This window comes from Ornithodoros turicata, chromosome 3, assembly GCF_037126465.1.
Source record: "Ornithodoros turicata isolate Travis chromosome 3, ASM3712646v1, whole genome shotgun sequence".
NCBI classification, from domain to species: domain Eukaryota; kingdom Metazoa; phylum Arthropoda; class Arachnida; order Ixodida; family Argasidae; genus Ornithodoros; species Ornithodoros turicata.
The window spans coordinates 56537491-56674460 of NC_088203.1; the positions used below are offsets into that span (position 1 = coordinate 56537491).

Genomic DNA, 136970 nt, shown 5'->3' on the forward strand with positions numbered 1-136970 from the left:
GCACTACTGGTTCATTACCCACCTTTTATCCTTAAGTACATTCCCTTAGTCAACGTTTGGCCTATGCGATTCGGGTGCAAATATCATTACTTCAAAGATCTATCACGTAAATTGCACAACTTCAAGAACATAACCGATACCTTGGAGCTAGGGCAACACTATCTTCAAGCATACGTTCTATCAGAGGCCTTAAATGAAACATCCATTTTTGCAACAGGGAGCCAACCTGTTTCGAGTGAATATCTGCCGGGTGCTGTGAAATCCTACATTTTGGCAAAGGACATAGAAACACCAAACACTTCAATCTTAAAATCAGCATATGTTGAAAGTGTGCTTTAAGGACCAGGGGTGGCTCTGCCACATGCAGTCAATGATGATGACCTTCCAACATTCATAGAAATATGCGACATTTTTTCAGTCAACAGAGAAATTATTTTTGAAGTCCGCGAGCTTGTAACTGTGGAATTGAACGAGCATTGCCATTTGTATGTTATCAGACGCTCTGATAAATGCTTCATTGTTAATGATGTTTCAAATTTTCAAGGGAAACCAATATTTCCCTCTCGGAGGGTAAATGATCTTGTAATCAAACTGCGTTGTGCATTGTGTTATACTGTGTGTTAAACAGATTGTACATATATTGTTGCGTTATTTTGTGTATGCCACGTCCTGTGAAGTAAATCTTGCTTGTGATACCAAATGGTTATTTGGTATCACAAAAACAAATGAGCAAGTTGTCAGTCACCACTTTCAATTGGGAGCAGTTATTCTTCGATTGTATAACTTGTATGAGATGCAGCACCTTATAACTAGATTAATTGCTTGTGTATTGGTTGCATAACATTTTTTTGGCTTGCCGTTTTCTAGAAATAGTGGATAGACCATTCCAATGGGTCACGATGTACAAAGCCAGTGAATCGTTGTGTGCCAGGATTCCGCAAATAGAGAAGGGTCATCCTGGTTACCATGATCAACATTGCCTACATAAATTGTTCTGTACTTATTGGCATCAACATGTTCAGCTGTAAGTTTGAAATGTATTTGTTATGTATAAAAGAGTTGAACGTTTTTGTGGCAAGATAAGTGTGTTTTTACGAAGTTTTGTGAAGCTTCATGTGTACACATATGTAATTGTGTCCTCTGCAGTAAAGTACAACTACTTGTTTCATGTTGAAATTGCTCATTTTGCCACATTTATCGGTGAAACAATAACATCCAGCACAAGTTCCCGAGGCGACGGTTACTATCAGCAGGGCTACACTTTTATTTTGGTAACCTTAATATAAAGGTAAAAAAATTGGACAAAAATATGCCTTTACACAGTCTACACAGTTGCCTTTGGTTCCTTTAAGCTAGAAGTCTACAGGGTTCCCTGGAAAATTTCGCGGTTATCTATAAATTAAGAGTACATGTGCCTTTTATATGGTTTGTTGTAACCCCTAACCAGGGTAGTGACTTGTGGTCAAATTTACCTCATAATTTATTATTTAAATTTAACAAAAGAAACAAGGGAAAGGGTGCAGGCTAGCTGGTATAGATCCATGAAGAACACCGAGACACACGGACACAGAAGACGACACACGTAGGTTCTCAGACACAGCAATAAATTTATTAGTTCATCTCAACTTAAAAGCTAAAAATCTTCGAAGGGGTGCGAGAGGGATAAAAGACGCATTGCTAACTACGTTTCCCCTGGTGACAATCTCCAAGGATTCCCGAAACAACCTTCGGTGTGCGTAGGGTTCCCACGCAAGCACTGTAGTGTCCTTGAAGCAAGGCTGGCAACCTTTACAATACCGTAAATGATCAACCAGTTCCGAAGACCCGGCCATTCTTTCAACATTTGCTGCATGTTCCCTAATCCGGTCATTGAGGCACCGGCGCGTCTGGCCAACGTACACAAAGCCGCACTCAAGGGGAATAGAATACACAACGTTCTGCTTGCAAGGAACAAAAGGCTTCCTGTGCCTCACGCCACAAGATTCAGATTTAGAGCTGAAGGGAGTCAAACGACTTAATTTAAAGGCATTGGAAAAAACAACTTTGATATTATAGTATTTAGCGACAGCAAGAATGTTGTGAGCAACTGCATGAAAATAGGGAATTACAACTACATTACGAGAGTTTCCATCATTCCATGGTCTACACTGTGAACTTTCAAGCAATTTCATGGCCCTCTTCGCAATCAATTGGTTGTCATACCCGGCCTGCGTGAGTCTTTCACATTGCTTCCGCAAACTACTCCAAACAAAATGAAAACAGCTTTTCTTCGTTGCAGCATCCAAGAGGGATGTACAAACACCGAACTTAACAAGTTTAGAATGTGCGCTTGAGTAGGGCATGACCGGCTTGCAGTTTTCTTTTCCATATGACCAACAAAAACCCGGGTTACAATGAAATGTGAGGTCCAGGAACCTCAGCATCCCATGAGGGGATCCGGAAAAAATGTTCCCGGAAAAAATGTCCCCGGAGGAAATATCCCCGGAAAATATGTTCCCGGAAGAAATGTTCCCCGGTGGAAATGTCCCCGGAAATAATGTTCCTGGAAGAAATGTCCCCGGAGGAAATATCCCCAGAAAAATGTCCCGTGAGGAGTGTGGTGCAAGAACACGTGATTTAATAGTGAGGTGCGATGGGGGTGTTGTGTTGGGCCGGTACGTGGGGGAGGGAGTGTTGTGTGTACTGTTTAGAAAGACCGCAAAAGAGATGCACATACAGAAAATGAATAAGAATCGAAAGATAAATGTTTAATGAAAATCGTTATGCATATGGTAATGGTACTGTGCCTAAAAACGTATGGTATGCGCGACAGCGGTTAGGAAATCCTCCATTGTTCTTATACCACCAGTGTAATCGGAGCAGAGACTCCGCAGGCGTTGGTCAAGCCGCACTGTTCCAGGTCGCACTCGCTTTTCGGGTGGCAGCCCTGCTTCCCATCTTGCAATCTTCGCTTGCACAGTGGCTTCTTCGCTGCGCAGCACTTCGATGAGCCTCCATATATTGGGATGCTTGTGGCCGATGACTGCCTCTATCCGTCGGTTCCACGCCTCGCTTATATTGTTCGTCCGATGCCCTCCCCTTGTGGTAGCGTCGTGCACGTTCCATAATGGGGACGGAAAGTTGGGGGAATTACGACGCAGTCTCACGGTACCGTCTGCTCTGGATAACCTTGTGTAGGTTCCAGTGACGTAAGTCCTGTCGAAATACTCAACCAACTCAACCGCATCTCCTGGACAAGTGTCTTTCAAGAGTTGCATGCCGTCACGAACGTCTTCAATTGGGAGGAAGGCGAGTCCATCGAGCTTACCAACCAGCAACCGAAAGTCCGCGTTGTCCTTGTAGTTGGTAACTAACCCTAGGCTCTGTATTTTGCGCCAAGTGCTTTGGCATAGGTGAAAGAAGCAACACCTCATTCTGACATCTTCGTGAAGGACGTTCTGTGCCGCATTGATCACGGCTGATTCAAAGTCTGTCATGACTTCTTCAGGATCTATAGTAAGGCCCAACGTCTCAAACTCGTTGATAACTGCCCTCAGCATCTCTTCGTAGCTCTGCCTAGTCTTGGTTTCCATAATAGCAAACACAACCGGAACAAAACTGTTGCCCAACGAAGCAAGTATAAAATACACTTGCTGAAACCCAGTAGGCGCAAGTTCGAAGTTACCGTCCATAAACCAGCGAGAGCTCCTGGCCGAAAGCCTCAGACCTTCAGGTGAGCAAAAATGAGCAATCTTCCGGTGCTTGCAGTCCCACTGCCGTAGAAGAGGAACCGTTCCTGTGGGAGTTCTGCTGTCATAGTCCACGGCCCCTCTACGACAAGATCAGAAATATTTGCTGGCACAAGGGGATACCGCGACGAGCGTTGCAGACGTATACATCGTTTCAAGCTTTCTTCGCTTTTCAGCATAACTTTTTCCTCTCTAGTGAGTCCTTCTGTGCACTGTGCAATAACAGCTGATGGAGCCTGAACCGAAGTTAAAGACAGTTCCTTCATTTTACCACGTGCCTTCCTGACGTTGATCTTGCTACAGTCTGGCGGATGGTTATGGTGCACGGAGATCCTTATCCCATCAGCTGAGGATATGGCTGCTCCCTTACAGCAGCGGATTCTTTCGACGCAGTGCCATCGAAGACCTACTTTCAAGGGCTTCTGCTTAGTGTACTGATAGCCTTCGTAAATCAAGCAGTCACCTCGCTTTGCAGTTTCCAAGATCTCCCTTGCAGTGATCTGCAAATACAAACACACATATAAGATATAACAATTTCCGTCTGTACACCACCACAGTTGAACTTCCCGCACTTACGCACTGCATGGAGCACTATAGTGGCACAATTAAAAATTACAGTAAAACCCGTTCGATTCACTACCCCAAACTTTGGCGTATCCGACAGAAGGAGTGTATTCCAAAGCACGAAATTTCACGAATTCCTCACTCCGCGGTAACCCTTCCGTTTGCGTCATTTCTTTAGCGAAATTTTTCCGTGTCCTTCAACCTCTAAAATTTTCTAAGTCAGGAAAAATTGGGCTCGCAGGAGAACATGGCTTTACAGTACAGACATTACTTAAAAGAGAAGCAGGAGAAAGGGGATGACGCCGAAATAAATCACGTAAAAATAAAACGTTCAAAAATAAACCTCTTAAATATAAAATTTGCAAAATAAACTCTTCAATAGAAATCATGAGAAAATCCACGCTGTCGAAATAAACTCCGAAAAATAAACTTTGAAGAATAAACGCTTCGAAATAAATCTTTTAACATCAATCGTCCCTGATTTGTGGACAGCCGACGGCTCTATGTCCGCCGCGGAAAATAGTACCCTCCTCGCGCTTGGGGCTAGTGAACGAGGATTTCGATACACCGGAAGTAGGTTGTCTGTCTGTATGTGTTCCCTGACCAGTTTTGCCAACTTAGAAGGGGGGAGGAGCGGTGATATAATTCGGAATGACGGATGCCCGGGAGCGTATTATTCGGTGAAGTTCTGTTTTAGCAGTGCAAGTAACGCGCGACGTCGGTGTAATATAGTCTAATATAGAGCCGACTATCAGGAGAGTTTGGCCATTCTTTGGTATGTTTTCTGATTTTGCGTTTCTCTTTTTCGTGTGCGTGCGCGCTTTCTTGGCCTTTCTTTTACCAGTGGGAATGACCGTCGTCGCGCAATCCGTCCACAGCGCTCAGCTGACTCAAGGATCAAGAGCATACCTGGGTAAATTACTTCTAAAATGTAATTAAATTACATTTCTCATTACTGCAACTGAAACGTAATAAAATTACATTACAATTACTATGAAAAAGTAATGACATTACAATGTCATTACTTTACCATTATTGGCATACATGTTCCCGAGCTTGTGGAAGGCACAAGGGACACACAAGTTGACGAAACTTGCCTTCCCCGAAATTCGAGGAAAAAAATGTATGCTTACAATGTATCAACAGTTAGCTTGTACTCTTCTATTTGTCTCTTCTACATGTCATGCTAGTGTGCCACGTATGATGTATCGTTCTACTATGTAGAGACGAAGGAGACACAATGTATCACGACAAAGGAAGATTGCCAGGAGGATGGGGCCCGCAAACAATGGTTCTCCAGGGCTACAAACCGTTGACCTAACAACGTTTGTTTGTGGGTGCCCTGCCTAGGGCAACTGGCTCGTCAAAGGCAATTGACGTTCCACGTGCCGATTGAGTGCGTCACCGTTCATAGTGCCGTTGGAATTCTTTTCACTCGCCAGTCCCCCAACTCTCTTTCTGCCAAGTGCCAACACAGAACACACACTCGATTCTTTTGTAAAAAGTAATGAGTAATGTCATTAAAATTACAGGCCAAATGTAATTAAATTACATTACCTAATATTAAAAGTAATGCATTACATTACAAATTACCAGAAAAAGTAATTCATTACTGTAATTTCATTACATTAATGCTATTACTACCCAGGTATGATCAAGTGCGCGTGTCCTGTATTCATACGCGCATCGTCGTCATCACTTTCAAGCTGGATATTTGGCAATCCTAAGTTGTTATGTAATTGATAACAATACAAACATGAGCAAGAAACATCATAATAGCATGTTTCGCCGAAAAGAACATCGTGTCGCCCATACGGCTATCACTACTTTGATACGGAGCGTTACCTTCCTAAGCCTAACCATGATTTATTTTAACAGCGTTTATTTTGAGGTCGTGTATTTTTAAACGGTTTATTTCAGAAAATGGATTTCGAAGGGTGGAATTTTAAGCGTGGATTTTTTAACGTTTTATCTTAAAAGATTTATTTCGGCGTACAGCCGGGGAAAGAGCTTGCATGACGATGGCTCGTGGAGCTCGGTCCTCCGTGGAGTCGAATAGAGCTGACTACCTCTGTCCGGTGTCTATCTTCACCTAGTTAATATTGTTAAGTGAAATAGAGGACACTCAGCCTCAGTCTAGGCTGCCCTGTAACGGGCCCCTGTAACTGCCCCTGCCATTGTTACACAGTTTTCAGTCCTTCTCATGTGGGGACTTTTCCTGGGACAGTTCTTCCAAGGGAATTATCTCCAACCCTTTTTGCTGTGTGCCGTATACTTCTGTTTGCAACCCGGGATATTTCCCCGCCATCGTATGTGTATTACCTTCGTGTTGTAAGAGCGCTACAAACTACAAATACTTAAGCGTGTGTTTGTCTGTGTCCGTTGTTTTTATTGCTTTTGAAGCGCGGAGTTCACCTTCCAACAAGCCGAAGGGATGTGTCAACGAACTTTAGTAGATGCAGTTTTTTTTAATAGATGCGAATAAAACAGGTGCGAAAAAAATTAAGTGTTAGCGAAAAATGTAAGTGCCTTTGGGGACATTTCACCCGGAGACATTTCTTCCAGGGGACATTTTTTCCCGGGACATTTTTTTCCGGGGACATTTCTTCCGGGGACACACAAAACTCTACACAAAACTTTAACTCGGGTGCTACTGTACTAACAAACTGTAAGGTAGAATCCACACATATAGAACCAGCATCAGAGATAACAATGATACCGTCAACAAACCGACGAATCAAAACACGCTTTTGACTCCCATAACTCGTAAGCTTGCCCAGCTCAATGTCCAAGGTATTTAGATAAATTTCTGATAAGACAGGAGCGACCGCGGATCCAATGCATACACCATTTTTCTGAACGAACAAACAATTGTCAACAGAGATAACCGTAGATTTCAAATAACACTCTAGAATACTGAGAAAATCATCACAGGAAAGACCAACTTCAGACTGAAAAACAACCAACTGATCTTCAATAAAATGTTTGACTGTCCTGAGTAGAACCTTTACGTTCAGCGAGTAATACAAATCTTTTATATCAAGGGAAAACAAGTAGTAATGTAACAACCCAAGATTTACACAGAAAATCCACGGCAAGTATTGCACATTTTACTTTAAATTATTTTAAAATTACTTAAAAATTTAAAAAAAATTAAATTTTTAAAATTTGGCAAAATCTGACTCAGTGCAATACTTGTCGTGGATTTTCTATGTAAAACTCGGGTTGTAGGAAATAAAAAACTAGATAGAAAGGAAGCAGACAGTGGGAAATGATTTATTTGAAAATCAACGACGCCATCTTGAAGAAATCACGCCGGTGCGGGCGACTGGAGCACGACGGTTGCAGAGGCAGGTGGCACGCTAGTTCCAAGGCATCACACCAGATGGTGCCAGCATCGTAGCTCTATACGAGAAACACAGAGAACAAGAAAGTACTAGCGACACGTAAAAATGGTGAAGGAAGAGAGAGAACCTTCTAGTTGAAGGGTGGAACGAGAACTGTTTAATTGCAAGAGCGCAGCGAGCGGGGAGCGTGCGCAGGGGCCGACGAAGATCGGCGTGCGCAGATGACGCTTTGCCTGGCTGGGTCGCTACAGCTGCTCCCCCACTTAGCGCGTTGGTGAAACGCAAGAGCGGTGCGTCACCAGGACAGGGGCCCAGTGGACGGATTTTGCTGAACGGGGAACGGCGGGCTGGTAAACGGAGTGAAGGGTGGAGACCAGAGCAGCCGTGAGGTCAGCAGCAGGAGCCTCAATGTATGCAGGCTTTAATCGGTCGATGGAGACTTGCTCTTGCTTGCCGTTGATGATGAGGGAGAAGAACTTGGAAGTGCGGCTGACGACTTCATAGGGACCAGTATAAGGGGGCTGTAGCGGCTTTCGGACAGCGTCGACGCGTACGAAAACATGTGTTCACGTCTCCAGGTCGTCGTGCACGTAAAGCCTGGAGGAACATGGTTGACGAGGGGGTGCTGGGCGAAGCTGGTTGAATATGGCTTTGAGCCGGGAAACGTAGTCTGCTGGATCTGGCGGGGGAGTAGCCTTGGGGGACACGAGGAATTCTCCAGGTAGTCGCAGAGTTGTGCCGTAAACGAGCTCTGCTACGGTGCACCCCAAGTCCGGCTTGAAGACTGAACGGAGACCGAGCAGGACGACAGGAAGAACTTCCGTCCAAGAGGTGGGGTTGGGGTGTGCCTTGAGGGCGGCTTTGAGTTGTCGATGGAATCGTTCCACCATGCCATTTGATGCCGGATGGTAGGAAGTGGTCCGAATGCGTTGAGATCCCAGTAAGGTGGTGAGGGCGCTGAATAGACACGACTCAAACTGCCGCCCACGGTCAGTAGTGATAGTGGAGGGCACTCCGAAGCGGGCAACCCACGTGCTCGTGAAGGTAGCGGCGACAGTTGCGGCGGAGATATCAGGCATGGGGGCCTCCTCAGGCCACCGCGTGAAACGGTCTACCACCGTGAGTAGATATCGGTGACCTTGACAAGGCGGGAGGGGTCCCACGATGTCCAAGTGGACCTTTTCAAAGCGGGTGTCAGGTGGAAGGAAGGGGTGCACGGGAGCAAAAGTGTGTCGCTGTATCTTAGCTCTCTGGCACTGCTGGCAGCTACGTGTCCAGCGCTTGATCTCGGCTTGCATGCCGGGCCACACGTAGCGCGCACCGATTAACTTCTGCGTTGCGCGTATGCCCGGGTGCGATAGTGCGTGGAGGGTATCAAATACCCGCCGGCGCAGGGCTGCTGGGACAAAGGGTCGTGGATGCCCCTGGGATACGTCGCAGACAAGCGTGGTGGCGGTACCGGGAAGAAGGACGTCTTCGAGACGAGGCGACGATGTAGAGTTTTCGCGGAGCATGCGGAGGTCTTCGTCTGAGCGTTGCAGGTCAGCCAATGTCTCTAGGCTGAGCGGAATACTGATGTCTTGAGGAAGACGTGGTGACAGTGCGCTGCCACGGGGTTGTCGTGACCGCTGACGTGCCGAATGTCCGTGGAAAACTCGGACACGAAGGTAAGTTGGCGAATCTCCCGTGGTGAGTAGCTGTTGCCGGATGAAGTGAACGCGTGGGTCAGCGGCTTGTGGTCGGTGTATATAGTGAAGACGCGACCTTCAAGAAACGGGCGGAAATGCTTGACCGAAAGGAGGACAGCAAGCAGTTCACGGGAAAAGGTGCTGTATCGAGTTTCCCTGTCTTTGAATTTCCGAGAGAAAAATGATAGCGGCTGCCACGCGTGGTCGATCTGTTGCTGAAGCACAGCGCCAACGGCCGACTACGTGGCGTCCACCATGAGCGCCGTGGGCGCATCGTGCACTGGATGCCTCAGCAGGGTGGCTTCAGCGAGAGCTTGCTTGATACTGCAAAAGGCATCTGTGGCGCGCGATGTCCAGGCAAGAGGGGCATTGCGGCCTTTGGAACCCGTGAGCAACGCTTCCACAGGCTGGAGGGTGGATGCGCAGTGCGGCACGAATCTTCTGTAAAAATTTACTAGCCCGAGGAACTCGCGGAGCTTTCGTGAGGTAGTCGGCTGCGGAAAATCTTGGATGGCTTTCACCTTGGACGCGAGAGGAGTGATGCCCGAGCGGGTGATGTGGTGGCCCAGAAAATCAAGTTCTTCCACTCCAAACTCGCTCTTGGCAGCGTTCACGATGATACCAAACTCGTTGAGGCGGGCAAAGAGTGTGCGAAGATGGTCGGCGTGTTCTTCCGGGGTGGCACTAGCGATGAGCAGGTCGTCAATATAAGCAAATGCGAACGGCAATCCTCTGATGACTGAGTCGACGAACCGTTGAAAAGTTTGTGCCGTATTCCGGAGTCCAAAGGGCATGCGCAAAAATTCAAAGAGCCCGAACGGCGAAGTTATTGCGGTCTTACCGATGTCCTCGGGCGCCACCGGGATCTGGTGGTAGGCGCGTACTAGGTCGAGTTTCGAGAATATTCTTGCGCCATGCAGATTTGCCGCGAAGTCTTGGACGTGTGGTGTCGGATAGCGATCGGGTACAGTAACCCGGTTTAGCTGTCTATAGTCCCCACATGGCCGCCAGTCACCTGTTTTTTTTGGGGACCATGTGGAGAGCCGAAGACCAGTCGCTAGATGATGGCCTGATAATTCCGAGCTCGAGCATGTGCTCGAATTCTTCTTTGGCCACTTTGAATTTCTCTGGCGCCAGCCTGCGAGGGTGAACGTGCACTGGCGGGCCCGACGTCACAATGTGGTGCACGACGTGATGTTTGACCGGGAGCTTCCAGTTTAGTGGTTGAGTGAGGTCTGGAAAGTCGTGCAAAATAGCTTCGAAGTCAGTTTTCGGTTCGAGCCGACGGATGGTAGGAGTAAGTGGCGAGGTGACGGCAACCCCTTGTACTGAAAGGCTGGTGGTTCTGTCAATTAGCCTTCTTCGACTCATGTCGACAAGGAGCCCGAAGTGGGCCAAGAAGTCGGCACCGATGATGGCTTGGGGTACCTTGGCAATCACAAAAATCCACCGAAAAACGCGGCGTAGGCCAAAGTTGAGTGTAACGAGTTTTTCGCCGTAAGTCGTAATAGGGGATCCGTTGACCGCTTGAAGACTGGCGTTAGGTGGGGTCCGCTTCTGATCGTCTCGAGGGGCGGGGATGACGCAGACCTCCGCGCCCGTATCAACCAAAAAGCGGGCGCCAGAGCCGCGGTCAGTGATGTAAAAGAGGCGTGGACGACTTGGGGCTGCGTCAACTAAACTGGCCGTCTTCAGTTGTTGACGCTCCCGTTTCCCTGTCTGGAGCAGGGAGGCTCGCAGCGTCGGGCACGGTCTCCGAAAGTTTGGTGGTACCAGCACTCATCGGGATTTGCAGACTGCTGGAGAGGCGATGGTGTGCGACGACGGAAGTTGCCGCGACGAGGGCCGCGGTGTCTTGGGCTTCGCGATCGGCCGAAGCGTAGGCTTGATGCAACTAAGCCGGAAAGGCGGCTGACTTCGTCACGCAGCTCCTGGAAGTCCGACGGTGATGGTACAGAGGGTTGTGGAGATATGGCACAAACAGTTGACGGCGCAATGTCCATCATCTTATCCGCCATCTCCGCTAAAGCCTCGAGCGAAACGCTGCTCGACGTTGTTAGTATCATGCGAACCGTGTTCGGAAGCCGCTGCAGGAATAATTCGCGCAGGATGGATTCGTCCAAGGATGAGGCCCTATCGCCCAACAACTGCTGCATCCGACGCAGCAGCTGCGAAGGCTTCCTGTCGCCGAGGACCTCAGCTGTGAGCAGTTGTCGCAGACGTTCCTGTTCAGAGGCTGTCGTTCTCTTCGTGAGCGCGTCTTTTAACGCGTCGAAAGGGTTGGCTGCTGGGGGGTTGGTGATGACGTCCCTGACCTCTGACGCTTCGTTAGGGCCAAGCGCTCCAACGACGTGAAAGAATTTTGTTTGCTGTGCAGATATGCCTCGGAGGGCAAACTGCGCTTCGATGTTGGCGAACCACAGAGCCGGGTCGGCTGGCCAGAAAGGCGGAATCTTCACGGCTACAGCATGAAGAGTGGAAGGTTGCGACGCCAGCGGTGCGGGGTCCGGCATCGTCGGCGCCGGAGAGGTCATGGTAGCTGTGTTCTGCTGTTCGGGTCACCAGTGAAGGAAGAGAGAGAACCTTCTAGTTGAAGGGTGGAACGAGAACTGTTTAATTGCAAGAGCGCAGCGAGCGGGGAGCGTGCGCAGGGGCCGACGAAGATCGGCGTGCGCAGATGACGCTGTGCCTGGCTGGGTCGCTACAATGGCAACACTGCTCGACAAGTCTAACCATGCCAGAGCGCGGGGAAAAGGCCTAACCGCTACTGCTAAACAGCACGGAGAAAACACTACACATCGGGGGAAAAGGCTTAAGGCAATCGACAAGGCCTAACCACAGCGTCACAACACTACGCGGCTAACACATGGCGGGAACCACTAGCCACACGATGGTAAACGTGCGTCAACAGGCTTGGACACCGCTAAACAAGTCTAAACATTCGCGTACGGCGAGAAAAGGCTTAACACGAGCACGGTAAAACAACGCGCAAACATCGGTAAATCACTCACCTTTTTCCCCGCTGCGACGGAGCGTCCGCTCTCGTCGACAGCCAGGGATCAAGTGACGACGGAGCGACCGGCCGCACGTCTTCTCCCTACGAGAGCCAGAGCTGGACTGTCTGAGGCGGCGCCAGCCGCCGGCTCTAAAGCGAAACGCACCGCCTCGAAAATATTGTCGCCACCGGCGTGCCAGCTCGGAAGATCTCTCATTGGCTGCGCATTATATGTATAAATATTTGGATGTTCATTGGTCTAAAAAACTGGCGTCAGTTTCCTTCGCGCTGATTGGGCGAGAGTCATTTGACTGAGGAGCGAGCATCCGAACGCGCGAACCGCTCAACGGAAGCAGTCGAACGGAGGAGAAAGAACGACATCGCGTCTGTCCGGCCACGCGTGTTCTCTTGGACTGCAACCGTTGTGCACGCAAACGCTACGGGGTAGTTTGAGTGTTTTGAATGCTTTAGATTTAGATTGTTGTGGCGAACTGCTAATGTGAGAACGGAATGGCACATCCACCTCATCATCGCAACAGCGGGAAGACGAACATGACATGTAATCCCTGCACTTCCAAAGGACGCAGAAATCGTCAGAGAGGAAGTCTGCACTCTTTCCGACGTACTGCAGGTGAACGGTAAGACAAGTTTGATTAGTTTTTTGTGACTGAAGGAAGTAATGCAGGTTTATCACGTTAAGTGTATTACGTACAACATTTACGAGTCACTCGGTATGTTAGCGGCGTTTCATTGTGCAGTGCATTGCCGTAACTTGTACGTTTCTGATATGCCGTTAATCAAATTATGTGTGGTTATGCTAGTTGCCCCTCATGCGCGTCGCAGCCGTTCATTTACTGTGATCTAAGAACATTCGTGACAAATGCCTCGGTGTTCAAATACGAAATCAAGATAGATTGCCTATCATAGCAGTGATTTTCGTGCAGAGTTACGGATCATCAATATATTTTTTTGTTTTGCTTTAGTTCTCCCGCAGCCACCGGCAACAACGACGCACATAGCTCAGCATTGGCTTTTGAACGAAGCCTGTTACAAGACGTAAAAAGATATGTACGGTAGCTTTTTCGAGGCAGTTCTCGAGGACAAATAAAGTTGATTTGTCATACATTATCGCTTTTTGATTGTCTGCTTCGGGACAGCATGATCGTTGCTCTACAGCAAGACAGCAAGCGCCGAGCGCCAACGGACGAGTCGGGTGGGGGCAGGGGGGACGAGAGGAGAGACGAAAAACCCGAGCTGAGAAGGGGAAGGAGGTTGGGAAAGGAGGTCGGTCTGCGCATGCGCACTGGGCCTCAGCTTTTTTCCCGCGCAGCAGCTCGGGGACGCTGTGAGTGCTCTTCAAGATCACGTGGTTTGGGCGCCCGCCATTTTCCCTGGACCATTGCGTAAACGGCAGCTTCCGGCGGATGGCGGCGCGCCGCGGCAGTTACGCATGCGCGCGCGCGCTCCTAGCGCCCTCTGCTCCACCCGACCGCGCATGCGCGCGCTCCTAGCTCCCTCTGCGCCGCCCGCGGGTGTTTTCGGTTTCGGCTCTCGGCTGCGCGCGCGCGCGCTCCTAGCGGCGACGGGTGGCTTCTGAGTTTCGGTTTTACTCTCGTTTCTTTGCGCGCGCGTTTATCTGTATAAAGGCAGCGCGCACCGCGCTAGCGTCATCACTACGTGAAGATGTTCAGCTACCACTCGTTACAAAATTGTTCCCGCACCCACGCTTCTTGGGAAGAAGTGGAGAAGGAATGTTTCAGCAGCGAAAGTCCCCGCAACGAGCTCGTCATCACTGCGTTTCGCTACGTGATAGACATGGTAGGCTTTGGCAATATAGGAGAGATCTCGCCAGGGCCACTGCAGGAGATGGTGCGTCGGGTCTACGCCCGTTACAAGAACGTCTGCATAACGGTTCCTGACGGACCCCTGGGACTGATGAGCGAATTTGTGAGTCTGGCCAACTCAGAATTCAACTACATCGCAGCAGACATCGTGGACCTTCTCGCTCGTGCCATCGCTCATATTAAGCACGCCCTGCGGAAGCAGCGACATTTGCAAGCAGTCTACATCGCCAACTTTGTCATTGATTTATTGAAATACCGCTTAGTTATTGACATGCAACGCACTAAACAGTCCGAATAACGTTGACGAGACTCTGTCTTTTCTTTCACTGAAACATGTTTATTGAATACAACCAAAGGAGTTGGACGATAGATGCCTGCCCCCTCCCTGATTTGTCTGATCTAACGAACAGAACGAGATGATCAGACGTGCCAGAAAAGGGGAATCTTCATCGCAGCGTCGTCATTGCGCGGGTCACGGTACCAGCACGATGACGGTATGGTCATTCTTTTCGTACACCCATTCCGCTACCGCACTGCCACGATGACCCCTGCTTCTCCTGTCTGCGAGAGAGAGAGAGAGAGAGAGAGAAGCATATCTCGACTACAACTTTTATTCTCGATTACATGCGCGTGCAGCTCTTTGTTCCGCGGTTACTCGATCCCTGACGACGACGCTCTCGGGCTCTCTTCCGGGTTTTCCGATGCTGCACAAAGAGAGAGCACTATCGTAATCCTATACGCGTCAAAACACTAGGAAAGCTTACCGTATTCGCAGCTTCCATAAGGGAAGGAGTGTACGGCATCCACGAGATAGCGCTTGTCGTCGTAGGGGACCAAGCTCTTCTTGAGTCTCGAAATGGTGTACATTGTTTGCTTTATACTCTGGATGGTGCACTGCTTCTGAGAGACTGTCTTTTCATTGAACAGAGAATCTCGGTACACTTCGTGCAATAAATGTTTCCTCACCACGTCTTTCTTAACTCCTTTCGCTCTCGCGATCTCTTTGTGTGACCCAGCCAAGAGAATGCTGTACATTTTCGCTCGGATGGCTACGACTTCCTGAATAACACCACCTCCCGTCTCGTCTTTGAAGTACCCCATCTGGTTCGCGTGCTCGTCGTTGAAAAGCGGGTGGTCCGGTGGATAGGAAGACAGATCTAACTCATTCTCAATCTTCATGAGCTGTTCTTGCAGGCTTTCACACGTGAGAGAAAAAATTATGCTGTCCGTATCGCTATAGATCAATTGCACTGGACACGACAAGCGAGAAAAGAGAGACTCGTAGATGAAGCTGTACATTCGGACTTTGGATATCTCTAGAATGGTAAAGTCCACGTAAAGGGGGTGCGTGCATTTGACCCTCCTATTCTGCATCTCGTATAAGATGCACTTGTCACTCAGAATGTGAAAATGCTGACTGCTGACGGAGCTAGCTTTTCGGAGCGCGCTTTCTTTGTCGTAGGCTATAGCGTACCTTTTCATGCGTCTCACATTTTGTATCGACTTACCGAACGTACTGTTGGACATGGTTTTGTACAAAAGTCGTTCGAATTTCGTGGTGGCGGCATTCCTCAACGTGACGTTTCTGTGCACGAAGGCTCGCAAAAAATTGTCTTGGCGGAACGAAAGAATGCTGTGAACACGCTTTATTTTCATGTCCAACCTCACATACAGTGCGAGCAATGCATAATGAACGACGTAGCGTTCTTTGTCGTAGCACGTCAGCAAGAGTTTCTTTGTGGGAGGGGCGTTCAGCGCCAACGCGTCTTTCAAGTGTCGCTGGTAGGGGGAGAGTTCGTTCTCGTTCACACACCTGTGTTCGGGTGCCAGGGGAAAATCCCTGGTGAGTGCGTGCAGTTCTTCGGGGTTATGTCAAGTCTACCACGTAGACGTAACCCACTTCCGAATCGTGAGGAATGTTGAGAAAATCGATCTCGCTCCACCTCGAAGGATCGACCCACTCAAAACCACCTGTCGGGAGATGGAAAGTCATCGCGTACGGGTACGAACTATTCACGTCGAGGTACTGGATAAAAGTCTTTTCTTGCTGTGGATTGTAATCGTCGCACTCCTCGTGATTAGCCCGACAGTATCTATGGAAGCTGTTACAAATGCCTCCCCTGATTCCTTTCTCGATCGTTTCGTACATCTCCTGATCACTTATGAGCTCGAGCTTGACTTTAGTGAACTTCAGAGCGCTGCTCCACGCGTAACTGGCAAGGGACACGGTGCGTAAGATATCTATCCTATCCGTTTCTTGCGCAATTCTCCTGAAATGCAGCACGACGTCGCAGAGCTGACAAGTGTCGAGCGTAACGTAGAGACGTGTGTAATCGCCCAGGTCCTTACATTCGAACAATTCGAAAATCTCGAGGGCGTACTGATAGTCCTCGTCCGTGATCTCTTGGTCGTTCAGGTCACTTTTGAAAGCTTCCTTTGGCGGTAGTGCGGGCAAATTGTACGCTTCGAAACTGTCGACGAAGGTGTACGGGTAAATTCCCTTCTTGAGGAGGCGTCGGAAACGGTCACCAAACATTTGACGGGTACAATGAAACGCGCTCTCGCCACCGCTGGCGAGCAGAGTTTCCACCAGGTTCGACAAGGACAGGTTGAAAAACTGCGTGGTATCGCGGAAATGGAGATCTCCAATATTGAACCCTCTTATCTTTTCCGAACTCGAAGCTAAGATCCACGGTTCACCCATATTTAGAACGTGCATGTATCGGAGAAGGGAGCTCAAATCGTATTGCAGGTTGTGCACGCACACGACGAGTTCTTTGGTATTACGACACGTAAGGTTACACGTATCACACAGCGTCGCGACAAAATTCGAAGAACCGGGCTCTACGAAGTGGGTGTGGTCGTGATGCGACACTTTCCGTGTATGTCGGTTAAATTCGATTCCACAAAATTCGCAGTGCGTAGCGCTCGCGTGCCGAAAGTGGTCTTCCACACTCATGACCAACGGTGAGGGAAGACGGTTCAGCCTATGGATTTGTTCGCTAAATCCCTTGAGCGCGAACAAGCATTTTTCTGCCGCGTTGGGACCCAAATAGCCATCTACGCCCATTATTTTCCCGTCACAACTCCGCACTACAACGATGCTGTACGAACTCATCCTGTGCACACTCACGGCGTCCTTAACAAGTGCATCCTTTTCCAAGACGCTCTCCGTGTCTAACACCGCGAAATAGGGGTAGGGATGCGTGTACTGTATCTTGTTGAAGGAGACGCTCTCCCCCGCTTTTGGCATTTCGAGGATCACTTCGTCTACGTCTCGACACAGACGTTCGTGCTGCTCCAACGCCTGTCTTGTCCCATAGCCGCTCGTACACTTCTCACAATAAAAATAGTCACCACGTCCCATGAAAGTGCTAAATTTTTTAATGCCATAGAAATGCTCCCTAACCTCGAGCAGATAGACTTTATCCTTATAGAGCGTACAGGGAACCCGTCCGGTAGATATCGAACTCGTCTGCTCGTCGAACACGTAGATGTACACGGAGATTTTGTTTTTTCTCTCCCACAGGGTAATGTCTTCGTAAGTGACTGGGAAGTAGGGGGGCCAGTACGTCACGCGCGTCTCCGGGTTCCGCGGATTCATATATTTGTGATATCTGACATAATGGTTTGCATTCCTCTTTAACGGATGCAAGAGTGCCAGCACGCTATACTTGAAACACTCGTTTTCGTGATTCGGTGGAAGTTTGACGTTTGTGAGAGTCTTTCGTTTTCTTTTTAGCAGCTCGGGAAGCTCGATCGTGCACCCAATCCGCTTCGGTTTTAAGCGCGTTAGTTTTAAGTCGGCACATTGGACGTCGTTCCAGGTGAAACCAGACCCTTCTCTCGCATAGTTTTCAACGCGTTGCGAGGATTCTGCGATAGCAGCATTTATCGCGCCTTCGATTTCTTGACGGTTATGAACCACTCTCATGTGAAGGTTCACGTGAAGGAGATGAGAAGTCAACCCGTCGGCTCCGTCCTTAACCATGAGCGCCTTCGAGCACAGACAAAATTTGAAAGGCATGGGATAAGCTTCGAGGACGCGCGCGATTACTGCAGCTATGCTCGGTAGATAGAGTCGCAAATCGTCGACGTTGTCGTCGTGCGGGGAGCAGAGAAGCGTGTACCTAGTAGCCGTTCCGTCGAATGCCTCGTCTGTGACAAAAAAAGGAAGGAATCGTCTCTCCGTGACGGAGGGATGATTCTCTACGACGTGTTCTCGCAATTCAACGATTCTACGACCCTGGACAGGCTCAGCTTCGTTTTGAAATTCTGGACTTGCATCTGGTGATTCATCTCTAGCCCTACCAGACAGAGGAATGAAATCTGCATAGGACTGATCCCCTTCCCACATGAGCAATTCGTCTGCATTGTCGTGCCCATTTAGGGGTTCGTCGTCGTCGTCGTCGTCGTCCGTTTCAGGTATTACGAAAGGAGGACTACTGACTCTGTCGTCGTCATCTGAAAGGACGACTGGGCTGTTACCGAGATTCTCTATTCTAGCTTCGTGCTCTCTTTCTACGGCCACGAGCATGGCATCGATGGGGTCGTACTGACATACGAGACAGCGCGGCACTGCGGTCAAACAAAATCAGTACGAGATTCCCCCTCACGAAACAATGCTCACTTTTCCCTTCAGTTGAGGAACGCTTGAGATTGATGATGAGAAAGGATGGGGTGAGTCCCTGTGTGTGTTCAGTGTCATGCGGAGACAGCGGCTATTGGTTCCTGAAAAACAATGTCATACATAGAATACACTCTCACAGCAGAGACGGTCAACTTACATTTTGCTCCATGAAACACCTCGCGTCGTGGATGGATGCCCCTCGTGGGCTTTCGATCAATCGTCGTAGAACCAGCGCACCTTTTATAGTCTCTACACCGCTCTCCTCCTCGTCCTCGCATTGCGACGGTGTCGTCTGTACTTTGACCACCCCGCCTTCCGTCTTTCGCGCCTTTTTGCGATATCGCATATGACAATGATACCATCGACGTTGAATAAAACATTACACTAATTTCTAGCTAACACTCTGGGCCGACTTGTATATGACGACGAGAAGACCCAGCGTGGGATTCGAACCCAGGATCCTTCTACACTGGGCGCGATAATGGGCGTAGATGGCTATTTGGGTCCCAACGCGGCAGAAAAATGCTTGTTCGCGCTCAAGGGATTTAGCGAACAAATCCATAGGCTGAACCGTCTTCCCTCACCGTTGGTCATGAGTGTGGAAGACCACTTTCGGCACGCGAGCGCTACGCACTGCGAATTTTGTGGAATCGAATTTAACCGACATACACGGAAAGTGTCGCATCACGACCACACCCACTTCGTAGAGCCCGGTTCTTCGAATTTTGTCGCGACGCTGTGTGATACGTGTAACCTTACGTGTCGTAATACCAAAGAACTCGTCGTGTGCGTGCACAACCTGCAATACGATTTGAGCTCCCTTCTCCGATACATGCACGTTCTAAATATGGGTGAACCGTGGATCTTAGCTTCGAGTTCGGAAAAGATAAGAGGGTTCAATATTGGAGATCTCCATTTCCGCGATACCACGCAGTTTTTCAACCTGTCCTTGTCGAACCTGGTGGAAACTCTGCTCGCCAGCGGTGGCGAGAGCGCGTTTCATTGTACCCGTCAAATGTTTGGTGACCGTTTCCGACGCCTCCTCAAGAAGGGAATTTACCCGTACACCTTCGTCGACAGTTTCGAAGCGTACAATTTGCCCGCACTACCGCCAAAGGAAGCTTTCAAAAGTGACCTGAACGACCAAGAGATCACGGACGAGGACTATCAGTACGCCCTCGAGATTTTCGAATTGTTCGAATGTAAGGACCTGGGCGATTACACACGTCTCTACGTTACGCTCGACACTTGTCAGCTCTGCGACGTCGTGCTGCATTTCAGGAGAATTGCGCAAGAAACGGATAGGATAGATATCTTACGCACCGTGTCCCTTGCCAGTTACGCGTGGAGCAGCGCTCTGAAGTTCACTAAAGTCAAGCTCGAGCTCATAAGTGATCAGGAGATGTACGAAACGATCGAGAAAGGAATCAGGGGAGGCATTTGTAACAGCTTCCATAGATACTGTCGGGCTAGTCACGAGGAGTGCGACGATTACAATCCACAGCAAGAAAAGACTTTTATCCAGTACCTCGACCTGAATAGTTCGTACCCGTACGCGATGACTTTCCATCTCCCGACAGGTGGTTTTGAGTGGGTCGATCCTTCGAGGTGGAGCGAGATCGATTTTCTCAACATTCCTCACGATTCGGAAGTGGGTTACGTCTACGTGGTAGACTTGACATACCCCGAAGAACTGCACGCACTCACCAGGGATTTTCCCCTGGCACCCGAACACAGGTGTGTGAACGAGAACGAACTCTCCCCCTACCAGCGACACTTGAAAGACGCGTTGGCGCTGAACGCCCCTCCCACAAAGAAACTCTTGCTGACGTGCTACGATAAAGAACGCTACGTCGTTCATTATGCATTGCTCGCACTGTATGTGAGGTTGGGCATGAAAATAAAGCGTGTTCACAGCATTCTTTCGTTCCGCCAAGACAATTTTTTGCGAGCCTTCGTGCACAGAAACCGTCACGTTGAGGAATGCCGCCACCACGAAATTCGAACGACTTTTGTACAAAACCATGTCCAACAGTACGTTCGGTAAGTCGATACAAAATGTGAGACGCATGAAAAGGTACGCTATAGCCTACGACAAAGAAAGCGCGCTCCGAAAAGCTAGCTCCGTCAGCAGTCAGCATTTTCACATTCTGAGTGACAAGTGCATCTTATACGAGATACAGAATAGGAGGGTCAAATGCACGCACCCCCTTTACGTGAGCTTTACCATTCTAGAGATATCCAAAGTCCGAATGTACAGCTTCATCTACGAGTCTCTCTTTTCTCGCTTGACGTGTCCAGTGCAATTGATCTATAGCGATACGGACAGCATATTTTTTTCTCTCACGTGTGAAAGCCTGGAAGAACAGCTCATGAAGATTGAGAATGAGTTAGATCTGTCTTCCTATCCACCGGACCACCCGCTTTTCAACGACGAGCACGCGAACCAGATGGGGTACTTCAAAGAGGAGACGGGAGGTGGTGTTATTCAGGAAGTCGTAGCCATCCGAGCGAAAATGTACAGCATTCTCTTGGCTGGGTCACACAAACAGATCGCGAGAGCGAAAGGAGTTAAGAAAGACGTGGTGAGGAAACATTTATTGCACGAAGTGTACCGAGATTCTCTGTTCAATGAAAAGACAGTCTCTCAGAAGCAGTGCACCATCCAGAGTATAAAGCAAACAATGTACACCATTTCGAGACTCAAGAAGAGCTTGGTCCCCTACGACGACAAGCGCTATCTCGTGGATGCCGTACACTCCTTCCCTTATGGAAGCTGCGAATACGGTAAGCTTTCCTAGTGTTTTGACGCGTATAGGATTACGATAGTGCTCTCTCTTTGTGCAGCATCGGAAAACCCGGAAGAGAGCCCGAGAGCGTCGTCGTCAGGGATCGAGTAACCGCGGAACAAAGAGCTGCACGCGCATGTAATCGAGAATAAAAGTTGTAGTCGAGATATGCTTCTCTCTCTCTCTCTCTCTCGCAGACAGGAGAAGCAGGGGTCATCGTGGCAGTGCGGTAGCGGAATGGGTGTACGAAAAGAATGACCATACCGTCATCGTGCTTGTACCGTGACCCGCGCAATGACGACGCTGCGATGAAGATTCCCCTTTTCTGGCACGTCTGATCATCTCGTTCTGTTCGTTAGATCAGACAAGTCAGGGAGGGGGCAGGCATCTATCGTCCAACTCCTTTGTTTGTATTCAATAAACATGTTTCAGTGAAAGAAAAGACAGAGTCTCGTCAACGTTATTCGGACTGTTTAATGTGTTGCATGTCAATAACTAAGCGGTATTTCAATAAATCAATGACAAAGTTGTCGATGTAGACTGCTTGCAAATGTCGCTGCTTCCGCAGGGCGTGCTTAATATGAGCGATGGCACGAGCGAGAAGGTCCACGATGTCTGCTGCGATGTAGTTGAATTCTGAGTTGGCCAAACTCACAAATTCGCTCATCAGTCCCAGGGGTCCGTCAGGAACCGTTATGCAGACGTTCTTGTAACGGGCGTAGACCCGACGCACCATCTCCTGCAGTGGCCCTGGCGAGATCTCTCCTATATTGCCAAAGCCTACCATGTCTATGACGTAGCGAAAAGCAGTGATGACGAGCTCGTTGCGGGGACTTTCGCTGCTGAAACATTCCTTCTCCACTTCTTCCCAAGAAGCGTGGGTGCGGGAACAATTTTGTAACGAGTGGTAGCTGAACATCTTCACGTAGTGATGACGCGAGCGCGGTGCGCGCTGCCTTTATACAGATAAACGCGCGCGCAAAGAAACGAGAGTAAAACCGAAACTCAGAAGCCACCCGTCGCCACTAGGAGCGCGCGCGCGCGCAGCCGAGAGCCGAAACCGAAAACACCCGCGGGCGGCGCAGAGGGAGCTAGGAGCGCGCGCTTGCGCATGCGCGGTCGGGTGGAGCAGAGGGCGCTAGGAGCGCGCGCGCGCATGCGTAGCTGCCGCGGCGCGCCGCCTCAGACAGTGCAGCTCTGGCTCTCGTAGGGAGAAGACGTGCGGCCGGTCGCTCCGTCGTCACTTGATCCCTGGCTGTCGACGAGAGCGGACGCTCCGTCGCAGCTGCGAAAAATGTGAGTGATTTACCGATGTTTGCGCGTTGTTTTACCGTGCTCGTGTTAAGCCTTTTCTCGCCGTACGCGAATGTTTAGCGGTGTCCAAGCCTGTTGACGCACGTTTACCATCATGTGGCTAGTGGTTCCCGCCATGTGTTAGCCGCGTAGTGTTGTGACGCTGTGGTTAGGCCTTGTCGATTGCCTTAAGCCTTTTCCCCCGATGTGTAGTGTTTTCTCCGTGCTGTTTAGCAGCAGCGGTTAGGCCTTTTCCCCGCGCTCTGGCATGGTTAGACTTGTCGAGCAGTGTTGCCATTTTTACGTGTCGCTAGTACTTTCTTGTTCTCTGTGTTTCTCGTTGAGCTACGATGCTGGCACCATCTGGTGTGATGCCTTGGAACTAGCGTGCCACCTGCCTCTGCAACCGTCGTGCTCCAGTCGCCCGCACCGGCGTGATTTCTTCAAGATGGCGTCGTTGATTTTCAAATAAATCATTTCCCACTGTCTGCTTCCTTTCTATCTAGTTTTTTATTTCCCACAACCCGAGTTTTACATAGAAAATCCACGACAAGTATTGCACTGAGTCAGATTTTGCCAAATTTAAAAAGTTTAAAAATTTATTTATTTTTTTAAATTTTAAAGCAATTTTAAGATAATTTGAAGTACAATGTGCAATACTTGCCGTGGATTTTCTGTATAAATCTTGGGCTGTTACATTACTACTAAAACATAGTTACCAGAGCACCGTGGAAGGGCTCTAAGCTCTCGATCAGTTCCTCAGAATTCCGTAGCGAGAGAGAACCAGGAAGCTGTAGAACTTTTAGTCCGCGTTGGAGAAATTTTGCAACGAGTATCTGCCAGGTACCAATTTCACTCACAACGACACGAAGAGGCATCTGCGGTTTGTGGTCTTTTAAAAGGAACTTGACCGATAACTCAGAGCACTTGCAGTTTACAACAAGTTTGGACATGCTTACAATAGAAGACTTGTACTTTTGTAACGAACTACGAAACGGAGTGAAAAGATCACCAATAGCAGAATTGACCTTGTTCAAGTATATTGCACTGGGCAAAACAGCAAATTTACCAGACTTATCACATTGAAGCAACATGGCGTCAAAGGAAAAACGTTCATCCTTAACATTCCTGATCTGCTTCAAATGAGGTGATGGGCCGTTAGTATAAGCGGAAATTTAACCCTTTATTGTGGGTGCTGGTTAGAACAGGGAAATGGCGGGCAACATATGAGAGAGAACACTGTATGTGTGCGGAGAGAAAGAAGCAGTACAATCAAGTCAAGGTTAGTGCCAGAAATATGTATTTTTGAATGCTTACAAGATACATAAATCAGGATAGATACATTCAGATACACAAAATGTTCAAAGTACCTAGACAGTCCATGTTACTGCCGTTTTCTTTTCTTTCTGCTGGGAAATCAACAAAATGAGTGTTACAGAACACGCTTTTTCTCGAACTTAGTTATTAGGTCCATCAACTTTCCGTTCATAGAGCCCTTAGGTAAGCTGTGTCTGACAAGTATCCTCTGTATCAACAGCAGTATTTGTCCGTAAGCCAAAGGGTAGGTCCAATTTTTTATATAGTACACCACAAGGCAAAGGATCAAGGCTTTCTCTAGTGTGCCCAGTGAGTCCAGTTGTACGCATTCGCCCTGGCGCCCACGGTGCAACTATTTCCTGTTTTCTTGAAAGAATAGCGTAGGTCCCGGTGGGAGTGCAGAGGAGGGTGCTGATGCCTATGAGAAGAGGTAGAACACCATTATAAGCAAACAACTATTTAAGGCTCGTCCAATATAATGACATTCTCGTCATCTGTATTCCGTAGGGTTTGATGTGTGTGTGTGTGTGCATCTTGCAGAAATAAAATATACAAATGCACTGAGAAGGGTAGGTCAGTTCTGTGGGGATAATTATTTTTGCCACTCCATCTTACCTGTACAATGAGCCTGTGCTGGGAATGCCTTGATCGCAAGTACTGCTCCAAGCAAATGTAAGATGGCACCTCCCCGGTAACTTCGCTGAATGCGTTCTTCACCGAACGAAGCGAAAGCTCAAGACTCTCGATTTTGTCCCCGAACCGTAGTTCAGCTTCAAGAGTCAACTGAAATGGCATTTCACCGTTCTATACAACTCTGATGTTATCACGACAGGCGGAATATGATAACTTGCCAGATCTTCCCTGAGGAAATAGGCCGGTATATCATCACTGGGGTGGTTCTGTCTCTGGTTCAAAAGTCGCTCTGAGGACCTCTGTTATTCTGATAACGTCCATGCAGGCAGTGTGTGGAGTTATGGCCTGCAAGAAATCCCCAAAATCAAGATGTGCAAGCAAATAATTTGGCAATAAAATATTTGATTCTGCACAAACCAGGTACTGCAACTTCCCTATATATACGAGGGTGGTTCCATAAGTTTCCGCCCCGACCAACTTTTAATCCCCGCAGGGGGCACCGGCTTCGGCTGGTGTTCGGTGAGTGGCGCCGCCACGAACCCCAGCCCCCAGTCCCAAGGTGTTAACCGTACCGTGCCGAGGGGATTTAAGGGTAGAAACCTTGAATGGTGGCGGTCGGGGTCTTGGTCAAGCCCTGGCCGATGGGTTTTCCTTAAAACTCCGGGACCTTCCCACATGTATGAATGTGAAGTGTGGGTGACCATCTGGAACATTCGTTTACTTAAACCTTATATGGGTAAAAATTCTATTCCTTCCTCGATCGCGGGCGGAAAGCGCCCGCGGACCGAAGTTTTCAAACACGCGTTTGACGCCTTTCAAACTAAATACATTGTTGTAAGCAGTGTGAACACAGAGACTGAAAAAAACACTCCACTCGGGAAAATGTCACCGTTCTTCATCGAAAAGGCGGTGGCATCTCTGTCAAAGAACGTGAAAGAAATCAAGCGCCTTAGATCAGGTGACTTACTGCTGCAATGCACTTCTGAAGCCGACTGCGAGCGTATACTGAACACACAGGAGATGCACGGGATCAAAATATCAGCAACCTTGCATAGGACCCTTAATACCTGCCGTGGTGTTGTGTCACTAGCAGAACTCATTGACGTTCCATCAGAAGAGATACTGGTCTAAAAAGCCAAAAAGTTATTGATGTCAGGAAAAGAAAAATCCGGAAAAACAACGAGTATATAACCACGCGCAACACAATCCTCACGTTCGACTGTCCGACTTTACCAGAAAGGCTGAAGGTAGGGTATCTGACCGCAGAGGTGCGGCCATATATCCCTAATCCACTCAGATGCTTCAAGTGTAACCGCTTTGGCCGTCCTTCCGATACTTGCAGAGGATCTGCATGCTGTGCTCGCTGCAGCAAGCAGGACCACAACTCCAAGGAGTGCAGAGGACCGTATCACTGCGTCAATTGTGCAGGTGACCACCCTTCGTACTCTTGGTCTTGCCCAAAGTGGAAGTTTGAGAAAGAGGTGATGCACATCAAAGTCACACGGAAACTAAGTTATCCAGAAGCCAGGAAGAAGGCATCTCCTTTCCAGTTCCAGAAATCCTTTTAATCTGTTGTTAAAGAAAAACCATGGATGATGTCATGCGCAACACAGACAGAGAATACCATACAAAGTGAAGAAACGTGTGCACCTCTTTCTCAAACACCACCTCCTCTAACAGTAACCACAGTTTCGCAATCCTCTTCCGTGGCGTCATTTTCACAGACGCCACCTTCGTCATCGCAACCTGTGGAGGCCAGCTCCATGGAATGCGATGACGACACGAGCTCGCAAGGCTCTTTTGCGAGCGCCAGCTCACAATCTCAAAGGAAACCTAAGAGCAGTATTTCGGGGAGTGGCTCACTCCCCGATATATCGCATACGGAACTCGCGGCTGCTCGGAAGAAAACTCCGAGACAGCCCATAATGCCCCCAAAGAAAAAATAATGAAACTTTGCTTGAACAGTACACTCCTCTCCATAATACAGACACGTCTTGTATACATCTCTCTGATGTTCTTCATTATGGCTATCGTACAGTGGAATTGTCGAGGGCTTTTCACGAATCTCGATGACATCAATGATCTTTCAGACAGGTATGATGCATTTTGTGTTGCGTTACAAGAAACTTACCTGAATCACCAACAGACACACACTCTCAGGCGGTGGAACCTGTTCCGAAAAGATCGTCTAGATGCAACACGTACATCTGGAGGTGTACTTATCGCATAAAATCTGTCTCCAATACTGGTAAGATTTGGAATTACTTTTGTGCTTCCAGACATTAGATGAGAATTGAATTAGTTTTTTCTGACACAGTACACAAAAATTTCATAGTATCAAACACAACTACCTGCACACTAACAGCATTATGAGTATTTACTCTGACATAGGGCAGGATGTCTGTAAAATGTCAGACAACGTTCAATGCACACACTGCAAGGACAACAAACAAAAAGTTGGCAACAAAGGAGAGGATGTGTAGACGGCAAAAACAGAAAACGAAGAGCCTTCAGAACAAGCTGGCTGACGTCATTGAGAGGTTGCAAGATGCAAGGGCCAAACTTGAAGCGTACAACATCCCTCTCCTGGAAGAGCAAATAGAAGGTGAAGCAGCATCCGCAGTCTTCCTAAAAGTGCAACTGATGTGCTTGGAAAGAGTATGGCATCATTGGACAGAGGAAACAGTGCGGCAGTGCATTTTGTGGCAGGTGAGGTGCATTTCTTCATATCAGTCGGACACAATAATCTTCACTTTCTCCTGTAGGCCCGCTCTGCTGCAGCCTATCGCTTTGTGCACGAGTCGAAACTCTTGACGCTTCCGTCTACATCTACGCTGAAGCGATATGTAGATGCCTTGTACTGGTGCAGCTGTGTCATCACTCATCAAGCAGAGACTGGTCCAAGAAGCAGGGAGACACGAATCTGAAGCATTACGTGGATCTTTGATCTTAGATGAAATGGCGATAGAAGAACGTGCAATCTATCAGCGGCAAGATGTCCTTCATGGCCTTTTAGATCTTGGTGGACGAGAGAAGGACTATGGCCTGGAGAATGCCCCGGCAACGCACCTGCTCTGTTTTGTCTTCATTGGCCTTTCAACACAATACCGTGAGTATAACATGGCAACTTGTCATTTAGCTCACAGTATTTTGTATGGTCTCATGGCCAATGATAGCTAAATGCGTCATACTGCATTTGCAGCGAGGCAAGCAATATAAATACATGTAATGACAATACAACACAACATTACAATTTAACATGCAATAACAATACAATACAATTTAACATATAATAACAATACAACACAACAATGCAATTTAACATGTAATAACAATACAACACAACAATGCAATTTAACATGTAAAAACTATAACTATAAAGTTTTAACATGTCTATTCCAGTAATGTATGTTCACACTATATTTTTGTTTTTCTATCCAATCGAGCCCATTTCACTTGATGAACACCACACAATACAAGGCAGCTAGTGTGAAGAGGAAGGAAACACAAAACTGGTCAGGAGGAGGCCCATAATCAGCATTTATGAGCCTCATCCTATCCTCTGTTCACATCCTCGTCCCTCTACACTCCCCAAGGTGAAGGAGATGTTGCCTTCTCCACCATTTCAATTGCTTTAAAGTGTGTGAGCTCACAATGAGCATGGCTCCTGTGCAATGAAGTACACGCACTTCTCTGTGTACAAAAATAATATTTTTCTATAGCATTCCAGTCAGCTATTACTTCACCAAGACGCTGACTGGAGACCAAGCATATCACCTATTTCTCGAAGTCATGAAGGCAGTGCATGAGGCTGGATTTTTTGTGTGCAGAGTTGTAGCTGACAATCACTCTGCCAACTGCAGTGCTTTCGCTCGTCTTAGTGGTGGGCAAATTTGTCCTGTAATTGAGCACCCACTGGACACCGAGGCCCCCAGAAGACCCCTATTCCTCTCCTTCGATTACTGTCATATACTGAAAAACATTCGTTCCCAGGTAATCGGAACACACCAACTTATTTCGGTAATGATATGTTGCTACACTTAGATTATACTTACCTCAGTAGCATTACGTAGGTGTTTTAGAGTGCTGCACAGGCTCTGGCTTACCCGAGCCCAATATAGCCCATTGGCTGGGCTGGGTAAAGCAAAATTTTTGCAGGCCTGTGTTTCACAATATGGGCCCAGCCCCATACATTGCTCATCCTAGATCGGGTATGGGCCTGTGCTATCCCATTTTTCAGCCTGCTACACTGTCACAGTCAGCTTTTACGGTCTTCTACACTGGGCCGGCTAACATAGGCATTTCTCCCAAGCCCAGGCTGGGAAATCTAGAGATTGTTCAGGCCGTGCCCAGGCTAGTGAATAAAAGTGAGGCAAAGCTCAGGCCAGGCCTAAGGAAGTGGCTTCTGCAGCACTCTAGTCGTAGTCCTCAGCTGCTGGTTAAAATTTCACCATATTTTTTCGTTCTAGTTCCTTGACAGTAAACGAAATCTGTGCAATAATGGCCAGCATATCAAACCCAAGTACGTAAGGGAGCTGCTGGACATACAGGACAATCTTGGTGGTGCATTTAAGCCTGTACGCTCCCTCACAAGGAAGCACTTGTACCCAACAAACTTGGAGAAAATGAACGTAAAGGTGATTAATAAGTGAACTATAACACCACTTTCTGTAAAAAATTTTTTGTTCAGTGACACAAATATGGCTTGAAACATGGTAACAGGAGTAAAACCTAAAGAAGCTAACATCAGATCTACTCTTCAGTTTCACTAACATTAGCACCAAGACTCAATTCAAAATGTGCAAGTTTTACCCTTTGATGTGCTCAACGCACAGTCACAGCAAAACTTACACATTTTATAAATTGCATGACAAATGATATCTTTAAAAAATTTGCACATTTTGCATATTACAGAGAGCAGTTGAGGTGTTCGCACCTGCTGTGACATCAGCTCTTCGGTACCTCCAGGGTTATGGGAAAAGCCTTGGGTACAATTGTTTCGAGGACTCGCTTCCCACTATAGAATTCATGGAGCAGACATATAGCTGGTTTGTGCTACACAATATCAAAAGCACTATGAGTCATGTGATCACACGAGATGGACTCAGGATGCCATTCTACGATGTCAACGATGAAAGGCAAGCTCCTCAATAACATGTTATTTTAATATATATATATATATATTTTTATTTGTAATCAGCGGGAAAAGGCCGTTAAAGAGACACTAGACGTGTTTGAAATTCAAAATTACAGATTAAGATGGCTTCTATGGCTGCACGCAGAGAAACAGATACTCATGGAACGATGCGACAGCACCAGAGGACACGTGTTTCGCCGTGTTTACGGCTCGTCAGCTCTGGGTAGCTGCGCATCGTTCGGAATTCGCAAACCAGGGGTCGCTCAGCCTGGGAGGGTGACTGGGCACACATCAATGCCGCAGTTCACTAGCTTGTAATTCACTGGCTTGCACTGTGGCATTGAGGAGTGCTCAGTCACCCTCCCAGGTGTATATCGCTTGCTGAGCGACCCCTGGTTTGCGAATTCCGAACGATGCGCAGCTACTCAGAGCTGAGGAGCCGCAAACACGGCGAAACACGTGTCCTCTTGTGCTGTCGCATCGTTCCTTGAGCATGTATTTTATATATTTTTTTTTCGTTATTTTTAATATTTTTATCTTATTTTATTTTAAATGGCTTCCTATTTTTGAAAGCTCAGTTGGCTGGAAGAAGACTTTCTTCACTACTACGACATCTGGAGGAGGAGTTCACCCACAAAGTCCACCTTCCTCACAACTGCTACCTACGAGGCATTGGTCGTCACCACCCGTTCTACTGTGCTGTGCACGCGATATTTACTGGACAGTGGCTTTCACTACGTGATCACTGGCAGATTTTCAAGCGATGCTGTGGAATCTCTGTTCTCAAGGCCAAAGTTGCCTTTACGCCATTAAAATCCTAATCCTAATCATCATCATCTGTTCTCAAGCATTCGCCAGCTAAATGGGCATAACGACCGCACAGATGTGAAAGCAGCCCTATCAGCTCTCCATAAGGTTCTTATGACTGGTGTGGTACAGGGGTCCAGTAGCTCTAATGTGACAGAGGGAAGAAACCTTATTGGACAGCAGTGTGGGCCACTACTCAACAAAAGGTCAGCTCTGTCAGATGATGCAGGCATTGAACAACGGAAGCTTCAACGCCAGCCGCACATCCATACACTGACTTCAGAGGGTAATGCTGTTTCAATGCCTTTTAGCAGAACCGAGCATATGTATATTTTCCCCCCGCATCCGTTAGATTGCAAGTTTATAAGCACACAGATATCTAGTGTTACCTCTTTAAACAGAACCTCAAGGGACCTGGAAAATCTGTTTCGTTTATTATTCCGCCTAACTAGTGGTGTATTATTTTTAGTTCCGTTTCAGGGGAACAGTTTTGCATTGCACAAGTACGAACCCAAACAACCTTGCAGCTGTTGTTCCGTTAAAGCAGTAACTCCGTTATTTCCGTTTAGTGAGATTCCAGTGTATCTGACTTTCTTCCATCAGTCACTCCACCTCGTGGCATGAAGACTGCTACACTTGCTCTGGTGGCTGGTTTCTTGGCCCAACCGGTGAAAGAGAGGACAGATTGCAGTGGGTGCCCCAGGGGAATACAAGGGCCATCAACTGCTTACCCTAACTTGGGACTTGTACATAACCTGGACAGGGGAGGATTAAGTTACCCTACTGCTCACTTCCTTGGATTTGTGTGTACATTGGAAGAAACAGCCCAGGCACTGCTACCAACACTGCTAACCTTGAATGGGCCTTTGCAGGGTTTCATCAGGTAGCTTTGCACGTGCTATGACTATGTTTTTATATGGGAAGTTTGAACAACACATTAACACACTAAATTCGTATTTTTTATAGGGCAGCCCTGCCGGAAGTAATGTTGAATCCACTCTTCCATTGCAATGAGAACCCTCTCCACTGCAACACAGTTGCACAGTTGGTCTTCATGAAATTTTTAAGACCTTTTATCGACAATACATGCAGATGCCTCTATGTGTGGTCTCGAGGCCACACATAGAGGCGAGCGCAACAGAAACTTATACAGAACAAGCCAACATCAAGAAAAATCCTCAAAGTTTAAGGTATTGTAACTTTATCTATTTATAGCATGCTGCAGCACACTCTCCGTGATTATATCATTTTGCTGCTAATTAGTTGATATTCATATCGCTTTAGGTGCTGCTCTCTTTGCTGGTCAGCATGTCTGCCTTCGTTTTCTGTCGCCTGTAACCTGACAATACTGAGAGCTTACTACTATCAAGCTTTATTCCATTCATCTTCTCCTTGACAATGCTGTTAGTCTGCTGGCCATACTCAAGACGTTACTACTAGCAACCCTTATTCCCTTCATCTTTTTCTGACCATTAATGCCATCTACATCGTGCCCCCTGTTTTTCACACTTCTTTGTACAAAACGGTCCTTCTCAGGACCACCGATTTTTGCACAAAGAATCTAAAACCCAGTGTCAGAGTTCATACAAGCATCCCAGTAGCAGAGGGATAACCTGTAGAGGTACTGTTACAAACCCATTTGAAATCCTCATTACTAAAGATCGCACATGCATTAATCATGTGTGCAACTTACAATGCAGATCCATTGGTAGGCATGTGGTTATAAATCTTCATTGCTTTCTGTAATATTGCTTTGTTATATAGTGCCTAGGAAAACAGACTGAATGGTGTGAACAGCTGACATTTAAACGTGGTGTTTCTTAGCTCTTTCAGCGCCTGGGCAACAACACTTACAACAACCTGGATGAGAACTTTGGTAACACAACATTCCAACCTCATCTAGACGACTTCACATGCCCCAATTGTGATTGTCAACTGCCCCAGGGAGTATAATTTAATCATGTCTCAAACCTGGAAAGTCACAACTTCACTATTTTTTCACTTTCAGCTCCATCCAAGGCGATACTGTACTACATTCAGGCGTGCCCGAATGTGTGTCTCAGTTTTTGTCGTCATTGAGTTCAGAAATTCCTGGATTCCCTCCCGATTGCCCGTGTATACCAAAATCGAAATAAACATTTTTGCATCGATATCTGTGCTTGCTATCGCTATACTTGTATTCTTTTGTTGGCATACGAACTTATTGTCACTTATTGCGTATTGTTCGTAATACAATATCAGGACCAAAGGAACAAAACATAAAAAGCATACTGTAGTCAGTATATTGAGCAGTGAAGAGACGTACTGACCACGCGAAAGAGTGCACGCAAGGAGGACATCTAACAATATGCCCATTAGTTACGAAATAAAATGTCCCAGCCACATGTCCCACTACCCACGCATACACGCAAATTCCTGTACGTGCTATCCGTGCAACATGACTGCTTCCAGCTCCTGTTTGTCAGCTGACTGAACCTTATCAATGCCACTGCAACTCAAAGAATGCGAAAGCTTCACACACTTATCCATGTACAACTCTGGACATACCTTTCGACAGATAGAGAAACGTGGGAAAAAAATTCTGGAGTGTTTGGCATGGATGCGAACGCAAAAGGGCAAGAACGAACAGTGTTCGACCTGTGCTTTTGCATTCGCATCATGTCAACATCCTCTTCAACATCCAGCTTCGTAATCTTCTTCACCATGCACTTCGTCTTGCACTTCTGGATCATCCACCACGCTTTCTCCACACAATAACACGCACTTTTCGACCATGACAACCATTCTGCAATTAAAATTTCAGCTGTCCAATCACAGTACAGGATCCCTGGGACGATGAGTAGTGCCCCTAGCGGATCATGCGGACAGCGGCCGCATAGGAGTTTCCGATTGTGACGTGGTCGTTATAATCTAGTAGGTCGTGGACAAAACTGCCTGTGTAATAGAGCACAGCAACAAGAAGCAGTGTACATGCGGTTCATCAAGAGCTAACATGTAACGGTCAAATATCAACGGTAAATGCAACAGCAGGACATAAGTTGCTTGCAGGACATAAGAAGAAATTGGACAGCAATCAGTGTCAAGTGCACGCGGCCTCAACGTTTTGCCAACCGGATGATGAAAAGTAAAGCTCGTAATAGCATCATCTAGAACCGGTTTAGTTATTACCTTAGCTCCATAAATGAGAAATTTGGCAAAAAGTGAGATTTCCCGAGGCACAATACCTTCCAGTAGCGCAGGCTACATTGGGCGCATTGGGTCGTACAACAAGTCGTGCACCAAAGAAAAATTCTCTATGTGGAACAAAACTGATCCACAGTTTATCCCAAATTTAATAGAGGGTCTCTTTCTTTCAGCATTTGTTCTTGCTGCACAGAGCTCTTCAACTTGTTCCCTAATTTCCTTGTCAGACCTAGGTATGCAGTCACTGTCATAGGTATGCTGGCAAAACTTCAAACGGTTTCAGTCTTACAGCTTCTGCAAGAAAAGCGGATGTTGCGGCCGAACCCTTCTTTGAAGCCACCAATATTGTGGGCGACCAATGAATCTCCAACATATGCTAGTAAGCAACCGTTCAGTACTACTTGGTGTCACAACAGAGATGCGTTTCTGTAAGGCATTGACTGTGCTGACAAAATCACTTAGCAGCACAGACTTCGCTTCACTGGTCTTGAGGTGCTTTGCATGACCTACAGCAAGCAAAAAAATGTTCTCTACTTTAGATCTTTCTGCAGGAGGGATATTTGTAAAGCTTATGTAAAACATACTAAATTTCCCTCTCAATCCTCTCTTTGCACCGATAGGGTTACTTAATTCTATGTCATCGCTGTACAGCAAGATAGTCACAACATTTTCAGTATGCGCTTGCAAAACAGGGTGGCTCTTCGCCCTCAAACCATCTTTGAAATCGTGGAGAACGCCATAGTCCGACGAGACCTGTGATGTTTTGAAGTAGTTCATATACTTTGGATGTTTCATCAGATGTTCAAGGAGCGACATGAGAGGTACATAATATGCGGTTGCGCTATTCAAGAGTCGAACCGGTTCAGGCTTAAAGGGAGACTCCGCACCAAAAGCGTTATGAACTAACAATGCTACGTCAATCTATATCGTATGATGTTTCAGTGGTCGGAATATCTCATCTCCAGGTGACATAGATAATTAGAAAACGATTTTTTTCCATCCAGTGATTCGGCGATTTTTCCATGGAACGGCAGTCTAGCAACACTGTGCTTCACGTCACCGGTAGTCTTCTCGAGCGCGCGCTTTTCTGTTTCTTCTGCTTCGTTCTGTTCTATCGTTGGCGAGTACTTTGCGTGATATTTTTCATTATAAATTCCTGTGCCGTCAGTGGCAGGGGAAAGACGTTCACCGAGCGGAATGGTTGGGACAATGTGTTGCGCTAAAGGCTGCAAAAGCAAGCACCCGACGACGCCCGATGTTTCGTTCTTTCACTTTCCGAAAGACAGTGATTGTTTTCGTCAGTGGGTGGCCGCTATTCCGCCGAAAACGAGGAGTTGGCATCCGACAACTCACAGCAGACTTTGCTCCAAACACTTCAGTCCCAATATGTTCGATCCCTCGACCGAACTCATGTTCAATATGGGCTGCAGCAACAAACGGCGATCTCTCGTGCCCGGCACCGTGCCCACGATTTTCGGAAGGCATATGGAACTACCTGCGCGTGCATCGTACGACGAGCAAAGGCGGAAAGAGGTGAGGTTAATTTGTAATGTGTGTTCACAAACTAAAATTTGCTAATTTTGTGTGCAGCTTGTCGACGAAGCACTCAGTGCGTACGAGCTGAGCACACCCACAGTGCCTGCAAACACGGATGCGGAAGATCACTTCAGTGCCGAATGTGGTGAGTGCAGCATAAGTTTGCAGTTGGAAGAACACTGTGAATGAGTGTTCTTGATGCTGTTACGTTGCGTGTTCACTTAATTGCATTGTATTCGCTATTGGCTTCGCTATCACGAAATACACTGAACGTATTTCGCAGATATCGGTGGAGTCATTTGTGACACTGGTGGCGATGTGGAGACAGCACCGTTGTCCTCACCTGCTACTCAGGTAGTGTCACCTGTGTTACCCAGCCCAGTCAGGCCAACATACACGGAGCATGGAACACAAACTTTGGAGAACAGTGGTAAGATTTCTTTGCTTTTCATAGGAATATGGATAGGGATACTATCTGCAAATTTACTTTTCTTGATTAGTTCCACAAGTCATCGTGCAAGCACGACCGCCTCCTCAGCTCAGTGACGCATCTTGTCAGACAGAGCCAGTTCTATTCTATGACGACGTGCGACGCACTTCAACTCCAGTTTTTGATAGTCCCATCCTCCCTCCTGATGGTCCCGTCATCCATGATGGTGTCCCCATGAATGATGTCCCCATGAATGATGTCCCCATGGATGATGTCCCCATGGATGATGTCCCCATGGATGATGGTCCCCATTCTGATGATGAAGACAGCATGGCAGAGTAGGTCTATGTACACTTATACCGGATTGTATTTTCTGTGTTCATGCAGCCCATTTCTGAATGCATAAGTGTACGTATATTGACTGTACACTGATTTTGTGCAGGATGTTGGATCCTAATGATGCTAGCTACGTTCCAAACCAGACAGATGGGTATGGTACTTTTCAATGTCACATTTGTACATGGGTAGGTATGGTACTAATGGTATTTCCTCATTATGGAATTTTCATAGGACATTGGAGTCGTCATATTTTGAAGCCCCGCTTGAGGCCCCACTTGAGGAACCTGATCTGCTGGAACTGTAAGTGCACTACTCGTTTGCTTTGTGCACTGCAGTTACACAGATGCACATGTCATTCAGGTTGGGTACAAGGAAGTAGTCATTTATATGCTGAAGTACACACGAAGGAACAGACACATGTGACATGGTTCCAGTGTTTCAATTCCGTTAGCCTTCCCACCCACTTCTGCATCATTTCTAAAAAGCTATTCAGAATTAGCATGCTAAGTCAACTAAATTTATGTTGCTGAACCCTTTCCAGTTTAACCTCATTTCCACACTTCGCAACAAGTTCACTAGCCGCAACAGAGTCAATGCCTCACCCAGTCTATATAATCAAAAGGGAACATTGTGGTCAAAACAGAGCACTTTAAAGTAGAGTATTTAGAGTACAGTTTAGGAATTTAAGCATTGTAGACAATAACATATTTCATTTGCAAGATTCATTGACAAATGGTTCAAACAATAAAGTATATCTTCTGTTATTCTTATCATTTGAATACAGTTTAGGTGTTGCAACACTATGCATTGTTTACCCATGTGTTTGTGTTTACTCTCTTTGCTTCACATATTTGTGATATGGAGATCCATCAGCCCATATACAAGCTGCTTATTAAGAATTTCCTTGTAACCCTTGTAATGCATATTTCTCCAGGCCTCCCAATGCCGACACTGATGAGCAGCCAAGCTGCAGTGCAGAAGATGAGGATGATGAGAACAGGTACACTGACTTGTCTGTACTAGGGAGTGAGAGCATTTGTTGCTTGATTCAAATGAAATCTTGCATGTTAACATAAGCTGGAAACAAGCTGAGAAGGATATGTTCCCAGTGCAGAACATATCCTCAAACACAACCACCTTTGTAGTGGAGATAAGGGAGCAACTTCTAGTGAGGTGACCAGTTAAAAAAAGGAAAAAAAAAAGTTGGATGTTGATCTAAGCTTGAGGTAGATGTGCTTTGGCCATTGAGTGTTGTTCGATAAACATTTTTGCATCGAGCGAGTTACATTACTAATTACGAGAATGATCCCATTCACATTATAATAGAGACATTATTGTAATGTACTGGTGACAGTGAAAATCATGCCAGCTATATTGAAGCCTTATACTTATGATGTCCTAATTTCAGGTTTGAAAGCGTACCTGACTCCAAAGGCCTGAGGGAGAACTTTTACATGGTTGCAGAATCTAACCTCCTTGACCTGCTCCGCATCTGCCCAACGTGCCTGACAGACCAAACAAAAGTCAGCCTCAGCTGCAAGGGATCCTTGCTGCGTGCAAGTGTCACATGCAAAAAGGAACACACAAGAGTGTGGCATAGCCAGCCGCTTTTGGGTGCAAAGCCAGTAGGGAATGTCCTAATGTGTGCTGCCATTTTATTTGCCGGGTGCTGTCCAACAAAAGTGCTCCGCATGTTTGACTTCCTACACCTGGCGAGCATCAAGAAGACACAGTACTACAGAATGCAGCACTGCTACCTTTTCCCTGCAATTAATGAGGTGAATAATGAGGTGACATTAGGGTTTCTGCTGATGAATGTATTATCCATAAACTGGTCCTTACAACTCTCCAATCTGGCTTCAAGAAAATCAACCCATGGTGAGACAAATGGTTAGCAGTAAATACTGACAAATGTAGCAGAATATCCTTTACACGATCCCAAATCCGCTTACACTCTTATCACATGGGTCCCCATGCTCTCCAACATGTTGGCTCCCATAAATATCTTGGTCTATGCATTACTTCCAAAATGTCTTGTTCTCTCCAAATCTCCCATATCTTACTGAGTGCCAACTGCAGCCTCGGATATCTACACTATAATTTCTGTTAGCTCATAATCACTCTAAAGCAGATAGTCATTGAGTGCTACTTATATTTCCGGTGTGTCCAGATCTCGTTATTTCGGATAACACTTGCAGTATATTTTGTCCATTGTGGTATCCTTCGTAACATTGTGAAATTTATTATCTGCTCGTCCTGTATGACATTTCCTGTCTAAGTACTTATTGATGTATACTTGTGTCCCATTGCGATAGGTAATGCCCTTGCAGCGCCCTAAACGTATCATCCAAAATAAATAAATATACTTCCTTTTCAGCGTATTTGCGTTATTTCTGCATGCTAATGAAAATACATTTCTTTTAGGCGTGGCTCTCTGAGCAACAGGCACTCATCCAGAGGGTGAGGGGCAGAAAACTAATGTTAGCTGGAGATGCTCGGTGTGACTCTCCAGGCCACAACGCGCTCATGGGGACATACACTCTACTGGAGACATCCGTCAACAAGATATTACACTTTGAATTGATCATGGTATGTGGAAATAACCACATAACTGACAAAAATGTGATTTGGTCTCTTGTGTAATCACTAGAGGGAGAGAAACTCTACTAATATAAAAACATACGTTCCAGTCTCCACAGGTTGTCTACAGCAACAACATGGAAAAGAAAGGACTTGAGCAGGCCTTGGCATTTCTTGATGAACATGAACTGTCCACGGACCTGCTTGTCACTGACAGACACACTGGTGTCAAGGCTTTCTTGAAATCAAAGCACACCAATATTCGTCATCGTTTCGACGTCTGGCACGTGGCAAAGGGTAGGGATTTATCTCTACATTAGTGTTTCTTGACAGATATGGTTTGGTACAGTACAACATAATTCGAAAATTTTAGGTATAAAGAAGAAAATGCTGGCAGTAGCAAAATCAAGGCACCATCGAGATGTGGCCCTCTGGTGTGAGAGCATTGTTAGACACCTGTACTGGTGTGCACGAACAAGTGGGGACAGTGGAGAAGAGCTGCTCGCAAAATGGGTGTCCGTCATCCGTCATGTTGTGAATGTTCACACCCACCCTAATCCTCTTCATCCGGTGTGCTACCATGGTGATATCGGGGACAGACTGTGGCTGCGTGAAGGTAACTCCCTGGTTCACTGTTATACTATCTACTTCATATGCTTCGTATATATGCTTTCCTCTTGCACTTGAGATGAGCCATTCTTGCGAAGGGTCTCCAATAGTCTTTTCATAAACATAACATACCGGGTGTTTCAGTTAAATCCCCGGGCTAAATATTACGTATTTTTGTCGCGGCGCAGCCCAAAAGGACGCTCTTTCACTCCCTTATCCATCAATAAATTACGTCCTTACATTAATGAATTACACCAATGAAATACGCCCTTTTGCGCTTCGCCGCGACCAGCCGCGACAAAAATACGTAAACCGAAACCAATTAATTACTGCAACAAATGACCCGCTTCGGTGGCAGATTTTTCTCTAAAAGGTGTCCACTGAAGGTCCCAAAAGGGGTAGTACACATTTTAATGCCGACAGCGCCCTGCTTTAGAAGATACGCTTTTTGACGAAACTCATTTGCATTTTTATGTTAATAATGAGCGCCTCCCACTCATTCACACGGTGTGCAGCTTGTAGGTGGTATCGGACAGATACTTGTAAAAAAGAAAGTTCGTGGATTGGTGCACCCGTTCGCGAATTATTTAGCCCGGGGATTTAACTGAAACACCCAGTATACCGCAATCAGTGTACATTTTGTGGTACGCACAATCATAAAATGTTTGTGGTATGGGCTGTCTGGTACATTGCCACGCCGAAATTCTTCATACTATTTGTTTTATAACCAATGAAGTGTGTTTTGCAAGCATATGTGTTCTCGTCAGCCATTCATCATGTGCGTTGTGTAGAACTTTGTGTGTGTTAACTTTTTCTCTCAGGTTCAGACACATTCAGGAAACTCCACGACATCATTATGGCGAAGAGTCTTCTCGCTGACATCCCTAGGCTTTCACCACGAGAGCAAACGTTCGGCTTGGAAGCATTCCACGGACTGCTGATCAATTTTGCGCCAAAATCACGGAGTTACTCATTTGAAGGCATGAAAGCAAGGTAATAATTCAAAGTGTTATTGTTTATTTCTTATAACATATTATGAGTAATACAACAGTCTCTTATACCACATAATCTTCAAAGGACACAAATCACTGCCTTGCACTACAACTACAACTCCGACCGGGTAGTGCTGCAGAATGATGATGGGAGCAACAAGTGCCGTCTCAAGCCATGTAAGCCAAGGAAGCAGTGGGTCGTTGTTCCCTTGAAAGAAGCAACATCATATGGTTAGTCAATTTGTGAGATGCAAACGTATCCACATAATTTATTGGACTTTCTAATTCAAAGTAATCATCATTTTAATATTTCTCCCTAGGTTATGTTGATAACCTGTTTGACCATGTCGTGAGGTGCCTGGAAAAGTGGCCATCCTATGACGCTGCTGAAAGGTCCAACCCTCGAGTTTCTATGCCAACACTCTGCAGCTCATATGTTGAAAAACCAAGTCTAGAAGATGCTGCCAAGGCACATCGTTCAAGGTTCAGCACAGACGCAGACTGCTCCTCGTTTGAGTCAGCCTAAAGGATTAGGTATTATAGGTCATACATTTCTTTTCAGTATATTTATTTTTGCCAGTAGTGTAACGGATATTACAAGATGCAAAATTACTCTTCAGCAGCCTTGGAAATGCAGAAGCTCAAGCAAACCAGCGAGGAAATGCTAAGGGAAGAGTCTGGGAGATTTCGAGCAGAGGCTGTTCTACTTGGGCTTCCCTCCCAGCCTTTCCACTGGCATGGTATTTAAAGGGTTAGGGATGACATGTTAATGGGTGTTACAGATGGGTCATTTGACCCATGTCAGAATATTTTTGTTGTTCAACAGGGTGTCTACTGAATTGGAGCCTTGAAGTTTACTGACTTTTCCCTATTTTCACTGACTATTGCAAGCAAATATCCTGACCAAAAACAAGTGGGAGCGTCATGGCTGCTGCTATATTTTAGTGCAGATCCCTCATAAAAGAGATCACTACTCGGTTGCCCTACTTTTCTGCCTTGAGCTTGTCGTACTGACGGTTTGCTACTTGCGGCAACGTTGCAGCAGCGTGGTTGCTCAACCATTGGTTGGCAATCGCAATTTGTTGTGCATCGTCACAGCTCTTGTTTTAGACTTTCTCTGATTTCAGATGCCTTCTGGAAATCCCCTGACTTTTCCAGTCATATCCGAATTCCCTCATAACTTCTGGTTTTCCAGGTTGCTTGGTAGACACCCTGTTCAAAAACTTTGTTTCAGTCCAGTGTGAGGGCCTTGCAGTGGAATTCGGTTAGAAAGGAACCTGGGTAATCTCATTGTCAAAGTGTACTGCAGAGTTCTAGTGTGTGTGCGAAGGACCTTGTTTTCTAGGGACCATATAAAAAAATTGGCATACATGGGTGAAACTTCGTGGACTTTTCATGGTGCTTCATGTACAAAGGCCCCTGTGGGAAAACTGCTATTACATTGCATGGCATGCTGGTATGGTCACATTCACCTGCTGGCCTGCTTGTTTGTCTGGGTGGTGATTGCCTTCCAAGGGAGCAGTACATCTGTAGTGTAGAGTTCGTGTAGGTGTACTTCGTCAATTGAACCTCTGTATGCAATAAGGGGATAAGTTGACTTATCTCCTTTTTACAATTTTTGCTGCGTTCACATCTATATTCCAGTATGCACCTATGAATGAAAATTTAGGACCGTATTGTGATTTGCTGGCCTGCTACAGCATGGTGAAAAACGGGAAATGCATGTATGTCAATGGGACGGACAATCAGACCAGGCCCCTGTTCTCGGTTTGTTGTACTACGAGGGGAGACCCAAAAGAAACCGGAATTATTTTCTAAAAAATTGTGTTTTTATTGTTGCATGCTCTAATTTCAAACACCTTCAAAGTAATCTCCCTTTGTTGCAATGCACCTGTCCAGACGTTTTTTCCACTGCTCAAAACACTTTTGGAACTCGTCGACGTTGATGCTTTTTAGTGCTTCTGCCGTTTTCTTTTTCACTTCCTCGGCATCGGCAAAACATTTCCCTTTGAGGACTTTCTTCATTTGAGGGAAGAGAAAAAAGTCGCAGGGGGCGAGATCAGGTGAGCAGGCAGGGTGGGCACAGCGGTCATGCCATTTTTGGTCAGAAACTGCTGAACACTCAGCGCGGTGTGGGCAGGTGCGTGTCATGATGAAAGAACCAGTCACCTGACTGCCACAACTCGACACGTTTCTTCCGTAGATCGTGGCGCAGCCTTCTTAAAACTTCCAAATAGAAGCTTTGGTTCACTGTTTGACCCTGAGGAACAAACAAGCAAGACGGCTTGACGAATTCTGTCGACATTTTCTTCAGTACGGCTGATCGAAGGCCGTCCAGAACGATGTTGATCGTCAATCGACATTTCGCCTCGTTTAAATTGAGAAACCCATTCGTACACTTGTGTTTTGCTCAAAGCAGCCTCCTTGTAAGCCGTCTGTAGCATAACTGCCGTTTCCTGATACGTTTTTGCCCAACAGAAAACAAAATTGCACTTCCGCACGTCGTTCGTGCAAATCAGCCATCACGAAATAGGCAAACGCGTTGAAGTGGTCTAGAAATAGAATTCACTCAAGCCGAATGCAGCGTTGCACAACAACGCCATCTGGTGCACCGATGCAAAACAGTTCGTAAAACTCTCAGCTAGTGGTGGAATCCTGTATTACAAGGAATGCGCCCTCCCGAGGACAGTTCCGGTTTCTTTTGGGTCCCCCCTCGTATTTCTTTTCCAAGGAGCATTGCTGTAATGCTATCTAAATGCTAAAAAAATAGAACGCAAATGTTGCTTCCACATTGCACGTTGCAGGAGCATCGTAAAGTGGATAGTAACATTGGCCCACTTTTGTGGGCCAATATTTTGGTACCAAATATATTGGTACCAATATATACCAAATATATTGGTACCAAATATATTTGGTACCAAATACCAATATTTTGGTAATATTACAATAATGTTAACGAGTGTTGCAAAACTTTCCTCTCTAGTGCAATATTGCTTCAATGTCACGGCAACAATGTGTGCTACTAGGGATATTTAATTGTTTGTACTAGAGTTTCTGGGTTGGCTATATTATGATCAGACTCTGGTGTGCGAAGGTCAAGAGTGTTTGTTTATTGTGCTTATGTTGTGTTCGATTGTAGCAAGATGTGGTGCTAATGTTTGAACTCTACTGCAACAACATTCATGCAGCATGTGTACACATTTTCACTTTTCAATGCGTGTGAAGCCAGATTTTGGAGATCTGTATTGTCATCGAGCAGGAGAGCGACCTATGGGGGTAGACTTCATTGGGGGGGACCGCTTGAGCATATCACCAGATCAAGCATATACTTAAACACACACTGTTTGGATAATTTTAAGTATAGCGAGGTGTAAAATATTTGTAACAGTGACAATGATGCATCCTTGCAATTAACCCATGTATCTACAATGAGTCAAGCATACCAATCAACATTCCTAACATCCCTTCCTGTCAGGTACCATGTTTTGAAGTCAGGCTTGTGCTACGTAGGATATATTAACTGCGAGGAGTGCACAAGAACCCCTCTCAAAAGACAGTATGAATTTGTTTCCCGAAATGTTGTATTTTGGTTCCAAGAGACATTGCTGTAACACTGTCTAAATGTTGCAGAAATACAACGCAGATGTTGCCTCCACATCATATTTGGTGTAACGCTGTCTCTGTGTTGCAGAAACAGAAGACAAATATTGCCTTCATATTGCATTTGCACTGAACTTATGCGGCTGTAATACAGTCTCAATGTTGCAGAAATACAACACACATGTTGCGTGCACATTGTATCTGTGTTGGAGAAATATGGCTTTAACACCGTCTCTATGTTGGAGAGGCATAACGCAAGCGTTGCTTCCATATTTTATTTGCATTGACGGAATATGGTTGTGACGCTGTCTCAATGCTACGGAAATCTTATCCAGCATCGTTACTGGAAAAAATTTTCAATGGGACGTTATCCGGGTTCGCACAATATTTGCGCTAACGGTTCCACAACGGTCTTGCAAAATATTGTGCTACGATAGGGTACGCATGAGTAATGTTGCTCGAAGGTGACTGAGGAACATTGAAACACTGTTCCCTAGCAACACTAGAGAAATATTAAGCTGTCACATTGCGAGAATAACGTGAAATGGATAGTAACATTGGCCCACTTTTGGCAATATTATAACAATGTTAACAAATGTTGCAAAACTTTGCTCCACGTGGGACGACATTTGGATAGACAAATGCAGATGCACAGCCTAAACCTCAATGTGATACACTGATGTGATGCATACCTCTATACCCAAGCAAAGTGGGTGTATGCAGTTGAGGGGAAGGCTTCTCGTATCCGCCTTAGGGCACAGCCTGGAATTCGGCGTCTGTTGCCCTTACCGAGGCCACCCCAAATGCAGTACACAAATTCCCTGTACGCTGTAAACCGGAGGACACTGCATGGACAAAAATAAAATACCTATACATATTGGTACTTCTCTACATTACTCTCTCATAGTTCCCATGCATCATGCTAAATAACTGCAAACCCTACATACCGATGCATGTAGTCAATGCTGCTATCGTCGTCTCCACATCTCTCCATATAGATAGGGCAGTCTGCCCTCAGCACTCGTGAGCGCATTTCGAGCTGCTTTCTATGCAGACAAAGCATGGAGAACAACTCATGTTCTGTGATGCATTCAATCACTTCTTCATCACACACGGCTGAAACCTCATCTATTTCTTGGCAGCACAGGTTCTCATCGTCTTCCATTGGACGGCAGCGGCCACATGAGCACCTAAAAATGCAGTGCATGCAAAAACAGTGCATATGCTTACTGAGTGACTTATTGGTTGTGTTGTAAAGCTTTCTACAAAATATAATATATATGCAATCCTAGGCAATAACATGTGTAACATATGTACAATTGTTTGTGTGAATATTTCATAAAAGTTTTGCCCACTGAATTGATAGTCTGTTACCGTGTGTCCCATTTCTGCAAGCAAGTTTGTGAGCACTGCCAAATAAATGTTAATTACATGTGTAACGCCCGAGGCTCCCTTCCAGTTGTGCTGGACTGGGTGGCCCCTCCTGCACCCCATCTAACCCCAAAGGGGGACAGGGTCACAAACTGCTTGGGGACCCCAAGAACGGATATGGGAAGTGTAGTTGCTTGCTGAGTGCAACAGAATAAACCCGTATTCTTCGCGTGACTCTCTCGTCTGTTGTCTCCTTCGTCACATATATGTCCTTGTAGCTTGCAAAATATTCTTGAAGTAAACTTTTGCAAAATGCATATCATAAAGAATAACAGTAAAAACGCACATCATACTGCTAAGCATTACTTGCTAAGCAAGCATGTATGCTGCAGAGCATCAACTCACACAATCGCCCGAACGGTGCCGCTGTCTGGTTATGCAATGAACTTCCAAAATACACCGAATTCAAAATCTTGGCGGAAGCACTCCCCACGTGCAGTCAGCATGCCACTGTGCGCTTGTTAATGTGTGTGTGTGTCTCGGCTGAAAGACTGCACTGGTGGATGGGCTAGGATCGCAGCGTGCAGTCGTACCAAGTATCGTGCATTGTTCGTACGAATTCACGAACCCTCACACTATACACTATAGTTTCAGTTTTATTAACGTCGCCCGCAACAAAAGAAATGTCAAACCGTACTGATATAGCAGAAACATATACGCTGTTACTCACTATAGACTAGCATCCACACGATCACAATTGCTTTCGCTTTCCTCGCTGCGGCCTCGTTGGCTTGGCATGGGATCAGTCATGAACGGCGATTCCTCATCGTCTATGCATACGTTTTGTTCGTTGAAATGAATTTCTTCGTCTGAACTGTAGTCACACTCAGATGAAGAAATGGAGGAAGCAGATGATTCGTTATCCATGTTCCACCGAGAAGCTATAACGCGCGCGTACCCGAAACTGACGCAGACGGCAGCCTGCGGCCCGCGGGAGACTACCGGTGACGTCACACAGGGTACGGGAGGCCGGAGAGGAAGCCGTCTGGAGTTTCGGTTTCGGTATACAATTTTCGGCTTTTATTGCAACTAATACGTCTCCGACCGCCAAACCAACTTTGCTTCTAATTTCTAAACCATATTTGGGACTCATATGCACATTTACTACGATAGTTTCGATTTCTCCCGGAGTCTCCCTTTAAGGTAAAGTCCATGTGCTGCGTAATGACGTTTCCGCTGACTATCTGTCGACAAGGACGTGAAACTCAAATCTAAGTCGTATGCAGCAAGCATATCCTGGACTTCGGAAACAACAGTGTCAATAACAACCTTGGAACACCTGTGCTGACCCTCGAGCATGGGGCACAAGTGCCCTAACTTTGCAAGAGCAGGACATACTTGTGTGCTGCTGTCATTCGACAACCCAGGAGTTCCATGTGGTTTAGACTCATGCTCCATAGGCTCCATGTTAGGAGGACTTGTTATGTCTTCACAGCTTTCCTGTAATATTCCACCAGGTTCACAGAACTTCAAATGGCTTAGATAACGGTGAAAATTAGGAAATGTAGCACCACATAGCATGCAATTAGGTAAGCATTGCGGAGACACCGTAAGATGATGCTGGAATCGAGAGAGTGATGTGGTGGACAATTTACAATATCCACAACAGTAATTTCGTACTGTCCCATCCGCGTCATGGGCGTTTGTTCCTGGAGGCTCCACATGACATTCCCCAAGGCTTGCATGGGGTGCAACTTAAGAAGAGAGTAATGTCAAAATGCAGCCCTTCACTATAATAGTATACACCACATTCATAAATACGTACAGTCCAAACCAGGCGGAGCTGTTTTGGTTAGCTGACTGGAGCTACAAGGCTGTTCTTGCTGTGAAACATTTCTTGGCAGTGAACCTATCTGGCAAACAAAAATACTTTACACAATATGATAGTATTAGATTTCGTGTTTTTCTCAGTCATGGCAAGGCACATTAATAAAAGTAGCTGTAGTTGCATTTGAGAATACACCACACTGGTACCAAAAGAAGCATTAGTTTCCCATTGTTTCAAAGAAGCTGTTTTTCTTTCCGTGCGACTTTTCAAACAGAGCATTATACCTGTGGACGATGTACTTTGGGTAGGATAACATTGTGGCTCAGACGTATATGGAGTACAAGCAAAGCAAGAAACTGTGCCCACACTAATACCATGAAATTTACTGCATAAAAATTGCAACTCTTACTGTCTATGTTGTGACTTACGCGTTCCTCGACTTCAGCGCTCCCCTATCGATTCCATTTTCTTTTGGATTACTCATTAGCGACGTACTTATAATAACACTTTCATCCGAAATTTGTTTCAAAACAGTTAGCTCCGCGCACTGTCCATGCTGTCATTTTTATTACCTGAAATCTAACCGAGAAAACGCCATTACGGCCTTCGCAGTCGAGATACCTATGGACTAGTGATTGGTGGACTAGGTTTGCGGCAAGCTTGGTTTTTTTCTTACCCACCTATTTCACAAAGTCCAGAGTGCTTCCCCGGAGCATGCTCGCAGTAGCAGCACAATATTCTTTTCGGCATACCCGCTTCGTTGGTCTCACATATATACTCTGGGCAGTCGCAGTGTCCAGCGGTGCACCTCACGCGGCGTACCCCATGGATGTCTGTATTCTGAAACGGCATGGCCGCCTGAAACAGTAATCAAGTTTTAACGACGTGGGCGTCCACTATAGCCGCAAGCTGTCAGCTTACCTGCTTCGGCGCGAAGGCACCGCAGGAATACCGGGTTACCACAAGCAGCAAGTCGGAGTTCGAACCCCAAGTGATCGCTAAGAATTTAAATGCAACGCAACCGACCGAGGAATTGTCCCGCGTCCGTTGTTCTCGACTTGTTCGCACGGCTCACTTCACGTGACAACGCACCACAGTTGAAGAATGATTTTAGAAGTTGTCACCGTTGCCTTTATTCGCAGGGAACACCGAATTTACAAGTGACGCTGTTTCGGAATGTAGCCGTCACCTCTAAAAATGGGCTGTAACCTTTCCCGCCACTCGTTGTAACCGCAGCATAGGACTGTAACCTTTCGAAGAGGAAAGAGTACCTTTTATGCTAGAAGTTACGGCTTTTTATACGTAACGTTTACGGTTACCAGATTAAGAGTGTACCGCTGTATAAAGTGATATTTCTGTATATACAAGGAAACACCCTTTTGAGCACCATCTTAGTTCAGATTGGGTGTAAAAAAAGTGTACATAATGGGAACACCTATTTCAAACCTCACTTTACACCCTTTATGATCGACGCAGGGAAAAAAGGTGGTGTACCTCGGTATTACACCTTCAGTTATGCTCTTTTCACACCCATTGTTACAATTTGTGGGAGAGAAAAAGGTGTTTTGATAAGGATACACCCATTTTGAGCGAATAAAGGTGTAAAAAATTTACTGTGTAGTGTTGTGTTTCAACACAACATATTGAACTCATGAACCATGCATCATCCTGAGAGCTATAAACCATCCTAAATAGAGATGCTGAATTATTTTAAATGCGATAGACGAGCTGTGCGAAGAGGTACCTCCAGTTAGGATCTTGGGTACTTGAAGCCTGTGGCAGTTTCTGTGGGGAAGGCTTACCAGACCCTCTTGACTGCACAGGCTGGGATGACCATGCTCTTGCCTTTCCCAAGTTTGTGCCATACTCACCTTGCAAACTGGCTATACGCAGTGTATCTGTATCGTCTACACAGGTGTACATAAAATATAGTTTAGGCAAATAGGTAACCGGTTACAGTACAGTGTGTGTGGAATGTCATTTCTACATGTACCTGAGAGCAACTGCAGTTTACCTACCCACACTCTATATGTTACTACACATGCTGTGCTCTTTTAGAAACCAACATTGTTATTTTTCACTGAATCGACAATCAAGAAGACTCAATATCGCTAAAAACCTACGCTAAAACCCTATGGAGAGGGCAATACATAAAAAGGTGACTCAGGACACAGCACACTGACAATTACGAAATTGCCTATATTGCTTTTCTCCAGTTCAGGGTTGTGTATTGTATAGCTTTTTATGTGCTGCGCCCTGTACTGTAGTTCTTAGCGAGTTTAACGCAGGGCCAAACCAGTTTCGACCGCCGAAATTTTAACATCGTTCGACTAGGACACACGTGACTTACTTGTGAATATAGTCGTTCATAGGTTCGCGCAGCCCACGGAGTTCAAGATATGCCACCTTCAGGACAGTCATGTTGAAGCATAGGAGTTGGAAATCTTCGTGGGTTGTAATGCACTCATACTGCAGTCATTCGGCAGTGTTTTCGAGTTTTCGAGCTCCTTGCAGGGCAACCATTCGATCTCCTTCGGCATTATGACACACCAGCCGCACCGGCACCATAAACAGCAAGTGCGCATTAAATATCATAACACGAAATTTCAGAGAACGCTTACATGTTCGATCACAGTGTGCGTTAAAAAGCTCACCGCTGACCTGTCTGTCGAAGACAGGCGACTGATGCTCTTCACTTCATCTGTGACCGACGTTCGAAGAGCTCGAACTTCGGTTCGCATTACCGGCATCGGGGACGTTTCGAAAGCAAGGCTACCGAGCTGTTTAGCACGCAGAATTTACTTCTCGATCGCAGAAAGGTAAGAAAAAAGTTCCGGGGTCGAACTCTCCGCATTTCTTGCTTCGACGTCCAAGATCGCCTTCCGGACGGATGCCGCCGCTCTCACAAACTCACTAACAACAGAACTACCGGTCCGGGCGCCCAATGAAACATGGACATCGTGCTTTCGTCACGCACACAGAAATTAGAGGATGTCCACTACAAAGAGGCTAGATTTCGGCGCCGATTGCGCGAGCCGATTGAGGAGGAAAAGCGAAGCCGGTTTTCAGCTCCCCGTTTCGCAAACTTTGCCACCGCGTACAGCCAAAATATTTCGCGTGTGGCTTGGAGGCATATTATACCTTCATAATAGATGCAAGCGAAAGATTTGTCGAACTTCTGGTCAGAGCTCTTTTAAGCACTGTAGGGCCAACGTACAGCAGGAAAGAACGGTACTCGGAGGCTTTCCAATGTTCAAGTTCATCTGTTGTGCGTCGCTGCCTTTGGAACTCGGCAGGTAATGAGCACTCTTCCAAGTACTGATTTAAGCTGCTTTTGCTGTGCACTAATACGAAGCGGAAGCTTGCCAGTGATCCATATGTGTAGCAATCGCCGCATGACACCTAAACACACCAAGTGCATGTAATCTATTGGGAACGACAGTACCATGTCGATATGCAAGGCAGAAAATGGGGAAACTGTGTGATGGTGGTTTTGGTCCTCCATTGCACGAAACGTTTCGTCAGTACGGAGGTTAAATTTGAGCAATCCGGGAAAATGACACGATTGTCCACAAAAGCACTTTTTTGAGTGCAACGGTCACAGAACTGTAACCAGCATGCCCCTTAGTGCATTTAACAAAAGATCGGGCTGGGACATCACAAATTGCAGCTTTCAAAACAACTTTGCAATATATTCCTTTGACAGATAGTTTACTTGACTCCAACCATTTCATTTCCACAACAAAATCTTTCAAGAAACTATCGAGGTCAGGTGGTTTTCCTGGGCCGTAGTAGATGTTCACAGGGAAGGGAGTGGTATTTATGGCATTAACCACTGAGCTGGTGATCGGCAAAAAACTATAGGGAGAGCTCCTATAAACAGGAATATCATCGAGAATGTGTAAAAGGACTGTGTCTCCAGGCGGTACCTCATTTCTGTTTAACACTTTCCCTAAACCTTTGATCAGCCCAAAATGTACAAAGCCATCTTTCACACAGAAAGATCGAGCAGTGCCGAGAATTGTTCGTGCGTCCTTCGGGGTATCATGGCAAAGATCCCGAAGCAGCTTCGCAATGATTGATTCACAGCCACGTGAGTCAAGTTGTGACGGAGAGCAAGATTGGCAACTCGCTGTGTAATATCTACAGTAGAACCATCGCCTACACAGTCTTCCGTTGACGCAACACTTGTGTCTTGATCATGATCCCCATCACTAGAACACTGCAGCAGAACGCACTGCTGTACCTCAGTCACCGTTACAAACCATTCATTCACTATCAGTACTTATAGTTACACGAAAAAGCGAAGTATTATACCCATAACACCCCTACCACATCATTCGACAACCAGAACGAAAAAGAGTGAAACATAACAGATGGAATAATACTCCTAAGCTGGCACTTGTGCGAAATCGAAAGCACAAGGTGGGATCCGAAGTCACCACCACGCTCGAAATCAAGTCGTTATTATTGATGCAATGGTGCCCACTTGTGTCTCTTAACCTTACCATCACTTTGGCAGAGTGAAACAGTGCGTACCTTAGCGTATTTGCTCAAAAACTTTCAAATATAGCGGGGTTCGCGCAGCAGAAACCATTCATTCTCGCCAAGTCGAAAGGATTGCAACGAGGCTCGCAGACTGAAGCCACGACTCAGCCGAAACCGAAACTTGTCTTGCTCAGCTCATAAACACGAAAAGTATGAGAGAACTGATGTTCTGAGGCTGGAACAACATAGAAGGGACAATCACATACAAGGCCTCAAGAAGAAGGTGTGGGTTCGAGTCCTACAGCTGGCTAACCTTTTCTGTGACTTTCATCTTTCATCGTTAATTTCTTAGGCAACTTGAGGCCTTGTATGTGATTGTCCCTTCTACGTTGTTCCAGCCTCAGAACATCAGTTCTCTCATGTTCAACATTTGCCGCATGCGTCGATCCCTGTCGTATGAATGTGTGTATGAGTGTGCAAAAATATAAGAGTGAAAGGAGGATGAGTGAGAGAGAGTGACTGGTTTGTTCCTTCAGATGACGCACCCTGGAAGTCGCTGGGAAGGCGTGTTAGCTTAGCTCAATTGGTAGGGCCCTGGACCGGTAATCCAGAAGATGTGGGTTCGAGTCCTACAGCTGGCTAACCTTTTCAGTGACTTTCATCTTTCAACGAAAGGTATTTCAAGTTTCACGAAAGAATGGGGTTATTCAAACGTAATTAGGTACATTTGTAGACACTTTGTAATTGAATACTATGTACAAATCCACGATGACGAGACTGACAAATCGGCACGACCGAAGACGATACTGGAAATGCAGATACTGTGGTGCTGCAGTTGCGCTTCAAGATGGCGTTGCCTTCGTCGGGTCTGGGTCCCTTGCTTCAACCATTCGACCACACTGTCAGTATTATACGTAAGTTAGGTGCCCGCAGTGCTTCACATTCTTCCAAAAATTATTGCTGTTACCATGTTTAGAAGCATATAACATATTCAGGACAGGAATTCCGTTGTCTTTTAAAACTTTGGAAACCGTGCAAACACATTTTCCGAACGGGACCTCGTAACATATTACGACCTGACGTTCAGTTCGATGTGCCAGTACAGGCTGTATGGGGAACTGTGTTTGCCCCGTCAAAATAGCAATTATGACGCCAGATAACGGCTGTATGATTGCGTTTAAGGGATTGCGAAGCCTGCTGAAAAGGAAAGTCTGGATGTTGAGCAGGTTTCGTCAGATATCTGCATGGGTGCTTCAAGAAGACGTACTTGAACGGCTAGGAAGTCTGAGCCTCCGTTGAAGCCATGGGAAGATATGGAGGTGAGAACTCCAGTGCTTGTCAAATTATTTTTGACAGCAGACACTCTGACTAATCTCATTGTTTTTGTCACCACTGGCCACCTAATTTCCACAGCTTCGTGAGTCAACGTTGTGTCTCTTCTAGTGTATTGTACTAGTCGTTGTAGACTAGCGTAAGATATTGTGTGTTATAAGATATATGTTTACAAATAAAATCGCTGCTGAAGAATATTATTAACAACTCATCAACGTGCTATGGTTCACCTTGGGCACAAAAATGAGGTAGACAGGAACATCAGCAAACACATCAACAAGCAACAACATCAACAAACCCTCACAGTGGTCGATTTCTGGGGACATTGCTGCCTCACAGTGAGGACAAAATTCCTATAGTGTAGTAGTGCTTCCAGGGCAGAGCATTGGTGGCCTAGATTGAGCCATGGACAAGGAATTTTGAAAAACTGAGACAGCACTAGTCCGGCTGATTTAGAGATGCCGTATGGGCTTTTCTGAAAGGTGTGTGGTGCGGGCAGTCGAGAAGGATGTGCTCTAGATCCTTAACCACAGTGAACCACAGAGTCAACTTGACGCAAACAGTGACGGCACTGTGCTGTAAATTCCACATTCAGTCGTAACTGATGAATTAATGCAAGGTCTTGGCATGAGGTCTTTCGTGGCATCCAGAAAGCTAACACTGCATCAACCCATGCAAGCCGAGATGTCGATGGTGCTGGACAAGGTTTGTTCATACGATGAAAATGGAAGGAAATACATCAAAGCTAATCAAGCGAGACACCTACCAATACCAACACTTCAAGGTTGGAGGTAACTTGTATGGCTATTTCAGCATCCTCAATCCGACGAGTATAAACACCAAAACGAACTCTAAAGTCATGCTTCTATGTTGCACTGCCTGCTCTGGTGAACAAGTCACTGTAGTACCAGTGACAATTGAGGGTGTAGAGCCACAGTTCTCAAGGTGGTTCTCAAGGTGTTTATGTATGATAGACAGATGACATCCACTGTTTTTCTTGTTTTACCCAGACTTGTACTTATTTGGAGTATTGTATTTAAAATACTGGATTTCAAATACAATTTGCGGTATTTTGGTACTCTACTCAATACTTTTTGTTTTGCGTATTTGTACTCTATTCATAATACATTTTATGGTATTTTCTACTCAATACTCTAATTACATAGTTTGGATCTCCCTCTCAAACTTTCTGTGTCTCGTCTTTTCATTATCTTGCTTGTTCAGTGGAAATTTCCTGAGTCCCTCGGACTTGACCCGGACATTGGCCCTTCTTGGAAGTCTCCATTTAGAGATCTTGCCCCGTGTGTACCAATCCTTGTCGAGTGAGGGTTGTATTATGTGTGCCCTGACGCGGTGACACCGAATTCTGACCTCGCCGAGCAGGGACCTGCTAGAAGTTTGCTTTGTTCTGGGTCACATATCCTTAGTGGAGTTATGTGGTATCTCTTTGTCATCTTTTTGGGACTTGCGTTTAGATGACTCCGGGTAGTTTCATTTTAAATCGAACAACGTGTGAAAGTCGTATTTTTTAATTCGACCAGAAAAAATATATGTTAGAGGACAGCTCAAACGAAGCAAATCGCACCACGTGCGACGCTCGTGCGTAGAGTAGTTTCCGCGTGGCAGAGGAGGAAAGTCTGAGGCTGCTTGAGCGCGCTTTCTTCTGGACCGACTTCGACGGGATCTAGCACCGCTGATTTTATGCCTAGGAACTGGAGGTTTTTTGTGATTATAGGCTGCACCATAGATACTGTCGACAGCCACCCGCAGAACTCTGAGGGCCACAGATTTTCGGTTAAAAAATGAGAAACTTGGCGTAAACGTTCGAAAAGGCCAAATTTTGTTACCAATTTGCTTAATGACGGAACGTCTAAGGGCATCGAGCTTAGCACCATTCCATAGGACGTTGAAAGAGCTTTCGTGCTGTATATAGTTTATTTTTATCAGCCCAGTGGTTTCTGTGTTATTAGCTTGAGAATCGCACATTGTAAGCGAAAATTGCCAATGTTGCATCTCAATTTTCTCAAAAATGCCATCTTTGATTTCCTTGAGTATTTTTGAAAAGGTGGCGTCATGACTGTACTTTAGGCGCCAAGTGAGACAATCTTTTATTTTTACCTGAGAAACGCGCAGCGATTGTTTTTGTCAGGCAGGGACCACGAGGCTGCGGCCGGGCGCGCCCCACCCACGAGCACGCGACCTTCAACTTCTTCTTTGCTACAGGTCTCCCGCTGACGGAGAAATCAATGACCACACTGCGTGAGCTTGTTGTAGTGTCCCCAAAGCATCACTTCGCGTTTACCCAATGGTCCCCCAGTTCCATCAGGCTAATTCAAACCGTGGGAGAGTACATGAGTTGCCTGTGCGCCCTTGACGAGAAGCCTCAGTCCGACGAACATACCGACAAAGCAGTGAGAAGAAACGAAGCGCTTGATAAAGATCTTTATCCACTGGTAACATCGTAGCATTTACAGAAAAAGTAGGGCCGGTTGGTACAACTGCGTTTTTTAGCGACGAAAAATAGGGACACTCGGTTAGACACAGAATAGGAAAGAGCAGGTGCGACCTGCTCTTTCCTATTCTGTGTCTAACCGAGTGTCCTTATTTTTCGTCGCTAGAAAATGACGTAGCATTTGTTTCAGGTTGCCGCCAGTCCCCCAGGCAGTGTGAAAGTCACATCCTTTTCATTGGTAAAATAACGTTGTGGAAGTTTCGAAAAATGTAAAATGTGCCCATTGAGAGACCCCTGCAGGTGATGGATGCCACCATTGGATTAGCATCATCCGATAGCTTTGGACATGACCTTTCACATGATATAAAGTGACTGGGTTCAAGCGCATGGATCCCAAAAGCATTACTGAAGACTCTCAGCAGATAAGCTCTTTACGAGCAGCTAAGTAAGCTTTTGTTCTGGTCTCTAAGGCCATGCCATAAGTCAGCGGCCCACGAAACTAAAGAGGAGAGGAACCACCAGGGGGTACGGTGCGTACGCGCAAGCTTAATCGGCGGAAGGATACGGCCCGCGCGGTTTTGCTTTCGCGTCACCAGATGGCAACACAGAATGACGTGTTTCGCTGGGCTTCGGCCGCTGTTTACGCGTACTCACATTTCACGCCTTTTTATAAAAACTAAAAGGGTAGACATATAAATTTGGTATCTATCGATTCCTGAAATATTTCGAAAGAAAGTAAATGCAAAGTTTTTTTTTTCGAAATGGATATAGAAGTTTATAAAAACCTGTTCAAAGAGGGAGGAGAAAAATTGTGTATTTTTTTCACATTCGCCATAAAATACATACGACATGTATGAGAAATCTAGTAGCATAATTCTCCATCTCGTCTTCCTCTTTATGATGAAACCCCCCGCGTCAAAATCTGCACGGTGGTTACCGAGAAAAAGCATAAAAACTGTTCCATAAAAAATACATTGTGACGGAGAGCTGGTATGCCCTCTTAAGGTACCTACAGCTACCGGAAATGAGGGATTTTAATTATGCGTTGCTCTGTCGGAAATTTTGATTCCCACGGTGGCATTGACACACCTCGTGGAGGGCGAACGTATTACACTTAGAGCAGCAACATACTGTCATCACAGCGGTCTTACGGGCTTTGTACTCGTCGTGGCTCCGAAATAACGCTACGGGGCATAAAACTAATTAAAGGTAGCATGCACAGCTTCGGAACTGTCACTTATTGCGCCCAAGCTAAGGGACGGCTGCAACCACGCGGCCACAAATTTGTATTCTCAGGTGTTGTAACTTTCTGTCCCCTGTGGTAGTAGTTCTGCCTTCCTAATATTCACTCGCACGACTGCCTCATAGCGTGCGTATGTGCATCGCCTCAAGCACATGTGCGGGAGAATAGTGAATATGCGCACGTGCGTACGCACACGTCGTGGGTGCGACTCCCATGAAAGTGCGTAATAACAAGTTCAAGGCGCCCACGAAAGTATTGCCCTCCGTCTCCAAAGGAAAAAATAAACTTACGTACCATAAGTGCAAAATAAGTACACAATGCAACATCTCGGCAATAAATTACAATGCAAAGACTACGAAGCAACGCGTCGTAAACATACGAGGAACGCCTTTGTGTGGAAAAATCGCTCCACGGAAAGGTAACCCTGCGTCTCAATCAAAAAGAGAAAATGTATCTTACCAGCAGCGCAAAGTACAGGCATAATTCTGCCCCTATGGAATAAATTGTAAAAAAAACATCCTGGCGTTTTAGAAATAATTAAAATCGAACATGCAAAATTTTCGCGTACCACTCGTGGTTTTGCGATACTAGGAGGATAAAAAATGCGCTTGAACCCAGTCACTTTATATCATGTGAAAGGTCATGTAAAGCTATTGGATGATGCTAATCCAATGGTGGCAACCATCACCTGCAGGGGTCTGGCAATGGGCACATTTTACGTTTTTCGACACATCCACAACGTTCTTTTACCAATGAAAAGGATGTGACTTTCACACTGCCTTGTGGACTGGCGGCAACCTGAAACAAAAGCTACAACGTTAGCTGTGGATAAATATCTTTACGAAGCGCTTCGTTTCTTCTCACTGCTTTGTCAGTATGTTCGTCGGACTGGGGCTTCGTCAAGGGCGCACAGACAACTAATTTACTCTCCCACGGTTTGAATGAGCCTGACAGAACTGGGAGACCATTGGGTAAACGTAAAGTGGTGCTCTGGGGACACTACAACAAGCTCACGCAGTGTACGAAAAAAGTAAGAAGTCACTGAGTAGATTAGCCAGCTGCAGGACGCGAACCCTCATCTTCTGGATTACCGGTCCAGGTTTCTTCGTTCATCGTACTTTGGCTTATTGAGGCTTTGTGTCTTCGGTGTTCCAGCCTCAGAACACCAATTTCCATCGTGATCACGCAGTGTGGTCATTGATTTCTCTGTCAGCGGGAGACCTGTAGCAAAGAGGTTGAAGGTCGCGTGCTCGTGGGTGGGGCGCGTAAGGCCGCACCCTCGTGGACGCTGCCTGACAAAAAAAAATCGCTGCTCGTCTCTCAGGTAAAAATAAAAGACTGTCTCACTTGGCGTCTAAAGTAGAGACATGACGCCACCTTTCCAAAAATAATCAAATAAATCGAAGATGGCATTTTTGAGAAAATTGAGATGCAACATTGGCAATTTCCGCATACCATGTACGATTCTCAAGCTAATAACACAGAAACCACTGGGCTGAGAAAAATAAACTACATACAGCACGAAAGCTCTTTCAACGTCGTGTCGGATGGCACTAAGCTCGATGTCTTTACACGTTCCGTCATGAAGCAAATTGGTAACAAAGTTTGGCCTTTTTGAACGTTTACGCCACGTTTCTCATTTTCTAACAGAAAATCTGTGGCCCTCAGAGTTCTTTGGGTGGCTGTCGACAGTGTCTATGGTGCAGCCTATAATAACAAAAAACCTCCAGTTCCTAGGCATAAAATCAGCGGTGCTAGATCACGTCAAAGTCGGTCCAGAAGAAAGCGCGCTCAAGCAGCCTCAGACTTTCCTCCTCTCCCACGCGGAAACTACTCTACGCACGAGCGTCGCACGTGGCGCGATTTGCGTCGTTTGAGCTGTCCTCTAACCTGATTTTGTTCTGGGCGAATTACAAAAAATACGACTGTCACGCGTTGTTCGATTTAAAATGAAACTACCCTCCTATCACACAGCGGCGGCAGGTGTAGTGCGCGGGGTTTAGGTGATTCATGTGGCATAGCGGCGACTGGCCGCATGGACAAGTGACCGGTGACTTTTTGCGTTCAAGGATAAAAAGTATCTTAATTGTATTTCAAGTAGTTTTTGAAGTATTTTGTACTCTATCTTAATTACTTTAATTTTCATGTATTTATACTCTATCTTAATTACATTCTAACGTTAGTATTTATTATCTTATCTTAAATATATTTTTGAATATCGTGTACATGTCTGGTTTTACCTAGATGTTGAGGTGGATGTTCTTGACGAAGGTCTATATTCTAGGAGAGCTGTACGGATACCAAAAACGACGACACCTATCAACCGAGCTTCCACTAAAGAGGAAATATGTGCCGGCCGCACTGCCAGTGACTGTCATTTGCTACAGGGCTTCCTGCAGCAACCTGATGATGCAGATATGACAAAAAATAAAATCTGTCAGGTGCAGGAAGGCACGCCATACGAAGAATCTGCAAGTGTGTAGCACGAAGGCTTTTGTGTGTCGTCTACAACTGCTTTTTGAAATCCTTGTATATTGTACAATGAATAAACTATGGTGCGTTGTGAATCACGATGTAGGTGACAAGTATTTATTGATGTTCTAAGAATTCAGTCAATGCCTAGCGTGATTGACTCCTCTCGGAACTGGGCTGGATGGACTGGACAACACTCAGCACTGTTCACAATACTTTTTGTGCGATGTGATTCTTGTATGAGTTTTTCGCTTGTGTGTTCTTTTTTCTTTTCTTTTTTCTTTTCTTTTTTTGATGCACCACTCGAGCAAATTCATTGCAAAGGCGAAAGTTTCTACACGCCAAACATTTTATGCCACAGCGAAAGCCAAAGCCAAAAATAAAGTTGTTTTTGTTGTACACGCCAAACAGAATATGGTAAGCGGCTGGGCTCGTTGCTCTAAAAAAGGTACCACGGAACAGGCAATTTGGACGATGAGGAATAGGTCATGTATGTCATTTCGTGTATCCTGCGACCTTGATCTACACTTTGAGTATGAACTGAAACGTGAACACATGGATGGAAGAGGAGGGCTATTATTTTGAACTAGTGGAATGTCTGCCTATTTTGGAGGCATGTTGGGGGCACAGAGGACGCAAGGGGTTCCGAATAGACCATCAACATGCACGGCCTCTTCGAGGGCTGAAAATGCTATGATGTGTGGAGTCACGCTTTTCATGGTTTCAGAGGTCGTAAAATTTCACAAATATCACAGGGAAACAACTGTCATGGGGATCCCGGTCGGCGTTATGTCGTAACTAAGTCGGGCAATGAATCTATCTTTCAAGCGTAACTACCGTCGCATGGTCACATGACCATCTGTCGGCACTCGGTCGGTGGTAAGTCGGGGCGCGATCCTATCTTTTCCCCCTCTCATTTCCTCCTCGCACGCGAGATCGGGAATCGGTTGGGCGATATCGGCAACAGAAAGCCGACTGTGCCGTGCCGTTCCCGTACCTCGCCCGACGCGCTGTGCTACCCGGGATGGTTGGCCATTGTTTCAGAAGTTAGAGGAATACATAATCGTCACCAATAGCGTTTGTGTTGGGTCTGCATTATGTTCATTTATACCACTGAATGTCACGTTTTTGTGTATGCAGTGGTGCTTTAAATACGCAGTCTATGCCATTGCTGAGAAAGGATCTGGAATGCCTACAGTCAGAAATAGAGGACACATATCAGGAAAAATATCTTTATTTAATACAAGCCTTTCAGCTCATATTGTTTGCAAGGTCGCAAATATACGTTCAAATGCCTGTATAGTGCAACTCTTCAACTGCGTTCAGGTCCGATTCTCAATGAGGCTACACATAAGAGGCCCATGGAGCTTACGGTTTCCGTACTCTGTATGCTGTCTGCTCACACAACTCGTATGGCTCGCTTTACTCATAAGCTCACATACAATAAGCTTGAAAATCGGTCCTATATGAACTTCTACAAGGGGCTTTTCGAAAGGAGTATCATTGTGCATGGTAACTACCACATGTCAGCTGCTAAAGTATAAACTGCATGCGCTTCCATCCAACCATCTTCCATCAGGAAAGACACTGAAAAGTCAGTAAAACCGATAGGACAATCAATATTCCCAGCCCCCCCCCCCAAAAAAAAAAAAAAAAGAAAACAACGGGCCGAGTATCTATAGAACGGGAGTGAGAAGTCAACCTGTTGTCTATTGACTGTAGATGGACCTGTCTGTTGTCTTTCAATTGACAATTGACAGCACTTACATATTTTTGAAAGTGATGCATTGTAAATTTTCCACCTTTTACTTAAAGGGAGACTTCGGAGGAAAATCGGTTGCACGCTTCTGTTACTTTTCCGGTTATTGACATGTTCCCAACCCAGTTACGGAATATCTCGGCTGAAAACAGCGCAGACGTCACAAATAATGTTTGGAATGTGAGGCGGTTCTGAACCGCCGCTTGAAGGACGTGTTGCAAGCAACACTAGGCTCCATTCCTGCATCACTGGGTATGTGTCCGCTTGATCTGTTCTTGTGTGCATTCAACGCCTTGTAGGTTTCTCGTTTTTTGTTCAACAGTGAGTAATCAGAGAGGTAATGCGAGGTGTTGCATGAAAACTTTCGGCAACATTTCTACATCGGGTGTTGCTTACTTTCGCATCCCGACAGATGAAAAGGGCGTCGCCGTGAGTGAGAGGCAGCGCTCCGAAAGACTGGAATGAGGGGAATGTTTAGACAGAGCCTAGAATATATTGCTACCATTTCGAATCTGAGGTGTTCGACATCAGAGCACGTCTGATGCACAAGATATTTGTGAAGAACAAATCAGAAGGGTGCAAGTGAGCTGATAGAACGCTGAGAGCGGCAACATTTCCTTGAGTCTGAGGAAGGACAAGACACAGATGGAACACGGAGGGAAGTGGACGACACGGACTCAACCCAGCAACGAGAGTTTTCTTATGAAACTATTTGTCTTCCAAGAACGAAAAGTATTGCGGAGCCACACTGTTCCTACGCTCTTCCTCGGTGTTCCTATATGCTGACTCAACCGGGTGCGTCCGCAAAAGGAAGACCCAAAGAGGTACGAATATACAGGGTGGTGCTCATATTACCTTATTTGGTAGTCGGCACAAGTCTGATAGAAATAATCTGAAGGAAGACTCGTCATACGCAGCGAACACCCGTGTAACACGCATGTTGATGTCCGCGTCCAACGGTAGCTCTGAAGAAACTTCATCGCACTCGTCCGAGTCAGACGAATAGTATACAGGATCGTAATATGGCCTGAACCCATGACGGAACACTGCTCCTCAACCATTATAACCGGCCGCGACACACGCGTACTTCTGCTGCTTCTACATACCCGGTGACGTCATGCGTCGGGTTCGTGCGGGCGCTCTGGGAAAGGGTTTCCTCCCCCGACAGTAGTTTCGATTTAGATTAGCTGATACGTCCGCAGAATACATCGCGTAAGGGGGAAACCATGCCCATAGCCGGTATTTGGAGGCCAGTATGTACCAAAAGCGTCGTGCAACAATTTTTTTTTCAAAGATCGTTCCAAAGTCATCCTTTAACGTTATAGGCATTGCGTGTACGTGTTCCACGTGAAGACACTCAGTCATCTAATACCACTGCTGAAGAGGTTGTACGGCATAGGTGCACCTTAACAATTACATGCTCACGCTACCTGCCGTACAGCGGACATATCGGGAATTACTGACAATTTATAACGCAATCTAGTAAAAGTGTTGCTATCACGCTCCTCTTTTGTCTAGCTGGTGTCCCAACCCACTGTTTGTTTCTCGTTCTAGGGCTACCACTTTAGTGTTCCCCTTACCTCTGTTCTTGGTAAGTACGTGCATTATGACTAAAATTACCATCATCACGACCGCAGTTGCCGTGCATGTGTACATCAGCATCATGGGAAACTGAACAATGAACTGCCCAACAACAACGGGCGATATTGTGCCCAAACCATCCATGAAAATAAGCACAGACATCATCGAGTTAGTGAAAACAACGTGTTTGGCGCAGAAGGAAATTACGCCACCAAACACTGCAGAGAGCCCCATGCCAAATATCATTGTGCCTATCCAAAGTACAGCTCTCGATCTCGAACCCAGCAATGAAAGAACCGTGAATGTGATGAGAAGGATAAGCTTCGAAGTGAGCAGCATTCCGAACGGTGACACTTTTAACGCTACCAAGGCCGCCAGTACTCTCGTAAATGTAAAGGTAATGTAGAAAGCTTCGGTAAGATACACAGCGGATGATTTTGCGAAGTGGAGGTCGCACATGACCGCAAACGTCGTCAGCATGTGTCCGTAGGCGGATTCCATGGCGACGCATGCGCATATGTAAGACGCCCCCAGTCCAGTTACTATCCAAGAGAATCGTACGTTATCAGGGGATAACTGCACAGAGCGACTATCCTTCTGTTCGAGTTCCTCTGTTTCTTCTTTTTTGTGGTTACGGATTAAGAACAGGACGAACATAATCAGAAAAACGAATGCGAGAAAAGCGCTGACGACGAGAAATCCGTATCGGATATTGGACTCCGATTCGGACACATGAGAAAAACTTGTGTTACGATGTACTTCCTTCAGCACTGGCAAAGGCTGAACCCACGTCTGGTTTCCGGAGCCGAACGATGCGCTTGCAGGGCTTGAGAGAAATGGCTCAGCGAGTAGTGGGGCTAATAAGCATCCCGCGCCAAAGCAGAAGTTGTAGGTCTGCTGCGCAGGACCAGGATTGGTAGGCCATAGTCTGATCAGGCGAACCTGGGCACCTGTAATACGAAGTAAAGATCAAAAACGAAGGAATAAGGGAAAGAAGAAGCTTTCACAAATTTGTAAGGACAAATCGTGGGCATCGACGTTCGCGAAGTATGAAAGAATGGGTAGGATAAAGGCGTCACGTCTAGAGTGAGGGACTATTGAGGCTGTGCTCTTTACTGCTATTTTACAACCTGCACAAAAAGAAAAAGAAAACGGCAGGGCTGCACAACAAGTTATATAAATACTACGAGGATGTTTCGTCGTGACAAGCCATACCCTACAGTCTACCCCGTTGCTCGTGGTAACAGGACACCTTTGATTTTACACCTTACACATAAAATAACACAAGATGATTATGGCCGAGCTCTTTTGCATGGTTCACACACGAATATTTTTCAATCCGCGACGACTTTCGTAATGAGTTGTTCATGAATAAAATGGTCTTACCTGTACCGAATGCTCCTACTCCGAGACCATTCACAAGACTGGCGAGGTATGCGAGGTATAAATTCACACTCAGAGGCAGTAATGCGAATGTGAACGACGTTATGGCCACGGAGAGGATGAGAAGAAGATGAGGGTTGTATTTGTCGAACAGACGGCCTCCTAGAAAGACAGTTGGGAAGGATTATTACTTGGTTACAAATAGGTTAATGCCAATTCGGAAAGAATGACGTGGGATCCACACTACATGTCTCGTGTACCACTAGCTTTTTTTGCGTCATCCTTCCTGTCAGTCTTGGGTAGCCAGTGGTTAGGATGATCGCTTTCCGCGCCGATACTGGGAGGTGACACGGGTTCGAATCCTGTCACTGGCTGTGCTGTCTGAGGTTTTCCCTGGGTTTTCCGAAGACTTTCCAGACGAATGTCGGCACAGTTCCCCCTGAAGTCGGCCGAGGACGCATACTAACCACTCTGTCCCCCACTCCTTCCTGCTGTCCTCTCTCCCTCTTTCCACGTCTGTACGCCGCTCATAGCCACAGTTGCTTGTCTGAGCTAACACGGAATTTTAAAAAGTATTGGGGAGTAACTAATTAGTCTTCCCAAGAAAGTAACTTTCAGCTGTAACTACTCGTAGTTACCTTTTTTGCAGTAACTAGTTACTTTCAGAATCGTAAATTTTTCGCAATCATGTCGGGAAACGCTCACACTTCCTTTCACTATTCGTTGACGCATGTGGATATTGGACTGCTACAATGTAAAACGTTGCCGGTACTCTGATTACAAGAAAACAGTTCTGTGGTCAGCACTCGTAAGTGCAATATGGAAGAACGGTCCGTCCCGTATAGTGTCCATATCGAGCGACTGTTCAGCATTACAAGGGATACTTTGGAATAAAGTGAAGCAGACTTGCAGAGCTTAACGTTGAGTAGCAGCTGTTGCTCCAATACACACATATACAGAGTAACACAGTCCTTGTTTTGCCATTTTTTTAAAGTAACTGTAGAGTAACAAAGTTACTTGTAGCTATAACTTAAGTAGTTATATTCGTACAGAGTAACTATACCTGCAACTGAGTTACTTTGTTCCTGTAATAACTAACTCACTCACTTTTCCAAGTTACTTTTCCCAAGACTGCTTCCCGAGAAGCAAAGTTCTTTTCCTTACATTTTACTTCAAACAAAGCTACTTGGAGGCATGTAAGTCGCCTCCTCTATCTCTTACATCATGCATAGGATGCAAAGCATGGCTGTGGTTTTCCCTCAGTAACTAGTTGAACTTAACTCCATAACGAAAAATTAGGCTCAACACAATGAACAACTGTCTGCCCGTCCGGAACACAGCGCTTTCGGTACTATCGTTCTGTATTTGGGATAGCGTCCCCTTATCGTGATGACGACGAACGCACCGCGAGCGCTGGGCAGTAGTCGTTTAGAGGCGGACAAGGCATTCCGAAGCGACTTTTCCATCTGTTCCTTACCTTGCGTCATCCCCGTATGTGAATCAGGCGGGTGAAGACGTAATTGACAGCCGGACACTCAAGCGAAAGGAAGCACTATACGCTGCTCCGCGTAAGAAATATGTAAACGTAAATCAATTAATTACTAAAGAAAAGTATCACCAATTGTCGACGCGTTTTTTTCTCGAATATTTTTCGTTAAATGTCCTGCTCGGTAAAACAGAGGTTCCAAAAGCGTCCGAGGTGCAGTTAAACGCTAGGGGTTTTATTTAATTAACGCGCGTATGCTAATGACACGCTCAGTCCTCAGTTCTTGACTTATGTCAGGGATGTTTACTGAAAAGAAAGCTTTTCGATAGCGCCACCTGTTTACGAATTATTCAGCCGGGGGGGCCTTCATGAAACATCCGGTATCAGAGTGATGATTAACGCTTGGAGCCGTATGGCTACTGTGTCATGATCAGAGACCTGAGCATAGTGGAGTTCATGCCGTGAAACAACAACTTTATTTTTAGGGCGTGAAATGAGTATGCAGTTCATGAAAACAGTGCAGCCTGAAATAGTATACTATGCATAGGAGATAGTGCCTTACAATGTTCCAAGCACTAATCAAGTCGAAACGGGTATTTTAGACGCGTATCGTTAGTGCCTTTTTCATTACTAAAAGCCGATAAATGCCTTCCTGTTCTTTTTTTCTTTTTTTCACTCCTTTCTTCGAAACCGACTACCAAGGTCAAGGGATATGGCATGTGTTGTCAATGCGTCCCTGATGTCCGTGAAGCCAACAGTGTAGAACTAACCGCGTGGTTCTGATATTCACGACATATTCTTACATGTGCGCTGTGTCCCACCTTAGGCCCTCTTATCCCAACATGAGTTACATCACATGTTTTGCGCACGGGCTTTACCGAGTGCACGATGAGATCAGAAATGATTGCACTACCGTAAACCAGTTTATACCGGCGTAACTCTCTCTTAAAGACCAACATACAGACGTTCTCCTGCCACTCCAGACCATTTTACCAGATAGAATATGTACATGGCTGTAAGCGGCACGGTACATTGCTTCGCTGTCCAACGTATCGTTAGTAGTTTCTTACTGGACGAAGCTACCCTCGTTACAACCGCACAGACGGCTTTCTCCGGAAACACAGATGAAACTGATATCCACTTTCTTATAGCACACTGCACTGAGTATGCTGTTGGATAGCATAAAGCAGTTGGAGCGACTAGACAACGCTATCTATGGTGTATTCAAAGTGGTGAGAGCCTGCACGGCGAGCACTGCAGGCCTTTCCGCAAAGTAGATGTATATACTGCAGAAAGTGTGTAACAAGTAAACAAGGAGCTGGAGAGAGAACCTCGTTTCCAGACATCGACCGTCCATGCGTTTGTCCACTGGTGACGCTTCCACTTGACTATTCCAGACGATACGCCCCGCAAAAACGTTTGGTCGTACAAGCACGCACCGGTTGCCTCGATCGCCTAGACCATTCTCTGCGTACAAAAGATTCTGAGCGACAGGAAGCAGAACTTTACGACGGAAGGCTTAGAAATGACGCCGTTACTTCTGTTTTTATGCCTTCAACGAGGAGACAGCTGACAGTTGCTAAGACCGTAGGTCCCCTACGAGTTGCTTTGGTTCCTAACTTCTATATCTGCTGTCGTACTTGAAGTTTGGTGATGGATTACCATAATCGGAGTCTGTAGTTCTCTCGCAAAGTACAACCTTTCTTAAAATTTCTATAGCACAAAATAACGTCAAGGCTTAGTTAACGCACCAAGGTTGGTCATCTTATTTTGTCAGCTAACCACAGAGGATGCAGATACGACTCCAGAGAAACGATCTGGCGCATCCTACTTGCAGAACAATATGTCTTGTGGCTCCTTCACGACTATTGTATCGCGATATTGCTTGTGCCGTTTTCTAGAAAATACGTGCCGTTTTAGCCTTTTCAGGCGCCAAAGGCGCAGTTCTTATTGCCTGGAAATCCGCTATCTGGTCTTGATTCACTGAACGCCTCATACTGTGAAATTCAGAGAGAAGGAACGTCTAGCAGTTTTGTTTCGTCACTGATTACCCTCACACAGACTATGGGTGCTAGACTCGTCAAAGCAGAACTCAGTTCAGAAGATGACGTCGCGCGGGGAGGAGTTTTGAGCAACCGAAGTTCAAGAAAAATGTTTCCCATTCCTGGCAACCTGAAGTTTGGTCTACGTCACTGCCGATCAAAATCAGTGTGTGCGCGACCCGCCCACTTGCACGAGCGTGATAGAATGAAGAACGAGAAAGCGCACCGGTTCTGTCCGCTCCGGTGAAGAGTGAAATGCAGAGCAATACATCCTTGAAGGACTTAAGGTCAAAACATACATTCCCAGGCAGCACAATGTACTGAAAGTCGAGTGCAATAGGGGTGGACGGGTAGGTGGAAGGCCTTGAACGCAATCGTGAAGCTAAAGAACATTGAGAAGACACATACCGTCCACCCCTATTCCACTCGACTTTCAGTACATTGTGCTGCTTGGGTTGTCAAATATATTTGAGCTGCGCAAACATTAGAATATTTCGGATCTCGAAGCGCATACCTGTGTTCCGAATCGAATATGGAATTATATGTTAAATTCTGAATCGACTCAATATTTCTTACAGCATGACTCGAGCCATGATCCCATGGCATCACAATACATCCCAGGTAATGGTAAAAAGGAAAAGGAAGACTGTCATACGCATCACGGAAATTGCCGGCAGTGCAGTCTTCCGTCAAGTTATGCAAACGCAAAAAGGAAAAAAAAAAAAGTCGAAAAGACGAAGCACCCGGTGACACGACTTTTCTTGTAACCTCCTCACTGTTGCTTTAGATAGCTGCGTCGTTTCAACCCTGCGGCCGCTATGAGCAGAAGCATGGAAGAGGGAACTGGGGCATGAGGGGGGGGGGGGGGAAGGGGAGACTCGTCGTTTCTTTCCACAGTAACCTACAATACGTGACGGAGTAATCAACGCGATTGAGATTTTGCGAAAAGAAAAATTTCCCCATCTATTTTTATTGTAGTAGGGTAATGTGTTTTCTGTTGAGAAAACGAAATGCCCTTTACACAAACAATACACAAAGAGAGTTACAAGAAAATACACAAAGAAAGACAACAACAGACAAACGAAATAAAAAACGTTGCGCTGACTTGGCACATTTCAGAGTTCTATTCAGAATATTTCTTGCGACTGAAAATCGATCAAGTGCGCGCAAGTCACACCAAAAGTTAACAGAAGGTCGTGGATGACAAGCGCCAGTGACACCCCGAAGTAGAATTTTAAGCCTCTGTTTTGTGACACATTACATGACACACACGCTGTATTGGCATGTGTGCTATATGTGCATTCGGGATCAGTGAGCACAACGACGCTTCGGTTAAAAAATATATTTGTTTCGTATTTCCTTTTTCTATGTATATGCTTGCTTCGTTTTCAAAATGACCCTGTGTAAATTTGAGCACATGTAAACAGACTAGTGCTCGTACTGCGACGACACAACCACCACATGGTAAAAGGGACGAAAAAGTCGCATATCCGAAAAACCCTGGGTCCGTGCACTTGTAAGCAGGGTGTCGGAGCGAACCGAAAACCGGAACCGAAAACCGAAAAAAAAACGCTATTTTGGTGCGAACCGGAACGGAATCGAAACCGTATGCATTTCTTTCGCTCAGGAGGGAAACCGAAAAATATATTTAACGGTTTTCGGTCCAAGGAAAAACTTCCCCAGTTTGGACTACGGATAGGCGAATGAAACAGACGTCGTGTGCTCTGAAGTCATGTCATGGATACTATACGAGGGTTACGGTTACGGTGGAATGTATGTCGGTATACTATGACCCTTAGGCTCCCTTTGTAATGGTTTATCGTTCGCGCACGCACACAGACATATAGGTACATGTGACTCTCTAGCAATGTGCCGTAGTGTTCGTTTTAATTTGATCCCCGCAAACTCTCCTCAACTAAACAGCGACCCAAGGGGGCTGCATAACGGCTTCTTTATAGGTAATGTCGCGCAACGCGTCCCTTGTTTGAGAGCAGCTAAGTTGAATACATTTACGTATACGCGAGGGCAAGCGCGTGCGAAGTGGCAGCTCTTTTGTGGACAGGACACGAAGAAAATAAAACGGAGCTGTCGAGCGCGTTTGTGAGTGAAGGTGTTCCTCGATTTGCGTCATACTCGTGCGGTGGTGCTTGCTGGCTAGACAGTAGCAACAGACATTCGGATGGGACGCGGTCGCTCCAATCCAGCAAGAAAGTACTTTACGTATGACGTCACGACAAACAAGTCCGTTTGTAGCATGTGCTTCAAGAAAGGAGAAAGCCCATTTGAACAGACAGTAACCTACAGGAACCAGGAGCTGCCAATTTCACAGCTGTTTATTAATATTAAATACCATGTATGCGGAATAAACATGTTTACATTTTGTAACATTGATTTTTTTTTGTGGAGATGAATATTCCCAGCAGAAGCAGAACCGGTTAAAAACCGGTATGAACCGTTATTTTTTTGCTCCGGAGCAGAACCGGTACCGGATCGTTTATGATGTAACCGGAACGAAAACCGGAACGAAAAACGAGTAGTAATAGGTGGGGTCCATTTGACGACATTGCCGCCAGGGCAGCGCCACCGTCGCGTCTGGGCCGACTTTTTTCGCGTATTTTTCCTCGCGCGCGGCAGGCGGCGCTCGGGTGGAGGCTCTGAAGCTCCTCTTACCGGTGGGCGGAGCGTGGCCGGAGGGCTGCGTGCGCGCTTACTCGATCATATTTTTCAGCCTGGGCCGACTTCTTCCATCATTTTTCCACCTGGGCCGACTTCACTCACAATTTTTTTCCGATACAGCAGGTGCGCAGTGGGTGGTTTACATGCAAAGGATAGTCATACACAAAAGTACATGTGAAAATATATTTATTAAAGTCATCAATGTCAGGAATTATGTTATGACTCTGTGTGAAGGAGAAAAACTTAGCCAAAAGCATGAAGCAGAAGAAACACAATACACGTAATAAAGAATATACTTATTACAGGTATGACGCAATAGCATAAAAGGGGTATCACAATTTTTATAAGTGATAATCACGCAAGCTTTCAATTAAGCAGAAGGGGTAGCACATTTTAATCAAAGAAGATATTTTTAATCAATACGATTAGAATCAAAATTAAGAGTTTTATTACAAAAACTCTAACCTGAGCACCATAGTGGAGTTTTAATTACAAAGTTCTGATATGTAACTTCAAGAACAATAGCTGGGCCGACTTCTCTAGCACTTTCTTTATTATTTTTTTTAGCGCGTGGTGGGTGGAGCGGAGGTGAGGGGGTTGTCCGTGTGTTTACTAGCGGACCGAAGAGCTGAGCGTACACTTATGGTTGTACATCCTGGGCTGACTTCTTTGGCTATTTTTCAACCTGGGCCGACTTCATTCGCATTTTTTTCATGCGGAACGCAAGTAGGGGCATGCACACTGGCAACACCAGCCCACCTCTTTGGCGATTTTTCACCTTGGGCCGACCTCGTTTGCAATTTTTTTCAGGTTGCGCGTGTATCAAAATTAAAAGTTTTATTACAAAAAGTTTAACATGACAACCATAGCGGAGTTTTAATTACATAGTTCTAATATGTAGCTTCATGCGCAACAGCTAGTATTCCATTATGACACATTTAATCAAAGAATATATTTTTAATCAATATGATTACAACCAAAATTAAAAGTTTTATTATAAAAAGTCTAATATTCCTATACGTGAGAACCATCAGTGCAATAGCGGGAAGTTCTGACAGATGTATGTGAACAGCAGAGAACCTGGAAGACCATGGGACACGAACACAAGAGGAAATAAAATCTATACCAGTACAAAGAAGATATTCCACTTCACCACATAGCACACTACTAGCCAACAAACAGAATAAAGAATGACAAGAACACAAGAGGAAATAAAATCTATACCACTACAAAGAAGATATTCCACTTCACCACATAGCACGCTCCTAGCCAACAACCAGATCTAATGATATCTACCCTGATTTGTTGAAGACGGGTGCCGATAGATGTATGGAAGACCGCGGAATACGAACGACAAGAACACAGGAGGAAATAAAATCTACAACACTACAAAGAAGTTATTCTTAATCAAAACAACATAGTAATCTATCATTCAAAAATCAGAAGAAAAAAACAAACTCATCAGAAAATTAATATTCCTATATGTGAGAACCATCAGTGCTATAGCGGGAAGTTCTGACAGATGTATGTGAACAGCAGAGAACCTGGAAGACCATGGGACACGAACACAAGAGGAAATAAAATCTATAACAATACATTGGTTAATCAAACAGAGGAGGAGACTATCATTTTAAATATCATAAAATCATCCTCGTGACTTCCCCATACAATTTTCATTCTAAGAGACACTTTGTTTTATGAATTCAACACAGAAAATATATTAAAAATGAACTTCACTGCGTAGCACGCTCCTAGCCAACAATCAGCTCTAATAATATCTGCACTGATTTGTTGAAGACAGGAGGCGTACACCTGACAATTATGAACATTTTCGAGCGCAATAGGGAAGATTATTCCAACATTACACAATTAATCAATTTCTTATTAAGTAAACAGCATAGACATACGGAAATAATGAGAAAAACGATCAACAGCTAATAGAGAACCCAAACACATCACATAAACAACAGACACATGCAGGAAAATAAATGAAAAAGAATCTATCAAAACAATCAACATGCACGGATGAATGGCAGAGAAACACTTTGAACGGCACATGATGAATAATTTAATACAGCACAGAGCTAACGCTGAATAGCAGAGAAACAATCTAAACGGCGCATCTGCCAACGTGTAAACAACAGACAGGAAAATATTACTGAAACAGATAATAGAGAGCCAAAATCCAACACGTAAACAAGAGGTACACAAAGGATAAATAAATGAAAAAGAATCTAACAAAACAAGAAACATGCACGGATGAATAGCAGAGAAACACTCTAAACGGTGCATCTACCAATGGTAAACAACAGACACATGCAGGAAAATAATTGAAAAAGAATCAATCAAAACGATAAACATGCACGAATGAATAGCAGAGAAAGGCTTTGAACGATGCATCTGCCAACATGTAAACAACACACAGGAAAATAATAGCAAACATTACAATTTGAAATAATATATCTTTTGAACTATCATAAAATCAACCTTGCGAGCTAACAATATCCTACTCAGGCACTTACCTTGACAGAGGTATCCAAACACGCACTACAGCTATACTTTCCACAGTACAACCAGACTCGAGACATGGTGGGGTCACTCTCTCCCTCTATGCAGACCGGTGGGGTCACTCTCTCCATCTATACAGCCCGAAAAGCGGGGAACCTGTTGTCAATCTGCGGGGTTGGGAAATCCTCTCTCTTTTTCAAATTCTTTCCTCCAAAAAGGAAATATTCTTAGGACCGGTGTACAGAGGCGAAATTTTTTATTGATCGCAAATAGACATTGGAATTATTCGATTCTAAAGAACACAATAAGAATTCTATAAAAAAAAAAAAATCTAAGAATAGACTTTCTAAGCAAACGAGAAAATATTATCGGTGCAAACAATACTCAACGAGAAACGTTGCATTTAATGTATTTCAGATCAGACACAACTATTAGGCAATCATTATTCTCAACTCACAGAATATCAATCGAGTGAAAGTCAAGTTTATTCAGTGATAGAAACAATACTAATTTGAAAACGAGAAACAAATTTAATTACATCGTTTTATGTTAACTTTGCAATACACGCAGAAGTCGCAAACAACTCATCTGAAATGCAAATTATATTGTTTGCTACAGCGGAAATCAACGCACACAACATTCCCAACTAGTAGAATATTTTTATTAATATCAATCGAGTGATCACCTGAAACAAAGTCAAAAGCAGTAATTAATTTAGGCAAACATTTTTTTCATAATCACACAGCGCAAATATACATCACAGAAACACGTCTTTTTCATTCAGGACCCACTAGTGGAAACGAAGTGAGAGAGTTCCCGTACACATTCGGTTAAGGTTACGCCCGCAGGGAGTAGGGGAATCCAAACAATGGTCTCGATATACAAAGCCATAAAATCGCTCCTACAAGTCAAGTGAGGGAAGGAGGGGCTCTAGCATTGTCTTGTACATAGAATCACTGAGAGCAAACATTTTTCCTTTACACATCACATCTTTTTTGTAAATTGACTTTCATAATTCTAACGGCAGGTGGAACATTATGAACCAGATAATAAAATTTTCATAAATAAAATTAGCACCAATATGATTTAATTAAATGTCGAGGCGCACTACAAAACAGAACAGACAACTGATATACATTGAAGAGATGGACAGATTTTGTACTCGTTACCATTCGTCATGGGAGGACCTGATAAAAAGTTGCTTCGAAAAGGAGGAGCCGCGAAACGATTCATTTATCGCTGCATTTCAATACGTCCTAGACATGGTCGTATTCGGAGATATGGTGCAAATTATGGAATTCAAGATGCGAGAACTTGTATGCCGAATCTACAATAGTTATAAAAATATTTGCACGTCATCGTCGGAAGGACCACTTGGGCTGATGGTGGAGTTTTTGAGGTTCGCTAACGAAGAGTTGAAATACACTAGACCAAACGTAATTGTAATCATTGCAATGGGCATTGCATTAATCAAGAAAGCAATCCGATCAAATTATCATATACAAGCAGTCTATATCGCACGATTCATTACGGATTTGTTGAAATTACACCTAACGGTTGAAATGGAAAGTACATAAAAACATCTTATCACGTGGTATATTCCACCCTAGAACCTCTACACATTTATTTTATTCTACCAGTCAAGGATGTCAAATGAACAGAAGTTCAATATTGTCGTGCAAGGTCTGATGTATTATCACCTGTTGAAACTCAACAAACATATCAATTGCGGTGGACCACCAGACGATTTTCATCTAATACTCTCTTGTACGCCATTCAAGAACATTCATACAAAGAAAGGAAGCATCAATAAGAGATTGTGTAAGTTCATCGCGACAAAGTGCAAGTTGTTGAAGCAATACAAACACGGCGACAACATATCACCTGCCTTAATCAACGCTGGATTCAAGCGCCCAATAATCAGAATAAACTACCTGATGTCTTCGGAATTCATCAAGCAAGACAACAAACGCAAACTTCAGAGTTTGGAATAGAATTGTAATTTATCAAAATAAACAAGTGTATAATTGATATAATAATTGTATTCTTTGTCATCATTGTAATGTATTCTACACAGCGCAACGAAAGCAGCTTTTGATTAGATTGCTAAGGAGACACTACGTACAAGGATCTTCGCATGGAATCAGCGCTGGCAATCAAAGAGATTTTTACACGACCACACTCTATACAACACCGACGCCCGAAGGAAAGAATTGTAGAAGAATCGATAATAGAAATTTAGAGGCATGTTACATCAATATTTGCTTACAAAGAGGATCACTAATATTTTGCGAAAGCTTATTTTACGAATTAAATTGCACAGTGTATATATTTTCTCAAACTATTGGACAGTTGACAATACTATATTGCAAGGAATCTATTATCAAATGACGCGAAGGTGGAGTCTACAATTCTAATCATCATAACATGCGGCACACAGTTCCAATAAGATTTTGGGAGAATCGAATCACACAACTGTCATCAGAAATGTTTAATTGCTATACAATGAAGATGAGCACTATGCATAAGATATGTAATTATGATAAGTAAATATTCCTTTTGCAAACTTAACCAAAGCAGCACACATAAACGTAGCTTCAATTCACAGAATGTACCCGAGGTTTTTAATTAGCCATACTGAAAAACTACGAGTCTATTCGATATGTCACGGCATATGAGGCACTACAATTGGAAGGACATACATTAATTTTAGAAGATTTTAGCTCATAATGAATCAAAACGTAATCTCCAACACCAAAGGTTCGTGTTTAAATTTTCAAAGTCAAAACTGTACACTCTTTCTTACAATTTTTTTTTTAAGATGTAGATTAAAAAGCTGTCTATATAGTCACACATTGTATACAAGATATTTGTTTGTACATTAATTGATAAAATTTATCAGATCACATTCCGGAGCAGTGGAGACTATCAGTAAGTGTTTAATTAAAATTTGAATTGCTACAGTAATTTACGAACTGAGTTGTAGAAAGCGTAATTTCACACCTTTAGCTGGCTCACTTTGATACGCGAAGGTTTTAAGAACTCCTTTGCGATGACAAAGAATTTAATCGAGTGTATTGATGTTTTCTATATACTCTATAACGTAATGTGAATTCTCCACGATGTGGATAGTAAAAGTTACGAATATTTTTCGAACAAAATTTACTTAAAACTCGGAGAAAGGGAGAAGTTTGCAAAAGGAATATTTACTTATCATAATTACATATCTTATGCATAGTGCTCATCTTCATTGTATAGCAATTAAACATTTCTGATGACAGTTGTGTGATTCGATTCTCCCAAAATCTTATTGGAACTGTGTGCCGCATGTTATGATGATTAGAATTGTAGACTCCACCTTCGCGTCATTTGATAATAGATTCCTTGCAATATAGTATTGTCAACTGTCCAATAGTTTGAGAAAATATATACACTGTGCAATTTAATTCGTAAAATAAGCTTTCGCAAAATATTAGTGATCCTCTTTGTAAGCAAATATTGATGTAACATGCCTCTAAATTTCTATTATCGATTCTTCTACAATTCTTTCCTTCGGGCGTCGGTGTTGTATAGAGTGTGGTCGTGTAAAAATCTCTTTGATTGCCAGCGCTGATTCCATGCGAAGATCCTTGTACGTAGTGTCTCCTTAGCAATCTAATCAAAAGCTGCTTTCGTTGCGCTGTGTAGAATACATTACAATGATGACAAAGAATACAATTATTATATCAATTATACACTTGTTTATTTTGATAAATTACAATTCTATTCCAAACTCTGAAGTTTGCGTTTGTTGTCTTGCTTGATGAATTCCGAAGACATCAGGTAGTTTATTCTGATTATTGGGCGCTTGAATCCAGCGTTGATTAAGGCAGGTGATATGTTGTCGCCGTGTTTGTATTGCTTCAACAACTTGCACTTTGTCGCGATGAACTTACACAATCTCTTATTGATGCTTCCTTTCTTTGTATGAATGTTCTTGAATGGCGTACAAGAGAGTATTAGATGAAAATCGTCTGGTGGTCCACCGCAATTGATATGTTTGTTGAGTTTCAACAGGTGATAATACATCAGACCTTGCACGACAATATTGAACTTCTGTTCATTTGACATCCTTGACTGGTAGAATAAAATAAATGTGTAGAGGTTCTAGGGTGGAATATACCACGTGATAAGATGTTTTTATGTACTTTCCATTTCAACCGTTAGGTGTAATTTCAACAAATCCGTAATGAATCGTGCGATATAGACTGCTTGTATATGATAATTTGATCGGATTGCTTTCTTGATTAATGCAATGCCCATTGCAATGATTACAATTACGTTTGGTCTAGTGTATTTCAACTCTTCGTTAGCGAACCTCAAAAACTCCACCATCAGCCCAAGTGGTCCTTCCGACGATGACGTGCAAATATTTTTATAACTATTGTAGATTCGGCATACAAGTTCTCGCATCTTGAATTCCATAATTTGCACCATATCTCCGAATACGACCATGTCTAGGACGTATTGAAATGCAGCGATAAATGAATCGTTTCGCGGCTCCTCCTTTTCGAAGCAACTTTTTATCAGGTCCTCCCATGACGAATGGTAACGAGTACAAAATCTGTCCATCTCTTCAATGTATATCAGTTGTCTGTTCTGTTTTGTAGTGCGCCTCGACATTTAATTAAATCATATTGGTGCTAATTTTATTTATGAAAATTTTATTATCTGGTTCATAATGTTCCACCTGCCGTTAGAATTATGAAAGTCAATTTACAAAAAAGATGTGATGTGTAAAGGAAAAATGTTTGCTCTCAGTGATTCTATGTACAAGACAATGCTAGAGCCCCTCCTTCCCTCACTTGACTTGTAGGAGCGATTTTATGGCTTTGTATATCGAGACCATTGTTTGGATTCCCCTACTCCCTGCGGGCGTAACCTTAACCGAATGTGTACGGGAACTCTCTCACTTCGTTTCCACTAGTGGGTCCTGAATGAAAAAGACGTGTTTCTGTGATGTATATTTGCGCTGTGTGATTATGAAAAAAATGTTTGCCTAAATTAATTACTGCTTTTGACTTTGTTTCAGGTGATCACTCGATTGATATTAATAAAAATATTCTACTAGTTGGGAATGTTGTGTGCGTTGATTTCCGCTGTAGCAAACAATATAATTTGCATTTCAGATGAGTTGTTTGCGACTTCTGCGTGTATTGCAAAGTTAACATAAAACGATGTAATTAAATTTGTTTCTCGTTTTCAAATTAGTATTGTTTCTATCACTGAATAAACTTGACTTTCACTCGATTGATATTCTGTGAGTTGAGAATAATGATTGCCTAATAGTTGTGTCTGATCTGAAATACATTAAATGCAACGTTTCTCGTTGAGTATTGTTTGCACCGATAATATTTTCTCGTTTGCTTAGAAAGTCTATTCTTAGATTTTTTTTTTTTTTATAGAATTCTTATTGTGTTCTTTAGAATCGAATAATTCCAATGTCTATTTGCGATCAATAAAAAATTTCGCCTCTGTACACCGGTCCTAAGAATATTTCCTTTTTGGAGGAAAGAATTTGAAAAAGAGAGAGGATTTCCCAACCCCGCAGATTGACAACAGGTTCCCCGCTTTTCGGGCTGTATAGATGGAGAGAGTGACCCCACCGGTCTGCATAGAGGGAGAGAGTGACCCCACCATGTCTCGAGTCTGGTTGTACTGTGGAAAGTATAGCTGTAGTGCGTGTTTGGATACCTCTGTCAAGGTAAGTGCCTGAGTAGGATATTGTTAGCTCGCAAGGTTGATTTTATGATAGTTCAAAAGATATATTATTTCAAATTGTAATGTTTGCTATTATTTTCCTGTGTGTTGTTTACATGTTGGCAGATGCATCGTTCAAAGCCTTTCTCTGCTATTCATTCGTGCATGTTTATCGTTTTGATTGATTCTTTTTCAATTATTTTCCTGCATGTGTCTGTTGTTTACCATTGGTAGATGCACCGTTTAGAGTGTTTCTCTGCTATTCATCCGTGCATGTTTCTTGTTTTGTTAGATTCTTTTTCATTTATTTATCCTTTGTGTACCTCTTGTTTACGTGTTGGATTTTGGCTCTCTATTATCTGTTTCAGTAATATTTTCCTGTCTGTTGTTTACACGTTGGCAGATGCGCCGTTTAGATTGTTTCTCTGCTATTCAGCGTTAGCTCTGTGCTGTATTAAATTATTCATCATGTGCCGTTCAAAGTGTTTCTCTGCCATTCATCCGTGCATGTTGATTGTTTTGATAGATTCTTTTTCATTTATTTTCCTGCATGTGTCTGTTGTTTATGTGATGTGTTTGGGTTCTCTATTAGCTGTTGATCGTTTTTCTCATTATTTCCGTATGTCTATGCTGTTTACTTAATAAGAAATTGATTAATTGTGTAATGTTGGAATAATCTTCCCTATTGCGCTCGAAAATGTTCATAATTGTCAGGTGTACGCCTCCTGTCTTCAACAAATCAGTGCAGATATTATTAGAGCTGATTGTTGGCTAGGAGCGTGCTACGCAGTGAAGTTCATTTTTAATATATTTTCTGTGTTGAATTCATAAAACAAAGTGTCTCTTAGAATGAAAATTGTATGGGGAAGTCACGAGGATGATTTTATGATATTTAAAATGATAGTCTCCTCCTCTGTTTGATTAACCAATGTATTGTTATAGATTTTATTTCCTCTTGTGTTCGTGTCCCATGGTCTTCCAGGTTCTCTGCTGTTCACATACATCTGTCAGAACTTCCCGCTATAGCACTGATGGTTCTCACATATAGGAATATTAATTTTCTGATGAGTTTGTTTTTTTCTTCTGATTTTTGAATGATAGATTACTATGTTGTTTTGATTAAGAATAACTTCTTTGTAGTGTTGTAGATTTTATTTCCTCCTGTGTTCTTGTCGTTCGTATTCCGCGGTCTTCCATACATCTATCGGCACCCGTCTTCAACAAATCAGGGTAGATATCATTAGATCTGGTTGTTGGCTAGGAGCGTGCTATGTGGTGAAGTGGAATATCTTCTTTGTAGTGGTATAGATTTTATTTCCTCTTGTGTTCTTGTCATTCTTTATTCTGTTTGTTGGCTAGTAGTGTGCTATGTGGTGAAGTGGAATATCTTCTTTGTACTGGTATAGATTTTATTTCCTCTTGTGTTCGTGTCCCATGGTCTTCCAGGTTCTCTGCTGTTCACATACATCTGTCAGAACTTCCCGCTATTGCACTGATGGTTCTCACGTATAGGAATATTAGACTTTTTATAATAAAACTTTTAATTTTGGTTGTAATCATATTGATTAAAAATATATTCTTTGATTAAATGTGTCATAATGGAATACTAGCTGTTGCGCATGAAGCTACATATTAGAACTATGTAATTAAAACTCCGCTATGGTTGTCATGTTAAACTTTTTGTAATAAAACTTTTAATTTTGATACACGCGCAACCTGAAAAAAATTGCAAACGAGGTCGGCCCAAGGTGAAAAATCGCCAAAGAGGTGGGCTGGTGTTGCCAGTGTGCATGCCCCTACTTGCGTTCCGCATGAAAAAAATGCGAATGAAGTCGGCCCAGGTTGAAAAATAGCCAAAGAAGTCAGCCCAGGATGTACAACCATAAGTGTACGCTCAGCTCTTCGGTCCGCTAGTAAACACACGGACAACCCCCTCACCTCCGCTCCACCCACCACGCGCTAAAAAAAATAATAAAGAAAGTGCTAGAGAAGTCGGCCCAGCTATTGTTCTTGAAGTTACATATCAGAACTTTGTAATTAAAACTCCACTATGGTGCTCAGGTTAGAGTTTTTGTAATAAAACTCTTAATTTTGATTCTAATCGTATTGATTAAAAATATCTTCTTTGATTAAAATGTGCTACCCCTTCTGCTTAATTGAAAGCTTGCGTGATTATCACTTATAAAAATTGTGATACCCCTTTTATGCTATTGCGTCATACCTGTAATAAGTATATTCTTTATTACGTGTATTGTGTTTCTTCTGCTTCATGCTTTTGGCTAAGTTTTTCTCCTTCACACAGAGTCATAACATAATTCCTGACATTGATGACTTTAATAAATATATTTTCACATGTACTTTTGTGTATGACTATCCTTTGCATGTAAACCACCCACTGCGCACCTGCTGTATCGGAAAAAAATTGTGAGTGAAGTCGGCCCAGGTGGAAAAATGATGGAAGAAGTCGGCCCAGGCTGAAAAATATGATCGAGTAAGCGCGCACGCAGCCCTCCGGCCACGCTCCGCCCACCGGTAAGAGGAGCTTCAGAGCCTCCACCCGAGCGCCGCCTGCCGCGCGCGAGGAAAAATACGCGAAAAAAGTCGGCCCAGACGCGACGGTGGCGCTGCCCTGGCGGCAATGTCGTCAAATGGACCCCACCTATTACTACTAAAACGTTTCGGTTCGACACCCTGCTTGTAAGCGCTCATATCGAGGTGCTGCTCCGCTGCATAGAAGAGCACCGAGGCTTTCCAACGCCCTGCACATGCAGTGTTCATGTCTCTATTGTGTGCATTTTGTATTTAGGTTGCATCTATGAATCAGAAGGAAAGCTGTTGTCCTCCTCCGCGTCTCAGTGGAAAATCTCATTTATGTACAGCAAGGAAACCACGTGAAAACAAGAGTGCATCACGGAACCTGCAGCAATGAGAGGTACAGTGTCATACGTGGAGAACACAATAATCTTGTCCGCAATGATACCATTATCTGTGACGAGAAGCGCATCTTGCGTAAATCCTACACTCTCAGAACAGAACTTCACCACATAGCACGTTGTCCGTAAACCATTGACACGAATGATAGGACTACAGCTTCTGATTCGAAGAGCGAGGGGGCGTATAGCAATTTGGATATATGATAATTGCTATAAAAATGCCTGTGTCCCCCACTCTCTTCAAATCAGAAGCGATAAGGTTGAAATGAGAGAACTGATGTTCTGAGGTTGGAACAACATAGACAAGTGATGTGGAGTTGCGGTTCTCACATTAGTGAGGCCAAAATCTTCGTTTTATTTTTTCCTTAAAACCAGCCAACCAACCAAAGGAGAAATGCATACAAAGCCTCAAATTGCCTAAGAAATTAACGATGAAAGATGGAAGTCACTCAGCCTGAGAAGATCAGTTCTCTCATTTCAACAGTTGCCGCTTGTGTCGTTCCCGTCGTATGAGTGAGAAAAATGTAAGAGTGAAAGGGGGATGAGTGAGAGAGTCGTTGGTTTGTCCCCTCACATGACGCACCCTTGGAAGTCGCTGGGGAGGTGTGTTAGCGTTAGCTCAATTGGTAGAGCACTGAACCGGCAATCCAGAAGATGTGGGTTCGAGTGGATCTACAGCTGGCTAACCTTTTGAGTGACTTCCATATTTCATCAGCAGCGATAAGCATATCATTCGTAGCTGTAGTTGGCGCACAGCATGTGCTATGTGGTGAAGTTCTGTTCTGTAGGCTCTGCGCAAATGGTCACACAGCGAACGAACAGCGTTGATGATGATGATTAAGTTTTTTTTTGGCGCATTAGCGACGAAGGCCCGAACAGCGTTCTTCGACAGTCGGTGACACTGGCAAAGATCCTCGTTTGGCATTTCAAACGATACTCATGATAAATGGGGAGTCAAAGGCGCAGTAGTAAAGGCACGGCAATAAAAGCGGACGAATTTTTCTAACAAACTTGAAAGTTCGTCACGATCTTGCCTTGAACTTTTCTCGATGGAAAAAAAGTTGCGCAACGTCATTTTGACGTCACATAACTTCTGCCAAAAGCTGCGTTTTCTCTTTCCTTGAACTTTGGTTTGATTGACAACACGGGCCGTCACGTGGGCCAGGGAAACTGTCCAACGGCTGTCTTTCCTCATATCTCCAGAATTGTTTACATTGATGAAATCTGCAGCCAAAACGTCATTTTGACGTCAACAAAATATTTCTAAGCGCGCGCGTCTCGGTAACCTTGACATGAGGTTTGATTGACAGTCAGGAGCGCTCACGGCAGCCACGGAAAGCATCCAATGGTTGCCCTCCCTCCCATTTCTTGAACTTTCTTTCTGTTTCAAGGTACGACGAGTCTAGCACCCCATCTGATGTTTCTTATCTCCGGATAGCCACATGAGCCCTGTGCATTTAACGACAATTTTCTCTCTCTTTTTGTTTCTCAATTATCTCGCATTCTTGGACAAATATGTAACCTTTCTCGCTTTTTCATTCAGAGCTCAATAAGCTCTCAGAAAGGCCACAAGAATACACAAGTGCCGAAGCAGCGCAACCGCGTTCACAGAACATCAGATGAGAGACGCTACATCGACCCCTATACCAAGTAATCATGCACGGAAACGAAATATTCTGCTAGAGGGTGATTTCATTTCAATTCTGGCAAGGCGGTTACGATAGGGTCATCGATTTCGATAATCATTTTATACGTTATCACCCAATCATTATTACGGAGAACGTCACAAGTCCCGATCTGGAAATCATAGCGCTTGCGGAGAAAAAATTGCGGACAGGTCACTAGGTGAAGGAACCGTTTTGTCTCATTTTGAATCCCATAGCTTGGTACGATTATAAGCGGAAGTCCACGAAATTTTTTAGCTCATTTTACAGGTGGTGAACTCTATTTATCCGCGTGAAACGTTGTTTAGTTTGCAAAGTTTCTCCCGTAGAAAATCGCAAATTTTCTCCAGAAAGCGAAATTGCTCGCACTTCGCGGCCTACTTACGCAAAGGCTAGGCATCATATATAAATGAATTTTACATAATTGGAAATGAATATTTTTCTATCTTTCTAATGGTAGTAAGATGAAGCTTCCTGGGTGTTCAGTGGGCGCGACACGACACGAGCATTAACCACAGTACGGGAAAATGCGCACGTTTCGCGGGCCTGCAGTGCAAAATGGCCGAATCATCTGATTTTAACAAAAAAAAAAAAAAAACAGCGGATTTATTGCTTATTACACGCGCTTTCGAATGATATAAAATTTATTCGGGCTAAAGAGGGACAACAGGTCAGATCACTCACAATATCGCGCCATACTCCGGGGGCTCACTCCGGGCAGCGTATTTCCAAAACATGTCGCGCACAGCCAGCGCGGCCTTCCTTCTCGCACATCGCTCTCTTGCCGCAGTGCGCATGCTCTTTGTAACCATGGAGACGGCGACGCCAAGTGGTCTCGTCAGCGCAGCAACAACTCCGCCGTCCACGCCTGACCCGCGCGCATGCGCAGTGTAAACGGCAGCACTCACAGAAATTCCGAGCGCTTTTTAACGCCCTCGCTTAGTCTGTGTATCTGATATCTGACTCGTCTGCCTCAGATACGCAAACAAGCCGAGGTGCTAGCCCCTGGCGCTGGCACTCATTGGCTTTTTCGTGAATTACTTGTAGACTTTGTCTGCCTCTGCTCACCGAATCTTTGCTTTTTCCGGTGAAATCACCTCAATCATCGAACAATACTGGGTCATGTCATGTAGGAAAGAGACAAAGCCTCATGGACGAGTTGAAGGTGGTTCGTGCCGACTTGTGCTTATGTTTTTGTTGGACACGGTTTTGTATGTGCTGATATCGATGATAATTGAAGCTAGGAAAAAATGGGGATATACGGTCTTGTGTCTAAACAATGAACAAACACATGTGCTCTTTGTTTGTAACCAACTACAAATGTTTTATAGTATTTATAATAATGAATTTCCTCCGTTGTGGAATATTACGCATGAAAATCCTCAATAGTGCACGCTTCTTCGGAGTGTCGGCTCGCCTTATGGTTCAGAAAAGGTCGTCGCTCCTATTGCCATCTTTTTTGCTCAGTGTAATAGCATCACTTCTTATTCTGGCACTTAAACACCACTTAACTCAGTGTGTGTTGGTGTTGTCTAGTGCTTTTTTTTCTTGCCGCATTTGACAGAGCTTTTCCGCACAAACTAAGCAATTGCAACAAATTGCAACAATTGCAACAAATTGCAACAATTGCAACAAATTGCAACTAAGCAAATTGCACAACCGAAGACCGAACCCTCTTCGCACAGGTCAGATGACCAAACACGAACGTGGCAAAGGACAGCGGACACCAAGTGTTACCACGTCAATACTTTGCCATGTGATACTGCAGAAGCCTTTGTATCTTGTGCTATTGGACTAACGTTCCGTTATATTGCTGTGTAACTCTTCATAAAACACTCTTTTTTTCTTTTTCCAACTATGCATTTTATGAATTGTTGTCACAACGAGCTGCTGCCCATTTTCAATACGTCTACCGCATAGTTGCATGCATATTGCAAGTCTTTCATGATTATGCTGCCAATCCTCTGCTTATGAAACCACAAATTACGAATCCGTTCGATATATAAACAGTTCGCTCTCGCGCGAAGCACCTTATATTCCCCCGTCAGATTATGAAGCAGTATCGCAGCAAGAAAAATGTTGCGGGAGGGACTCTGTGGGGACATTCCTCGGAGGGGGGTGGGTGATTTCACCTGTTTGCCACTCTAAAATGCACTACCAAAAGTATGATTTGGGGGAGGTTCAAGATCCCCCCCCACACACACTGGCTAGGTCATTGTTATGAATCCTCAATTTCCAAACAATGAATAAGGAACAAGCTCAGAATATCCTACCTGGGGACTAACAGCTCTTTTTTTTTTTTCACATCAATCAATATCCTACCCTTTTCTTACTTTGATTTATGAACGTGGTGAATGCCATCAGCCACATCACAACAGTTATATGTCAGTTTGGACGAGCACTTTGTAATAGGGGCACAGCGAAAAGGGCAAAGAGAAAAAGATACGCCTTCCCTAAAAGAAAACAGTTCTGATGCCCTCAATATGATTCATGAATAGCATGTTAGGGATGGATTTGTGTGAATCGTGTCCAGAGTACAGTTAATAGCCCTCGGACCATTTAATTGAGCTTTGGACAGGACCGAAGAGGTAGAGCTGCACTACTAACATTTCGCAAGGCTGGCAAGGGCGAATCAATTTTAGAGCAGCATTAGAAACTAGTTATATATAAAAAAAAAAGATGTTAACTGACGAAATTATATGTATGTCATCACATGTTAGAGAGCACCTCGTGTTATTTTACTGCATGTCCATTCTTGCAATTATTCTAAACGTGAATTCCTCGATAACAATAATATAATGCTCACTGTTCTCAAATTGTGGGTTGACTGCACTGTCTGTACATATGGACAGCCATTATAACGTGTTTTGCGGCTGACGTTTATTACATATCGCGCAATTAGGTGTGTCATATATGACAGCAAGAGTGATTTTTGTGAATTCACCCTTGATTTGTTTTTTAACTTGCACTAGGACTACAAAGAAGTGCGTTGCAGGAACGTTCGAATAGACCCTTTATTATGTGTTCAAAATAGCAAACCACGGGACGGCATATATGCAGCTCCGAATGGTGCAAAGTGTGCCAAATAATTAAGCCAACTGCAACGTTGCAGGAATAATTTGGTCTGTGTTACACCGCAGGTGCACCATTCACTTGTTGCTACAGCATCAGCGTGTAACTTGAGTATTCATTCGAGAGATATTCGATAGCTTCGATGCCAAAAAGGACGGTACAAAGAGCAAGAGGTGTTCTTATCTTTCGGATGCACTGGGCCGTGCCACTGCTGCTGTCTTGTGCGGCAATGATTGAAGCGGCCTCAAACACATGAATCGTCATGCGAACAGGCGCATGCGCCTTGTGATCCCGGCGCAGCAGAGGGTGAGGTGCAGCCTCGCCGGCTGTGAGCGATATGTTTTGGAAATACACCTCCGGGCGCATTTATCCCAACACAGGCGAGATTAATGTGCTGGGTGACTGATTTCCCTGATACTTAGGCACCAGATTTGGATGGGCTGTTACGCAGCACATAGCCGGTGGCTGAAACAACAATATTGTGTACCACATGAGAGCACGTCGTATAGCCGCAAGTGTACATGCAGTCGACACGTCTAGTTCGTTAATGGTTCCATACTTGCACCCTACTAACTTTTATCACAAGAGGTCCAACCTTTGCTAGTGACGGCTGTCAAGGCCACATCGGTTTTTTACATTTAACAGCACTACACATCTTTTTTTTTTCTTCCGGTAAGCCGATAAGCTAACAAAACTGACCTTTCTGATTCCTTGACGGCACATCATTGGGGGCTGGAGGTTAAACATGGAGTTGGGGGTTGACTGTGTGATCGTGAACGTAAGGCTCTCGTTCCATCCAAAAGGAAGGGTTCCAACATTTCTTCGCATTGTTCCATGCAACGACGTCGTCATGTTTCGAGATGTGCACAGCAGTCATCGTGTGTTTTGCGCGGATTATGCTATTCGCCACAAAAAAGCCCATACCCAAGCAACAGGGCTTCATGAGTGTCAAGAGCCTGGACATCGACGCATTGAAAGAAGCTTTAAAGGAAGGCGTGGGTTCTAGGCGAGGTGACGCAGTCAATGACGACGTGGATTATGCAAGAACTGTGTGTAATACTTTCGGTCAGTCATTGCGGAGCTTCCGCAACGGTCTCCTCCCGCGCCTGTAATGGATGAAGATTACGTTCACAGACAAGAAATTCTTGACGAGATCAATGATATTCTTGCGCTGAAATATATATGACGCCACTGTGAAAACCAACGTCCCTGAAGGAAGCAAGTGGTGCCTTACGTCGCACGAAAACAGAATGAGGTTGGAGATGCAATAAGCAAATCCGTTCTCCGGATGATTAGCGATGCCTATTACGTAGGACCCACGACCTCAAGTGGCGATGCAGACTGCTCCACCTGTGTGAATCTCATACAGAATATCAGGAGTGCCTACCCAAGGTGCGCCTCGCAACAGGAAAGGTGCCAAGTGGTAACACTTCTGCCCGAAGGCGTCACCAAGAAAGAAACTTTGAAGCTGATACCGGAGGCTACGAAGTACATCGTTGACAAGTCAAGAACACTGAGAGACAAATATGGAGTGTGGGCGATGCCCGAGAAATATGCTGACATCAATCAGCGAGGATGACATCGCTGTTGCACTCAGTTTCTGCTTCGAGGACGAAATGGACTGCTCTGTTCAGAGCCCCAACAAAAACGACGTGGTCCGTGTACTGAACGACGGAAAGAGGGAGCCTGTCAGCAAATGATTCGTGACTCGTTCAATCAGAGAAACCCACAGTCTGTTCAACAAATCTCACACTATCATAAAAATGGGACTCATAAAATTATTTTCACTTCGTCCAAAGTGTTTTAAAGTGGCTCCGCGCCAACAGCAGTGCGAGCATTGCTACTGCGCGAACTTCGACCTGCTTGCTGCTGCCATCAACAGTCCCTCTTCTCAACAGGTGAGCAAAGAAGATTTCAGAGATATGTGCCTTTGTAAGAAGCCTTAAAGAAGGTGTTTCTTTCAAGACTGTAAAAATTGTGCAGGATGCAAAAAGCTCAACTTGCAGAAGCTGCGAATTCAGCGTGACGAAACTGTTACGCCAACCCTCTGGGAATCACGGGACCTAATCGAGAGCGTACAATAATTTCTCAAGAAGGCCAATAAGTGTGCGGATATTTACGTTAAGCCCAAGCATATCCAGACCATCCAGAAGAATGCTATTAAGAACGAAAAATATAACCCCCATAGCCGACATGTGGTTCTGCATTTCGACTTCGCTAAAAATTGGGCAATCAGTTTGTCCAGCAAGGTGCAAGGGCGATACTGGAGAACTGACCAGATTTCTTTATTCATATTTGTCGCAACGACGCAGTCTGGTACAAAGAGCTTTCCGACAGCAAGCGGTCACCTATCGCATGACACGGCACATACGCTCATCGCCTTGCAAAAAATACTGGAGGTGCTAGAAAATATACTTCCATCATTTTCTCGTGTCATCTATGTCTCAGGCGGTGCCGCCGCCCATTTCAAAGACAGATATCAGCTGAACGAAAGGCAAACAACAATTTGATACTGAGATGGCTGTTCTCCGCAAGCGGATATAAAAAAAAAAGAAAAGAAAACGCGTGTGATGGTGTCGGCGGGTTACTGAAGCACAGTGCGACCATGCACAATCTGCGGCACTCGGCTACTTGACCTATCCACAATGCTTCCGACTTCGTCCGCGTTTTCACAAATAAAGGACACCCGTCGAGTGAAGTTAGTGCGCTGCGAGAAGTAAAATGGAAGGGCGTGCGACCCACAAAGGGCATTCGCACTTCTTATGTGTGGTTGGTACAAGGCACGTGCCAGTGGATCGCAGGACGTGGTGCCACAGGTCAAGCTTGCAACGACAGCTGAATACATGCCGTCATGGAGTGCTTCTAACTGATGTTCGTACTGATGTTCCATGATTCTGTGCATCGATCCTCTGCATGTATACATATGCCCTGCCATCTATTGTGTCTTGAGGATATATAAGATTGAACAACAATTGAAATTAAGTAGAAAATCTAGAGAAGAATTAAATGACTGCTACAGCTGCACGACGCTGTTCCTGACTGCACATAAATGTTATATCACTCGCCAAAGAGCGTGTAATAAGCAATAAATCAGCCGTTTTTCCTGAAAATAGGATGTGTCCTTTACGCATGGCAGGTCCGCAACCTGCGCATTTCGCGTACTGTGGTTCGTCCTGTCGTGTCGCGTCCACTAAATATCGAGAAAACTTAATCTTACCAGCGTTAGAAAAATCGGAAAAACTCATTTCCAATTATGTAAAATTTATTTACATATGATGTCTAGCCATTGCGTAATAGGTCGCGAAGTTTGAACAATTTGGCTTTTTGGAGCAAATTTGCGATTTTCTACGGGAAAAACTTTGCAAACTAGACACGTTTCACGCGGCTAAAATAGAGTTCACGAAGCTGTAAAATAAGTAAAAAAATTCCCTCGACTTCCGCTTATAATCGTACCAGGTTATAAGGCTTCAAAATGCCCGAAAACGGTTCACGCGCATGCAGCCTCGCTTCACCTAGTGACCTGTCCGAGTTTTTTTTCTCCGCAAGCGGTACGAGTTCAAGGAATTGTGACGTTCTTCATAATAAAGGTTGGGTCATAACATATAAAATGATATCGAAATCGATGACCCCACCTGGACCGGCTTGCCTGAATTGAAATGAAATCACCGTAGAATATATGTGATCCGGAAACTGCAGCTATTTCGTCCTGATGATCGAAAACACTGTTTTATTTATATATTAATTCCCAGTGAATGTTAGTACGTTAAAGCCGACGGCTTCTGCATTATAATTTTTTTCACATATAGACCGTGCTTTGTGACGCGGGACAATCATTTCGTTTCATGCGCTTCTAGCGGGAATGTTGATTTCGCTGCGACATTTGAGCTGGCATGACTAAGGGCCGGGTCCCATAGCTTTATGCGAGCAGCAGCAGCAAAGCAGCAGCGGTGCGGCAGCAGCAACACGGCAACATGGCAGCAGAACAGCTTTCTGCTGCCGCTGCTCTGCTGCTGGAGGCGTCCCATAGCTTCGTTTTGAATTAGCGGCAGCAGCGGCTTAGGAAACACAAAGCGTGTTGGCAACTGTGGTATTGTTTACATTTCGCACATTCCGAAGGCGTACGCAGCGGCTAAGCCTTTTAGTGCACACACCTAGGAACGCAATCCTAGGTGAAAGGCGTTTGTGTGAGAGATATATTGTGGATTTGGAGCTCATAAGTGAACTTTGAGATGAGTGTGGTGGTAGTCTGAGCCTCGTATTACCTGATTGACTCTTCGTTGATGTGTAGTCAGTTTCATGACATCCAACGTAGGTTCGTCCTACTGCTGTGCAGAACCATCCTTGCTGTGTTGTGTGGAGATTCTTTTACGGGATTTTGTCGTATAAATATTGCCTCGTTACTATAGTATTCGATATTTTGACTTACGGTGACTGTCAAATGCGTACGTTGCTATTAGTGAAATAAAATTGTCTAACGAAAACAAAGGCCCCTTCTGCTAGTATTCACTGCTTTCTGCCCGTTTTCACAAGGAATGGGTTCATTATCTATCTCTGTCGAACCTTTTTTTGTTGTCTGAACGTTGTCTATCTCCATCTAACCCTTTTCAAGGGTCAGTTTCATTTACAACCACCTGGCAAGGTCTTGGAATACCGACCACAAGAAATTTGTTCGGTTTGGTTTTAACACGGCATGGACGTGAAAGTAATTTGCTTGTACGTTATCAGGTCACGGGTTTTGAAGTACTTTCCAGAAAACAAGCGAACATGTAGCTTCAACTGGTACACAACATACGTATCACGTAGGTTCGGTCGAACACTTTATTGAACTTTATGAACTGAATTATGTCCTGAAAGCGCACTTCACGCAGTCCCGATGATTGAACACTCGCTCCAAACTACTGGCAATCACAAGCGTATCCAGGTCTTCAGAATCAAATCACAGAACAACCAGAAACAAACCTTCTGCCGTCACTCACCGCCCTGCTAACCCTAAACACCGTCGAACGAAAACAATACCAACCAGCCTCCTGATTGGCTTTCGAGACCGGCTGCTCAGGCTGCAGAGCAACAGGGCAGCACAGCAACCAAAAATTCGGATACGAGAGCAGCAGGGAATTTCTGCAGCTCGGCAGCGCTGCTGCTCTCGCCCAGTGCTATGGGACCGCTCGTGTCGCTGCAGCTCCGCTGCTCCGCTGCTGTTGCTCTGCTGCTGCTGCTCAAATCGAGGCTATGGGACCCCGCCTTAAGGAAGAGTGAGAGACCCACACACAACAACACGGACGAGAGGTCCGTGTTGTTGTGTGTGTCTCTTTCGCTCTATCTTAGTTATATCAAAGTACCAACTAGCACAACTTTCCACCCTATGCGACATTCGAGCAACACAAAAGGCTCGATGCACCTTTCCCGAGCACGCGCACTGCATTTTTTCTTTCACTTCAGCACGAGCCCTCGTGCGTGTTCTCGTTGTTGTCGTATCGTACATGCACGCGCTGTTGGATAGATGAAAAAGTTATCTTTGGTATCTCTCTTTCTCGCACCTCTCCGAATTTTCGACGTGAAAGCGTCTGTAAGTTCGGTTTGGTAGCCTGGTCAAAATTTACGGTGCAACGAAATTGTGCCGAATTTCATGATGCGATAAGTCGTTGTGCAATGAACCGAGTGACCAGCTGACTGAATTCAGATAGCTTACGAGTGTAAGATTCTAGCTAACAAGGTCATTTCAATGGCTGACGGAATCTCCACACATCGGACGGAATCTCCACACTGTGTGGCACACACGCGCGCGAGAGACAGAAATATTGGGGGACGCGTACCTTGTGGGCAGTCTATCTCGCGAACGCGTGAAGCTAGCAGGGCTCGGAACCATTATTTTGGGGGGTTCGGTTCAAGTTCCGGTTCGAGGTTATCGGTTCGGTTCAAGTTCGGGTTCAGCGCAACTAAAACAACGGTTTCAACCGATATTAATCGGTTCGAACCGGTTTACGTGTGCTGTGCTAATAAGCGTACCACATGTGAGAGGTAATATCAGGTTCCGGTGATAGCTCGCGCCTCGTTCCTTCCTCTTACTCCCTCGCCTCTACACTTCATAGGCACGGAGAACCATGCAGTTCACAGCGGATCATCCTTTGCTGTATCGAAAAGTGCTGGGAAATGGCGTACAGCATACCATTGAACTCTCTTGCAAAGGGCTATCGCCAACCTCTAAAGAAAAAAGAGAAGAAAACGGTCACGTGGTCGATAGGAGTACCCTAGAGCGGCGTTTCCCAAACTTTTGGCGGTGACGGACCCCCGGAAGCGATGAGAACTAATTCACGGACCCCCCCCCCCCCCCACACACACACACAAATATACCGGGATACGCCCTGTGTACACAGCATTGCAGACCGCGTTTAATATGCGCGACAGGGTATAACAAGGTACGAAATTACATTTGTGCAGGCATAAACATGGTCAAGTGACTGTCTAGACAGAAGCGAATTTGACTTCCAACGCCGCGTTCAGTGCGAGGTATCATCTGTAGTGCCACCATCGCTGCAAGAGGTCCGCAGGTCGCCAAATATAAAATGCGCTAAACACAGGAACACTCTCAGTCAGTTCGAACTCGAAGCAAAACGATATGACGCACTGTATCTCCCATGCTATCCAGTGCATAACCAGCAACCTCGTCAGCTGCTGCGTGCTTTCGATACAGCTTCAGAAACGATTCCGGTCTGGTTTCTTCGTCTTGTTTGTATGTGTATGACGCGGACAAACGTGCATTGCAGGACTTTTCTATCAGAAATTAGAAGCTAGCCGTTGAAGCATGCTTGTAGCAATTTTGGAAGTTCTGGGTGTTTGGAAATCGGGCAGCATGTACGAGCGCGTTTGTGGGGACGAAAATCCTCACTGAAATGTGAGAGACGGTCGCGGACCCCCACTTACACTCTCGCGGACCCCCAGAGGTCCGCGGACCACACTTTGGGAAACACTGCCCTAGGGGCCCATACGCAGGCCGGCACGCTGCTCCCCGTTGAACAGATGAAGAGGGGCCGCTCCTGTGTTTCCCTCCTCCATGCTCTGGACCACACGCCAACCTCTCTCCCGTGGTCACTAGAGGTCTCCGTTGTTTGTGGATGTCGCTGTGAACCATTAAAATTTACGTCGCCTTCACGCTGCGACGCAGAATGAAAGGAAGCAGGCGAGGTAACAATGCAAAGTGTAGCTGTCGTGTAGCACATCTTTTTTTTTTTTTTTTACCCTTCGAGTCACAAAAATGTACAGGGATGTCGCGAACGTTTTGGAGGTGAGGCTGTAGGAAGGACGTGCATGGTCTCACTACTGTTTGGTCCGCTCTATGAATTCGGCAAGATTCCGAGCGATGCAGGGAGCTGGTGCACCGCAGTCGTGCGGGAATGTACAGGCGTTTTTACCGTCTGGTGAACCGGTTACCGGATCATATTTTTTCGGTTTAGTTCCGGTTCGTTCAGGGGGAGAGAAAAAATGTTTATGGTTCGGTTCGGGTTCGGTTCGGCAAAAAATAACGTTTTTTTTTGCGGTTTTCGGTTACGGTTCAGTTCCGATTTCGACCCCTGGAAGCTAGGACGCCGATCGAGGTCACGTTGGAAGGCGCTTTAGGGGTTCCACCTGGACCTGAAGCGATACCGGCTTCAACAACAATAACGAAGATTTTTATAGATTTGGAAAGATGAAATATCAAAAATTTTGCCAGAATGTCGGCATAAATAAATATGATCAGAATCGAAGGAAACGGCAATCAGAAGAAAGGGTGTCTCGATAGGAATCCAAAAAGCCCACAAAGTCCAGCACCGAGCGTTCGAGAGAGCTATGGGACCGCCGAATAAGATTAGCGGCGGAGGCAAATTCGACTGCCGGCGCACAAGGCGAGCCCTTGCATCTAATAATAAATTACTAATGAATGGAACAAATAAATGAATAAAGACTCGTATTTCTTTCACCAACCCCCCCCCCCCCAGCAAAGAAGTCGGAGATAGTGACGTTTTCATGTAAAACACTACGGCCCGGACATGACTCAGCCCGCCCAATTTTTCCATCTCACGTATCCACGTGTTAATCTATGCCTTCCTTGCATGGTTATCTGCTGTACGACGAAGCCTGCTTTCCGTGTGGTGTCCCTGAATTGTGGTTATAGTGAGTCAGCGGTAACGAAATGCAGGAAGAAAGTTTCTTGCCTCCTACAAACGCATAAATTCGACGATGAAATCAGAGAACGGGTGTCATCTGTTCAAAAAATCGATCACCGGGCACGGTCTAAGACTCGTGACCGGAAGCCAATACGGCAGGTCACAGCTTCAGCAGCGGCATTACTGTACAAGGCAGGGAACGCATGTCACATTTTTCCTTCATCGAAAGAACACGAAAGAGGAAACAGCGACGCTGATATTACGATAACGGAGTATAAAGATATACTAAGGTCAGGTGAGATATGCAACCGGTGCTCCCGGCCAAATTCCCAGTTTAGAGCATGCAAGAGCAAAGTACGTTGCAAGCAATGCACAGGGCGACATGCATCCTTAATGCTTGACCCAAGCCGCCCGTCCAGGACGGTACTTAAGGACGATGGGCTCTGGTGATGTGACAATGTTGGCAGATGAAAAGTCAATATCTCTGGCCAAAATCATCTGTGATGGCGAAAGACAACAGTACTTCATCGCAAAAAGAATGTCAAGAAGGATTGCATGCAAATGTTGCTCGCAACGGAAGGATTCACAGTTGAAGTGTTTGGTGTACTGCTTTCGGTGGACTGCTTGCGAAGAATGCCAACAACTAGAGAAGTTGGAACAGACATGAGGAACTCGAAGGTGAAGTACTGGAAAGAGGTAGCACCACCACCTTCTGAAGATTGACTGAGATATCCAAACTAAGCTAGAAGAACATGAGTTTGCTGCAGCGGGCGCTCAACACCTTGACGTATACGAAATTTCAGTCCTCATTGGGTCCAACTACTATTGGGAGTAGCGTAAGCAAAGAATGGAAAGCTATCGAGACTACGTTCGGTTTGTATGTGCAAGGGCCCTTGCCCACAAAAAGGTAGTGCATTACAACCATGTGATTGCCTAGGGGGTATCGACCCAAGAGTCACGCAATTGTAGACGCTGTGTCGAATTCTAGGAGTTGGACAGTTCAAGAATTGTGAAACCCTGAGCATAGGGCCCTGAGCCCAAGAAAGACGTGACCGCAAAGTACTTCAAGTAGATTGTTTAGACAGTAGACAATCGATATCATGTACGCTTACCATGGAAATCCGAAGTCGATTTGGAGAATAACCAGAGCACTCCACTGAAGCGGTTTCACCAGCTTTTGGAAAATGAAAAGCTGCAAAGAAATCCACAGCACGTGGTTGATTCTGGTAACGTAATCTGGCAGCACCTGCGAAGCCATTGCGGAAACAGCTGACCCGAAAGTGTCGCGACACAACAGAACTTATACATGTAATACCAGGCGGTGATACGCGAAAATAGCAGCACCACGAAAGTCAGAGTTGTGTTTTATGCCTCATCACATGAACGTAAGACGTCGAGTTGGGCTTGTTCGTAGAATATCACTGATTAAAAGCGCTAAAACCAAAGACGAGACGAACACACACAGGTAGCGCACTAACAACAAATTCATTAAACACGAACAACACGCTTTGAAGGCAAACGAAATTCCCTCTCCTTGCCCGAAAGATATAACAGCCACAGCCACAAAGATAAACACACCTCACACAACCACAAAGATATAACAGCCACCCGAAAGATATAACAGCCACAACGAGAAACATGATCAGGTAACGTTCCAGACTTTTGAAGACACATTGTACCGATGTTCACGCAATGTTGTGTTTACAGATCGACTCAACTGTCCCAGGGGCACAAAGCCGCAAGACAAGGGGATTTTATACACACAATCAGTACAACATTCTACAAACTTTATCCTTCTGCTTTGTAATACCACGGTCCTTTGATACTCTCTCTGGTCACGAAACTCCGCCGGAAAGTTAGCCTAGGGACCGGAGCTGCCGCGCGGCGGCGCGCGCATAAGCAGCAGGTGGTAACGGTCGCGTCTGGCGCATCGTAGCCGCGCGTGGGCTGAGCTGGCCGTTCTGGGTGGTTTTGAGCACAACAAATCAAATAATGTTGTTCAACGTTTTTGAACTTTGTTTTATTTTACATGTGCACGGGTGTGCAGCGATATATAGCTCTCTGAGCAGTATAATCGGCTGCGGACGGAGGAGAACTTTCAGCGAGAAATGGCTTTCACATACCGACGTCCAAATGGGACCGATCGCAAATTTGCAGCGGCGCTTTGTCATTTAAAAACGCTGCGTTTAGGCAGTTATCTAATCGACACGCTTTACTGTAAGCGTTTCGATCGCGTTTGATGTCTGAAAAAAATGAAGACTCCACCTGCGCTACAGCAATGAACCCAATCATCACTTATTGCAGATATACTATTTTAGGTAGCAGAACTTCACAATACTGCTACTGCATCATGTTTCCCACACCATGGAGGCTTTAATTAACTACATTTTATGCTTGTATTATACATTTTATGATTCGCGAAACAACAGTGATCACAATCAGCGGCACTGGCAATGAGGACTTTATATCACAGAACATCAATAGCCGTGAGTGACTGGGCTTTACATAACCAATTATGATAATCGGCAAAAACAATGTTCCATGGCAACTCATTAAATGACCAAATGCCTTACGGCCTTGGATGGCCAGACTTATTTGCACTGTTCACCGACAGTGGTGAATCTTTCCTGCCACCTGCAACAGGGCGTAATCTGGGTGTAGCCAGGTTAAGCTTCTTGTTTTTCTTTTTTTCTTTTTTTTTGCGGGCAAAGAGGTGCAGCCGACATCTAAAAAAAATTAAGCTCTTCAGTTGTTTTCTCGATTTAGTGCGCACTGCATCCAACGCTAGGACCCGGACACACACACACATATATACATATATATATATATATGTGTGTGTGAGGTACATGTGACACCTTGAAGGTTGCACAGACCTGTGCCAACTTTCTCAGCAGGGTGTACTGCTTCTATTGTGTCCCACAGCTTCCGCTTTATTCGGTCAAGTTCTGCTTTTATGCACACATGTGAATCAGTCCGACAGGAATTGTTGCAAGTTTTACTGCAGGCTAGAAAAGATAAATTAATGAATGCGTGTTATTATGGCTCTTGTTGGCTGCATTGCAGTCATATGTTACAACAGAGAAGATTCAAAGGGCTTCTATGAATAGTAACGCACATTCTACTCTGATGCGCCTAGCTGTCTGTCTTGAACGCTCTTCTTCTTGAAAGTTCTTCTGTTCCAACGTCAATGAGAGGCGCCGAGCTACTACCACCCCTACTCATCCGTTTTCTTTTCGAGAACGGTTTCGCTGCTGGCAGCCTCGTCGTTGCGCGACTTGTAGGCTTTGGGGTTCTCTAGTATTGCGGACACCCGTCAAAAATTCGTGGCACGGCCTCAGGACGCAGCTTTGACCTGTCGCGAGGCATGGTGACCTTCTCTTTGCTTGAGGTGTCATTCAGAGCTTCGCGTGTCACGAGGAATTCGTCTGCTCTGACAATGTCGGATGTGTCAAAGTGCTTCTCGCACACACGTGTCCACTTTGACTCAAAGCTGAAACGCGAGTCCTCTTTCTGAGGTATCGAACGCTTCCACTTGTCTCGCTTGATGGCATCAATCGGCAACGCGAAAAACTATACTTTTTCACCAGAATTGTCATATCCCGAGCGACACGCTGGGATACAACACGTCTGCGGCATGCATAGATTAGCCGAAATCTATTCACAGTCTAAGGATGCACCTGAATTTCAGGAAGAAGCGTCTACACTGGTCAAAACGCAGGCAAAAGAAGAGGCATTTACCCGTATCAGCTGGCGTTTTCTCCCCAAGTATCGACGCGCGCGCCTCCGCGCGGCGGCGGTTCTCCCTAGGCAAACCTGACCTATTGTTCTCCGGCGGAGTTTCCTGACCAGAGAGAGTATCAATGGACCGTGGTAATACACTTATCAGGACGGTTGGAAACCTCAGAGTTGGCGACTGCAGGAAGGGAAGATAACTTCCTACCAGCATTAATAACCACCCTAACCCCTTCCTTTCCCGCAAGTTTTCAAACATAGTCTGATACCTTGTGTATAAAACGTATGCACAACTTACTGATACTTGATAAGGTATGAGAAAAACTTTGAAGGTTCAACCGGCGCAAGATTCTTCCCTTTCATGCCGTTAAGCTAACGCCCAGTCTCTAAAGGACTGTATGGAAAGCGTCCTAATTTGAACTTGGGCTATTGCTATACTGTTATGTTTCCGTAAGTGCCGGGTGATATTACGCACTGGCATTGAGATGGCATTAATACAACTAACCATCAACGACTGCGACAGGGACAAACACACTTGGATTTCTCTGTTTCACCGAAACCCCTACACCACCTGGTATCCCGTATCGGACATTGCAAGTTATCGGATGTCAAGGGAGACAGTGGGAACTACGTTGAGCCAACACCACCTAGATAACACAAGGCATCTTCATGCTTCCCTCACCTGCGTGTGACGAAACGCTAGTTACCCAAGCCTGAACCGGAGTCCGATGGCCCGACGCATGCTGATGCAAGCGTTGTGCAACTTACCGGTCACCTCTCCATGCTTCTAATGTCTGTTTCGTGAGATTTTGGCGTGTGCGTCGCGTGCTGCATTGTCAGGTTTCTAGAGTGACAGGTACGTATGCTTTTGGAACGCTCTATGTAGAAATAGGCAGTGTCCGTTAACTGAAACGATGTTGGTGAATCAGTTCCACATAGGCCGGTGCTGCGTTCCTCGCTGTCGAGACAACAACGACGAGGGCCCAATAGTGCATGTGTTCTAGTTTCCCAAGGATGAAGCTCTCAAAGAATCATAGCAGAAGGCGATTCAACGCGCAGATTTTAAACCGAACGTTCGCTCCAAAGTATGTAAGTAAACTTGAAGCCACTGCCCCTGGAATGCGCTGTGGGGTTGCTTACATGTTGATTGTAATACGGCCATCCTCATTCTCTCGCAGGTCTGCGAACTACATTTTCAGCAATCAGAATTGTCGCGAAACTCACGCACAGCGATGGGACCACTGGGAAGACGACTGAAATCGAAAGCGATCGACGACGACTGGTGCCAGGTGCTGTGCCTTCGGTTTATTCAAACTGCCCGGTCTACATGCCATCTACGCGTGCTCATCGCGAATCAACGAACACCAAACGCGCCAGGATGAAGAACACGACCCTTCACAAAGCCCTAGAAAATTCACAAGGAACCTGAAGAGAAGAAGTAATGAAGAATTCAGTCTCTTCTATGACGACTTAAAAAGCAAGTTAGGAGGCATCTGCAACACCAATTTTGGACAATGAGTGTGACCGACAAGTGCGTGATGTTTCTCCACATTGAAAGAAACCCATAATCGCAGTTAAGGTTTTATGTAACAATTTAAGTGTTCGAAGGAGTAAAGTAGTATTTTCAACGTTCGGATAAATATATAAACTTAGAAGTGCTTCATTCACCAGTTGTCCTTGTTCCTGAGTTGAGCCTAAATTCCATTACGTTCGTTAGAACTTCGCTTTCAACAACAAGAGCGCGACCTCGCTTGCTGAGGCACGTTCTGGCGACCGTCCAAGTATGAGAGGGAAGCAGCCGAGGGACAACTAGCGTGACGTCACGGCCTGCATGAAGAGGCCTTGTGTTATGTAGGTGGTGTTGGTCGAGCCCCTTCGTATCACCAGCGACACTACAACACCACATACAGTCAACGAAAGACGATTATCCCGTCACCAGCGCCTTGCTAATGGAATCTCTCTGTGTCGTTGATGTCTTACCAGGAGCGTCGGTTGAGGACGGCGCCAGCAAGCCCTGCCGAGAAGCTAACACAATAGTGCAACCTACTTCTGTGAAGCTCCACAGGTGTGCTTCCAACAACATTACAATACGCAGCCGATTCGAGAAGGAAGCAACGGGGGTAGTGCATTTGGGTCAGACAACAGGTATCCTAAAAGAGAATGGCTTTACGTGGAACCCACAAATGGACTATTTAACGTTTTCAGCCGACACTGTTCAGCAGTTCTCACTGCAATGCACAATACCAAAGAATCGTGCTGCGATGTACGGCCAGACTGTGCGACACGATGAGTCTCCTTCCGCCCATTCTCGCAAGGGCCAACATATGTTTTCAACGACCCTGGGACCTCAAGGTTGACTAGGACGACCTTCTGCCGAACAACTTACGATAGGAATGGTAAGAGCTCTGCGAAGACACACGGCTTCTACCACACATCCAAGTACCACGGCTTTATTTACACAGCATAGACGGCATCATCGTTAAGAGAGTACTGCACATCTTCCCTGATGCCAACACAGTAGTGTATGGCGTAGCAACATATCTGTGTGTAAGGGATGTTATACCCCCAGCACGTTGTTGCTGAAAAAATCACGAATTGCGCCTATGAAGAACATGACACTGCCCCAGCTCGAGCTAATGTCTTGTAGCGTCACGCTTACTCAACTACATCAAGAGCCATCTCGATAGAAATGGATGGGGTACACTCCTGGAGTGATGGCATGATTGATTACCTTGAATTACATTGAATTACATTGGATTCAGGGCAAAACAGCGAAAACTCAAGGTGCGAAAGTTCAAGGAAAACTGCAGGTGGTCGAAACTCAATGGAACAGCGACTCCCACCACTGGATGTACTGTCCGGACAAGGAAAACCGTGCAGGCCTTATGACAAGGGGAGTAAGGGCACGGAGGCTTTAGAGAGTGACCCGCGGTGGTAAGAACCAAGTTGACTGGCAACCGATGAGGGTATGACGCATGATGACAGTCATTTCATAAGGCGAACATCACAGTGAGTGCGAAGCGCCTCTAGTGATAGCATCAAAGAGAATGGCGAAGCCATTCGTCAGTGTGCGGATTTCTGTGTTACGATAAACGCGGTAACAAAACCACTAGTGACATCGGAGGAGCTTTACCACAACGCCACGGTAAAGAAAGTCATCAAATAGAAGCTTATTATTATTATTATTATGGGTAGTAGTAGTATTTATCAGTTATTTATTATTATAATTAATTTATGCATTTATTTTGCCTAGCAATTTTAGCAAGCTTAGGAATTTTTATGGTAAACACCTTCCGACGTACGAAAACTCACTATTATCATGTGCCGCTGCAAGACGATACTTCTGCTGGTGTTGCCGACGGAAGGGTACTTACAGTCCTTTGAGGGTCGGAAGGCGTACCACCAACTGGGACTTGATGTAATTATGTATGGCAAGGCTCAAGCTCGTTGCGCGTACGCCACACCCAAAACAAACATTTATGGGCGCGGCATTCATTGCTCCTTTAAAAATATAACGACTTTGACATTGTCCTTGTCCATCAGAAAGAGAACGTTGGACGAATATATATATATATAGATTAGAAGCTTAGGAGGGCGGTTGACCACGAGAATGAAATAAGCAGGAAAAATCAGAAGACGACAAAGAGCTTACAGGAAAACACAAAGGGGAGTTTGTTAACACATATAGGGATAGGGGTCGACGTTTCGGCAGTCAGCGCTGCCTTCGACGGGACTGGGGTTTGGTGACAAGAACAAGCTTTATATATGGGAGAGGGTTATCTACAAGGGAAAGAGATCAAGGCGATCCGCGGCGATACAAGGCGATCCGCGCCCGGCGCGGATCGCCGGGCGCGGTCATCTGGTCATCCCCTGCAGTCAAGCTCTTCGGTATAGGAGAATCTGTTCGAATGACGACGATCTGGACAGAAATTTAGAACAGCTGCAACAAACCTTTGTCGGTCGTCAGTATCCACCCGATCTAGTTCAAGATGCTCTCAACAGAGCTCGCAAGGCAAACCATCTAAGCGTACTCGACAAAAGACGAAACCAATCAGAAAGTAATTATGTGAACTTAACTGTAACATTCGCCGGAAATATCCCAAACATTAACAACATACTTAGCCGCCACCACAGTATCCTTCTCCAGTCAGAACGCACGAAAAACATATTTCCTAATCCACCACGTGTCGCTTACAGACGTACACGTAACTTACAAGATAGCTTGGTTCGCTCTAAAGTAGGCGAACCCACTAGCCCTCCGGCGGGCTGTCATCCATGTAATGGCAGGAGATGCCAGATTTGCAAGTTAATGCAGACCGCACAAACGGTCAGAAGTACGAATTCCAACTTTACCGTCAAGATCAACGCAGACGTAGACTGTAACTCATGCAACGTTATCTATGTAATCCAATGCAACACATGCCGGGCCCAATACGTGGGTCAGACAAAAACTTCTTTCCGAATTAGATTCAACAATCACCGATCGGATGTAACCAAGAAACCTAATCTTGCAGTCTCACGCCATTTCAAACAACCAGAACATTCAATCAACGAAGCCTCAGTTTTTATTCTCCAGTCGAACTTTATCTCCGACCGCTCCCGGGAACAACGGGAATCCTATCTAATTTACAAATTCTGATCGGCCATTAACGAGGACCCTGGCATGCTGTCAATGATAAGAAGTTTAACAACATAGATAAGACCCTGTTGCCTTTTCTCGTTTCAGCCGGATCAAAATCCCCACTGACCCACAAGGACGATGACCCCACTCCTGGACCTGACACAAAAGCACTCTGGAATTTCCCCAATTGACAACCGCCAGGTGGCGGGAATTTCCCCCAATCGACCATGACGTCATTCTCTAGCCCCTTATCAGCCTCGTGGCCACATTTAGCTCTTTCGTCCCGAAAAATGCGGAGCTTCCGCCGTAACGTAGACATCCTCTCTAACTTTTATCATTTTTAAGTTTTAATAAACCCGTTTTTTGTTACTTCCCCTACTTTCGTCTTCTGTCTCCCATTTATTTCAACTATATATATACAGGGTGCCCCAGAAAACGTGTCATTGAATTATAATAAAAAAACTACACCACCTAGAGTCATGCGGTCAACGGTACTTGTTCTTACTGGGTTTTTGCCACCTCCTCATGTGAATGTCGTGTAATGTAAGTTTAATTATGTAAATTTTTGCGAGCTTAAGTCGGAAATTTGCCTAGTAAAGGTCACTTTTTTACCCCACGAATGTGAAGAGCGTGTCTAATTTACTCAAATTAATAATAATTGACAGGGATATTCAGGAGCTATCCTGAAAGGAGCTATCCCATCGGAAAAAATAGCCGAACATCATGCTCAACGGAGGTCGCACAGAATAGGGCACGACGAAATTTTCAGCGCAATCTGTCAGTCCAACGAAAGGAGGTTGGAGGAGGGGGGAGGAGGAGGAGTGTCGTTGGGAGGAACCCGAGAGGTCTGCCTGCCTGATTAGGCGGCATGCTTCTCGGGAAGGAAAAGGTGGTGGAGAGGAAAGGGTGAAGTGGAAGACCGAGCGGAAACCGCTCGGGGGGAGGATAGCTGCGTCCATGGGCCGACTTCAGGGGAACTGTGCCAGCATACGCCTATTACACATCTGAGGGAAACCCAGGAAAAACCCCAGACGGCACAGCCGGCCCGCGGATTCGAACCGCTGACCTCCCAGTCTCCAAGCGCACGCGTTACCGCTGCGCCACCGGAGCTGGTAAGGAGGTTGGAAACCCAGCCCACCCGGCATCGAAGAACGAGATAACGCAGGCATGGCTTATCACGTCCGACTTTCGCTGGGGTAATGCTTTCCCTCTCCCAATTTTCGGAACTGTTACTTTTTCTACTATCAACTGTGGGCTGGCTTCGGAACCTCCTTTCGTCCGGTGCTCCGAAAAGCATGATATTCGGCTATTTTTTTCCGATGGGATAGCTCGTGAATATCACTGCCAATTACCATGAATTTGAGTGAATCCGACACGCTCCTCATATTGGTGGGGTAAAAAAGTGACCTTCCCTTGGCAAATTTCTGAGTTCAGTTCGCAAATATTTGCATAATTAAACTTGGGGTACATGACATTAACTTTACAAGGTGGCAAAAACCTAATAAGAACAAATGCCGTTGACCGCATGATTCTAGGGGGCGTAGTTTTTTTAATTATAATTCAATGACACGTTTTCTGGGACACCCTGTATAAATACATATATATATATATATATATCTTGAAAAGTTGGAGTTGGATCGGACGGCTAAGTAATTATAGTTGAAATAAATGGGAGACAGAAGACGAAAGTATATAGTATGTATATATATATACGTATATTGGGGCGGACTTAGTTGTGTTCAAGCCGCAGTGTTTTACATGAAAACATCGCGATCTCCGATGCCTTTGCAGCTTTGCGAGATTTTAATGAAAGAAATACAAGTCTGTATTCATGTATGTATTCCATTCATTAGTTATTTCTTATTAGACGGTAAGGGCTAGCTGTGCGCGCCGGCAGTCGAATTTGCCTCCGCCGCTAATTTTCTTCGGCGCCACCGTAGCTCTGTCAATCACTCGGTGCCGGACTTTGGAGGCTATTTGGGTTCCTCTCGACCCGCCCTTTCTTCTGATTGACGTTTCTTTCGATTCTGATCATATTTTCGTTCCATATATGCCGACATTCTGGCAAAGTTTTGATATTTCAACTTTGAAAATTGATAAAATTTTGGTGATTGTTGTTGAGGCTAATATCGCTTAAGGTCATGGTAGAACCTCTCAAGCGCTCTCCAACAACACCTGCGTCTGCGTCCTAGCTACACGCGTTCGCGAGATAGGCTCTCCGTAAGGTGGACTACCCCTATATTTCTATGTCTCTCGCAGGCGCCGTCCACTCACAGAGATTGCGTGAGACGCCGCAATGACCTTATTAGCTAGAATCTTACACGTGTAAGCCATCTGGACTTAATCGGGTGGTTGCTATCGGTTTATAATTACTCACCGAGTTATCGCGTCATGAAATTCGGCACAATTTCGTTGCATCGTAAACTTGTATTTGCCTTTTCCATTGCAAACCAAACCGAAATTACAGACGTTTCCACTTCAAAAGAAATCCAAACATACCGCATGGTAAGTGATATGCACTGCAGGGGACGCGGTTGTCTAAAATCAGCATTCCGCTATTGCACCTCTAATATCCAGATGTTGCAAGACTATTTCTTTTGAGTAATAAACACGCGCTCTACATGGTCCACGTTCAAATACATTATTGACACACTTTCAAGCGCAACCGAGGTAAGATGGGACGGCGAAGTACTGGTAGGCAATTTTAGCTAACCGTGTCCCCAACAGTACAAGGATACCTACCAATGAGAGCTCCGAGCACTGTCCCGACGGACCTGCACGTTATCAGGTGAGATACCGATGCGACGTTAGAGTTGTAGATTTCAGCCAGATCCAACTGGGCGACCCCCGTCAGAGAAAAGACCAATCCCTACGGCGGATCCGAAGCAAAATTCACATTAAATATAGAGTTACAGAAAAAGTGACAGGAAAAGGTGACCTATAGAGGGTGTTTCCTTTTATCTACAACAAATTTCATAAAAAGGAAGAGTTGCCCTGGGCGGTTTTGGCGCTTTAACCGGCGCTTTAACCTCAGTATGGGACGACGTCTCTGACCAATTTGTACCAGCAAATTGGTTATGTACTTTTGCAGCGTATCGGCTCATGGTGAAACGAACGCGCACCTTATTTTAGGAGTGGAACCGTAATTTCGGGAAAATAAATTATACGCATACAAGGTTCACTTCGTGATTCCTAATGAAGGCAGCCATTTTTCCTATTGCAATGGCAACAAATCCAATGACGTGAGTATCACTCATGGCGATGAAACTCCCCAATCATCATATATAGTGGTTGTGGTCTTGCAACTGAACAAATAACGAAGATGCCTAGTGACGTATAGAAACAAATAAGAAACACGTAACGTAGGCCTAATAGTACTATTAGGCCTACGTTACGTGTTTCTTATTTGTTTCTATACTACGTCGTATTAAAACTACTAGTAGTAACGTTGTAGTATCTACTACGTTACAACGAAAAAGATGCCTACCACAGCTCTGTTCGTCTGTGTGAGTGACTGGCAAGAATGTGAGAGAGAATGTGTTGTGGGTGAGTGTGTGTCCCCGTATTTCCCATCGTGGCTTGGTAGTTTGATGAGAGATTAGCTGGTGTAACTGGTGTTAGCTGGTGTAACCTGAGCGGAAATCGGGGGTCGTGGGTTCGGATCCCGCCAACTCAATCACCGCGTGAGATTTGAAATCTTTGTCGCATTTAAAGGACAGATACTCCACAGCATTTACTCTGAGAGATGGCAGGATCCGCCATATTTAGTCATTTTCTTAGTAATTTGACTTCAGAATTCTGTAGAATATTCTTCTTATTGTATCACTATGCATAGCGCCACAACAGTGACACTCCACGTATCTGTCTTTACTGCCTCATGCGCAATTATTTTATGAAGCATTCATAGCTTTCCTACCGAATACCCAGAAGAAAAAAAAGAAGACATATAAAAGCCTTCAAAGTATTCATATTCCAGAGAAATAGGGATTCGAAGAAACGAGCAAGAAAAATAGAAAAGGAAGGAAGTGTAAAAGGAAGAAAAAGTGGCTTACCAAACCAGCACATCCTAAGCAGAGAGCAGCCGTGTAGGTAAGCGTGAAAAGAAACGCCTTGTTTGTGGTACGAGAAATCATCTCTCTGGGACTCCTGCAGTCCATTGCGCTCTGCGCTATTATCGCCCCGACATTGTTTGCCTGGTATTATGACGTGTGCTTAGCAGATCAAAGGGCTCAGCAGTGGCGAAAGGCACTCATTTATAACGCAGTGCACATGCTGTGCTATCGGTGACACAAACGTTATACTGATGGAGCGTCATCCACTCACCTTCGCACCACGTGATAATCCAAAGAGAAGTGTCAGATGACATAGGCAAATTGCCGTAAAAGGCTCGGTAGTGCGGCGAATGGTTACGCGAATGGTTACACGGGTGGCCGAAACTGTCGGGAACGAAGATACCATGCCGCTACTTTCCCGCAGCTGTATCCTTCTCTAGGCAACATGTTACGCTAGGCACTCTGTTACCGAATGTTTATAAAGACAGTGCAACAGTTACGTTCCCTAACATAGCCAGCATGCATCGTAAAGTACACAGGGTGTTTCAGTTAAACCCCACGCAAAAAAAAAAAAAAAGAAAAAAATGCCACGCCGCTTCGCATCGCACTGGACCGAGACCGTCTGCATAATGTTACCAGCCTTGCACGATATTCAGCATATTTTTGTTTCCTAACTCATGCGTTAAAATGAATACTTTAACTTTTTAATTATTAGGACTAAATAAAAGTGTTCAATAGTGAAGTTGTGGAAGCTGACACGAGGTGACGAATTAGAATGTGTACAAGTCTCTACCAGAGGTCGGCAAAATAACTCATGCTCGCGATAACTCACGATATGCACAATCACGATCGCGGATTGCGTGAGTCCCGCGTGTTTTCACACCGCGTGGCAGCACCTCTGCGATAATTTGCCATCACGTTGGCATGGAAACGCGAAGGACCGCGATTATTGTGATCGCACTCACGCTGCACTCAGACATCGTGAGCTCCTTTTGTGCACTCATGCTGACGCGTCTCTGTGTACAGGAACAACTGTGTACGGCTTTACACGAAATCGTTCGCTTCAACGCCGTTATCGCGTGAAGGGCAACGTCCATGGAGCAGATTTCTTGCAACGAAGTTCGCGCGGCAGACTGCCACGCGCGTTCCGCCGCCAGTTGTTTGCCGGCACCAGCTCCATGGGACGAAAAACCAGCGGACGGCATCGGTAAATCATGCTCTGATGTTACTGTTGCCAGAGTACAAGGTGAAGGCTTAGTGAAATCAGTTGCTCAAAAAAATGCACTTAATCTAACAAATTTTGCGACTACATTCTAAAAAAAGTGTGTGCAGTAACATACATGTAGATTTGTTTAAAAATCATAACGACAACAGAACGTGTCCCAGCAGGTGGTTCTGCCGGCAGCGGTACAACCCGTACAACCAGTGGGCACAACAACGGAAGCAGGCGACAATTCCCGACGAGCCTTACGCTCCCTAGGTGGCGCTCATCAAATTTGCACAAAAAATCCACCAATTTTGCAGATTGCGAGAGCTATCCATTTCAATCCCATCCAATCCACTTGCCACCCAAAATGGCGCTGCCCATGTTGGATAAGGGGGCAAATAGTGAGGATAGGCTGATTGATAGCGCCTCATATTTCAAGACTTCATTGGTCGGAAAGCTGAAAAAGTGGGCGGAGCTTCAGGTATAGGCATGACCCATTAATGGCCAGACTCCTTTTTAATATATCATTCTCTGGCAGACGGCTCTGGTGCAGACGACATGGCAGCGCGGCTGGCGCAGATTCCTAGCGGAAGAGTGCCTTGATTGGCCAGCCCTGTGTTCGTGCGCAGTTGACGCTTCCGGAAACGCGGACGCTGGGCGAAAAAATCTGGCATGGGCCAGCGAACGCTCACATTTTGACGCCTCGCGCAGGGCATCCGACGCTGAGCGAAGTTCGGAGCTTTTTCGCTCTACATTCGCTCCATGGAGGTTGCCCTTGAGTCCGCGATCACTGTCCTTGCGTCGCTACGCCAGTCTAACGTTGATGTTCAAATTGCTGCTCCACATTCGCGCTTGCTTTCTGGAACGTTTTGCATTACTGTATCTTTATTTCTGTTTTCCCTGCCAGAGGCAAGAGAGCACGTTGTAAAATTAACCGATGGGGTACCGTGTTTCGGTGTTTATTTATTCGGTATTTTATTTCTGTATTATTCGGCATTTATATTTATTTCTGTTTTCCCTGCCAGAGGCAAGAGAGCACGTTGTAAAATTAACCGATGGGGTACCGTGTTTCGGTATTGCAACCGTGCATGCCGCTTACTCGCACATTTCAATTTTTTTTTCTTTCAGTCAAGGAAGCGTATCATGCATCATAATTGCATTGTATGCATTATAATTTTGCCAAAGGGTCCATTCTACCCGTGTGTTCGGATTTGATTATTTGGTGCAGTAATTTATGTCAACAACAACGTACATGGCGAGGATGTATGAGGAACTTCTTTGGTGATTTGTGGCCCATTATCCCTGTGAATTTGTCTTGTCGCCTTTGCACTCTTGCAGCTATAATTGGTAATAGGGCTTTTCAAAATGAAGCAGTAGAGAATAATTCTCGTGTTTCTAATTTGTTATAAAGGTTCGGAACCACACGTGGTCCATCGTTCATCGAACATATGCCTGAGATATATATTCAGTGGAACACCGCCCCTGCATGACAATCAGTCATGGTAAAGGTCGCGCCACAAACAAGTTTTGAAATCAAGTAACTCAGGCGTACATTTCCGGGTGTGATTTTTAACATTATCATATGAGTGCACTAATATGCCATAACTGACATCGCGTGCTGATATCGTGATCGCGAGAGTGCAATAAGTCATAATGATTTGTACGAAGTCCGTCTGGCATCGTGATCATCTGCGATCGTAAACTTTTATCGCCGGGAGCAGTTTGATTATCTCAAGCTCCCGAAAATATTGGGATCACAATATTGCGATACAGGGCGCGATATCGGCCTTCGCGTAAGTTTGTAGTGAGTGTGAGATCGACACGCTCTTATCAGATGATTGTGATCGTGAGTGATCGTGAGCCAAAATGCCGACCTCTGGTCCCTACTTATTACCCGTTATTTTTTCCTGTGTCCAAAAACAAAATGTGCGCGGACTTCCAAAAATACCACGTGACTTTCTCTGTCGTGCGAAATGTGCGTCTGACGAAAGCGGTCTCTGGCGCCCACGTCACAGGCAAATGATTTTAGCACCATTCCGCCTACTGGTTTACAGATACCAGAATTGCAAGTTTGGTATCTGCTGAACGATAAGCTCGACACGAATAACGATACATAAATTTTCATTTTATTTTTCAGTGAAATAGAAAAATAGAAGTTGTAGTAATAGGTAACCGTCCAAAAGAACGTCATGAGGAAGACGCAGCAGTCCAGAAGTACATCTTTACTCTCAGACGACTTGACCCAAAAAGAAAGAAGAGAACATACCGGCGCGAGTGCGCGAGAATTACGTCATACATATTCAACCTCGTTGTCTTCAATACAATACTCCTCCCCCATTTCAAAACAACCGACAACACCAGATACACACCAAAATGTCCCAAAAAAGTCACCAAAAAAGTCACGCGTACGTCAGTCGGTCTGGAGGTTTACTAACTCTGGATGAACGACGAACAGTCACCACAGGCGAATCAAAGTCTTCACTGTCAGCAGTCAGTTCGTCACAGTACGGCAACTGGATGCGAGTTTCCCCACCAGACACTTTGCCCTGATACTTCTTCAAATGATCTGCGTGTACACACCTAATTTTCCCAAACACATCAACAAGGTATGTCACTGAAGATTTCACTGCTACACTTCTCCCTAGCAGCCATTTCACTTGTTCCCCCCGAACAGTTCTCACCAAAACCTTTTCATCAACCGAAAACTTTGTCAACTCCCGACGTCTCGTGTCTGCGCTACATTTAATGATTTGCCTTCGTTGTTCAAACATGCCTCGTTCCTCTGGTTTTATCATCCTTAATCTATTACGAAGATTTTGTCCAAGGAATATCTCACTAGGGCTTTTACTTACAAAAGCATGCGGTGTACAACGATATGCAAACAGAAAATTGTCCAAACGATGTTGCAAAGACCGTTTTGTCCCCACCTCCTCATCCTCCAACACTTGCTTTAACAGTGATGTTTTAACAGTTTGCACTGCTCTTTCCACAGCGCCATTCGATTCGGGATGATACGATGGTGTTAGTACTTGCTCCATTCCGTCCAATTTTAGGAAATTTGCAAACTCTTCTGATCGGAACTGTGGTTCATTGTCCGACACAACTTGTTTCGGCAATCCATGAAGCAAAAATGGACCTCACAGATTCTACAGTTTTACGGGCAGTTGTACTGGATATTATTTTTACTTCTAACCATTTCGAGTAAGAGTCCACCAGTAGTAAAAACGATGTACCTTCTTTCTCCGCAAAATCTACATGAACTCTTTCCGAACATCCCGATGGGATTGGCCACGACCGTAAAAAAACGGGAGAAGATGCTGGGCGTACGCTCTGACATATTACACAACTCTGTACCTTTTCCGTTATCTGTGTATCCGTGCCTGGCCACCAAGTAACGCCACGTGCTATAGCTTTCATTTTACATATGCCTGGATGTTGTTCATGCAACAAATCTATTACCATTGACTGGAGAGAGCCGGGTGTAATTACTGTATGATTCCACATCACACACCCTTGCTCTACAAATAAATCAAGTCTCCTCAGGAAGAATGGGTGGAGTGCGTCTGAAAACTTCCATCCTTGAGAAATCATTCTCATTACTTCCGTCAGGCACTTGTCATTTTCTGTAGCCTCAGCTAGCTGTCAATGGACCTACTCTGATAGGGGAAAAATAGTAACTGTGTTCTTCGCCTTTCCCAACGTCCCGTAAAGGTAGCCTTGAGAGACCGTTCGCGTTTGCTATTTCACTGCCCCTGTGATACTCGATTTCGTAGCGATAATTTGCAAGAATATTTAACCATCGGTGCACCCGTCCTACTGCTACACTACTTGCATGTCGATACGGATCAAACAAGGATGTCAGGGGCTGATGACCAGTTATGATGGTAAAACATCGACCCAACAGATACTTCTCAGACTTCTTTACCGCATACACAATGGCCAAAGCTTCCTTTTCAATATGACCGTAATTCCGCTCGCTTGCTGACAATGTCCGTGACGCGTATTCTATGGGTTTCAAAGTGTTTGCACATCATGTGAAATCACAGCTCCTAATCCGTATGATGATGCATCACAAGACAACACAATCTCTTGCTGAGGATCAAACAGTTCTAAAACCTGGTTGCTACATAATAGTTCCTTTGCGTTTTCGAAAGCACCTTGGCAACTTTCGTTCCAGACCCATGGCCTTTCTTTTTTTAGCAAGTTGTACAAAGGTTCCGCATTCGCAGCTAAGTTAGGTATAAACTTCCCGCAGAAGTTTAACATTCCTAAGAATGCCTTAAGCTCTGTTACATTTGTCGGACTAGGGGCATTCACTATGGCTTCAACTTTCTGTGGTGATGGATGTAACGCCTTTCCATCTATTTCATGTCCCAAGTATTGAACCTTAGACTTAAAAAATTGGCATTTCATAAGGTTGACACACACATTGTGTTTTCTCAATCTCTCGAGCACCTGCTCGACCCTTTTGGAACACTCATGGATATATTTTCCCGCTATCAAGATGTCATCTACGTAACACACTATTTCCGGTATACCCTGTAGTATTTGATCCATCACAGCCTGAAACATGGCTGGAGCACTGGTAATACCAAAGGGTAAACGGCGGAAACGAAACAAGCCCAAATGCGGTGGTATCGTTAACAGTTCCTGTGACCGTGCGTCTAACTCTAACTGTAAGTATGCCTTCCTCAAGTCCAGGATTGTAAACACTTTACCCGTTGCTAGAGACGAAAAAATGTCGTCAGGAAGTGGAAGAGGATAGTGCTGAACATGGTGTCACTGGATTTACCGTTTCCCGGTAGTCTCCGCACATTCTTACAGTATTAGCTTCCCGCTTTGGAACTATTACTATGGGTGTGGCCCAATCACTGTGCTTGACTTTGTAAATTATGCCATCCTTTTCCAGATTGTGCAACTCATTCTCCACCGCTTCCTTTAGTGAATAAGGCACTGGTCTGGCCTTACAAAACACAGGCTGTGCATTTTCTTTGAGCACAACTGACCCTTGAAAACCTTGTATTGTACGAAGGCCACTACTCAACACTTCTTTGTACTTGGCCCTCAGTTTCTCTGACAAACTCACATTGACTTGAAGCACCTGATTCCAGTCAATTTTCACTATCTTAAGCCAGTCCCGTCCGATTAGCGCTGTCATTCTAACTCCACTCACGTTACGTACAAGCACTAACGGTAGTAAGTGCTTACTTGCGTTGCACTCAACATTTACGTCAACAACTCCAAGAACAGGTACAGTACCTCCATTGTAAGTAGTCAATGATAAATCGACCGTTTTGTACTCAAATCTGCCAAAAAGCGATCGGTATTAGTCTTCAGCCATGATCGACACGGCAGAACCAGTATCCAGCTCCATGGATACTTGTTTCCCATTTAGTTGTACTTGCACTTTATACGCCTTATTTTTCCCTTGCACGTTATACAATGAGAGATGCTCTATTGCATCTTGCTCTATCACGCTTCGAGTTACGGTTTCGTCTCCTACGGGTTTCAGCCGTCTTACAAGCTCTAGAAATGTGCCCTTTCTTCGAACACAAATACTGTCACGATACGAGCATAGCTTTGGATCATGCAATTCTCCACAGCGATAGCATTTTCTAGTAACGTCCTTCCGCTGCTTCTCACCTACAGTCGTGTGCTTCCCTTGCCAGTGGACGTCGGCTGTCACTTGCGCAGAGTCTGGTGGAAGCTCGCTGTCTTTCAGGTTCATCTGTTTTGTCTGTTCCGCGGCTGCTTCCATGGCCAAGGCTGTAGCACACACCTTTTGAAACGTTGCATTGCTGTTGTCGAGCGACAAAAGACGACATCTTATGTCGTTGTTACGAAGCCCTGTGACGAACTGGTCACGAAGCGCCTCGTCCAAAAAGTTGCCAAAATTGCAAGTTGCGGCCAACTCCTTGAGAGCTACAATGAAATGAGATATATTGTCTTTCTGCAACGATCGAACGCTTAGGGCCGTAGTGTTGCTTCATCGTCTTCACTAAGTCTTCATACTTCGCTTTGCTGGGTTGCTCCGGGGACATTATGTTACGTAATGTCGTATAAGCCTTTTCACCTATTACCGTTAAGAAGGTTTGAACTTTTTTCGCTTGAGGAACATCATCGGTTAATAGGAAAAGTTCGAACCGTTCGATGTAGACGTCTGCTGACGTGACTTCTGGCTTGAATTCGGCGATGGTGCCGATTTGGCTCGGTGATGCCATGGCCTATTGCTGCACTAGAGTCCGTCGACCCGCTCGTCGCCAATGTTGTAATAGGTAACCGTCCAAAAGAACGTCATGAGGAAGACGCAGCAGTCCAGAAGTACGTCTATACCGGCGCGAGTGCGCGAGAATTACGTCATACATATTCAACCTCGTTGTCTTCAATACAACAGAAGGGAAACGGCAAAACTATCTCTTACCAGCGCAGCTTGCGTGTTGAGCATCCTGCCGTCGTAGGTCTTTTTTATTGACTTCTATTTCGATACGACGTTCAACAGGCGATCCCAGGCAGCACAGCGCGACGACCCAACGTCGGTGTGCTGGCGACGACCGACCCGACCCGGTCGGCTCCGGACCATGGTCCGGCATACGGTTTGCAACACGGGGATGTTAATGGTTTGGTGTCGACAGCCTGTATCGTACCCCAACGATTTCCCAAGGTGCAGCCAATTCACACTTACGGGTACCTCCTGTGGTATCAGGACCATTAAGAAGGGACGACGGACTCCGAAGAAGGTCAGGATGAGAATGAAGGTTTAATTCAGTGCTCTCGCGGATGACGATACCGATGAGAATGCAGAGGATGAAGACGATGCGCTACAGGTGTCCCCCCGCCGTCAGATGCGACGGAGGCGCATCGAGGGAGCTGGTCCCCAGGAAACGCGTTTGGGCTTAGGGGAAGAATGCGAGGATGTAGTTCCGTAGCCGGGCTTATGGCTTTTTTAAACAAAGGGAAGTAGGAATAACGAATGATTTATAACAAAATATATTTTTATTTATAACATTTATAACAAATTTTTACATTATAACAAATAACGGATGATTTTACTAGAAAGATGAGAAAATTACGGATGAAATGAAACAAAAATCAACGTCGTATAACGTACCAAACGTACAAAAATTTAATTTTATCGCTCGTTTCTTCGAGGCAATCCGCCATCTTGGATGAGGACTTTCTGACCTAACCCGAGGCACAGTCTCGACGCCCGCACCGCCTAGTGCGTGCCGGGGGGGGGGGGCGCCCCCCCAGACCCCCCAATCTGTAGAACCTAACTTAACCTAACCTCACTCACGGGTATAATTGACAGCTGCACTATGCCCATTGTGCAAAGTCGACGTGCAACGATAAGACAACCCTGGATAACCAAAGGAATTTTCCGAAGCATAAAGCGCAAGAACAATCTGTACCGTAAATTAAGATTGTCCCCATTGAACAGTAACCTTCGAGCAAGGTACACTAGGTACAACAACGTTCTTAAAAGCATAATAAAGACTGCAAAACAATGTCACTTTGCATCTGCTATCAGTCACTCGGCTGGTGATCCAAAGCGTCTCTGGCGTACGATAAACTCTGCTTTATCTAGGAAAAACAATGTCGATACTCCAGGTGCGCGCCTACTTAAGCACAATGGGGCTCCTGTGACTACGCAAAGTGATATCGTCAATGTATTCAACGATTACTTTTGCAACGTTTCTACACGTGTGTGCCCGGGTAACGTATCTAATCTTAGTGTTCCGCTTCCTTCATTCAACCCCGCCTCCTTTTTTATGGCACCAACGAGTAAATCAGAAGTTACTTCGGTTATACAAGGGCTAAAACCGCTGAAGTCAACTGGGTACGATGAAATTTCCCCCGAGGTCCTTAAGAGACTTTGTCATCTTCTTGCTGAGCCTCTTGCGAAATTGTTCAATGAGTGTCTGGAACAGGGTGTTTTCCCAGAAGAACTGAAAATTGCAAAAGTTCTGCCTATATTTAAAAAAGGAGACAGCACAGTAACATCCAACTACAGGCCCATTTCACTGCTGTCGCCGATTAGCAAAGTATTAGAAAAAATAATCCTGGCGCGTCTTGAATGTTTTTTCGAAGCAAATAATCTATTTAGCTGCTCTCAATATGGATTTCGCAAAAATAGGTCAACAGTACTAGCCCTAGCACATGCGACAGAAAAAATTAGAATGAACATCGAGGCAAAGCTTTTAACCATGGGCATTTTTATTGACTTAACGAAGGCCTTTGATCTAATTAACCATGAGATACTCTTCCAAAAATTCCATAGATATGGTGTGAGAGGCACGCCACTCAGGCTGCTTCGGGACTTTCTGCACAACAGGAAACAGTTTGTCCAACAGGATGGCACGAAATCTCGTTTGGGTTCCTTGTCCACAGGCGTCCCACAGGGTTCCATTCTTGGCCCCTTTCTTTTTCTTGTTTACATTAACGATCTGCCAGATTATTTAAACACTACCAGCTTTCTCTACGCTGACGACACGAACATATTTGTGGAGGGTGAAACGCTTGCTTCACTCTTCCATAAAGCGAACCTTGTTCTTGGTAAACTTCATCACTGGTTGTTATCGAACAGATTAGCTGCTAATCTTGATAAGTCATGCTACGTTGTCTTTCATTCCCCTCAAAAGCACGTCGTCCTAGATGATAATCAAATTTCGCTAGGCAGTCACGTTCTTACTCGTGTTCCCTCTGTTCGTTTCCTGGGCCTCGTTCTACATGAAAACTTGAGTTGGCATCATCACATTGATCTTGTTCGTCGTAAAATTGCGGGAGGTTTGTTCGCACTATCCAAGCTTCGGCACCTCGCGACCTCTAATACATTGTTAACTGTGTATTATGCCCTCATTCATTCACACATTAGTTATGGCATAGAGGTTTACGGTCTCACTTATCCTTCCAACCTTGATCCCTTGTACATGGCACAGAAAAGGGCCTTACGCACTATTCTTTTCATTGGTCCCAGGGAATCGGTGTCTTTTGCCTTTTCTGAGTTAGGTGTTCCAACCATATCTAATCTGCTGAGATATAAAGTCTCTCAACTGATGCATGCCGCATTCTACGGATCTTCTGTTAGATATCAGATGCAGCTCCGGCATCTCGCCACGCCTTACCCTCTCAGAAATCAGCTCTTATCACTTCAATGTCCAACATATCGTACTAACTACGGGTTTTTTTCTCTTTCATCTTTCGGTGCTCGCCTTTGGAGCAGTCTTCCGATTTCCATACGCTCGTTAGGTAGCTTCCAATTATTTAAACGCCATTGTAAAATGTATTTTCGCGACACATAGCACATCCGTCACGGGTCCTGACAATGAGACTAGTCCGTTCTACTGTTCACATTTCCTTGTGTTAATCCTTAGCTGACACTGACATATGTTTTCTTTTTTTTTCTATTTTATTTCCTTTTTTCTTCTTATAGCAGCATTGTAATATGTATAATAATATGTTGTAGCATGTAGTGCTGTCTTATGTAACGATGAATGTAATTTTTACGTGTAATAATGTTTCCCCACACGTTCATTTTATGCATCACTGATTATTTATAAGGACCGATTTACAGGGCCTGCCCTCTCGGTCCTTTATTTGCTTATATGTACGCTTTTGATGTTTTCAATAAACTATTGAACTATTGAACTAAGTGAGGTGATTTAGCCCCCTACCTTTCGCAAGATGACAAGTTTCGAATCCGTTAGGCTTAGCACTCCCGTGTTTCTCTAGCGCTACAAGTGCGTCAGATGGGGTTGTTCAGATGCATATAAAATAACTTCTAGACCACAAATTCTTGTAATTCTTGTTTTTTTATATTCGCTATATGGTCTTCTCTCATTTCAGTGCATTATTTCTCTTCTGAATACTCCGACTAATTAGAAAAAGCCATAAGCCCGTCTACGGAACTACACCAGAATGCGAAATGTCGACGGTCTGGAGGGCAAGGGGGAAGTCTTTCATTTTCGACGAAGGCTGGCTTGACGCGGTCTACCGAAACTGTGTCCTGGCGGCCGCCTATGTCAAGCACAATGGTCTTCTCGGACCGGGAGATGACGCGGTAGGGTCCTGTGTAGGGGGGGGGGGTCTAGGGTCTTGCGAGGGGTGGGAGCCCGGAGGAAAACGTGCGTGGCATCGGCGAGAGTGGCGGGAACGTTAAGAGTTCCGGCTGGAAGGGAACCGTGGGGAAGAAGGCCTAAGGGTCTTGAAGACGTCACGGAGGAGCGAGACGTACTCAGAGTGGCTTGTGGCTTGCGGCTGGGTTTCAGAGGAGGTGGGAGGTTGCTGGATGACGAGGTCTGCCGGAAGGCGTAGAGGCGTGCCGAACACGGGCTCGGCGGCGGAGCAGCCCAGGTTCGGCTTGAGGCAGGCTCGGATGTTCAGCAAAATGAGCGGGAGAGCGCTGGTCCACTTTTCGGGTTGGCGAAGGGCAAGGAAGCAGCTTTTCATCTGCCGGTGAAAACGTTCCACAAGGCCATTGGCAAAAGGGTGGTAGGCAGTAGTGCGTGTGCGCGTCGTGCCAAGAAGACTGCAGAGCTCATGGAAGAGGGAAGACTCGAATTGAGTCGGTGACGATTTGGTCAGGGGTACCGTATCGGCAGATCCAGGCGGCGAGAAGGGCGCGGGCAACGGTCTCGGCACGCATGTCGATGATGGGGACCGCTTCCGGCCATCTGGTGCAACGATCCACCATGGTGAGGATGTAGCGGAAACCCGATGATTGAGGTAGAGGACCGACAAGGTCGATATAGATGATCTGAAATCTGCGGTCCGGCGGAAGGAACTTGCCGGGCGGAGAGCGCGTGTGCCGGACTATCTTCGTCCGTTGGCAGGTGATACAGCGAGAGGTCCACACGTTGATGTCCTTGGCCATGCCCGGCCAGGTGTAGCGGTCGCCTATCAGGCGTCTGGTTGCGCGAATACCAGGATGGGAAACGTCATGAAGGGCGTGGAAGGTTTGGCGGTGGAGACTGGATGGAACGAACGGTCGATGAACGCCGGTTGACACATCGCATATGATGTTGGAGGCGGTGCCGGGAAGAGTGACCTCTTCCAACTGTAGCGATGTTTGTTTTGCCGCACGAAGTTCCCTGAGCTCTTCGTCGGCGCGCTGTTCAGATGCGAGACGTTCAAGCGAAAAGATTTCTGGCGGAAAAGCGTTGATACGGCTGAATGCGTCGGTGGGTACGTTAGCCTGCCGCTGATGTGGGCGAATGTCACTTGGAATTCCACCAGAAAGGCTAGCTGACGGATTTCCAGGAGTGAGTGGCTTTGACCGCTAGCTCGAAAGGCGTGGACGAGTGGCTTATGGTCCGTATAAAGCATAAAAGGTCGACCTTCCAGAAAGTAGCGGAAGTACTTGACGACAGCAAACACAGCGAGGAGTTCGCGGCCGAAGGCACTGTAGCGTTGTTGGGCCGGAGAGAGCTTGACGGAAAAGAAGGAGATAGGCTGCCACTGCTGGTTGATTTGCTGCTGGAGCACGGCTCCGACGGCTGAGCCGGACGAATCCACCGCTAGTGATGTGGGCGCATCTTGCTGGGGACAGATGAGCATGACGGCGTTGACGAGTGCCTCTTTGGCTGCCAGGAAAGCGTCCTCGGCATTCGCCGTCCAAGCAGAACCGGCTGCATCGGAAGACTTCCTGGGAGAACGTAGGAGGGCTTCGAGCGGTGCCAACACAGACGCGCAGTTCGGAATAAAGCGCCGGTAGAAATTGAGTAGCCCAAGGGTAGCGTCGAAATTGGCGCAGTGTAGCCGGTCTTGGGAACTCGCGGACGGCCTTTACCTTCGAAGGCAGCGGTCTGATACCGTTGCAATCGAGGTGATGGCCAAGGAATTCTAGGGACTAGGGGCTCCGAACTGGCACTTTTGCACGTTGATTATGATGCCGTATTCTTCAAGGTGCGCGAAGAGCTGGCGTAAATGGAGACGATGTTGTTCGGGGCTTTCTCTTGCGACGAGCAGATCATCCATATACGCAAAAACGAAGGGTAGTCCCCTTCCCACCGAATCTATAAAACGCTGAAATGTTTGGGCTGCGTTCTTCAATCCAAAATGCATCCTAAGGAACTCGAAGAGGCCGAATGAAGTCGTTACTGCTGTTTTATGGATGTCTTCTGGAGCCATGGGAATCTGATGGTACGCCTTCGTTAAATCAATTTTGGAGAAGGTGGTGGAGCCCTGGAGGTTAACGGCGAAGTCCTGAATGTTGGGAAGGGGGTAGCGGTCAGGTAGTGTGGTAAGGTTTAGCGCGCGGTAATCACCACATGGTCTCCAGTCCCCGGTCTTCTTGGGGACCATGTGTAACGGTGACGCCCAGTTGCTCGATGATCGCCTGACTACGCCGATGTCGATCATGTGCTGGAATTCGCTCTTGGCTATGGCCAGCTTTTCAGGGGCCAGCCGGCCGAACCGCGAGGACACAGGTTGGCCAGAGGTTATGATCCTGTGGACGACATCATGCTTCACAGGCTTGGACCAATGGGTGGGTTGTGTAAGTGACGGGAAGTCCTTGAAGATGTCGGCGTACTACGATGCAAGCGCTGTGGCTCGGTGTGAAATTGAGGGGACGTGGAAGTGCTGATTCCGTACACTGCGAGCGATGTGGCAGTGTCCACGAGGCGACGCCGGGCAAGGTCCACTATAACGCCAAACTGCTCGAGAAAATCTGCGCCTAGGATGGGCTGACTGATGGAGGCGATGGTAAACAACCGTGTGAACTGCCTTCGCAGGCCGAGATCGAGGGTCAGAGATTTTTGGCCGAAAACGGGAATACTGGTGTTATTCACCGCCGTCAGGAACCAGTTAGGAGCTTGACGACTGTGAGCCACTGTTACAGGAAGGATGCTCACGGCTGCACCCGTGTCGACGAGCATCTTCACCTTGGAGTTCGATCTGTTATGTAGAACAGGCGACTGGGTGCGTGGTTGAGGGTGTCGCCTGTCGCCGCTAGCGACGCCCCATGTCGTTTCCCGGCCATTGGCAAGGGGCGGTGCACTTGCGCGCCGAGGCACCGAAATTGTAATGATAGAAACAATATGGGCAGCTCGCGGGTGGTGATGAAAGGCGACGCGTGCGAGGGGAGGACGGGCGGGGACTGCGCGGTCGAAGGCTTCGGAAGCGGGGTCGAGGGTGGCGTCCTGCAGGCTGCGGTAAGGAAGACGGATCGATCCTCAATAAGCTGTCGGCGTTCCTGAACTTCCGAACAAAGAAGGAAAACTGGATCTGCAGGCGAAGGAGGCACAGGGTAGGAGGGTCGCTCTGTCGCTTGGGGAACGTGGCCAGAAGTGGAAGGCGGCACGACCTCAAAAGCAGGAGATGGGGTGGGAACGTGGGCAATTGTGGCTCGTGAAACCTCAATTACCCGGTCGGCGACCTCAGCGAGTGCCTCTGAGGAAGAGTCGGGAAGTGCCGCGAGTACCATTTGTGTCTGCTGAGGGAGTCGGCTTAGCAAATGTTCTTTCAGGAGGGATCGGTCGAAGGTTGGAAGCCGAGTGCCGAGGAGGCTGTGCATACGTCGGAGCAGCTGACTGGGTCTGCGATCGCAGAGTTCTTCGGCTGCTAGCAGCTGGCGCAAGCGCTCGCGCTCCGACGTCATGATTTTCTCCGTGACGGCCTTCCGAAGGTCGTCGTAGGCGTTGGGGGTGGGGGGTGCCGTCAGAATATCTGTGACTTCTACCGCGATTTCCGGAGGTAGGTTGCTGACTATGTGGTGAAACTTCGTAGCTTGCTGGGTGATGCCAGCCAGCGCGAACTGACTGTCGGCCATTTTCAACCATAGGTCAGGATGGGCGGTGAAGAATGAGGGAAGCCGAACAGCGACACGGGCGATGCTTGGAATCATGCATGTTGCCACCGTGGCAGGGGTGGATGCTTGGGAACCGTCGCCTGGGAACATTGCGGTGTTGCAGCTTGCGACGTCTGGGTCACCAGTTGTGGTGTCAGGACCACTAAGAAGGGACGACTGAGTCCGAAGAAGGTCGGGATGAGAATGAAGGTTTAATTCCGTGCTCTCGCGGTTGTCGAGCGGATGACGATACCGATGAGAATGCAGAGGATGAAGACGATGCGCTACACCTCCTTCCCCCACACGAGAGTTAATTTGCGCGGTTTTTAACAACAAAATCAATGTCATTGTAGAAAACTCTTTATTGCATCATAGTCACCAGCTACATGGGTTCTTTATGGCATCACTTTACCAGCAATGAAAAAATGAATGTTACATTGAAAGTATACTATCACCAGTCCCGCATGTGTACTATTTACTTCACAAATATTCACTTAACTGAGGTTATATGGAAGAAAGATAGAAGTTGGAACTCGTTGCCAGTTAAGTTAGACTGTTGAAAGATGGAAGTCACTGAAAAGGTTAGCCAGAACATAAATGTCTCAAGTTATACTGTGCAAGAATTGTAGGCCGGTTTCAAGTCAGCCCAGACAGGGAGGTCCCATGGACCTCCTGGATTTTCAATATTTTTTTTTATATTTAGAGGCTCGTCATGCATGATGATCAACATGGGTAAAATTAGTCATTTCTACCGAATACTTTCCGTGCAAAAAAAAAAAAAAAAGAGAGAAATCAAGCCCTGAATTCGAGTGTTGCAGTTTTGCCGTGTTTGCGCATGTATACCTCATAAGTTTTAAAAGATATCGTAGTGAAATTTTTTATACTTAACATACATACAGACCAGCAGTTCGAGCACAGCATTTTGGCGCACAGGTGCAACACTGCGTTGTATAAAAAGCGGCGAACATGCTCTCTTGCGCAGTTTTCTTCCAACTTCGACGCTTCTTGCTCTGGCTGCAGAAGTGTCCGACACGTTCGTACGCAGAGTAGGGCCGCGTTTTAACGCGCTAATCACCAGTATGCGCCTTTTGAAGCAGAATTTTTTTTTTTTGCGTTAGATGAAAGGCTTAACATTGGGCCATGTCCTGGCAAGATATAAATGAAATCAAGGGGGACCTTTTTAAGAAATACATGCGCAAAATACATGTTTTTTCGAAATATGCCTTAACATTTGCCTATTTCGGCATATACCGCTAGCAGGTATATCCAGGATAGATATATCAGATGAAGGAGCATTAAAATCTGAGTGAGCTGATACCAAGTATGGCAGTCAGGGACATCTATGGCCAGAGGAATCACGTGTCGAAATTGGAAAAAAACTGCGCGAGAGGGCATGTTCGCCATTTTGTATAGCACACAGCGTTGCACCTGCGCGCTAAAATTTGCGCTCTGACAGCTGGTCCGTAGGTATAATAAAGCATCAAAACATTTCACTACAATATCTTTTAACACCCGGGAAATATACGGGTGCAAACACGGCAAATCTGAAACAGTCAAATTACGGGCCGGATTTTCTTGATTTTTTGCACGAAGCTAACTAGGGTAGAAATTATTCATTTTACCGCTGTTAATCGTAATATACGATGAGCTTATAAATATAAAAAATACTGAAAAACCAGGAGTTCGAAGGGATCTCCCTGCCTGAGCTGACATGAAATCGGCCTGTAACCAAATTTCAAACGCTGTTACACGTTATAAGACGTAATGTAAATTGACGTGAAGTTCCTAAGCTACTTCAGAAATGTAACAAGCTACCTTCAAGTTACTTGCTACTCAATATATATACTTTTTAGTTCTTGACCTGTCTATATGGTAAATTCGGACCTTGCTGTCACAATGGGCGATTCAAGACGTTTCAAAATACTGTTGATATACAAAAACGATATGAATATCTGCTAAGACGAAATAAGCCTACGTTTATAGGCTTCGTTAGGGAGGGATTTCATGATTTTTATCTTGTAATAAGGTACATGAAAGGAGCACAAAGCAAGTTTATGCTTTGTCCCCTACGCACATATCGTAGAACCGTGCCAATTTTTAACCCTACTACACAATGCCCTCTATCATTATGGATACACCGCTTATCGTGAAGATGCGCTACACCTGGGCTTCCTATTGCACGACTAAAACATAATTTGTAACATTCAACGTGTAACAACAAGGGAGTTAGACGCGTCGTCCGCGTGTCATCTTTCATCTCAAGTCATGGGGGGAGGACTCAGCCTGCGATGCTTGTAGACGAGAATCGAACAAAAGGAACTTTCTTCAAGTTTCGTCAAGAGAGGAATAAATGAACTCCTCAAGAAGGTACTGGAGCTCAAAAGCTAAGCAAACAGTTACTGAAAATAGCTAAGCTGAGTAGCTTAGTTACAGTTTCGAGTTACTGGCAACGCGTTACCCCTAACAACACGGAACACGTGAACAACTGGAACACGTGAACAACTTGAAAATCCGCATAACATGCGTCATAATCGTTCTACCCTCTTTAAGAAAATAGAAGAAAATATTTGTGCACCTTTGCTAATGCGAGGGCAATATACAGTTTGAGAACCAGTATGGCACATGTAGTGTGACTCGTACCTCTGTCTTTAAGAGAACTGTGAAAAATATTAATGTATCAAGAAGATGCCTTTTCTCATACATTTGCTTTCTCGCTATCAATGCCTCTTATTATTGATAGCCGAAGTCCTTTTAAAAGAAAAACAACACAGCATACCATATTGTATTCATTTCAAGCAAACATCACAGCGCGATAGGTTCATAGTGTTGTAACCGAAGTGCGGGGTGGATTCTGAAAGTGGAAGATAGCTTGAGGTCAGGGTTATACTGAGAGAAGTACACCACACCACAAGTCGCGACCAAATAGCTAAACTTCCAGTTGTCAGCATGATCCGCATGACATGACAAGATCCTCTAGAAAAATCTTGACCATCATCACTGGCTCTGAGGCAGAGATATGGTGGTGGGCACTTCAGTGATACCCCCATCAAGGCATTGAAATCCTTTAAGCACGCTCTGGTAGTGGTCCAACATGACATTCTGAATAAAGGATCAGGATAGCTTTCATTCACTCACAATTTGAAACAATATGACATATCATGCGTCGATCATATTACGCAAACGGACTAAAGCGGAATAATTTATTAACTTCGGAAGTTTTTTTTTTCATTTTTATTTCGAATGACTACAAATCGAATCATGAGCTGAAGTCCTCCGCCCTTCCAGTTTTGTGGGCATGCAGCAGTTAGAAAGCACAGCTGTAGCACATAGTCGTCGTGAGAAATGGTTATATTTCGTTTTATGTCAAATACACAATACATACGGCTCCACACTTTACTGAACCATATTTTCACCAAAACTTAGTTCATTATCCTAAAAGCAACGCAAAAAACCGCAATGGATCACTGAAATCCAAACTATGTGATGCTGCGCTGCTAAGTTTCGAGACAAGCCTTCCAGAACGGTGTCATTCATTTTGAAAAGCATCTATGAATAACGTTTATCAATGCGAGGAATATCACAAGAAGAAATAGGACTTACCCCTCGATGAATCGCTTAAAACTGTCGGAATTCCTCAAAAGTTTCGGGAGCACGGCCGTATACATTTGTTGCTCACAGCGAGGGCGACGGCGACGACGGGGACTCCGACAGTGCAAACACGGCTGGATGATCGAGGAACACCATTGGCCAGATTCGAAACTGTGGGACACGTGATTGCAACACTCGGCGCAGACACTCTGGGAAGAGAAATCCATTGCCGCATCCCGGTCATGTGACTGATTATCGTGAAGTGATCAGATCAGCATCGGGGAGCGATCCTATACGTTTGGTCACATGACCAAGATCAGTCCAGACCGGGAAATGATCAGAGCAGCATCGGGGAGCGATCCTATATTATTGCTTACATGACCAAAAGCAGACCAGACCGGGAAATGATCAGGGCACCAACGGGGCACCAAAGGGCACCAACCTTATCTCTACGACGAGCTCTAGCTCCTCGGTTCCCACACCACTGGGAACCAGTCGGGCACTATCGCCTGTTCAGGAGGCGAAGCCCCCATTGCGTTCCCATTCTTTTCCCGAGGGTTTGTACTACCTGGGATGTAGCTGAATAAAGCAAATAACGCCACGCTCCAATGAACAGAGAGCAGATATGGTACTGGCCTTAGACCGGATTCACACGAACGTTTTTCTCATCCGTGCTTTTAACGGAGGCAAAACGGGCCCATTGGAACTTATGGAGCTCGAATGCCATTACGCTGTGTTTTTGAAGCACACGGGCGACGAACGTCGTGTGAAAGGGTCGTGTGAATCCGGGCTTAGGTGCAGCACAGGACAATAAAAAATACAATACTGTGGCACTATCAGTACTTAAAAGAAATCGGAACGTTCACGAAGGAACGGCACAGGTCAGCGACACTGCAATACGATGTTGGTACCGACGTACTGACATTTCTTGCTGCAAAGCCACATGCTAGCGTGTGTGAGGCGAGCAGGCAGACCGGAATACCATTATCAACTGTATGGAGACTGCTAAAGGAAGCCAGCGTCCATCCATACGCATGTACAACTGCTCCAACAGTTGGTACAATGGGATCTCCAAAGCAGAGTGGATTTCGCTAACTGGCTTTTGCTAAATGTCGATGAAAAGCCGGACTTTCTCAGAACTGACATATTTTGACCGAGGAGGCAAACTTTTCCCGGGACGTGCGGGTAAATTTGCATAATGCTCATGTGCACTGTTGATCCGCACTGGCTTCGCGAGTTGCGTCGTCAACACAAATGCTCTTTGAACGTTTGGTGTGGTTTCTTCGATGGAACTCTCATTGATCCTGTCTGCAGATCGATATGTACGCGATATTTTTCGGGCCATGATAGGTCACTTCTGTACCGGTCTTTCTCTGGCAAGATTTCGCCCAGTGTGGCTACAACACGACGGCACTCCTGCCCACAGCGTGTTTGGGCTTTTTCTTTTTATCTTTTTTTTATTTTATGGGGACACATCAAAGACCGCTTGTACAGGAACGAAGCGACAAAAGCAAACGCGCACTCAAGGCAAAAAACACGAATGTGTTTCGTGAGATAGCTGACGCTGTATTAGGGAGAGTAACAGAAAATATGATTACGACATGCTAGTACTTTGTAGCCGCTGAAGGAGACTTCTTCGAGCTACTCTAAAATAAAACCCTACTTTGCCCAGCTGAAGTAATTGTGCCATTGACGAATACAAAAAAAGTGGTCCGAACTTCGTGCCCTGTTTCTCGCTCAACGGCTACGCGTCCTTTCCTCCTCCACGAAGAGCCTTGACACCTGGTAACATGATCACCGTTATTTCCTGGCTTGTTCTTTCGTGAAGTAGGAGCCAGAGACCGCTTCAGTCAGAAGAACCCGAGACGGAGAAAGGTCACGTGGTATTTTTGGAGCTCCACGCACATTTTTTTGACACACAGACACACACAAAAAAGAACGCGTAACAGGTGTGCCCTGTAACTGTACCCATCGTCATCTCATGTCAGCGTCCACAACTTCAGTATTGAAGTCTTATATCAAACTTTTTTTAAATTCCGTGTTAGTGCCAGCAGCAAATGTGGCTATGAGCCGCGTATAGATGTGGACAGAAGGAGAGAGGACAGCAGGAAGGAGTGGGGGACAGGAAAGTTAGTATGTGTCCTGGGCCGACTTCAGGGGGAACTGTGCAGACATTAGTCTGGAAAGTCTTCGGAAAACGCAGGAAGAACCTCGGACAGCACAGCCGGCGGTAGGATTCGAACCCCCCACCTCCCAGTCTTCAGCACGACCTTGGCTACCACCAACGAGCGGGACGCTTTGAACCCGCTCGGTCATGCCGCTGGTATTATCTAATCTTCATAACTAAAAAGTTAAACAGTTAGTTTTAATTATATAATTGATTAATTAATTAATTATACTAATAAATACACTGACGATTACTGAAATCATAAAAGAAATACACTGGATATCTTGCAAGGCTGGTAACATTATGCAAACGGTCCCGTTCGAGTGCGGTGCTCCGTTTCTTTTATTTATTTATTTATTTACCCTCAGGGCTACAGCATTAAAGGAGCTTTGACCAGTGATTTTGGAGCCATTTTCGCGATTGAGATCGATGGAAGGCATCAAGAGGAGCTTCTCCGCCAATTTGCGTGTTTTCAAGCAGAGTAGTTTTTCTAAAATCGAATTTCCAAAATCCTGCGTCAATCCCGTTCAGCACGCCAAGCGTCAAACCGAAGAAGCGCCCGCGCATAAATTAAAACCTGTGCAAGTGACGTGTGCCATGACGTCGAGCCGCACCCAATCACAGCTTGGGATTGCGTAGGTGTGGTTGCGACATCAGCATGAACTTGTAATCCATTATTTGCACAAAATGATCCTTGTACGTGCATTTCTAAATGTTAAAATGTGCAGGAATAAAAAGTATACCCATTATCTCACATCTCTGTCGTTCGTTGTAATTACTTCGACCCGCGCTAATCCGATTAGCGCACGACGGAGAAGATTATTGCAGACGCTACTTCGGAAACCGCGGTGCTTTGTTTTGGAGTTTGTGTCTGGAGTTTCTTGCGTTTCTCATACGTGATCGTTAGTGATCATACGTGATACGATAAGTGATCGTGCTGTGAACGCTCACTCTTCGCCGAATATGCCTTGTTACGGATGTCTGGTTGAAGGGTGTCCGAATGCGGCGTACTCATCGGATATTCGGTTTCATGGTTTAGCAAGTGACGACCAGCAGCGGCAGCAATGGCATGAGACAGTCCCGTCACGACTCTGGCAAGGTAGAAAGCTGGAGAACATTCGGTTCTGCGAACGGCATTTCACACCCTCCGACTACGTGATGCACCCTTCTGTGTCACGACGACTCGGACTGCAGCCACAGATGTACTGCCTAGAGAAGACGGCAGTTCCTTCTTTGAATTTAGCTGCAGCCGCAGAGGTTAGTGTTTTGCCTGATGCTGTTGTGTCTCATCAGCACAGTATGGACATTTCGTGAACTATTGCTCATCAGTCTGGTTCACTTCAAACAGCTGATCATCGGACGTAGAGCAGATCATATGAAAATAATCATAAAGTATAGTTCTCTGTGTTATAAACACGCAATTTATAGACGACGGAGATTTCGGTTTTTAGGCTAATACAGATGAACACTTCCAAGGAGATCATGCTGTTCTTCTAACTATACTTTAGGTGGAACATCAAACTTGTTATGTTTTCCCTAGGGTGAACAACATCGAAAATGAAGCACATAAGTTCTTATTTGTCAGATGAAGAATTAGGTAAAGACTCTTGCAGTCTTTTTTGTTCATGGTTCTCAATAATCAGGCTGATCGTCACATGGAAGTCGAAGACTCCCAAGTTGACTGGCCGGAAGTGGTCACATCTCGTGAGTCTCAGGTAAGCATAAAATGCACTGAAGTGATGTGACAAAACAAGCAATGCTTGTAATAAAGTGTGTGCTCTGTATGTCTAGGTTACTACCACTAGCCAAGCTGCCTCATTAGTGGATCTTTCCCACCTGGACCTTCCTGTTGGACATGAGGTATGCAGCACATATCCTTTCACGTTGTGCACTTGAATACTAACATTTGTGATGATGGAACGTTTGCCTTCTGCCCACAGGAAACTGCAGGCGATGCAAGTCCTTTTGACCTCGAGATGGATTACTACGATCTGGCAATCCCACTTGAGCATGAGGTGTGTGACAATTTGCAAAACTTTGTGTTTGTGGTACATGTGGCTGGCATATGTCTGCACGTGGCCCAATATTGCTGGAGTATCTCCCCCTCTCGAGGGAGAATAATAAATTATGGAAGGATAAGTGCATGACAGTAAGCAGAAGGGTGGGAACTGAAGTCGAGGGGAAAATGACAGGCAGAGCAAGGAAGATGGCTGAAACAAAGGGAGGGGTACTCCACACATTAAAAAAAAATCTTCCATTTGAGAGTCAGACCAGTTTCACGTGGATACCCCTTTGGTTATCATATCATATGTGTTCTTGTTCATTCCATTACAGGAAGTGGTATCTGCCAGCCATGACCTCCCATGCTACTCAGGAGCTGCATCTTCAACTAAGGTATACAAGCTACAGCAGCAGACTCTTTTTCTTCATTGAGCACCAATTTCAACCTCCAAACAGCTCTGGGCAACGGCAGCAGTAGAGGTCCCGGCTGATCCCTCTGCACGTATACTTGAGGGAACTAAGGTAATAATACTGAGCCCAGTCAACCACGAAATGTAGAATCAACGTTGAAATAACATTGCAAATCTACAACACCATCGTAGAATCTGCGATAGCGCGCAGCGTAGATTCTACGTAGAAAATGTCCGGTCAAAAACACGTAGAATCTACTATAATTTTATAACGCTATTTCTGCGTCGACTGTTGTTTTTTCTACGTTGATAGAACGTTCACCAAATGTTGTGAATTACTGTTTATTCTCGTTGTCTATTGCTACCTCTTCCTACTATGCCACTCCACTTCTGCTGGGGCAAAAGCGCAGGTGTCCCCAAACCTAACTGTGTCCAAATACAATAGTACAAATGTATAATAATGAATATTCAATAAGATAATGAGGGGGAATATATATTTATTGAGGGATAATGAGGGGCATGAACGTTTATGTGCGTGTTTATTAAAATCTTAAATCAAATAACGAAACATGTACAAAAAAGGTAATCAGTGATAATGGTCATAATAATAATAATCACATGGATTGTCGCTACGCCTCTTCCCAACGGTCATCTCTGAAAGATAACCAATAACATAGGTCATTCCATTTAGTGGGATAGCAGCTCAAACACTGCCATAAATAGACGTCACAAACAGGCACTCTACAACCACTGGGAACACGTGCATGACACCTACCGCAGCATCTTTCGGAGTATAGATGGTGTGATATGGAAGCAGCCAAGCGATGTCTTCGTCTTCTGGTTTGTGCCGTGCTCTACATTGTTGTAGAGAGACACCAGGTCCTTTACACATGCTTGATCACATGCCAAATCACATGCAGTTCAAGCTCTCTGACAACCGTAACAGAAGCTATTAGTTCATACAAAACTACAAACAGCGACACTAGCTCACTCAACAACCAGATTAGCGGTTATACAAAAAACAAGGAACCTTGGAGATCAGCGCAGTCAGTTGTGGAAAGGTAACCCATTTCCTTTGCAGCCAAGCTTATCTGCACTATCAGACTGCTCATAGAATAGGCAACCGCGAGAGTGATCACAGGCAAAATATGTGACAAACAATTTCTTTCTTTTGTTATCCTCTTGTGCTTCACTGTACCACAGCTGACATAAATGGAATAAGCATAAGTATACCACAACTTTATTGTCATTTCATTTGTGTTAACTGTGTTGAGCCACAATTTTAGCAGTTGTTTATCACATGCACAGTTAGTCTGGAGTGCTTTTCAATGTATACACACTAGACACAAAATTCTGCAACATTTCTAGGACCAAAAGTGCCTTGGATCATGTGGTGCTTGTTGTACAAGACTGAAGGGAACAACAGTAGTTACACAGACACAAGCATCGGACTTCAGATCTACTGGCTTGGTCAGCACTTGTGAGTGTACAACCTATTTACTATTTCACCAACAAATAACAATGACAATCACCACTGTAAGCTTCACTGTCAATGCAACATGGAGCTGGAGCGGTTGGTAGCTCTGAGGTCGACCGCTGTGCAAACGGATGACGCCACTCCTGCCATGGCAACCCCTCTGACATCATCACCAGTGCGTTCACTTCCACAAGGGCTCCCACCTTGCCCAGAGTCTCCGATCCTGCATTCTTCATCAGCTGAGGCAGGTGGCAGTGAAGATGAGGTCGATGAAGCAGACCGGACGTATTACCCTTCAATAAGTGCGAGCGCCTTAGAGTACGTTGTGAGCAGCAGATTACGCTGTCCCTCTCTGACGTTTAATTTTTGCATAACGGTGAATGTCACTATCCATTTCCTGCAATGTTATGATCATGCTATTTCCTGTGTGACGGATGTGCAATGTTATCTGATTGCAGGGAGACACAAAGATTAATCGGTCACTCAAAATTTTACCAAGGTCTCTTAGAAGCTCAAAAACCGGAAATATTAATCTCCTGAAGCCCTAATAACGTACTGATTAAAGTAATTGGTGAAAAGTAATGTAGTTACTCAGTATGTACACGCCTGGCACGTAATAATTTTGCACACTCATTACGTTTCATTGAAGCATTTTTGTGAAATCGGCCACATATGATGTCGCGATAGTGGTGGCAAAGATGACAGGCTACACTTTTGTTGTTACAAGCGAGAAGGCAGCTGTACTTTGTAATCACTAATACTCGGTTTTGTATAAAATTCTTGTGGATATTGGGACATGCAGTCTGATGCACCTGTGTTCATTTTGTGCATTTTCTGTAATGTGCGATTACAATACACACAGTGCAGTGTTGGGCATGGAGTTAGGTGTTATGTGACACGAAGCTTGTGGCACAAACCATATTTGGCCCTTTTTTCTCACTATCATAAAATGAAAAATTACGTTCTTAGTTGCCTTGCTTTGTTGTTGTTCTTGTTACCTGCCTCAACAAATAGGTGATGAGTCAGTTGAGAGGTTTTGCATGTTTGAATGTATTAAGTCTGCTTTATGTCTCATTTTTCATATTAGTCAGGCATACACGTGGCAAAGGTAGATAATGAAGAAACAAGCTGGAGTAATAGGCAAGCAGTACACCACAATTTACCTTGTATGTCAATCCACATCTTGTGTGAACCAGTATGACATGGAGCTGTGGGCATAGAAATGCTTCTTCGGGCTGGAGAAGGCCTACTTATTAACGAACAAGTCCTTGATGCTCTGCATGACTGCACCCAGTGACACCTACACATGGTTGCACTCTGCATTTCATTCAAAGGAACCTTTTATTTTTGTTGCTGTTGTCTCATAACCACAATCTGGCAAAGCACTGCAATCAGCCACACCTGTAATCAGTTGCGTGCCCATGGAAGATGCACCAACAATGCGGACTGAAGCATCTGGTCGTTGTAGAGTCTTCATGATGTACTTTTATGATGCTCACTGCCTCGCCAGAGATTGAGTAGATTTGGGGCACACGTCTTGGCCACACATCCGACAGCAGTGTTGAGGATATGAATCTGCACATTTGACTGAAGTCCTAACTTTAAACCATAATTGCGGCTTCCGAGTTCATTTAGCAAATGAAAGCTCTCAACGTGGTCTCGCTCACTACTGCTCTCCTGCCATCGGGTTCCATCAATTTTTTAACAATATTTTGTGGCTTTACATCGCATGACAACCATGATCATGAGCTTCATGACAGCGGTCAACCAGTGGATAATTTTGCCCTCGTGCCAGTTTTAACATGCGAACAGACCTTCGCAGACGGCGTTCTATAAAACTATAATAATTTGGGTTTCACGCCACGGGACAACTGTGACTATCAGTGACGCCATAGCACGTCTGTGAATTAATTTTGCCCACCTGAGGTTTCCTTTACAGCCTGTGCGTGTATGCACACTGGAAACAGCATACATCCCTCCTGGACACGTCATGTGTAAAGAACCCCTACCAGCTACCGAATTGCTAGCCTCCTCGACAAGGTTCAAACTTCGGGCGGGATGGCATTCCGTTATCAACATTCCGCGCCTAAGCCATCCATACCCTGCAGGTAGCTAAAATCTATGATCATGAGCGACGCCACAGTGGTCAGTCTGTGGTTTAATTTTGCCCACCTCAGGGTTCTTTAACGCGCGTGAAATCTCACAGGGGACGGCGTGCATAAGCAATCCATACACGCCACCAAATTGCTAGTAGCTAAAATAATTGCCATTACGACTTGAAATCCAGCCCCAATTTCATTTTGCTCTACCTTCATTCCCGTTGAGATTTGAGTCCAATTTGTTCCAGTTCAATCCCCAACACTGTTTTATGAGCACACTGCAAACGGTTCTTGCCATGACTGGAGCACACTTGCAGCAGTCCATCATCCAGTGTCATCACTTGGTGGTCTCGCTCCAGTTTCAGTGCCTGGTTGGGAGCATACTGTCAGAAATTAGTGGCGTGACACCGGCTAATTTTTTGTGCAGTGCACGTTACAAACATCAACAATGCCTTTGATAGCTGCTATTGCTGCCCTGTACCCAGCAGGGTACACTGGTTAGACAAGAAACTGTACCGACATACACACCTTGCTTAGTACCTTGCATATCTGAAGCCTGTCCTTGACTCTGATGGAAAGGCTTCGCGAATGGTGTTCACAGCACAAGCTGGAATCACCATGCGCTTGTTTTTTCCATGTTTGTGCCACACCCACCTCGCGAACGGACGGTATGCAGTGTATCGGTATCTCCTGCAACAATGCACAGAAAGAGAAAAGATATGTAATGCCACTTTGGTATTGGACATATCATAACCAGAAACAAACGTGGTCATAAAGTTGAAATCATGCTTACTTGTGAATATGTGCGCTCATCGGTTCCCGCTGGCCCCGAAGTTCAAAGTACGCCACCTTAAGCACGGTTTGGTTGAGGCATAACAATTTGAAATCTTCGTGCTCCGTGATACACGAGAAGCTCAGTGGCTCTCGGCGCCCTGGAGCTCCTTACAGCAGAGGCACTCTTCTTCAGTGGGCATGGGGACGCATGACCCACAACGGCACCGATCATGTATGTGGGACATTCGCTGTTTCTACGAGACACTCTCAGGTGTTTACATTTAGTGAGATTTAGTTCCATATGCCACGTGGAGCACCAGGACTGTAGTACGTTGAGATCTGACTGTAGTAGCATGGAATCTGAAGGTTCTGTCATTATGCTAAATTAGAAAAAGCAATGGACCGAGAACCGATCCTTGTGGTACCCTTGTGGTGGACAGCACAGGAACTAGGCTTGACATGTTGTTAGCTAGAACGTATTGACAACGGTTGGCTAAGAACGATTGGATCCAGGCGATAACATTAGTATCGATATTAATCGCGTGTAGTTTATGAAGCAGAAGTACGTGATTGACCTTGTCAAATGCTTTGGAGAAATCAATGAATATGCAATCCGTGTTAGAACCACGATCCAAGGCCTTGTGGAGATCGTTAATCAAAAACGCCAGCTGGGTTTCACCTGAGTAATGTTTTCTGAACCCGTGTTGGCTGTGATGAAAAAATGAGTTAGGTGAATAAACAATGTGCTCCATTATTTTGCATGAAATGCTGGGGAGTGAGATGGGGCTGTAGTTAGTAGTGCGCAGTTTGTCACCAGATTTAAACAAGGGAGTGACTTTCCCAATTTTCCAGTCGGCCGGAAGACAGCCAGTTTCGAGTGATTGGATGAAAATACGAGCAAGGAATAACGCTGAATATGTTGCCGTGTTCTTTAGGAACTTTGTGTTGATACTTGATACTGTTCTGGATGACAGCTTGAAGTTATTAATTATATTCAGGACACCGTAGACATCAATAGCTATAGGACCCATGACGACATAATTGTGTGGATCTAAATGCGGCAAAACTCCGTTTGAGATTGATGAAAAAGCATTTAGAAACACGTTATTCAATACTTCGGCACACTGAGACTGGGGAACATCACCTTCTGAGGAACATAAAAAAATGTCTGCATTATCTTTGTTATTAACAAAGTTCCAAAATTGATTTGGATTGTGTATTAACATGTCTGGTAGTGTATTGTTGAAAACATTCGCTTTAGCTTCGCACAAAGCAGACTTATACTCACTCAGCGTAACATCATAGGCTTCAAACTCTGACGTACCACGAGACAACTTTGCTCTCCTAAACGCCCGTTTCTTGCGGTTACACAGTCGTTTTAGGGTCCTATTATACCACGGCGCCTGTGTACGTGTAGGAACAACGAGTACAGGAATATAGATGTCGATTAACTCTATGGCTTTGTTTTTAAATAACTGCCAGTTGGCTTGGACCGAACGTGATGAGAAATTAGCTAAGTAGTGATCAAGGTAAGTGCATAGCCCATTATTGATGGCTGTGAAATTGGCTCTTTTGTAATTACGAATCGTCTTTCTGCGATCTAGGTGTTCCACTGAGGTGTTAACGTAAAAGTGCAGCATCGAGTGGTCACTGGGTCCGTCAGTGTTTGAAATTTCACTAACAAGGTCAGGATTTGTAGTTAGCAATAGATCAAGAATGTTAAACGTTGTGTGCGATACTCTGGTAGGCTCAGTAACCATCTGCGTAATATTACAGGTCCTGCAGAGTTCTAAAAAACTAATACACTCACTAGACGTTGACATAGTTTGCGTATCGTGAGCTAATCAGTTAATTAAAGGATAATTAAAATCTCCAACAAGAACAATGGGTTGCCGTGGAAAACGAATTGCTACCAGATTTAGTACATCATGTAATTGGCTAACAAATGTGTTACCATATGATGGCGGCTTATAACATATACCAAATATGATCTTCCTGTGCTTGCTGACCACACTGACCCAAACCATTTCTACGGGGCATATTATATCAATCAACTCAAATTTTATCTGTGTTGAAACCACGGATAAAGGTAAGAGGTGATGACACCCACGCCAGCGGAGCGTCCAGATATTGTTCGCTTTCCAGGCCCCCTCGCCTGATCGCCATCTCTCGGCGCGCAGTAGGACTGACAGGACCGCCAAAGGCTACCTATGCCTTTCCCGGCGTTGCAGCGTATGTCTTGTGCTCTTGGCCTCGGCAGCTATGCGCACCGTCCATATATGCAGCTGTGCGCATGTGCGGCAGCTTGCGCACCGTCAGATGGCAATCAGGCGAGGGGGCTTGGAAAGCGAACATTATCTGGACGCCGCCTTCGCAAGGCGAGACAAAGCAGTGTCATCACCTCTTATCTTTATCTTACACCGTGGTTGAAACTGTGATGAGGACACCGCCGCCCATTCTTTGACCTCTATCATCCCGATAAACATTATAGTTTTTTTTTCACAGTGAAACAGTTCACTCTTTTGTATTTTGGAAGACAGCCGTGTTTCTGTTAAGAGAATGATGTCAGCCTAACAGAAATCAATGATGGAACATAACTCATCACGGTGTCTGATGATACTGCGAATATTGGTATACAACAGAGAAATACGGCCCTCGCTTGACCGTCGTCTGACAGTTAGTAATTCCTATGGCTGCGCTGGGGTGGGGCCAGGAAGCACAGATGATACCTGGACATTACGCAATGAACTGTGGGGCACATTCCCTTTGTCAAACCTCAGAACCTCTTGAACACTATCAGAAGCCGGATCGTATACAAAGCACTTTCCGTTGGCGTACAGTTTGT

The 136970-nt window shown here is 45.3% G+C and overlaps 1 protein-coding gene and 1 long non-coding RNA gene across 2 annotated transcripts; both read right to left on the reverse strand.

The window, feature by feature from the left end:
• Positions 1–40446: 40446 nt before the first annotated feature.
• LOC135387121 (uncharacterized) lies at positions 40447–45180 on the reverse strand. The gene is made up of 3 exons (XR_010420873.1): positions 44989–45180; positions 44734–44886; positions 40447–40649 (listed from the first exon to the last, which is right to left on the reverse strand). It is a non-coding gene; the product is annotated as an uncharacterized LOC135387121 (long non-coding RNA).
• A 15265-nt stretch (positions 45181–60445) lies between these two features.
• On the reverse strand, positions 60446–106742 carry LOC135387122 (sodium-dependent glucose transporter 1-like). The gene is made up of 4 exons (XM_064616500.1): positions 106617–106742; positions 105307–105433; positions 63954–64112; positions 60446–63517 (listed from the first exon to the last, which is right to left on the reverse strand). Exons 1-4 carry the CDS (start codon positions 106719–106721, stop codon positions 62484–62486), a joined length of 1425 nt encoding a protein of 474 aa, XP_064472570.1. The 5' UTR covers positions 106722–106742; the 3' UTR covers positions 60446–62483.
• Positions 106743–136970: the final 30228 nt, after the last annotated feature.

Bases quoted from the DNA above. Each gene is read 5' to 3' on its own strand.
- LOC135387122 (XM_064616500.1), bottom strand. From the start codon at position 106,721: ATGGACTGCAGGAGTCCCAGAGAGATGATTTCTCGTACCACAAACAAG. The intron at 105,434-106,616 runs GTAAGCCACTTT...GATCCGCCGTAG, and splicing joins GCTTAGGATGTGCTGGTTTG to GGATTGGTCTTTTCTCTGAC. The intron at 64,113-105,306 runs GTAGGTATCCTT...CTGTCTTTCTAG, and splicing joins AGTGCTCGGAGCTCTCATTG to GAGGCCGTCTGTTCGACAAA.